The 144179-nt window shown below is 41.9% G+C and overlaps 1 protein-coding gene and 1 long non-coding RNA gene across 7 annotated transcripts; one reads left to right on the plus strand and one right to left on the minus strand.

Moving 5' to 3' along the window:
• Positions 1 to 6751: 6751 nt before the first annotated feature.
• On the minus strand, positions 6752 to 23635 carry SLITRK3 (SLIT and NTRK like family member 3). Of its 6 annotated transcripts, none has more exons than XM_063339918.1 (5): positions 23506 to 23635; positions 16587 to 19660; positions 13177 to 13202; positions 9225 to 9292; positions 6752 to 8558 (listed from the first exon to the last, which is right to left on the minus strand). In XM_063339918.1, exon 2 carries the CDS (start codon positions 19640 to 19642, stop codon positions 16796 to 16798), a length of 2847 nt encoding a protein of 948 aa, XP_063195988.1. In that variant the 5' UTR covers positions 19643 to 19660; positions 23506 to 23635; the 3' UTR covers positions 6752 to 8558; positions 9225 to 9292; positions 13177 to 13202; positions 16587 to 16795. The 6 variants fall into 6 exon arrangements, with proteins under 6 accessions (XP_063195988.1, XP_063195994.1, XP_063195993.1 ...); XM_063339924.1 differs by lacking the exon at positions 23506 to 23635 and adding an exon at positions 22999 to 23478; XM_063339923.1 differs by lacking the exon at positions 23506 to 23635 and adding an exon at positions 21292 to 21444.
• On the plus strand, positions 22443 to 79184 carry LOC134517910 (uncharacterized). Its single transcript, XR_010071758.1, has 3 exons — positions 22443 to 22550; positions 74525 to 74634; positions 77477 to 79184. It is a non-coding gene; the product is annotated as an uncharacterized LOC134517910 (long non-coding RNA).
• The last annotated feature ends 64995 nt before the right edge of the window (positions 79185 to 144179 follow it).

A 144179-nucleotide genomic window follows, 5' to 3' on the forward strand; every position in this document is an offset into this window, starting at 1 on the left:
CACAGTATTTCTGAGCTTGGCTCTCGGAGACCAGTGTGTTCCCTTTAGATGTGACTAATTCCCGGCTTTTATGTTATGCTTTCCATACACTGGTTAACAGAGAGGGAGACATGCAAAAGCTACAGGGTTTTTCCAAGTGACTGATGTAGACTGAGACCTAAATCTCCAAAATTCAAGTACCACACCCCAGCTTGGGCCAAGCTGCTGTCTTACTGTTTTCCTTCTTGCAAAACATCTTTATTCCTGTTTGCAGACTTAAAGCAAAGTGATGAGCTATTGACTACAAGAAAGCCAATGGCTGGGATAGTAAATAAATCTTCCATGCCATACTGCTGCCTCTGAAATGAGAAACTAAAGATGACACATCTCTCATTACTTTGTGTTGTTTCTTATATAATTTATGAATCTACGTTGCATGTGTTTTGAGTCGTAAATGTGATCTGCATCTCTATTTGACATAAGGCATGCAAAGGACAGTTCCAAATAACACTGTTAGTCGTTTATGTGCAGAGTTACAGTAAATAACATTTAATGTGAAATATGTAGTGTCATAATAAACACGACAGCGGGCTAAAGTTACTTGTACTGAGGATGGTGAGACTACTGGCAATGAGGTGCACTGATAAGGAACTACATCAAGGACTGGTGACCAGGGTTCATGGGTTCTTTGCAGACTCACAACTTTTTGCTATTGCTGAAAATACACTTAGCATAAAACACTACAATAAAATTGTTTTGATACTTCTGTTACAATCAATTCTAAGAGCTTTGTCTAGATAAAATAATATATGGTCTTCACCCTATTAAAGCTACTCAGAAGCAGCTCCAGGTAATCCAAGCCAATTAATCCAATGAAAATGTGGACGTATCTCGTACATTGGTAAATAAGAACACAATGTGTCCATTCAGGGCAATTTTTCACCAGATTTAGAGATTGATCTCACCATTCTCTCTAACTGCCTCCTTAAACCCAAGCAGGAGCACTAAGCAAGAGCCTGATCTTTTCTTTTAAGGTGTACTCGTGTACCGAGGGATGTGGGACACCAACCACTGCAGGATGAAATGCTCTCTCTGTAAGGCCTCCAGCATAGCAAAGAGCCTCATCAGGTTCCTGAACTGTAGAAGCCACAGCAATCAATTTTCACTCTTAAACCAGAACTAAAATGCTACTCTCTAATTTCTGTAGAACACTGGAGGTAAATTCTGCTTTAATTTACTATCACATGAATCTATAGACACGCAAGGGCTGGTCCTGCAGTTTCTGATCTTTCCTAACGTCCTTTGGGAATCTTCTCGTTATAGATAGAGCTGTGCCAGTGCCCAGCAATGGTACTATTTATTTCCCAAGCCGCACAAGATGTGCTTAAAAGGTCAGCTGAAAGTGAAAATACCTGTATGTGACTTCTCCCGTGCCGCTTACAATATTTATCAGTACTCGATAAAGGTATTGCCCAGATCTTCCCCGGTGCTAACCTTTCAGCTAGTGCACAACAAGTCTAGGGTTTGTGTATTTTGCGATTTCGTTGCAAACATTTAGCTCAGTCTATAATATATTATAAATATTTCTCTACTCAGACAGCAGCACTATATATTTCCACCCTGCCTCCATGGTACAGAGATAAGCATTCTACAGAGAGGTAAACTACAAACGCAATATTAAAGGATTTATCTAAATCCACACAGCAAATCAGTATCAAGGGCTGAGAGGAAGGCAGGAGGTCCCAGGTGCCAGCTCCTCGCTTACTTGACCAGCTCAATAGCAAGCACTCGTCTATCCTTTTTTATGTAATTACAAGAAAAAAAAACAACATTGCAGCAATATTTGATCTTTTCTACACTTGCTATTCTGGCAACAGTATCTACCAGGAAAGGAATATGGTCTTCCACAAGTAACATCTCTCCTTAATACACCCAGCCCCAGTCATACATATTTCAGCCATAATACGAGACCAAATTAGATATAACTTTTGATCGTAGTTTTCAAAACTGACTAATGACTTGTGATGATATGTCACATTTCATAAGATCTTTAGAAGATGGATAAACAGAAATGTCACCACCCCCCAAGTAGTTATATTAATGGTTATATCACACAATGTCTGATTCAAATGTTAGTTCTCCTAAATGTTATAGAGCTAGAAGGTTATATCAAGATTTGAGAGGTACCAAACTTACTGGGTGCTAGCTGCATAGCTCTAGAGTTCAGGACTTCTTCAATATTTGGGTTTTCTCTACTTATTACAAAAAGTTGCAAAGTTAAGAACTGGAAACTAGTCCAAAATACAAGCAGCTTTTCATCTGGAAGGTTTCAGGATTGCAGCTTTTTTTCAAACATCTATTTATCTCCAGTGGTACATTTCCCTGTTTGGGTTCTCTACGCCCAGCCCACCACGGCACCGGGAAACTTGGAAAACATTTTGCAGTAATTTGAAGTTTTTCTTGTTCCCTGCTTTAGCTGTGAAAGGAAACAGGCAAATGTAAAGAGATCCACCCACTCCAAGCACGTTAATTATAGGTACTGAAAATCAGCCAATAATGAAGGTGAGAGAGAAATTCAGTGCTCTAACAGCTTAACAATGTTCATTCTTTCAACGTTTACCCACACCTGCAGGTGTGTACAGCACATGCTTTGTCTTTGCAGTGGCTAATTTGAGCATACTAAGACCATGACTTCGCCAGCGAGTGTTCATTTATATATGTGTATTATGTTGCCATACCTGTTCTATGAACATACACAGAATTTCAACCTGTGTTTTATGTTCCGTGCACAAACAAACAGATGCATCGTATGCACTCCTTCAAGGACCATTATATTATTCAGGACTATAAATGCTGCACAAAACCTAAAAAAAATTAGGTCATTGAGACCATTCTCCTCATATTGCAGTGAAATTCTTCCCATGGAAAAAAAAAAATATCTGTAAGAGAGTCAGACTTAAATTAATATTTTACATTAATATTAAATAATATTTTCTTCTAAATTAATACTATTTTTAGAAAGCTTCTCTATGCTTCAAAAAGGAGTTTTCTTAAGATGAAAAATGTGTTTTCTTAAGATTAAAACAATGTTGAAAAGATTTTGGTCTGCAGCAACATTCAAGGAGTCACATTTTTTTCAGCTACAAAATAATCACAAAAAAATCCGTTTGATGATTTTGTTTTCCAGTTAAAACCAGACATTTTTCAGTGGAAGATTTGTGAAGATGAAAAATTTTCAGCAAATAAATCACTATCTTACCTGTTCAGAACTTTATCGTTTTCCATCAGGGCCTAACACTGTCGCCTGAATATCCACAGTTGTCGGTGATTTATTACCATAGCTCAGTATTTTGATAAGTTAGTAATTATTTTGATAATAATCATTTAACTTCTTGTTTGCTTAAATTTTCCATAATTCTTAAAATCCCTTCACTACATAAAGAAATACTAGTAACATACTTTTTCAATTTATTTTTTTTAATATATATATATATGCGCAAAGTTCCATTAAATAGAGTATCTGGACATCTAATAACACACATTATACTCATAATATTTTTATGAGGTAGGAATTTTTTGCTGTCTTCCCTATGGAGATAGGAAATTGGGAACAGAAACTCAGTTCCAGTTAAATTCTATTTGACTATCTAAATGTTTAGATACATCACAATCATCCAAAGCTCCAGGTGAGATTAATGGGTAAAACCTCTCCCGGGGGATGTTTTGCTCTGCTTAAGACATGAACCTCTTAAGATCACTTTCCTTTCCCATATGCTGCTTGGGGAGCAAATGGCATCTCATTAAAGTAAGATGAGTCTGTACTAAAATGATTTACAGATGGAAGAGGAGGAAAAACAAAGACTTTGTCAGAGGCAAAATTGGTAGGTGTCTCTCATATTCCAGACAAGACCTTGGTGGTCAGTACCTGCTTATTTGTTAATAAAATGTACTGTGTAAGGGCTTTGTAGTTATTACTACTGTGAAAATAAGTTTTAAAGCTCAGAGGATACTATTTTCTTTTCTAGGGTTTTACCGTGTCTTTAGCAATAAAGAAGTGATATTTCAAATCCCTGTTCGGAAACGCATTTATCACCTCCTTACCCATAAGCTATAGGTCGCTGCTTGTCTTTGAGTTGAGCTTTGCTGATTCGGGATGGCATTTCAAACCAAAGGCTGCTGTTCTCCAGGGTTACACACCTTCTGTAAACATGACCTCCATGGACAGGGAGCGCAAAATTTGGGGAGAGGCTGAACAGCAAGGGAGTGCCTCACGGCTCAGGAGAGATACCACGAAAGAATAAGCAGATGTTCCCATCTAAATGCCGGCAATAGTCATAACGAGAGTATCTTTGTGCTCTGTCCTGGCCATAAAACCGCCACAGCTTCCCTGACGGCTGCTGTCTCTGCTCATTGCCTCCCTCTATAACCATCACAACGGCAGCTTCGCGAGCTCAGCCACTGCATCCGAACAGCCACAGCTAACGTTATACCATCTTTTTATTTTATTTTTTTTTTTGGTTCTTTTTTGTTAACATCAGTATTGAGCTCCAAAGCTGCTAAGTCATTAAGTGCTTTACGACAGATAATTATTCTTAGGAACCGGCCTTTGAGCCACCTTGTTTTCACATGAATTGTAGGAGCCTAATTCCTAGCGTATTCTAGTAAATTCATAGTATATTCTAGTAGAGTGCCACTGTCCTTTTCTCTTAACAATTAGTTTAAGGATTGGTTTAAGCAGGATTTGGTAAAGGGAGATTTTCTTAGGGAATACATGTTTGTCTGGTTTGGCCTTTTTTTCAACACACAAGGACAGGAGCGGGTTTTAGGTGGGTGTAGAAGTTCATGTAGGAGTTGCCCTTGTCCTTATGAGTTAACAGCCCGTCCACAGGCCAGGGGATACAGGCATCACCAAAGATCATCACAGAGCAATGGCTTCAGCTCTTTGCATTCCCATAGGGAAAAAAAAATCACCAGCTGTGTGAAAAGGGAAAAGATTGCCACATGCAAGGTCAAGCTCCCCACCTGCACTGAGTAGCCCGCACACTTTTCTGGGCTGATGCCAGCTCACGCTAGCTGAGAAGCTGGGTTTATCCGTCTTCATTTTTAAACTTATTTAACAAAATACTAATGGCTGCATGGAAAGCCCTCCAGAGAAATGGCTACCAGCGGGTACCAAACATCTTCGAAGCATCTCCCCAGTGCAGGGGTACGAGTACTGCCATGCCGAGAGCAACAGAGCTGCAATGGTTTACACCAGCAGAGCCTCAGGCACCTACGTGCTTTAGGTCATTTGGATGTCTAGCTATAGCAACAACCTGACTCTGTATCTCTGATTCCTCAAACCACAGTGTTCCTTTCCTAAATATGAAGTGGCATGGCAAAATTCAACTATATAGAAGGCAGGGTTGGTTTGTTATTTCTTTAAAGCAATAGTGCAAGGAGCCTGGGTTCATTATAGATTAAATTCACCCTGCACAGAGGAGATTGCTACAGAGTATGAGGAGATTTGCAAACTTCATCATTCCTTTACTGGCACCAGTTTGCAGGCTTCTTGTGTGAATGGCTGCTTCCCTGAGGATATGGACATCTAGGCATCTTCTTTAACAAGTGACATCAGAAAAAACTTATTTCCCCAAGTCTCCAGATGCTCAGAAAGCAGCAGCCCTCTGAGCTTTGCGATACACTGCACTCAAATTCTGATGCTTCTCGCTGAAAAAAAGTTGCAATTTGAAGACGAAGTTCCTGTGCGTGCCCCAGAGACACTGTGTTCAAGTGGTTAGCCTGACATTAGGCCTGCATGAGTTAATTAAAAAATAATTGGGTTTTGTTTTTTTTCTCCCCTTCCGATTGTCTTCATTCAGGCAAATATGCTGAAATCACAAAAACAGCAAAGGGATTGCTTTAACTAGAAGATGGTATATGAATTCAGCATATTTTCTGCATAAAAATATGGCATTTGTATGGAAGTGACCTATTTTCTGAACAGGCAGCTATATATCACTGCAAGTTTCACTGTAACATTTATGCAAAAGAGATTGGGAAGCACTTTCCCATAAGGTGCTTACTTCCTCCAGATGAAATAATGAAGTAAAGCACAATCAAGAAGCTTGAAAGAAATATTTCACTCAATATCATACGTTTTAAACCACTGGGTATTTGTTTTGATTTCTGTGATTATTTTGTGTGTGTTTGTTTTCTGCCTTAAAGGAAGCAAAGGACCAGGAAAAAAAAATAATCCCTTCTCCCCCTTTTCTTTTCTAATCACATTAGAGTTTGCAAACGCCGGCAGATTGGCAGCACGACAGATCCACGCTGCTCTAATAACCCTGGCAGCGTAGGGCCTGCTTGATGTTGGAGGCAGAAAGATGTTTCTCTGTAGTGGCACCAACCGCCAGCAGGTTGTGCCTGTCCCTGCACGTGGTCAGCGCAGGACACGGGCTTTAGCCCCACGGGACCCAAAATCGTAACGATAAATCCACGTTACCCTGACCTACATTTACTCCAGCACGACACATGTGGCAATTCAGCGATCGTTCAGGGAAGGTGGCTTCAGGGATGCTGGTGGAGATCGTTACTTTGCAGCTTTTCCTTCGAGCTGCAGAGGATTACGATGCGTTGTTCCAGGGGCTGAGCCGGTTCCAGCTCAAATCAGGGGCAAGACTCAAAATAACGACCGGCAGCACAAAATCTAAACCCTTGCCAACACCCAGCAACTGCCGAAAAGTCTTCTCGGTAGAAAGACACTATAATCATAGAATACATAACTAGTAAGTCATTTTTAAGCTCACTTTTATTACAAAATTACAATTTTAGTTAATAGTTGCACAGCTACAAGATTGTTTTAATGTCAGCGCTTAATGAAACACTGATCTGATTCAACCACACTGAAGTCAAGTGCAAAATTCACCCTGATATGAATGGGTTTCCAGCTGAGAAATTCTTTGAGCTTATCATGAATTAAGGTATAGCTTGTTCTGATGACAAAGTGAAATTATTTAAAATCAATTATAACATAAAAGACACATCCTGAACTAGATGTTCGCTGAGCTAAAATTCTTGATTTACAGCCTAACATCCTAACCCTAAACGAAAATCCATACATCACTGAGTCAAAGTAATCAGACTTTAGATAACTTACGCTGGAGCAGGAAATTCATCTTTTTTTCCCCTCTGTTCAGAAGCCATTAGCATTAGCTGGGACATTTACAGCAAACAGAATAATTACTGCTACGGCTATTGCACCGTCAAAACTCCATGAGCATAGCAGAGATTTCCAAAGCGCAAACAGTCACCAACCACCTTCTTCTGCCTTTCAAACCAGCCCTGAGTCATTTTGGCCACCACCTTATTTCACAAATGTAGAACAGCTGTGGAGCAGCTAATTACTTACTTGGAGTCCGCTGGAAGAGTAAAAACCTTCCAGGCTTGTGCTCAACCGCTAAGCAACACTCCTTTCTACATAGAAAATATACCTTAAGACATTTGTGCCAATACGATGTTAGTGGAAGCAGCTTTTTGTTGGGTTTTAAAGAAAAGGACACACTGTTGAAATGTTATTTCCCATAGTTGCATGAATATTTATATAGAGAAATATAAATTTATATAAATGTATACATATCTATAGATACACATATTATACATTATAGGCATATACATACATACATATATACACACCGTGTTATATACACATACACAGATTTGTATATACATATATATAAGTATATATATACACACAAACGCACACACAGCTTGCTGCTTTTTAGCTAGCTATAGTTATAAATTCTCCCTCCCTCAGAGAGCCAAGATGATCTGAGTTGCCTCTGCTGAACTCCCCACGGTTGCCTTTCCATCCCAAATTAAATATAATACTCATTATTCTGCCATTCTTGTTCCTGAGAAACTTGGCAACCTTTCTGAATGACTTGAGATGCAGCAGTTTCTCCTGCATTGCCTCTACTAACCTATTCTAGGAGACGCGGTATGCTGCTAAGATTAAGTGTCCAAAATGCTAATATGTCTGAGAAGTGCCTCCACTGACCTACATTGAGAATTTAGGTCTTAATGTAGCTATTTTTAGCTTCATAACCAAAATGCCCATATTTTTAATAACAGTCCAAAGCAAGCCATATACCTGAATCTCCCAGAACTTTCCAAAAATCAACTTCTGCACTTCAACATGCCTGCATACACATGTATACACACATATCTATACACGCAGCATATATGTATGTACTGTACATACTTAGTGTCAGCATTTCCATCACATACGTTAGCCGCCCTGTTCCAGTAGAAGTAACGACATAGGAGGCTTTGAGTGAACAGCAACTGATTCTAGGTTGTTGCAAATGAAACATCTCCGCTTTATCCCTGGTGCATACCTGTGAGAGATCCATCTTATCAGTGCTTTTGTGCTCTGAAGGCTTTAACAGACTCTGGCTGGCTTGTAGGGGCTGGCAAAGCACAAGGCATGTCATACCACCACGGCTAACCTCGGGAGGCTGCTTACAAAGCTGAGTTACAGGTAGGCAATCCAGTCGATACCTCTGACAGAATGAAGTCTTGAGGTGCAAAACACCACTCTACAGAAAAACCCAACAGAGAGAACCATATTTTCAATTGGTCTCCATCTCACACATGTGGTCAATGTGCAAACCGAGGTGTTAAAACTTATTGGCAGCCAAATGAACATCTGGGCATGCAGAGAGGTAAAAGCAATGCTGAGAATACCAACAGTCTGGAGGCTGGTCGAGAACGTGGGCCAAATGCAGGAAAAATGGGACTCTCTGAGATATTTGTATACCTGCTCTAAGAAGAGGGGTCTCAACAAGAATTGCGTATCGTTATTGACTGTCTCTAACTCAGCGAGATGCTTGACTTTCAGGTGCCATTCACATTGTTAGCCTTGGCACAGTCCCCACTTGTCACAGCTTAACCCATCTCCCAGCCATGCCAATGCCGTTGTGTCCATCAGCATCGCTGCCTGCAGTATCACAGCCCCTCACTGCTCACAGAAGGGACATATATATATATACTTATATCTATAAAAATTAGATGCATCCACATTTCTTTCTTTGTTGGCTTAAAACCAAAGGGGAGAATTAAACATGGATTGAACGATGACTGACTCTTTCCCTTGATTAGTGCCTTTAGTTACTCTCAGTGAGGGCTGCAGAACAGGGAGACAATAGCTATGACTTGCCCTTTCCTTGAAGAAAACACTAACATAGACTGGATCTAAAAAATACCTTTACTTGCCATATTTCTTTGCTTGCCAATACTATCCACTTTCCAAAGCAGCCAGGTTTTTGGGTCACTGCAAGAAAACATAATAGAAGTGATGCCACAAGAAATGATGCTCTCTAATTAAGAAGAATGCATTAGCTATACATCTTTTTCAGCAGCACTTTTATGAAGACTGAGCAGACGTGACCTTTCGTGGCAGTTTAACAGCACCAGAGAAACTCTGGATGAGTTTTCTAAAGAGCACAGGGACAAACTTTTAAGTGGCCAGCATCCGCTACCGCTGTCCAGTTTTTTTAAAGCTCATTTTTCACCGAAATGCTACAACCTGATTTTTCTAAGTGCTTAGCACTCCCCTGCTCCCTGCACACAGAGGACTGGTACCTCCAGTGGTGCCATACCCCAGGTCCCTGATTGCTCAGGGTGAGAGCTAATGGTGGAGCAGATGAGCTGGCCACATCTGACCCTGTAATCTCACTAATGGGAATTTCTTACATCTTCCTTAGAGTCAGACTGTCCTGGGCGCACTCAGGAATGAGAGGACACAGCAGAGTGAACACATTTCAACTCTAAACCTGAGTGGCAATTCATACACCCTTTTGAGCATAGCTCCTTTGTTCTCCAAAGAAACGAAAAGAAAGAATTAAATTTGAAATCCCTATTAAAAAGTATTGTTTTGTGAGAATTTTCACACCGCAATGTTTTCCTCTCCAGTCATACGCTGAATAAAATCAAACCAAATAATCACAAAACCAAAAAAAACCACATTAATTGGCCTTGATTTGCAACGCCAAAGCCTCCAAAGTTCAATGACAGACTTCGGTTCAAGGCGTATTCAGATAACACACATTTTATATACATATATATATATACACACATATATATACACACACACACACGTGTATATATATATATATACACACACATACATACATATATATATACACAAACATATAATAACTTAGGACCAAGTACAAAACCAAAGGTTTATGTAGCTTTCTAGAAAACTCATCTCAATTTAGGATAGCTACTGTCATAATAGACTGCTTTTATTTTAAAAATCATGGTCTGAAAAAATATTAAAAAAATACATTTCTGCAGTTCTTTAACATGTAAACCAGCTACTGTCTCCAGAAAAGCAAAGTAAAGCTGAGAAAAGCGATTAAAAAAACACATTTTCTCATAATCAGTATACTAATGCCACTTTAACATTTGGGGAAAGTCATTAACTTCAAATGAGATAGTCCTTGTAGGATAAAGACTCCCAAACCTTTCTTCTGCTTTTTGTTTGTTTGTTTTTATAGAATTACTATTACAGGAGCCCCCACCAGCAATGGTGCCAGGTCCCACCATCAGCAGAAGACACGGCAGTGCCATCAGAAGCAGCAGCACGTCTCAGGTCTATGCCGGTCCAATAGTGATTTATCACAATTCAGGAACTCCTGCTTGAAATTATTCAAGCCCTACTGCAAAATCTCATCGCTACGGAGAGCCTCCCTTACTGGCACAGTGCTACAACAACATGCCAAATTGCCATGCCACGTGCCATGGAAGAGGAACATTCCTCCACAGATAGTGGTATTTGTTTCAATTCCCAAATACGGAGAGATTTGACCCTTGGCTAACCTAAAATATTTCTTCAGAATTCATAGAATTTACAGGATATTCTTGAGAGATTTAGAAAATTCTAGTAGAAAAGTAAAGATGTTAGAAAAAGTAAATGGACATTAAAGATTCATTATATGACATATGACTGAGTTATTAATATTTTATATTGTGCTATGCCCCCTATTATTATCTGTTCTTTTTAAGGCACCCAAAATCTTAGTATTGCATATACATACTACTTCGTAATGCCTAAAAATAACCCCATACTGAATATTAACATCCTTAACTTTCAAAAAGATAAAGACTGATGCAACATCCACCATGCAGAGACTACCCAGTACGACTGTGGGACAGGGAATTCCTATAGCACTCCCAGTGGCTCCGGTCCTTGGAGCCTTCTCCCACCATTTTTCTGCAAAAATGAACCACCTGACACCGTTCTGGAAACCACAATATCGACCAATTTAACAAAGAAATGCCACCACAGGGGAGCGTTTCCCAATATTTTGCAGTGATCAAAGATAACCTACAAGTTTCACCCCGGTAGCCACGCGTAGCAAAGCTAATGCTTTCATCAGTAATCCCCCTAACTCCTCCAACAACCTAAACAAAAGTGAAAACGGAAGTACATGATTTTAAAAGTGGGAAATAATAAGGATCAAGCAAACGACATTTAAAAAGAATAATACTAATAAAGTATTTCTAAATAATTTGCAATTGTTACATTAATAATCGTGCTGGCTAGTTGGCTACCTATGACATTAGGTCTAAACTCTGGTACCAATTTCCACCTTTCTTGAATCTGCTGAGATGCATTCATATTTGCCTTTATGTGAATGCTCTTAGTTTAAAACAAAAAGCGCTAAAGATTGTTTGGTTAATTTGTGAATTAAGTCAATCAGAAAAATTACTAAATTGACAGCAAAACCATCTTTTCTATGCTGTTACTCATTTTATTCTGAAATAGTCACATGGAGTACTTGTCTGAAAATACTTGAATCCACTTAATATATAATGTAGTTTTCTGAGATCAGGCTTTGCTCTTCTTTCAGCTCTCTTGGCCGAAACCGAGCAGTAATGTGGTATTTCATCACTGGCTTCAAGGGAGCAGAATTAGGCCTCCAGTCCGTACCCACACAAGGGTTTGTTCCAAGCGCATTCCACTTCTTCCACTAGCTCAAACAGGCTTCGAATAGGGGCATAGCTACTCTTGCCCAAATAAAACAGAAAATTTTCAAGAATTGGGAAAAAAAGATGTATTGCCACTCACATCAATATTACAAAGTATTAAAAAATAGCATATCTTCGTACAAAGAGCTGTTGTTATTATGAAGAAGTTGTGAAACTACATATTGGGTGAATTTACTCTACATTTTGCCCATGGAAAGAACTGCGTTGTACTCTATAAGCCACACATAAATTCACTGTGAAACTCCGTATGAGGAAGTCAAATTTAGAATCAAGTCTTGGAAAACTCAGAGGATAGGAATATGCAATGCGCAGCAGCCTGATTTTTGAGCGTGTATAAATCCAGGTTGTAAAAGAAAATGCCTTTGGAAGAAGTGCAATTCTGGAACAAGTTCACACCTAAGTGGCTGGAGCACTGCCAGAAGTCATAGTCTTTGGTTGAGTAATGTAGGTAAGCAATGAACTTCCAGACTTACGGCCAAATGCTACACACTTTTTTCACGTGAACACTTCTGTTACAGATAAAGACAATTCATCATGTCTTATTCATGTGAACAGCCCGTGTGAAGTAGGTACTTGAGCAAAGGAGTAGCAGAGCACTCATGAATTGCCGCTTGCACACGTCAGTGTTTCAGAAACATAGAGCATTGCACATCGACATTTCACTGAGACCTTTCTGTCCTGCTGCCGTACCAGTTTACAGCAGAGAACACAAGTTGACCGTAACTGTGCATTTCTAGCTTAAAACCAGATCAGCTGTGATGACATGCTCAAATGTGGTTTTGTCTGGAAAGGTCTCTGACAAAATCTTGAGTTACCACAACTTAGCTCATGTCCACTGAATCTCATAATAAGTGACCTGTCCGTCACATTTGCCTAACTAGAGCGCTACAGGTCCTGCTTGCAGAGATGGATTGCTTTCCAGAAGTCAGATTATTATTCATACTATAAAAAAGAACATCTTTCTCCCACTATTGATACAGTCAAGAGATCCATGAAGCAATTTCCAAGTCTCAAACAAATCTTTTAACTCAGGCAGAATATGATGGTGACAGCAATGACAATATCCAGGAAATACAAAAGAGCACTGATAATTGAGCAAGATTATTATCCTTTCTATTTTCCCATATGCAGTCATTACAGACTGGGACTGGGACTTACCTGGCCTTTTTTTCCTTTTCTTTCACCTGTAGGAAGAATTTCAATATAATCAATGAGTGAATAAAACAGACACATGATCACAGATTTACTGACAGGTTCTGAGCACTGCCACAAGCTGAACTGCCGAAGCCGATACCAGCTACTTGTTGTACAGTAGCGAAATAAACTAAAAAAATATTTATTTATTTAAAATAGTATCCCATCAAACAGCTCCAGTGTAAATGCAGATCATTTGACTTTATTTGATTCCTTCCCAATACTATTAATGCTACCAATAATACTGCTGATAATGATATAATTATCATGAATACTCCCTATTAATTAGGAGTAACCCAGGTTGAAGCATGTAAAGAGTCACCCGTCACAGATCAGAGATGATGGATCCACTTTTGTTTCCTGCAGTGGAAAGTAATGCTGCCACCCACTCAGCCTCAGCTCAACACAATGAAACAGCAAAACAGAAGTCATCAAAACACACAAGAGATATCACAGTTAAATATCATCAACACTTTGAGAGCGAATCATCCCCAGATGATTCCAGTACACAAGGAAGAGGAAGTTTCCTACACAAGGAAAGAAAAATAACTCAATGTAAGCCAAAAAATTATCTCTTTTAATACAAAATTCCATTCTCATAGAACAAATTTATTTCCACTGAATAAATAGATTTCCTCACCATTCAGGGGTGAGATTACTACCTATAGTTATGTCGAAATTCTCTCACCTTTCTGCAGTTTAATTAAAATATAAACATTATTTGCAACTGGCTTTACTATATTTGGATACAAGTATGAACACCTGGGGGTTTGATGACATTGCCAAATGTATACAGCACCACTCTCACTAGGGGTTGGTTTTACTTTAACCTGATTTATAGCCCCACGCGTTACTTGCATGTAGTCTTATCAATGTAATTATTATGTCTATCGTAAGAAGGATCTGGCCTTTGCACTTTGATGTTTATTACTTTTAACACATGCATGCTCTTCTACTATCCATTAAAAAAAAAAAAAAAAGAACAAAGCCCAACAGATTAGAAGCTGAAAGCAGAAGTAATAAAACACTAACAACTCAATAGAGGGATCTAAGAACTTCAAATTTTTACCAATATTATGGAGCTGATGCTAGATTTACAGACATTTGGAGCTGTCCCTCCATCTCGAAACACATACAGCTACTACCAAGGCTCGGGAGATTACTTCTGTCACACCCAGATGCCTCTCCAAGACAAATTGACAAAAAAAGCCTGCAATAAGCATCCTGGCTGAAGCTATAAATAGCGACACTTGGGGTGAAAACAAGTATTCGCGGTTTTATCTCCATTAAAATGCATTGTGCTGGGTGAAACCAAGTTGTTCCCCAAGAGGAAGGAAGGACAGCTGGGTCGGAGGTGACACCGCGCTGCGTGCTGCAGCAGCCTCTGCCCCCATCCAGAAAGGAACCAGAGGTCCTTAATTCCCTGACACCAACCAGAAGAAATGCCCTGGGGAAAACCTTTTTAACGCAGTTGGGGGGGGGGGGGCAGGGAGAAATAAAAATAATGGCAATTCACCTGCATAAACTACCGTTACCGCTGTTCCGTTAAGACAAATTATTTCTATAGATATATTTCTGTATAAAACTCTGTATTTGAAGGTCTTTAGGGCGGCACAGGTGCCCGGCTGCGGGCTCTCCCCTTCGCGACCCCCGCCTGCCCCCGGTATAAGGCGGCCGGGGAGTACATTCAGCGGGGCGGGAGGGGGCCGGACCGGGCCGGCAGCGGGGCCGGGGGGGGCCCGGGGGGTCCCGCAGGGCTCCGCGCTCCCGCCGCGCCGCGGCCGCCAGCGCTGGGATTGCGGCGCCACCTGGCGGCCGCGCGGAGCCGCTCGCTGCCGCCGCCGCCGGCCCGGCCCGGCCCCGGGGCCGCCGGGGACAAGGTACCAACGGGGACAAGGTACCTACGGGGACAAGATACCAACCGGGACCTTCCCGGGAAGGGAAATCCGATCGTCTTTGGTCTCGCTCCCGTTTCAGCGGGGAGCAAACGGCGGCGGGGAGGGAGAGCCGGGTGATTGAAATCCTTGGGATCCTTTTCCGGCTGGCTTCGCCCTTTTGCGAAATTGAAATTGGGTTTAATTTGCCCCTCCCGTCGCCCTCCTCTGACTGCTCACTTCGCATTTACTGCGAAGAAACACGAGAAACACCCGCAGCAATGCCTCCTCCCTCCGCTGCCAGCAGGCAGAGGAACCAGCGCTCCTGCGAGAAACGCCACTCGAGGACACGGTCTTAATTTTGCTGCCTATTTTTAAATACAGGGGAACTGCCATAAGTACAGTGCAACGTGGGAATACAGATTGTAAATCGGATTTTTTAAAAGTCTCGGGTGGTATCTTGGCAAGAGAAGCTGTACAGGGTTTTCCTCTGTTAACATCACAGTGCATTGAACTGTTATTAATAAAATAGCTTTCAAGGTTAAGGTGGGGGAAGGAAATCTCAGTAGGGGGAAGCTGAAGTTTCAGGTTCAAGCTTTGTATTCCTATATATATATATATGGGTATATATATATATATATGCATTTTTTTCAAAACGTTTTATTAGGAAAGCTATACCAGACGCATCACTGTACAATGATTAAACATTACCTTTACAATTTATATTCACTTGAAATTACAGAATAAATATATGCACATTGTTGTACCTTTGTGTGTGTGTGTGTGTGCGTGTATGTGTGTATGAGAGAAAACATTAAAAGTGCTTCCTACAAAGCTGTTAGTGATAGGTGCCCAGTAGCTTTTTTTTCCTCTTTTTTTTTTTTTTTTGTATATTTGCATGTTGCTTTTATTAGGAAAGTGCGGATGTCCTCCAAAAAACCATGGCGTCATGATGAAGTGTCACTGAGCATCCCCTAGGTGTGTGCGCCACGTGGTTACATCCTTTGGGCTGCTCGGCTCCCGGTGGCTTCCCCCAGCCCACGGGATTCCCCTCCGCAGCCAGCGGGACCCCGCTCCCGCGCTGCGCGGAGGGACCGGGCTGGCGGCGGGGGTGGCGGTGAGGGTGCGGGTGAATGTGCGTGCGAGGGAGGGAGAGAGAAAAGAGTGAGACATTCGAGCAAGACCCTCCCCTCCCATCCCTCTTGCAGTTTCCAGGCATGCAGCAAACTGCGCTCGTTTGCTTCTTTGCATTTTTTTTTAAATAAATGTACAGAATCTGTGCCATGATGGGCAAGAAGAAAGCAAGCCACAAGATGCCACCTTCCCTCCCCCTCCCCTCCAAGGGAAAATATAAAGGAAGTTTACTGCAACGGAAAAAAAAAGAAAACAAAACCAACAATAAAGAAAATAAAAGAAAAAAAAGAGAGAGAGACACACATAGAATTTACTTAATCAGGATCAATACAAAGATCCCCGATAATAATAATAATAATAATATACCTTAGACATGGCACAGTCAAAGTCTCAGTTTCAGTATAAAAAATAATGATTGATTAACATCTGCTGGCAAAAGTCTGCGAAGGCACTTCATCGATTAATGATCTGAGAACGGCCCTTCCCCGCAGCGCGCACATCTGGCGGGGGAGAGAGCACACAGCTGTATCCTCTACTCGCATGCGGCGGTGCCGGGGCGGGCGGCGGGGCGGCGGTCAGAACCGGTACGTGGTCTTCTCCAGGACTTCGAGGTAATCCGGCTTGGTTTGGAGTTTGGCCCTTAACTCGAGGTATTCGCTTGTGGGGGTTTGGTGGTCTGAGAAGCCCTTGCCGGCCGCGAAGAGAAGGGTTTCTTTGAGCCTGGCGTCCTGCTGGAGGTCCGGGTATTGCATGCCAGGGGGGTGGACGTGCAGTTCCTTCAGCTTCGGCACCGTGCCGTACAGGCAGTCCACGAAGCCCACGGCGCAGGGCGGCGGACGGTCGCGGTCCCGTGGGGCGCCTCCTCCCGCCGCCACCGCCCCCCCGAGCCCGCCGCCGCCCGCCGCCAGCCCGCCGCCCGCGGGGTGCTGGGGATGGACGGCGACGATGGTGTTGAGCTGCGAGCTGGACACGGCCAGGCTCCACTCCTGCTCCTTCTCCAGCAAGGTGCGGTAGTTGGTGCCCGGCTCCTGCGCGGCGGCGGCGGCGGCGGCGTGGGCGAAGCGCTCGCCGCCGCCCCGCAGCAGCTCCGCCGCCTCCCCGCCGCCGCCGCCGCCCGCCGCCTCCTCCTCCTCCTCCCGCGGCTTGTAGATGGGGTTGTTGCACATCTGGGTCACCGGGTGCGGGATGTAGTCGTAGACGTGGCCCGCCGGGGGCGCCTTCTCCGGGGACCGCTCCCCGCCTCCCCCTCCGCCGCCGCCGCCGCCGCCGCCGCCGCCCCCCTCCTCGAAGATCCGCGGGCAGCGCAGCGGCACGCCGCCCAGGTCGGCCGCCTCAGCCCGCGGGCCGCGGAACGGCAGCTTCCGCCGGCGACGGCGCAGGACGAAGGCGAAAAGCCCGGCGGCCACCAAGACGGCGGAAAAAAAGAGGACGAGGAGGCTGAGGATGAGGACGGAGAGGGGCACGGCGGCGGCGGCCGGCGGCAGCTCGTAGGCGGCGGCGCCGGTGGCGGAGGGAGGCGGAAGGGCGGCGGGGGGCGAGGCGGCGGCGGCGGCGGCGGCGGCGGCGGCGGGACGGAGGGCGGCGGGGCAGAGGGCCGCCAGCTCCAGGGAGCGCAGGTCGCGGCGAGCCAGGCGCTCGGGGCTGGCACACAGCACCTCGCCCACCACGCTGACGGAGCTGAGAGCCTCCAGCCACTGCTTCAGGGGCACCAGGTCGCAGGTGCAGTCCCAAGGGTTGAGCTTCAGGTCGATCTGGACGATGGCGTGGAGGTGCTCCAGCACCCCGGCCACCGGCAGCGCCAAGAAATGGTTGTTGCGCAGGTTGAGGCGGGCCAGGGAGGTGCCGGCGAAGGCGTCGGTGGGCAGGGTGCGGAGCAAGTTGTCGTTGAGGAAGAGCAGCTTCAAGTTGGGCATGAGGCTGAAGGCCGCCGGCTGGATTTCCCTGATCAGGTTGTACTCGAAGTACAGGTAATGCAAACTCTGCAGGCCCCGGAACATGCCCGGGGTGAGCCGCTCGATGTCGTTGCCGTTCAGGTACAGGCTCTTGAGATTCGGCAGGTTGATAAAAGCCCCGTCCTGCACGTAGGAGATCCGGTTGTTGCCCAGGTGTAAGAGATCCAAGGAGGAAAAATTCCAGAAATCGGAGCGATAGATTTTCTGGATCAAATTCCCGCTCAGGTACAGCTTCTTGGCGTTCAAGGGCCTGGGCAGGAGCTCGGAGATGTTGTGAAACCCTCGCTCCTTGCAGTTGACCGTCAGGCCCAGGTCGTTGATGTGCAAACTGCAAGAGCACCCAGTAGGGCAGATGATGGGGATGGGGGGCCGGGTCTGGTAGGCAGCCACGGGCGGTTGGTTCGGCCCGGGGTACAGGCCCCGGGATGTCGGGGGAGGCCGGGGTGCCCTGGGCTGCTTGGTGGGTTTGGGCTGTTTGTTGGATGTTTTGTACTCAACAGAGGAAGCGGTGAAATGGAAGGAGGACAGCATGGAGGAAGGCTTCGTAGGCCACGCGTTCTCCTTGCTGGACGACAGCTGAGGGATGCCCAGGCTGGCTTCCACCTCGGAGTCGGACAGCATGGGACAGAGCTTACTTCTTTTGATTTCCCGCAGGTCCTTCCCGTGGAAGTGGAAGGGGGTCTCGCAGGTGATGTCCCCCACCAGGGCAGTGTAGGGGATGCGCTCCAGCCAGCTCTTCAGCTGCACGATCTCACACGTACAGTTCCACGGGTTCTCCTCCAGCTGGATCTCCATCAGGCTCCTGCCAATATGGTCCAACATCCCGCGGTACGAAAGGACTTTTAGCCGGTTCCCGCGCAAGTCCAAGTGGGTTAAGGACACAGACTTAAATAAGTTGGTGGGAAGCATGGGGATAAGATTGTCATTTAGTATAAGGACCCTCAATTTACTTAGGTTTCGAAATGCCCCGCTTTCAATCCGTTTAATGACATTGTAATCTGCCTGCAGATATTCCAGACTTTCCAAACCCAGGAAAGTGTCGTTTCGGAAAATGTCCAATTTGTTTTCGTGCAAATACAACCTCTTCAGAACTCGGAGCCCGTTAAAAGCCCCCGTCTGAATGTCCTGCAGTGCATTGTTCCCAAGGTTAATAGACACAGCATTGTTCAAGTGAAGAAAACTGTTGGTGTACAATTTCCTCATGGAATTCCTCTGCAGATAAAGTTTAAAAGGTCTGGACCACGACTCTGTTATCTGACTAATATTTATAAATCCTTTGTTGTCGCAATGTATATGGAAAAGGCTCTCCTTCACTTCACAGTAACATGGATCAAAGCAGGGCTCATCGAGTTCCTCCGAGTCCTCTATCAAGGGAATTGGTGTAGTCCATGCTAGAGCAATTGTGCTTAGAAGAATTATCCACAACATCCTTCCTTTATGATGCGTCTCTGCCGTGGAAGGTTTCATCATTTGTTGATGTTTACAAAACTGCAACGGGAAGAAAAATGCAGATTTCAGTATTTCCGTCCTGCCCCGCTCCTTTTACCAAGCCCCTACCTGCTAGACTTGTGTTAGGCTCCTGAAAAGTTCAGCAATTGTTGGGCAGACGTTCATAACCAACTCTGGGGGTGTCGGATGGGCGAGCCTTGCCCTGATTTGTACTTAGGAGATGTTAGAAGGTTTCATCACGCGATACCAGCCTCCCTTATCCCCCCATTTGGTAAATGCCACCTATAAAGAGGACAGCACATGCAGACCACACAGCAATATGAGCACACAGGCTGAACGTGTTGCATCTTTACATGTTTTCCACCGTTAAGACTAGTGTTTAGAACTACACGTATTTCATACTTGTTTGCAATTTTAGCTTTGTAGCCACCATAGCCCGCATTGACTACAGGGGGAAATACCAGTGGGTAGATTTCTCCAGTGTCGCACTACATCTTTCATACATGCAAACTCCTAAAGTTATTGAATCTCAATCCTTGAATCTCTCTCCCTCCCGGCTCAATATATTCCATACATAAGTTCAAAGGAATGTGCAAGGTTTGCTGATGTCCCTGGCAAAACGGTTCCCTTCAGAAATCCCCGCAATACCTTTTAAATGGTTAACAATCCTTATTTAAAAGAAAATCTTCCCCTTCCAAACGCACCGATGAATTAATGCAACTGGTATATTATCAGATAAATACATACCACATATTAGTCATTTTAGCTGATTAAAGCATTTAGAGATGATTAATCTTTCTAAAGCACATGCCCATGCGATCAGCAGATCTAAAGGGAAGTGACAGCTAAAGAGGCACCTAGGATTGAAACGCTCAGCCTGCCTTGGATTAGGGTATTTTGCGCCCCCAGGACCAAGCAGGAGACCTGGTTAAAAAGCTGAAAGTGGAAGAAAAAATACCTTGACACTTACCAGCCGTTAAATTATCTATCCTACTATATACGTTTCCGAATGAAGACACCATTCTTCTCCAATCAGATGAAAATAATACTGTACTAATGAGATGCAGCTCCTTCAACATATGGGTTCACCCTTCCCTTCACCAGATATTTTAAATGTGCGGGCACCGAGAAATGCTAAGGATGGTAATAATAACGGCGGTGATGCAGCCTTCCTTGAATCACTGAAATGCCCATTAGAATTATTCGGAGCGATCGTTGCTTTTAGTGTTAATCTTTCAATAGAAAAGGTCCTTTTTGCCTTCCTCGAGTAAGAACTAGAAAATTTTGCCCCCCATCCACAAACTTAAGAGCAGACAGATGCATTTAGGGGAGAGAAATGCCAGAGGAACAGAAATCCTTAGGATCAACTTGCAAATGAAACCCTCCCCTGTGGGAAAGAGGAGATGGTTGAAAGCATGAAAAGAGAAATACCCTCTGCAATTAAAACCACCATCTAATTGGGAAGAAGGGAGAGAGATGAGAGCTATATTGCAGCATCGGTCTCTCTGTCTCCTTTGCAAAATATTAGCCACTTAAGTTCTTTCTCTTCTGCAAGGGCTGTAATAAAAAATAAAAAAATAAATAAAGAGGATTATTATATCTTCTTTTTGGAAGAGGGGGTGTCTTTGACCCTAGGCGGAAACAAAAGGATCCAGAAAGGTTGTACTTACCGGTTCGCAGAAGAGATTTTAGCACATCGTTACAAAAAAAAAAAAAAAAAAAAGGAGGGGAAGGGGGGAAAAAAAGCTCGAGTTTAAAGATTGCTGGTTTCTCTCTGTCTCTCCCTCTCTGTGTCTCTCTCTCCCTCTCTCTCTACTCCTGCTGAAGCTGAGGCAAAAGGGAAAAAAAAAAAAGGCAGCAAAAAAAAAAAAAAAAAGAAGCAAGCCTGAGACGTGCTGGGAATGCAATGAGCCCCTCAATGATCTTCTTTAGGATGCAGAGCTGCTGTTTGGCACACTCAATGGAGGAGGGAGGAGAGGGGCTGCTGCAGGCTCCAGCGCCGCCGCCGCCGCCGCCTTCTCCGGGCACCGGCAACGCGGAGCGGGAGGGCTGGGGCGCGGCGGAGGATCTCGGGCTTCTCTCCTTCTCCGTGTGTGTGTGTGTGTGTGTGTGCGTGTGTGTGCGTGTGTGTGTGTGTGTGGTGTTGTTGTTGCCCTGGATCAGGCTTTTCCACGTCATGAAAATGAGCTTCAAGAAGGGGAACAAATGAAGGGGGCGCGCTTGGCACCAGGTCGGGGGCGCGCATTTGGGAAGCCCTGACTATACATTTTTTTTTTCCTCCCCTGCCTTTTTTTTATTTTTTTTTTTTTAAGGGGGAAGGAGGGGGCTGGTTGGCGGAGAGGAAGGGAAGTGGGAAACGAGCAGATGGGGGAGGCAAAAAAACCCAAGAAGAATCAGAGAGGAAAAAGCCGCCGGGATGGGTCACAATTCGCACACCCCCCTCCCCTTTCTTTAAAAAAAAAAAAAAAAAAAAAAAAAGAAAGAAAGAAAAAAAAAAAAAAAGGCCAACTCTGGAGGAAATCAAAGATGCTCTGACTGCAAGCGCCAGCCGAGCTGCCGGGGCTGCGGCGGAGAGCAGCCCGGCGGGCCCCGGAGAAGGGCAGCGGTGTCCCGGCCCGGCCGCCCCGGCTCCCCCCGCCGCGCACCCCTGCGCCGCCAGCGCCTCCTCGCCTCCCTCCTCCGCGCTCTCTCTCTCTCTCTTTCTTCCCTCCCGTCCCGGTGCCGTTCCGCCGCTCCAGCCTCGCAGCCTCTCCGGGATCCGGCAGCCTCCCGTCCGCCACGGAGGCAATGCCAAAAAACCTCGTGGGAGAGACCCCGGCACCTTTCGCATCCTTCCACCCGCCGCGGAACGTGCGCGCAGGCGGAGGGCCGCGCCCGCGGAGGGCAGCGCCGCCGGCCGGTATCTGCCCGCCCCGGGAGCCGCAGGCAGGTAACAGGGCTGCGCGGGGGGCGGCGGATCCGCGGAGCGTGGCGGGGGGGGTGGGGGGGCTTGCGCGGCTTCGCCCGTGGCTGAAAGTTGCTGGGCGAGATGCGTCGGGGGGGTCGGGGGTCTGCGGGCTCTGCCTCCCCCAGGTCGCACCCCCGCCGGGAGACGGGCGGCCCCCGCGGTACCTCTTGCATCCCCGCCGTACGCACCCGTCCGCGCCCGCGCACACGCAAGTCCCCAGCCGTGCACACCCATCCCCAGGCACACATCTGCGCGTATCTCCGCGCACAGCGGGGCCGAGACGCTCCGCGCCCCGCGGGGGCCGCGTAAACTCCGCGGGGCATCCCACAGCACCCGCCGCCCGCCCCCGCTCCGCGCCGCCGGCTCTCGCCTTAAACCCCAGCTCCCCTTCCCACCCGCCCGGGGTAACTCGGCCGGGAGGAGACTTAACTGGAACCGCGGCTCGGTAGCAAAAAGTTGACGGGCAGAGAAAGCTGCAGGTGCGGGAGGGAGAGCCCGGGGCGCCCGCGGCCTCCTGCCCCCCCGACGGCGCTCTGCGCGGGCAGGGGCGCTGCCTCCGCGCCCGCGGCCGTGCACCATCTTTTCCCAGCCGCCGAAGCTCTCTTTTCGGCGGTGCAATATGGACGCACCGCTCCCTCCTAATTAAATCGCTGCATCATTCATTTTCTGACGCGGGAGCGACATGGGGTACCAGCAGGCAACATGCACCTGACACCCCCCTCTCAAAAAGGGGGGGGGGCGGAGAAAAAGGGCGAAAGGGGAAATCACAACAGTTTGTTCTTGTAACAAGCGCACAGAGGCAACTCGGAGAAGCGACCTATGCACATTCCCCCCCCTCCTTGCACCCCGCTGTGTTTCGGGGGGGGGCGGGGGGGGGGAAGAGAGCCGCCCCCCCCCATCCCCGATGCTGGGCCGAGCGGCAGCATCCTGCCCTGACCTTGCAGCGCCGCTTCCCCCGGCCGGCAACTTTCCGAAATGCCACCGAATAACGCTCGTCATCCTTCCCAGGGCTTCTGCCTTCAAGTTTTGCAGATGGGCTGGGGAAGAGAGGAGGGAGGGAGGGAGGGAGGAAGGGAAGGAGGGAGGGCGGCTGGTGGGGGGGGGGGGGAGCGGGGGGGCTGGGAGGGGATGGCCCTTGAATGCAAATCAGCGAGCGCTGCAGGGCTCCTCGGGGATGGCGGCGGCCCCGCCGGAGCCCCCGCTCGCTGGCAGGGCCGGCCGCAGGTCCCAAGGACACCCCGCCGGTTCCCAGCCCGGGGGGGTATCGCCGCCCCCACCCCCCCGCCCTCGCCTCCTGCTCGGCCCTCGCACAGGGCAGCCCCCGAGGATGCCCTCGGAGGGCAGGGGGGGACATCTCCCCTCCCGCTGGCATCCTTTGCGCGTCCTACAGCGGGGTGAGGAGGAGATCTTCGCTCGCCAGAGATGGCTCTCCCTGGGTTTGGCAGGGTTGGAAGACCCGTGTCCCCATGTCCCCCGCCAGCCAGGAGGCAGAAATGCCCCTGGTCCGTTCCCCTACATCTCCCTCCATCCGGAGCGGCTCGCAGCCCTTCTGTCTCTGCTGGCTTCGTCGACACAACCTGCTGAGAACAGGATCAGTGTGAGTGTGATTGGCAGGAGCTCCGGCTAAAGGTACGCCGGACTGATGTAGCCAAGATTAGGACGTCACTCGGTTATTAATAATAATTATTATTATTGGCAAGAGAGCTATTTCCTTGCAAAGCCCTGTCCTGGAGCTGTGGAGTCAGTGAAGATGCCTGTCACCCGGGTGGGAGGCTGGCAGGTGCCATCCTGGCTGCCTCTTTCCACCCTCAGTTGTAATTACCAAAAATGCACTTTTCCCCCCTGACAGCCTTGTGAGAACAAGGGAGACAGGGAAACCATGGATAACTTTTGTGGCAAATTAGAAAAGGATACTTGAACAATTATTGTGCCTTTCCAAAAGTATCATTACAGCATCACGTTTCCACTGGAGGCGACCATTCCCCCCACTGCAGTCGTTGCAACGCAGTTATTTAACGCTTCATTCGACCTGCAGTGTAAACCGGCCCCTTCCCTTTCTAATAGAAGTGGCAATGGTTGAGAGAAAGAGGGAGTTTTCTGCCAAAGCTCGCCCTGCCTGCCCAGAAAGAAATATTCTGATCTTTAATAGTCTCTTCTGTCTTGCGCAATCTATGGTAAGGGCAAAAGCAATAAATAGTGCAAGGGCAAGGGAAACTCTCTTGTAATTATTATAGACGGGAACAGCTTCCTGGCTCTCTATATTTTGTTAAAGCTAGGGAGTAGTTTAGAGGTTCTGGATCTGAGTGTTGAAACGTTTTAGATACAGCCAGCGCCTGGGCTCAGGCTGCATTTCAGCCTAAAAGCTCCGGCAAAGCCAGCTCGTGCCTGGACACCCACCCAGCTCACCGCACGCCAGCGGCAGGGAGGGGGGAAACGCCTCGAGCTGCTGTTTGTCGGGGCAGGTGAACATGTGGGAACCCAAGCGTGGGAGGGGGAGCAGAGAGGCACGAGCCGGGCTGCCGTGCTGATTAATTCGTGACGCAAAACCCACATGCACTTGCTTGGGAGAGCTGCCAGACGGGTGCTCCGGGGAGAGATGCTCGTGTGCCCCCGCCAGGGTGCAGGGCAGGTCCCAGAGAGGGCTTCCCAGGGGGCACCTTGCCTTTGGTGGCCTCATCCATGGAAATCCTGGAGTTAGGAGGAAAGGCCAGAGCACCGGGCTGTGGAAAATACAGTGCTGTAACTCTCCCGCACGCAGAGAGTGGTCCTGGGCAGAAACATTCATAGCTGCAAAGGCTGCAAGAGGCAGACGTCTGATAACGCCATCAGTCTGCTGGCACTGGGTTTGAAGCTGAACCTCCTGGAGCAAGGGCTGAAAATTCCTTCACTGGGTCTGGTGACCCCTCTTGTGTCCCCATGAGATTTCTTTTGTCTGGTGTGGTCAGACAAATATATCTAACATTGAGATTTTTTTTCCCCTCCTTGCCTTTTTTTTTTTTTTTAAAGAACCTGTCAAATATTCTTGTGTTTGTATATTATAAATTGTTCAAACTGAGAAATTTTAGTGTTTTTGAAAATGTTGATTGAAGAAAACCAGAATAGAGAACCTTCTCTGCATAGCAGTGAAGCAGTTCATGAGGCTTAACTTTTCTTTTTCCCTCTCCGTTACTTAGTTCATTTATCAAACAGACAGAGAAACAAAATTATCAGGTGGAATTTACCTGCCATCCTTCTTTGGAAGAGAATATTTCTGTTAAAATCTTTGCCATATTGTTCCAGTGCTGTTTGAGGGACCACAACCTCTCTTGCTATTGTAGCAACGGTTCAGGCTCATTTCAAGGGGACCCGAATTTGATGCAGGGGCTGTCCTGTCCCCCCCAAGTCAGTGCAGAGGTTTCATTGACTGCCGGAGGATGACATTGGGACAGTGAGAGCTCAGGCCAAGGCTCAGTCCTTCTTCCGACTTCAAGGGGAGCTGCAGGAGGCTCTAAGGTACCTTCAGCCTGTTACTGGTCGCTCAGATGAAGGCTGGTATCCTTTTCTCCATACAGTCCTGGCATTTGTATAAGTACAGACACAGATTATTTGAACTGCATAAGCATCGGTGAACGCACATGAAATGGAGGAAATGTAGGAATTTTAAACCGGGCTGTTCCAGCTGGAATCCTTCAGACCGGAGAGCTTCTTATGTCAAACCGATGCTCCTGGACACAATGTTTACTGCGAGTCACCTCGTTATCAGTTATATATTGTCCTATGGAATAGCTGTTGGTTTTTCCCAAGGGCAGTTGTCTCCACTGTAAGTGATGCATTATTTTTACGTGAAACTAAGAAATAACAACGCACCAAATTATATTATCGTGGACCACTTCTAATGTAAAAGCCCTCAGCTACTTTAAACTCGACAGGACACTGCAGTTGTGCAGAAACCCCAGCCCTGCCGCCAGTAACAAGCTGTATGTAATTGGGTTTTACTCATGGGATTTCTTTCCAGCATTTGATGATATGTGTAAATATGAAAAAGAAAAGGAGGAAAGAACTAATGGAAAGTATGAAAATAGAACAGCAAATACCAGCAAATCACGAGTGCACTATTTTTAATGGGTCGTTATTAAAAATAAAAGAGAAAAGTAGGCAAAATAAAAGGGAGTTTTTAATGGACAAAATTGACAGTTCTGTTATCCTCACCAATTCCTGACATTTCAAGATCAGTTTTTTATCTAATGACTCAACGGCCTTAAATATTTCCTTCTAGTAAATCAGGCACAGCTATAGCTTTTTTCTCACCTCAGGCACGTAAGCCCGCATTTTTTTTTTAAATGTGCTGATATTTATTATAGCCAGTGTCAAAAACCTTAGCACTCCATTTATATATGAGCTTCTCTTTGGCCTTTATTAGAATGATGTACAGCCATGGTTAGGCATGCACAACTTCCCCTGACAGCAGCCAGAATTTCACGCGTGGATCAAAGGTAGAATAATTCCCTTAGGGTGATCTCTTCCCATCCAAACGACGGAGTTATGAGCTCTGCTCCAGTGCGGAGAGGGGCTTCTTCAGCTCTTCCCATACTTCACATAGGCGATTCTGGAGCCACGCAGCCACATCTTCATGACAACATAATGCATCTTTTTTTAAGCTTTTTTTTTTCCAAAGGAGAGAGTTATTTTTACCTCATAGCACGAGTACAGGTTCTGATGTCCTAAATGAGGCTGAACATGGACCACGCAAAGGAAGAAGATGGACTTGGAACTGTGTTTTCTAAATCTGTCCATCCATTACCCAAAGACCCCAGTGGCAGGACACAGACCTTCAGATGATAACTGCTGTGTTGCTCCCATCAGAAAAATCTTAGATAACGCAAAAATAGCGTGTGAATTCTCTTAGCTGAAGCACTTGTTGCGGAGTAACCACTGTGGTTTATTTTTACACTCACGCACTCTGCAGGTGAACGTTTTCTTCTGCAAGTGCTTGGTTTGCTTTTCACCTTGTGGGCTAATCTTAGGTGCATCCCGGTCCCTTTGTTTTGTCAGGGCCCACGAAAATGGAGATTACCCTACAGCACGCGCTGTAAGCAACAGCATGGATTTTCAGGGAATCTGGATTTAGAGTCGCCAGAATTAGAAACATGAGCCCGACGGGATCATGCTAGAGCAATTCCCCAGCACCGGGCCATAAAGCCAATCAATTTAAAATGTAATAGAAGGCACTATTACCGCGCTGAATTCTGTGTGAAGGAAGGCACTTACCGCTCATTTGGAAGGAAAAGCTCATAGTCTAAATTGCTTTTTAGATCTGCCTTGATCCTACTTTTAGTGATGTCAATGGTGACACTTCCGTTCAGTCCGGTGGTGCCAGCATTTTCCGTTTACTGTTAACCACTTCTCCTCTTCCCCCTCTCCTCCCTTCCCTAAGCTCACCGTTGGCACCGCTCCTTGCAGTTCCTCTTTGAGGACAGTTAGGAAGTAGAGATAGACCTTATCGGCAAGGTGGATAGCCATTTTAATCTCTTAGAAACGGAGCTCAACAGTCATGGAAGAGATGGTGAGAATGACCTCTGCTCTTGCAAGACTTACCCTCCTTTCTTTTTGCTGCCGATGACACGAGTCTTATAGGAGCCCCTGGTTATGAAGAAGAGGTGATCTTTCATCCTAAATGGGCTCAGCTATGAGGTTCAACATGAGCTGGCTCACCTCGATTTCAGTCCCCTGTAATGGAAGTTGTGGACCAATTAAGTCCATTTAATCATTTTTGAGTCTGAAAACGGCGAAAGAGAATTGGGTCTTAAATTCCTAGATCTTTTCTAACGTGTGACACCGTAATACTTGTATTTCTGGTGCGTGACGCATTAACACATTAGCGTGCACTTAAGGTATTATTTGTATTCTGCTGAAATTATTAATTGGTGAGCTAAAGTATCAGCTAATGTATCCGAGTGTACCTTCCTCTGCCTTCAGCTCCAAACTGACCTCTGGAGGAGCGTTGACTCCGTCTTTCCCACCAGCCAAGGAAGGCAGGGGCTGTCCTTCCTTCCCGCTTAGCCAATGGAAATCACTATCAAAATTTCAGTAGCGTGGCTATGCCATACTCTTTTCCCACCGCAGGCAGTCGTTCCCTGTTTCCTTGCCTACTATTTGTACAAGAGGGAAAAGCTCAGAGAAATAGCTGCTTTTCAATTTTCAAATACCGAGACAAGTCTTTGCTGAGTTTTTTTGGGGGTTTTTTTGTCTTTTTTCCCTCCATTTTATATAACACCGAATTTCTTTTGCAAGGGACAGTGAGAACCACCATTTTTGGTCGCCACATCCAGATAGTCATTACATGCAGACGTATGAGAAGGATCACAGGTCTAGAAAGTAAGACCTATGAGGAAAGAGTAAATTAGGACTGTTGTAAATGGAAGAGTAGGAGGAACACGATAATACTTTTGAATTATACAAAAATATGCTGAAAAATAACGGGAATGCTTTGTTCTCCACAAACAAAATTCGAGAGAGAAAGAAGAAATTGGTCTTAATTTGTAGCTAGAAAGATTTATACCAAATAATAGGAAGATGTTTCTGATGGTGAGGGTGGCAAAGACGGATGAAGGAGGTCGCAGAGCCTCTGGCGTAAGAGGCCTGTAAAAAGGCAGGTGAGGTTCTGCCTCAGGAACGCCGGAGGACAATTCCTGTGGCCCAGAGATGGATTAGGTGATTCCCTGCGCATCCTCCAAACTCCGCGTTTCTGTGATTGTTCGTGATGAGGGACGAATTGTTTGTGATCCTATACTATAACCCTTAATATATATATATATAGAGAGAGATATATATGTAACCTCATTAAATTTAGGAAAATTTAATAAAAAACAGATTTGGAGACAGATTCCAATAGAAACAATGACATAAAATAATGAACATGGCAGAACTGAAGGTTTCTAGGTCACCAGTAAACGCGTGGCAAAGTTACATAGTAAGCATTGTGTATCGAAGCTCTGAACTCATGCAACTGCCTAAAATCTTATTCTTAAATTATTTTACATATCTTTAATTTTTCAAGGTTCTTCTGTTTAGGGTTTTTATTTTTTTATTCATTTTCTGTCTTTCTATACCATCCCTCTATCTCCAGCTAGCTGGAAATATCAGCTTCTTGGGTAGTCACCTTCCAGAAACTGGAATTTTAGGAAAAATCTCAATATAAGAAGATTTACAAAAACCTCTGGGAACTGGGATTCCTCAATATCGATAAAAATCTTAGCCGTAAGTGTGAGAAGGACAGTACCATGTCGCAATGTAAAATCCATAACAATACTCGGCATTTCCTAACCGCTTCTATAAGATGAAACGTTAGCGGCTCAAAGTGTGCAAGAAGGGCTTCGTTTTAGCTTGTGATTTAACTGGGCTTACAATCCAATGAATAAATTGTGCATAGTTCATCAGCTTGTGGGGTCCACAGTGCCTACACACCAAATAATAAGCTACGCATCCCACTGTGAACGTTTTATGGCCAAAAGACTGCAGGAACACCACTGTGGCACTGTCAAAATAAAACATGTAATGGACTCATAAATGAAATGAACGGATATTGGTTTAAAATCAAGCCCATAAATATGTGTCACACCTGTCCTCTGGGTGGTCAGCAGCAATCAAGCTGTTATATTCTGAACATATTTTCAAGCTGATGCTGTCTGATTTGTCCTTCCTTCCTTGCTGAGCGGTATCAAGGGACAAAATGAAAGACCTAAGTGATATGGTGCCATTGCAGCGGCTGCAGCCAAGGTGACGTTAATATATCAAGCTAAATATACAGTGGGCCCAGGAAAATTCGAGGCTAATTATGTTTTACTGTGTTAACCCTTTTTAGAGAATAAAAAAATAAAAATCAACGAAAGTAGGTTTATAGCAACTCTTTTCACCACCCAGGAAACTTCTGCACTGTCCCCCAGAGGTTACTGTGAATGTGGAAATAGTCTAACATAAGGATTATTATTAATAATAATAATAATAATTTACACCGTGGGAGTGCCAAGGATTCCCTCCATTGAAGGTACTGTGTGAACAAAAAACTATATACAGAAAAGCTTCCAACCAGTGACTAATGTGTGTGAATCTACTTGTGATCATTGCTCTTTATACTTACAAGTCTGTCTCGGCCTACGATAAATTCAGCTAAATTCTTAGCGTAGTTCTTCCAAAGGTTACTAATGCTAACAGGCGATTTTCATAATTTTTCTGCATAAGCCGTAAAGGAAGATCCAACATTTGGTGTCTCTCTACAAAAGGCCCCAAATAACCACCCCACTAGTTTCAAGGGTGTATCCATCCTGCTAAACCAGCTGCAGAGGGGAGCCCACCGGCTTAGGGACTTCACCTGCTTTTTAGTGTAAAATCTTATCGTTCGTTTTTTTGCTTGCTTAATTTTTAAAGACAGTATTACTAAGTTAAATTGCACTGTTTAAAACGTAATCTTAGGTTTTGCCATTTAAGTAGAATCATAGAATCATAGAATCACAGAATCTTCATGGTTGGAAAGGACCTTTGAGATCATCGAGTCCAACCGAGCAACCTACAATCTCTGCCACTGGAGCGTGCCCTGAAGTGCCACATCTAGACGTTTCTTAAACACCTCTAGGGATGGTGACTCGACCACGTCCCTGGGCAGGCAGTTCCAGTGCCTGACCGCTCTTTCAGTAAAGTAATTCTTCCTAATATCTAATCTAAACCTCCCCTGCCGCAATGTCAGACCATTAGCTGTCGTCTGGGGAGAATCCATTCCTGCTGAAGGCGTTTGGGGCCAGCCTTACCTAAATGCTACTGAAGAGTCGCTCAAACTTCAATGATTTTCCAACTTAAACACGCAAGTTAGACAAGGCCCTTTGTAATGCCCTGCCAGAGTGGTTTTACTGCCAAACTGCACGACTGCCACATTGTGTTACTCCTGACCGTAGCGCACATGGGTCCGACCAAGGCCAACACTGGCCACAGGGAAGCAGGCAATTGCCCAACGCAGACAGGTAGGAAAACAGCTCTGCGGCATCTTGAAAAAAAATCCAATTTTTGCTGCCCATGTGAGATATCTAAGCAAGCAGAGAGGGCAGAGACAAAGGAGAGATGCTGTGTGTGCGTCTCGTCCTCCCACGGCCGTGGGAGCCACCACCAGCAGCAGAGCTTCACGTCTCCTTGTGGGCTTCAGCCCTCTTGTCCCCTTCCACCGCTTCGTCCCGCAACCCCCGGCCTCTCGCTTTTGCTCCTCGTGCTGACAGGCGTTTCTAAAAATTACCCTGTAGACGTGAAAGTTTTCAGGGACATCATCAATATTGTCCAGGTAGAGACTGATTTTTTTTTTTGTTTTTTTTTTTTTCAATATATGACTGAAGCATATTGTACCGTTAAACCGGTTTAAAACATGAAAGCAGCAGGATAGCAAAACTGCCGAAAAACCTATGAAAACACACGCATTTTCTGATTTTCTGGTGTGCAATGCAGATGAAAATGGCAACATTTTTTTCAAACCATTTGCATATCTGTAAATGACTGCAAGGCAGGGTAGAAGGAGGCCAGCTGGATTCAATTAAAGAGAAAGGTAAAAGGCTTTTGCTTCTGATTTTCGTTTTACAGTTTAGAGCAGGGCCACATTTGGTATTTCTTTCCAGACTTTTAAAAAATGAGTAAAGTGCTCCACAACGCAGCCCAAGTGTTCAAGTGCATGTTAAACAGAATTATAAAAAAAAAAAAAATATCTGTTTTTTTAGGAATAATCAATGTTTTGTCTCCTGCAGTTCTGTGAATGATCCACATAAAGCACATTTTAGGGCAAGCCGCTTAGCGAGATTTCAGGGGACACTAATCCCCGGGACTTTCGCTGACAACCTAGACGCGATGTCACGTGAAAGCCTTATCACCGCAAACCCACCGGAAGCCCATCTGCAACGGCGGCGCCGGCCTGAGCCGCAAAGCTCTCAGACGCGTGATGCCCCAGCGCAGGATGCTTTTTTGAGGTTAGATGCGAGGTTTTTTGGCATGCCAGAATTATTTCTATAATTTCTGCTATTTCCGGGGAATGAGATTGGGGCACCGGGTTAGTGGCAGAGCTGCCCCCCAGCCTGAGATGAGATGGGGGGCAAGGAGGTATCTTCAAACCCCTTTCTCCGTGATTTTCACCTACCATTGCGTATTAATATAACATCATAATAAGAACTATAATAATAGCAGTAACAACGGCAATAACAACCTTTCACTAGTTCTTCGTAAGTCTTGATCACTATAATATGTGTCTTTCCAAACTTTTAAAAAAATTCTTCTGCCTGGCCCTTCAGGTTGCAGCAGCTCCTGGTTGGGCAAAGCCGAGGCAGCGCCACAGCAGAATTTCTGCCACCCGCGCACATAGGCAGCGAGGCAAGGGGGACACAAACGGGACACAAACCTACAGGAGCAGGGGGACAATAAATAATTGTTACTTCTTTATAGCGGCTTGTACCTTGTAGAGGTCCGCAATTTGTCCTCACTCTGAATTGTTGGCTGTTGCTGATGAACATAGTCCTATGAGAACTTATTCATAGGCGTAGTTCTTTGGTAGTGGGTGCAACACGAAGGTTAGTTAAAGCTCCCCTCTCCCTTGGCCTGGTGCGTGCCCTTATTTCCCCACGCAGAGCCAGAGCTTCGACAAGCCGTTAGCACGGCGGCGGATTTCCCAGGTACACAGGTGACTGCTAAATTGCCCTAAAGTTAGAATGAGAGAAAGGGAGAGCCGAGTAAGTAGAGCAGCGAATTCTCCAGGTTAAGATGACAGACAGGTTAAGATGACAGACATTGTTCCCCCTCCTACTTACTCAACTATATTTATTTTTCCAGTGGATTTTCTCCTTTTCTGAGTCTGACTGTACCCTGCGATGTCAGGGAAATGTGTTGAGAAACCTCTGCTACCCAGGGAAGGGCACAGGCTTAAAACTTGTGCACGGGGAGGAGAACATAGGAATATTTGGAGCTTATAGGCAGCTGAATACTAACCTATATGGATTTGAAGGAGAGTTGGAGAGAGAGTCTCGACCGTCTGACAGTTGTACGTCATGCTGGGCATGGCGGCTACTTCCACTTCAAGTTTGCAGCACAGGTGTTCCCGGCAGCAAAAGCAGCATATCCCGACGCTTTGGGGGTAGTAATGGTTTCGCATTGCTCATATGCTCCCAGTAAAGTCTATTAGTGGTTATTTCAGCCCGACACAACTCCATAACCTCACCTTACATTATCACATTTTGTAGAGACGCCAAGGCATCGCATTGCAACCGCTTTGCCTTGCAACCGACGCTGTCAAAATGATCAGTCCCTAAGAAGGGAGGCGTTAGATGTGCGTGTTTCCAGCCTATCTTCAGCAAACTATAGCAGGTTTTAAAGTGACTGCGATACTTACAGGATGAGAAAAGAGAAGGTTTCCAGCTCCCCCCCGGCCCCAGCCCCTCTTGTGTAACCCTGGGGACCGAAGTAGAGCACTGGCCACTTGTGGTTTAAGGGTTGTTTCAGTCTGAGGCTCCTGGAAGTCCCTATGCTAAAATACCATTCATATTATTATATTTATAATACCTTTCTTCCATGAAGGTAACCTGGGTCTGACAGAAAGCGGTCCCTCAAAGAATCTTTAGCTAATTTTAGAAATTCAGGGCTAACTTGCCCCATTTATTGCGGGTGTAGGGAGCGAAAGAGCCTTTCTGCACCGAGCCCTTTATTCTCTCTTTGTACCAGGGCGAGCGAGGGAAGAGCCTGACTTTAACAGAACAGATAAAAATAAAACCGGCGATGGACAAAGCCAATTATGTTCCCCATTGCCTAGGGATGGGCAACCTAATTTGCAGCTGACAGTGATTTGATGGACTGAACCATCCTTTTTCTGATCCAGCATTTGGAGTAATTTTTATTGTAAACCAATCATTAGAATGTAGGACTCTCGGTACCATCAGTGTCACCATGACAAATTCCCACAGCAGCGCTAGTGTTGCTGCGAGGGTTTTTCCTCCCATCCGTCACCGCCTGACGTGTTCTGGGAGGTGCCGGAGGTGGCACACCACGGCCCTGTCCTCAGCGCCAGCCCTGGGCACAACAGCTAACGGGTCGTGTGAGAGGGACGGTGCCAAAAGCAACGGGACCAACGCTGGGGGACGTGTTTCCAGTCTCTTTGCTGTAATTTTGGCGGGGACGCTAAATTTAGTCCTCTAGTTCAGAACATACATACAGCCCATTAAGCTGGGAGTTTAGCAGTGCACATTTGCTCCTCCATCTTCGTCTAAAACTGTCTCTGACTTTGCTCCTTTATGTGGTTTATAGGTCATAAAATGATTTCCCTCCCCCCCCGAGGATATTGTACTAGTTTGTGTCTGACATCTGTACGATCTAGTAAGTCCTAAGCCTCAGTGTAGTATCCTTATGTTCCCCGAACAGGCATGTAGGCACGGCTTCTGCCCAGCCGTTTTTGGACAGAACATCGCTTCACTAGAACCAGCTGGAATTTATTTTCACCAGAACTTTAGCAATTTCTCTTTTAAGGAGCCAAATCCCTGATTTTTCAGAGTCGTTGGAATTTACTTCTCTGCACCAGAAAAAACCCGCCGCTGGATCATGTGAGCTGTGGTTTGCAGAGATAAGGGGCAATTTGGAGAAAGTGACCTGGGAGGATGCGGGGAGGGTGAAGATGTGTCGCTCTTGCAGACGATGTGCCCTACATTCCCTTCCCAGGTCCGCCGGAGCACAATGTAGACCCAGGAGGCTCCATCTACGCTTCTTTCCCCTTCTTTCTGCTTGGCGGTGAAATCTGCAATTTATTTCTTTCCACTATAGTATCCAGTAAAGACTGATTAATAAATGATAGACAGACACCTACTATTGCTAACAGGAGGAATAAAAGCCTATAATTTTCATAAGACAGATCGCCGGGACTTTGCTCTAATATTGGATAGTTTTATCAATACCTCCACTCCTGCCAAAGTCCTGCGTTAAAATAGCATTATTAAGGCTGTAATGTCAAGCACAGAGACGGTGAGAGAGGCCAGGGCTGTGGCAGCTGGTGCGCTTTTACTGCTGCTCCTTCCACGCGTCCTCTTCAGCTGCACGGTCGCCCGTGCGTAAAAGTAACGGTGCACTGAAGAGCTATGAGACGCTCGTACGCTTTGTGCCTTATTATTTGGAATGACCAAATACTTGTATCGACCCAATATCTATATTGATGTTGTTAGGTGAAAAAAATCCAAGTGAATATGGAGAAGTGCGTTTGATCATTTCAGTAGAAGTTGAAGGTGCCTGGCACAAAGCACCAGCTAAGTGAATTTGGCTTAAATGGGTTTATATTGAGGAAAAAAAAAAATACATTTTTTGTGCTTGCTTATATAAGCCCTTCTTCTTCCGTGTGTATGGCTTGATTTCAGCATCCCATTTTAGAATATACAGATTTGGTTCAGCAGCTTTCCCCAAACGGGTGAACGGCGTGTCCCCGCAGGCAGCCTTCTAGAGGCAGCGAGGCGGAGGGACGCCCAGCCATGGAGGGGACCCCGTGCCTGGAGCTCCAGGAGGAAGGTCCTGCAGCCTCGTGTCCTCCCCTGCAGTGCTTCAGCAGGGACGCACGTACGGCTCCCGACCTTAGTGTTGGGGTGGGATTAGGTAGCGTAGCTGCTGGAGAGGTGTGGGACCTGCGTTGTGCGGTGAGAAGAGCTCGTGTTTCGGTGGTACGCGCGGGAGACGCGGCTGTGATGGGGCTGCGGCAGCCACCTGTGTTTCTGGGATCTCTGCATGGATCTGGGGTGAGAACTGTGCCCTCGTCGCTGCAGTGCCGATGAGAAGTGCTAAGAACAGTCCTTGTAGACCTGTTTCAAGAGCAATGCTGTGAAAGGAAACAGATTGCTTCAGGCAAGACATTTAGAGGGTCTTACGCTTCTCTTTATGCTTTTCAAGTGCATATTCTTGCTCTCAATGAAATATTACCTTTCCAGAATGGACTTGAACAGGGAGATGCTGTGGTTGCCGCATGTCACGTTGACTGTAAATGCTTGTTTAGGTCATCATCATACAGAGAAATTCATATAAATGGGAAGGTCACTGTGCATCCGGATATTGCTACATATCTTCTTTATTTTCCACGATTCCTTTCTGGGTCAGGACAAAGATTCCTTATGCTCACGTTTGCATTTCCCAAGGTTGGATGACGTCTCTTTGTGATCGGCATTGTCCACGCAGACGTCTCTGCGCTGCTCATGGAGACCCTCGGTGCCATGCGGAGCTGGAAATCCAGCATCCCACCTGCCCGTGTGCCCAGCCCGAATCACTCATGTGTGCGGAGAAGTCCAGCTGCAGCATGGGTGGGGTTTGGGTTTACAGGGGGATTACAGCAGCAATCCCAATGAACAGGGAACAGGAGGTGGGATTTGTGTTCACGAAATTACTAACACACAGTTAAATTCCCGAGGTGGTTAAAGACAACCCTAAATCCATGCTACGTCCACAGGACAAGCACAGAATGACTGAAGCTTTGTATTTGGGGGGTGCCGTGCTGTAGGAATGCAGTTAGTTGTGTCTAAGCTTGTCAGCTTGAGGCCAAATATCTTCTTTTAAAATGTTAGAGGACACAGTCCGTCGTTGGGGGCTGATTCTGCTCAGTTCTCTCTTCCCTTCTCTCATCGGTCATTGCGTTGGGGCTTGTTTTGCTTTGAATTTCTACTGAAACTCATATGGAAGCTCTTGGCGCCATGTCAAATTCATGCCATGTTTGTTGAAATTTCATTTAGGAAAAAAAGGGCAAAAGTGTCTTGTAAGATGAAAATAGTTTGGGTTTTTTAATATCTAAATTTTGAAGCAAGCTTCAGTTTGAGTTTCTAACATTTTGGGGTTGTATTATGTATGTTATGGTAATGTTAAAAATGGAAGACAACTTAATGAAAACATTTGAAGCCACAGAAAATGGCTTTCTCACCTTTTCCCGTACGTGCTGTGGAGAAATGTTGAAAATCTGTTGCAGTTTGGAATGGAACGGAATTTAAAATCTTTTGTGAGACAGTATTTTCATTCTTATACAGAGGTTTACATAAGTTAAGTACATTTTTATTGAACGTAGGTTCTGGTCAAAATTTGCTGAATTTGACACTAAATTTAGGTTTCTAAATTCCTGTTCAAACCCACGGGTACAATGCTTGAGGGTTTAGAGTTACCGAGCAGTCACGTTTCTCCTTGTTTTCAATAGGCCTGCTCCTCCCACCCATTCGAAATAAAATTTAAGAGCACTCATCTTGTTCTTTCTCTATGTTTAGACACTGATTTTTAAGATTTTGATTTTATTTTTAATGTAAGCCCTCTTTCTGAAAATCAGAAGGAGGCTCGCTAGGAAAATAATTTCTATTTCTTTCCCCCCACCCACATTTTTACGTATTAATTTCTCATAAATATTTCTTATTCTTTTGTAAGTTCTCCAAGTCTCAGACCACAGCACAACGATCACTGCCGTGCTCAGCCTTCCCACCCAGCAGGGGCCACAGAGCAGGGCAAACTAATTTTTCAATTAAATTATGTCGTCAATTACATTTTCAGTTCAAACCCTAATTTCTCTTTTAGTAAGACAGACAGTTGAGACAACAGGCAGAAGTCTAGTGGAGGCAAAGGTGTTCCTCCAAATAGTAACCCACTCTAGTTCGGTCCTTTGCTATGTGATAAACATATTTTGGTTTTAAGTACCAGAACTGGTATGTCACAAGGCTATTTCTTTAGAATAATCCTCAAGGAGTTTGATCTCATTTTCATTGGTACAAAAATTGGTCGGTAATTCCTATTACGTGACCAGCTTTCCTCAATGCCTGTCGTCTGTATAGATTTTAATATATCTATATACCTTAAAACTGTTTTCTGAAAGGGGAAAAACATTATAACTCATTTTGGGGATTATAAAAGAAGTAATTTTCTTGAAACTGGTCCTTAATATAGCTAATAGCTCTTGGCTTCACCTCAAGATGGTTAACAAGCCCATCATTAACTGTGGCTAATGAAAAATTAATTAAACTTTTTTTAATCTAATACTGGATGACAAATCATTATAAATCATGCCCTTGGTTATTCATGTCAGTAAAGCGAATAAATGAGTCTGAAAGTTCATATATATGTATAAAACAGAGCTGTAAGCAAATATAGGATGAATTGTGCTGGTTGTCAATAGTTATTTTTTCAGCAGCTTTTAAAATTCCAGCTTAACATTCCCAGAATTCTCACTAACGTGTGACCCTGCGCATAATTTTTTGAAGATTTAATAGCAAGCCTTACCATTTCATATGATCAGAGGATCCTGGCATCTGCACTAGGTTTATCCACACCAACCTGGAAGGTAATTAGCAAAACCGTGAAGATTTAAAAGGAGGAGGGCAGAATTATCACAAAGTCTAGCAGGACATAATTCAACAAAACGATTTCACTGGATTTTAAACTCCTATAAGATGTCGACAAAAAAAAGAAACTAATTTTTTTTTTCTGTTTTGATTTTGCCTAAGATAACTTGATAAAGAAATAGAAGGAAAGTCAATAAATTTTGTCTGAAAATCAGTTTAAAAGGAGCCACGTATCTTAGATGGGCAGGAATAATGGAAGAAAACGCTAAGTACTCGAAGAGCTTTTCACAAGACAGGTCAGAAACCATTTGGTAAATCCTAAGGATATTTCAAAGGTACTAGGATTAGCTCACAACCCCCAAAATACTTCCCATCTATCACTAATATTATTCGTAGCTTCTAGAGCGATGTAGTGTCAGGGTTGATACAACCGTAACGCTTCTTGTTACCCACTAAATATTTCTTACGTTGAATTAGAGCATCCCAAGTGAGCTTTGCGAGGTGCAGACACCGCGTGTTCTCCAAGCGTTTGCGGTGTGGCTGGAGGAGAGGGACGGATGCGGAAGGGATGGAGCAGTGAAGCGCAGTGGACAGGTCAGGCACCAGCCAGAAGCTGCCGTGACCTCCCGCCCGGGACCCCGAGCCCCATCCATCAGCTCACACAGCTTCTCTTTGGAGGTCTGGTGTAGCTGCACGCATGAAACCTTTTTTTTAACGATGAGAAGAGAGGATTTCCTTTAAAGTAACTCCTGTTCTGTGCGTGACGTGTTCCCCATCCTTTATTCAGGTGCTCTTTCAGTACTGCCCAGGCTATACCAGCTCCTCCTCTGGGGCCAGAGGACTTGACCTCTATTTCTGCTTTCTCCTTTGTTTTCTTTTTCTTCCCCTCCCAGGAGGCTGCCATGTGCTCACTACATGTTCCCTTCAAGGCTAAGCATCAGCTCCACTTCCACTCCCTGGCTCACCTTGTGATACCTCCGACTGCATCCCTTATATATCTATCTATCTATACATCTCTGATAAAGATGTAGCTCAGCATCAGATCCGGCTCCCGTGGCTTTACCTTCTTTGTGTGCTACATTCGTCCCGTTGGCTGGGGTGCAGTTGTGCTTTAAGAGAAAAGCCATTCTCCACGAATTATTAAAGACCTAAAAGTTACTTATGTACACAAGTAATTGCTGTAATCAAATGCAAAAAAAATATTTTCTGCCTATCCCTATTACTTGAAAAAGCCCAAATTGATTTATTTTCAAATTTAGGAATCGGTTTGCCGAGTGTAAGAATATGTAATACAGCAATTAGGGGCATTCCCCAAAAGCTGCATTTATGTATTTATGAAAAAAGCTCCCATGGGTAACACTTCATATAAAATATTTGACTTGGAAATGCTTTTCTTTTTCTAAGTTCTTTTCAGTTTTCTATTTTGAAAGCTGATGTAATATTTTTCATATCACGCAATATTTCTTTGAAAGGTCGCGTCCTCTAGCCAGCATTGTTGCAGCTTGCAATGCAAGATATTTAGGCCGTGAACAATCTTTCTTGGTGGCATGCATAGCTTCTTAAGAAAAGCTATTTTGCAGATGAGATCGCAGCATCACATCTATTTTTTTTTTCTCCAAAAAACACATTTAAACTGTATTTTTTTTTTTTGTTTAGCTGTAATTCAGACGTACCCTAAAATGTAATTAATTTTGATCACACCATTTCAGCGACTCAAATGATGGATAACAAATAGGTTATGCATAACCCTAATATAACAGCATTATATCAAACACTCAGTTTATTGCATTACAGATGATATCAAGTAATGGTAGTCATTCACATGAATAGTTCTCAAGTCTGATTGAATTTGATTCCTTATTAGAGAGAGTTCCACAGTGCAGAATATTGTACCAGTAATATAATACAGAAATTGCTTCTAGCGTGTGAAATGTGCAATTATAATAAGCAAATATTTAACTCATACTGTGCTCTTGGGATCACAACGTCAATAAGAGACTTAAAAAAATGAATTGTTTCATCAGCCAGAGGCATCTGAGAAGGGTCCGTAGCCATGGTGGTCTGCCAGGGATCCCCAGCGTGCAGAGCTGGGCATATGGAAGAGGTGATGATTACACTTATAATAAACGAAGGCCGGGATCCGTTTTATGATCAAAACATTGAACATAAACTTAATAAGCATCCAGTTATGGCAGTAATAAACGGCAACGACGTTCAGTTGATGGGAATGTCAGAAGAAAATACGAATGCAAAGCCTGTGGATGGAGTTGCCTGCTCGCACACACACGCGCGTACGCGGCTTCCTCGCCGCGGCTGAGCCCCTGCGGGCTGGTGTGAATGTCACCAAGGAGTGCACAGGGGCTCTCACCTCCGGAGCTTTACTTTAGGGGTATAAAAAAAGGGCTGTCGCTGCACTTAACCAGCCACAGAAGGCATCCCTTGTCTGGCTGTTGCTCTGAGAAGAAAAAAAAAATTTCTTTGTGACTTCCCCCTTCATATTCCTTCAAGGGCTTGGGACAATCTGAGGAAGCCCCTGATATACAAAATTAAAATAAGAATCGAATTTCTCTTCCTTCAGAGCCTTCTGCCTTTCACACAGGGTTGGAACCGCTCTTTGCTTTCTTACTGACTGGTGCTGCGACATGCCATTATTCATGAGCATTTTCAGCAGGAGACAGATGTATGAACTCTCATTTTCTATGGAAGATTTCTTACGGAGCCAGCATTACCAAGCAATGATTAGATAAGATGACACCATGGGAAATTCAAGATGGAAAAAAAAGGCCAGAATGGGTACGCTGCAGAGCTGAAACGCTATCAGTCCTCATTGAAGGGGGCCTTCATCTAGGACATTCAGAGGAATTCTTTTAAAGGCACCAGCTCTCTAATGAAGCTTAATAATTTTGATTTGACAATACCTAGCAGCAGAAACCGCAAAGATGCTTAATAATAGTGTAATCATTTTCTGTCAGCTGTTTGGTTCGCAGCAGAATATGTATGCTCGCGTTATTCCATTTAAAATGGAGTTATTTATATTTATTGAAACTATATACTTTTGTATCATGTATCTCTACATTTATCAATTTTACTGTTTTGTTGTTTTTTTTTTTTTAAGGCAGGGTTGCGGGGATTTAGATTGACTAACACCGTGGGAAATTTAGGACGAACCAGAGCCAATGTGCCAGTTAAAAGTAGAGCTGAGAATTCATCTGCTTCAGTTCCAGTGCTCTTTTATGGAAATCAGCTATCTAATCAGGAGTCATTTATCGTCACTTTGTAAGAGTTTGTGTGTCAGGATAAATGGAGTCATTAATTGCAGATACACCAGTGAGATCTTGGAATACGTATACGATGTGTATGTATGCGTGTGAAAAATGTCGAAGGAATGGGAAGTACAGATAACGTGAGACACTGCAACAATGAAGAGATATTGAATAGGAAAAGTAAGAACAGAGGAATTTAAAAGCAAAAGGTGATTTTAAAGAAAAGGCATGTATCACATGCAGAAAAGGGGAAAGCACGGATAAGAATTAAATGCTAGATATTCCATATGAGTTTAAACAGATCAGTTATAGAAAATTGCCATAAGTTTACATTCCATTGCATTATATGAAATGTGTGGATTTTATGGGCTTTCTGCTCCTAACTCCTGGCATCTAAAGTAAGCTCCAACACCAGCGTGTGGTGGTGGAAGAGCAGGATGAGGACTATGGGGAAGAGACGCTTCAGAGGGGTTTCAGGTGCTGTTGAAGGGGTCTTGGCTCTTGGAAGTTCATATCCTCAGATTCTACTTATTATTTTGGATTTCTTGAACTGTTTCGAATGAATTTATTATTATAAAGTCACATAAATAAAAGGAATTTGTCAAGATACGTGGCATAAATCACGAAACTATGGGAGTTTTTCAGCAGAGCACTAGGGAAAAGTCACTGTCGTATCTTGTGCAACTCCAGCAGCAACTTTGATGGTGATGTAATCTTAGAAAAAGCACTGAATCATGCTGTCAATTAACTTGAGTAGCAATGTGTATATATATATATGTGTGTATATATATATATGACGTGTTGCATAAAAGAGGAATTTTAATATATTATAAAAAAATTGGTAACGTGATTGCAAGAAATCTGTTAATTAGATGTCTGCCATACATCTTTCTGAACATTCACCTTAAGAGAACGGAGGACAGTGTTGGCAACAATGTGATACAAAATAATTAGCTTGTTTTCAGGGCTTAAATAGTTATTACTTTCTTGTGAAGTCCCTAATTAAGCTAATCCTAGTTTATAATACATTCGCAACCACTCTTTATGTAGAAGCTACTTCTTAGAGGATAAAAATAACTTCAAATTCTGAAATGCTCAAAATGATATGCAAAAACTGTAGAGCTTGGGACAGGAACAATACAGACTAAAAAATTTATGTAAGTGCTTGATTTATTCCTTGCTGCCCACGTGCAATTTGTTCACCTGAAGTCTGCAGATGCAACTGTTTAAAGGCTCTCATGAAAAAATTTTCCCCTTTCTACTTTGAAAACCCATGACAGCCTGTTACCGTGATTTTCTTAGGAGGTCCTGTTATAACATTACCCAATTATTTCCTAAAAAGTGTAAAGGTTTTTTTTGCCCTGACTCACACTGTAATAGATGAAGGAGTGATTTTCAGTTTGAGGTTTGACTTCAGTCAAAGGAAAAGAACTGATAGCATGAAGCCGACACAAAACAAAGCACAAAGCCTGCGCTCTAGGGCAAACCGGGCTCTGACCCCTGTCCACAAAAAAACCCCCAACCCTAAAAAGGTAGAAAAAGATGTATTTTGGGAGTGGGAGATCCTTGTCTATAGTTGCCATTTTTCCACGGTGGGCAGAATTATTGCTTTCCTCGACTTTATGCCTTGCTTGGTAATTTACCTGTGGTCAGTTGGAGGCAATATATAGTTACAAAGCCCTCAGGTCGTGCAGAAATGAGTTCATGTTTATGCAAGCTAATGAAATTTGCTGAGGTGGGAAATTCAGAGTGAAATTCTGGAGGGGAATTCATCAAACAAAGGATTCCCCTCGCAGCCAAAGGAATAATTCATCAGGAAAAATAATATGCTGAAAATTCAGCCAGTGAACCCTGCAAAGAGATCAAAATGGAGCAGGGAAGCCCGGATCTCCCTGTCCCTTGGATTTACAACAGGCAAGGAATTACATTTCCCGTTTAAAGACAGAGCTGAATTTCTCACTTAAATAATTTGTAGAAGCTTTTGTATCAGCTTATGCTCAAAACCTAAAAACTGGAAGAGATAACCACAGTGAGCAAGAAAGCACCCGAGATCAACTGGATATACCCTGAGCAACAAACCACCGGGTTTCTCACAGAGCTATTTACCCAGGCATCTAACTGAAACACGCGCTTGCTTTACCGCGTCATGTAATATTCTCTCTGTTCCCCCTACACTTTCTCTCCTGGTACAGCATCAATAATTCATGGGCTCTTCTTACATGGGCTATTTAATATGTTGTAAGAGGCAAAATATACACAGTGTGTGTACGGGAAAGAGATTTCCTGCAAAGGATATTCAGCAGACCCATAAAGCCTAGGAACAAGGATAAGGCAAAACACGAGGACATGTCTCACCCAGGCATGGTAGGCAATTCTCTTCCGTGCCTATATTTAATTTTTTGCATGAGAGGTGCAAAAACGACTGCTATAAACAATTTTCCGAGAAAAATATCAGTAAGTCACTGATTTTAACCTATATGAAATAGAGAAGAAATAAACCACCATGCAACATGACGCTGGAATGACGTGATATTGTGTTTGAAGAAGTGGCAGTATGTATACTACCTCCCTCCTTTCTTTTTTTTTTTTTCTTTTTTTTTTTAATTTGTGAGTCAAAGCTACTGACTCCCTCCCAAAACAAGACTTCGTTAACGCCGTCCAAGCCAACGTGGCCAAGCCCCCGTTCTCACCCCACAGGAGGCTGGGACAAGCCTTTTGAATTAAAAAGTCCTTAATACACATGTGTATGTGTTCACCGGCTCACACTTTTTATGAGCAGAACACACTTAAGTTAGAAAAGATTAAGCGGAATTAAACATGGACGCCTTTTTTTATGGAGCCAGTTCCCAGAAGACATCCATTTTTTCAGCACTCGCTCTCAAAGGCTCCTCTAGCAGTGTTAGATTTGACTGCAAATGACAAGCTGTACATAGGAACCAGACATTTATATCCCTATCATCACTTATTAACTGTTGTTATTGTCGCTGACAATGTAGTGATAATAATAGGGATTCTTTCAACACCTGGCTTTAAGATGTAGGAGTTTATGACATTCAAAAATATCTCAACAGAACTGACAGGTGAAGGCATGTTCAGAAGCAATTTATACCAGGAACGGCATATAAAAGGCATGCAACAGTTGACTGGGACCTTGAGGAGTCTTTGCTAACCCTTAGGATTTGACTTAGACATTGAAAAGCAAGGTCGTTTTCTTTTAATAAGGTATCACTCTCTCCATCTGTAAATCACACTCCAGTGTAAGTGTGTTGCAGCTTATGTAGGAAAATGAGTAACAGGGAATAATAGCATTGCGATAAACAGTACGGGGAGAGCCGTGATTGAAAAAAAGCCAGGAAAACTGGCTGTTGCTGCCTTCTTGACTAATGCAAGGCATGAAGTGAATGTACTGAGACGCTGATTTCCTTCACCTTTTGTAAGATTTGAGATTCTTCTAAGAGGGATTTGGCTGCTGAAAGGCTCAAGCCTGGAGAATGGAAAATGCCTTCAGATTCCAACATTATTGTTTTATGGATAATGGGATGTGAGCCTTTCAGACACTACTTCATCCACAGTACAAAGAGCTGGATCCCGTCTCCTCATCTTGTGCTCTTCCGCTGTACAGTGGCCATGTCCAAACACTGGATCACCATAGTCACCTACCAGTCAATGCACAGAGTATCCCTCATCCCACGCAGGTCAGGTTTCAATGGGAAGAGATTGTTGAAGGACCTGAAAATTATTGATGTAGGCTAAAGTCACCCTAATTTTTCCAGTAAATCTACATCCATAGGACTTCAAACGAAGGATTCAAAAAAACAACTCCACAACTTGTTGGGAGACCATCTCCACTTCAGTTGCTCCCAGATGGTTGGAAAGACGATGTAGACCTGAGCGGCCCTAAGTTGTGCCTCTGCTCTGGTGGGTTTGGAGGCATCTCAGCAAAACACGGTTTGCCGAGATGTGGCCAAAGGAGCAATCGTGTCGTGGTGGTTCACAACTGTTGAAGTCTCCCTTGTGGAAATGGGTGAATCCAGCCTGTGAGGTACCAATACCCAAGGCATTGACTATCCATCATTGGTACAAAAGTCGCCTCCAAGGCTGCTCAGCTTTGCAGCAGATGGCTCCACTGTGGCTCTGCCTCAGCAAGTCCTGGACACCTCGAAGTATGGCAATTTCACTGCTTCATTGAGTTCTGCATGCTGCACTACGCTCTTGCTAAGAAAATTTTTCCTACTGTTCAAGGAAATAAATCTTTACACATTCTCCAGACATAAACTAATGATTCAGAGTGATCAAAATAAAATTACTTAACTAATGTGTTATCTGAAGTTGGAAGAGGCACGTTTCAGTTGCAGTACGACAAACCAGACAAAGGTAGAGGGGATATTATTAGCTAGTCACTGTCTCACAGGATTAGAGGTATGAGATATAATACATATAAGGACCCAAGGGTGAGATTATCTCAGGATAATACACCCTTTAGGTTTTTAAATTGCAGCCAAAGCAATCAAACCTGTTACCATAGCATTCATTTTAATGCACAGATAAATTTGTAGCTCTTGTTTATATAGCTCATCCTCTGGAGGCACTAATATGATTCCCTTTAAAACTCAAGTTAATGAGAAAATAATGGAGCATTGTAGATATAAGCAAATTTTTTTTTTCACTGTCACTGTCATCATCTTTTATACAGCCAGAGGGCTCTTTGAAAGTATAAGTTGGATTTATTTTATGTACCACAAAACCTTTAAAAATCTTTCTTTACACCAAGCTTTCCGATTCCAGCCTAAAGCTAAAAATACTCCCTGTCTAAACATATTTATAAATCAGTATATCACCCATAAATCTCACCTTATCCCTAATAGGAAATTTAAAATTGTAACTCTTAAAACTTCACCTTGGCAACATACGTTCTTATTTTATTGGCTTTCCTGGGCAGAAATCACTGATGAGATACTGTATGTGGCCAGGCATAGGGACTGCGTATCGGTTGCTGAGTGTAGTGAGCTGTGTAATGAAGCCACGTTTGCTTACTTTCCTTTGTATACAGCACTGCAGTAAATCTCCAGCCCTTTTCAAGATTTTTGGAAATTTCTTTTTACTCCATCAGTTCTCCTAATCCTTTTGGACCAGCTGAGAAGCTCTGTTCTCATGGAACGTCTTCTAGTGCAAGGACAAGACCTTGCCAACGTTGACATAAGCAAGGCCGGTACAAGCTGTACAAAATCTCAGTAATTCATTTTGTCTGGAAAGGATTGGTAATAATTTGGTACATAATTTACATTAGCTAACATTTATTATTCATACATATAAACAAACACCTATGTGGGTTGGGTCTTCAGGCTTTCCAAACCTCATAAGAGTTGTTATTAATAAAAGTAATGTAATTTACTGGGACTGAAGCATTGCCCCTGGTCTCGCTTGAAGACCGTGGGAGTTTTGATTTGAGCAGGAAAAGCTCCAGGGCTGCTGTTGGCTGTGTCTGCTGGCGAGGACAAGCCTTTGCAAGATTCATGTTGTCACTCTGTACCTTTTTGTGCACTTCTCTGCTGCCTTTGGTTTCCCCTAATCTTATTTGAATTTTAGACTGCTCCCATTAACCTTTGCCTCACGACGAGTCTGGCCGTATGCCGAATCATACCGGCTCTTCCTTGCAGCTCTGTGTTGTTTCTGTCGTTGGCGATCCTTTGCAGTTGGGCTATCTGGAGAGTTAGAAAGGCTTCTCTTCTGGAAGACGACCAAGTTAAATTTTCATCTCCCTGGGGCACCAGATGCTGCTGAGCCAGCCGGGCTTTTCCAGAGGTTGGTGCATGGTTCATGAAGAAGAGTTGCAGGCATTTTACTTCTGTCTTCTGGCCACACAGGTTGGGGTGGTGAGACCGGCACCCACTACGTCCCAAGGCTTTTGAAGCCTTGTCTTGCCACAGCCCAGTATCAAGACTTGCAAGCTTGCTGTTCCAATGGAAAAATAATTATTGACTTCAATAAGAAAAATACTGCAGCGGGAAGTCACTAATGAAGTCCGTCTAAAACGAGTGAATCGGAGAAAGTATTTCAGCGTTAGAACCGCTAAGAAATATTATCTAAGTTGTCAGCAATGGCAGGAGAAAGAAGACTGCGGAGTTGTGTCTTACGATTTTTGTATTAACACAGAAGCACAGTGCGACGAGGTTAACTAAGATTCAGATAATTGAGGAAACAGACCGATCATATTAAAAGGCCAGTACCGGGGATTTAATAAAGGCCAGTCCTAATTCTCCTATTCTTTAGGCTCTGGACGTCTGACCAGAGTGTGAGAGGCTTCCTCCAGATTGCCCGGCTGCTGCTAACCCCTGCAATGCCAAAGCTCCTCTTTCACAGCCCTTTTTTCAGGAATGCCACTGAGCTGCCACAGTTGGAGTCAGACTCGGCCTGTCCCCCTGGGATCTGAGCAGGAAAACCATTCCAGTTTTCCTCCTGACAGATTTACTTTGAATAAGTTTGTATTTCGGATTGCCTTGGGATAGGAAATACGTATGGAAAGATCTCAAGGGATCGGATTAAGTAGTTTTAATTATAATGCTGGCCTCTATGGAGAAGCATTTCTTGAGAAACGTTAAACAAATACACTCTTTTTTTTTTAACCCTGCTTGTTGTGTGGGTATTTTCCACATCTGAAAAAAAATTAAAAAATTAGAATTTAAGTTTAATTATAGTGTTTCATTAAATCTGCACATCCACTGTGATACACCGCGTGCATGTGTAGCTAACGCAGTGTTGTATTGTGGGGCCCTTATCCAGGTTACTTGCCAATAAGCACATGGAGTTAGAAAGGTCAGGGATTTGTGTTTTAGGTTGCCCTCGCCTCTCTGCAGATGTAAAATTGTTCTCCACACTGTGTTTCTAACAGCTTGCCCAATCTAGCATGAGAGATGTCAAATGGCACCGTTTCTATTACTTCCCTTGGGAGACTGTTTTAGTTTAGCTGATCTTGCTGCTGGGAATAATTTCTCCGTAATATTCAACTCCATTTCCCCTCTAATCCCATTCATCCTACTTGTAGCCCTACGGACTGCCCCAAAAGGTCCTTCCCCTCCTCAGGGCGTTTGCCTCAGGTACTTTTTGACCGCTCTTGATGTCATCTTATAATTATAGCTCAGCTGAGCTGCATGTATTCTATATGTACGAGCAAACAAGGAAAACATCATGAATGAATCAGTTCAACTCTGAATAAATTTACTGGGCTTTCACCAACTCATCTCTATTTCACCACTTTTGGTGCTTGGTCTGTAAAACAGAAGTCACAAACTGAAGCCCTAGGAGGGATATCCCGCTGAAGAGAGAGAAATAATAATAATAATAATAATAATAATAATAATAATAATAATAATAATAATAATAATAATAATAATAATAATAATAATAATAATAATAATATTTTTGTCTTGTACAGGCAAATAATAATTTAGTTTTATTTTGAGGTTTACCTGGATGAATTTTACCTGGAGTTGGGGTTGTGAGAGCCTGAACCGAAGTCAAGTGAAGGCTCCCAGCTTATTTTCATGCATATTGACAGACTAGGTTCTTAAACCTCAGGTCTTCAGTTTTCAAGACCTTGACTGACACAAATCAATGGATTTTCTTCCAGAAACTCAGCTGGGACAGTTAATGCCCATTAAATTGGAGACAGTGGGGGCCAGACAGGTGCCAAAGTGCTTTTCTGAATTGGATATTATTTAAAAAATAAATTTGTGATTTGATATAAAAGTATGGGAGCATTGTATTTAACTATTTAAGTGAGACAAGTCAATGACGTAAGGAGGGAAGAGAAATTAATGCATAATTTGCACATTTATTGAATGACTAATTAAATATTTTCCAGTCTTTCCAGTCAAGCGGACCTTTATTTCATGTATAACATATTTAAGACCGCCTTCCCTTTACAGTGAAATTAAACCCCCTCCAATCTGTGACCATAATTCTAAATTCTGTAGTGTAGTGGTGTAAGTTTCAGAAGGTTGCGGGTGTGACCTTGGGGGATTATGGTATAAGTGGAATGAGGGAGTAGGATTTAGAGTTTTTATTTTATTTTAGACGGTAATAAGATTTTAAGTGCGTTGTGTCTTCTAATTGCCTTTCACGACCCTTCGGAGTTGCAACCAACTGGTTGAGAAAAGCTGCACTAAATAAATCGAATTGTGACTTATTAAAATTAAATTCTCAAGGCTTTTCTCAAGGATAATGTGTTTTTGCATCTTTTACCCTGGAAAGGTAGAGAGGCAAAAGAGTACACCTCAGTGATGGGAGGGAAATCTTACCCCTTTGAAATAGACTGGGTTCATGGTTGTTTTGTAAGCAGCCTTTCCTCCCACTCCTCATCGTCCCCCCATTTTTTGGCTGCTCGTTCAGCACCTCAGTTGTTTCTGTAAAACCACGTGCGATGAATCCAGCTGGAGCTGAGCAAGCAGGAAGCGACTGCTGGTGCGCTGCGTCGAGGAGCACCTTGTGGTACCAGCACCCTTGAAGTCTTGCTCTTGTCCCTGTGGATTCACTGGCCTCGTGAGAGCATCTGCAACGGTGCCTGTGTCTTTCAAGTGTGATAAAACACTGCATATTTATCAGCACTCTGCCCACCTGTGTCTTTTCTTTGGAGCGACTTCTCTTCCAAACCCTCCAGCAATTTTCAAGGACCTTTCATTCATTTAAAACAACAAGTCCAGAAAAAAAGGGTTCCTCCATTTTCATCCAAATGCTTGAAGAAGAAGTGCCTCTTTCACAGGATGGGAAGTATTCATTTCTGGCAAAATATAGAAACTCTGTCAGCTCTGAAGTCGAATGCCTTTGGCCACCCAAAGCAGGCTACTGTTGTTCTTCTGTTCAATGAATAAGAATGGTCATTCCTTAGACTTCTCAGCAAGGCCACGCTTAATTAAGCTATAGCTTAATTCTATGTAGGACAGATATCTGAGATCACAGTCAGAGGTTTGCAGAGTATATTATTTTCTCTTTCTCAAGAATCCAGTAACGTTAACATTTATCTTCCAGTAGAAAACTGGCATTTTAAGTGCAGAGAAACAAATAACAATCCTTTTTTTATTTAAAGGTAATTTATCTAATACTTTAATGCCAACATGAAATACATCTGGGGATGAAATAAGGGGTGGCATAGATAGTTCACTTAGCTATCAATGAAATACCTTTGATAATACTGATATATTTGTTGTACACCAAAAGATACTTTCCACACACAACCATATACAAATAATATACACCCAAAATTTCCTTGCCGAAGACACAGAAAGCAAAGTTTTTAAAGGAAGAAGTGCAAATAATGAGGAAGCATACAGCTGACTTATATAAATACATGAGCAAATACATGTTGATTGCTACTCCACACTGATAAATATAGCCTATTGAAAGCTGGGAGAAGGGAAAATGTCTGCTAAATGTTATAGCCTTGCTGAATACTAACCAGGAAAGAGATTTCAACTTTATTGTTGGGAAATCCCCAAAGCTTTTGCTGTGCTGCTTCAATAGGCAGCTGTGGCATACGTAGGACAAACAGAACGCTGTGCAAAAAAAAAATAAATCTCTGACAAAGGAGCTGGTGATGCAGACTGGCATATCACTGGGCTAAAGGTATTCCTGGTGTAAATATATTGGCATGATTGGCATTGTGCTGCTGAAGAAATTGCCATCATTAGAGCTAGATGATTTAAACACGTTAAAAAAAAAAGCCAAGAAGAGGTTGTAGGGGGGTTGCTAATCTTTGGGAACAGATCTCATGCTTTAAAAATGTATTTGATAATACAAAAGCCTGAATGAACAGGTAGCGACCTCTGAGCTTGTATTAGATAGCTGGCAGTCAAGCAGGGAATAGAAGTGTTGTGGTCGCGTCATTTTATTTTTAGTCAAAACGATAATATCTGGAGAAGATATCATGGATATCACAACTGGATACCATAGTTATCACGGGCCAGGTGATACTATCAAACAGCAAGGTACTAAATGATGATTGCACTTATCATAGAAATGTCTGACTTTGTAGAAAGCTTTTATAAATACCTCTTTTGCGAGCTTTCAGACATTTGGCAATAGTTCAGATTATAATCTTAGAAGTATGTCCAGATCATGTGTGTTCTGTCAGTGTTGATTCAAATATTTCAAAAGCTTTCTCTTTTCTCTTTTTTCTTTCTTCTTTTATTTTTTTTTATTTTTTCATTCATCCGCTATATTCAGTGACTATGTTTAGTGAGAAGTAAAAAAAAAACCTCCTTTTAAGAGCCATACACAAAGGAGGATGCTGCGGCAGTTGGGGTTTCCAGGCTTTGAAGATGCAGGTTCGTCTCCCTGCGGTGCCACGCGTTTCCTGAGTCTCCTTGAACATAGTCACCCCCTCCGAGCGCCAGTTCTTTGGCCGGTGGCAGTAAAAGTTCTTCTCTATCCTGAAGATCTGTCGTAAGGAAAAATATGGTCCAGATTGTGAAGCACCCCTAGAATGGCCAGGTTTTACAAGTACCTATAATACGTCATATTTCTTTTTTTTGAACACACATTACGAGTTCGCAAAGGGGTAATGATGCCATTTTAGCAGCGTGGTTTTACCGTTTTATATGAAGATTAGCGAAGGAAAGCCGAAGGCTGAACTAAGTGAGAAAGTGTTCCTTCAGCAAAAAACAGACGCGCGCTTTTCAACGTTTCTGGGCTGCTGGATCCCAGTATGAGAATAATCCCTACAACCAGATTGCAAATAAGGGAGCAGCAGTGTGGAAATTAGTATATTCTAATGGGAAAATTATAAGAAATGCAGCTGTGCTTGCTTTCCCTACTGATCCCCAGCCTTCAAATTCCTCTAAATTAAATTGTAAAATAATGATGTCCTTTTCTGTTTTCTACAAAGCCACACAGTTAATCCCCGATACAGAGATACATAAAAAGTACATATATTTCAGAAAACAATTATTGTTAAACCAGAGAAGGCCTCAAACCAAAGAGTTTCCACAATTTCCAATGCACATTTGAACCCAGATCTAAATTCTCTCCCTGGGTCTGTCTTTGTCTAATCCTTTTGTTTGTAACCTGATTTTCAGGAGGAAAATCAGACTATGATTTTAACAGGAACATTCGGTTGGTGCAGCAAAGACACATACTGAAATAATCTGAAACAGCCTGTCTGCTTTAGCTTTTTTAAGCTTCTGATTATTTTTTTTTTCGTGATGATTTCAAATGGCAGCATAGTAAGAACAGCAGACAGGCCTGGAAGAGGGCTGTCTCCGTTATCAACAGCAGTCGATGCCAGACTGTTAAATATAACAGAGCTTCTGAGCTTGTAAGGACTAACCAACAGAAGAAATTTTAATAACTTTAATTAAAGTTATTCAGTTATTCGGGATTTCCATGTCTTTAATAAGGTCACTGATGTCAGAGGAAGGCATGTATTTTAAATTTCTCATTTTCCCAGCCAAAGTGAACATGGCATTTATGCACATTGTCAGCCTACATGGCGTCATAATGCTTTTAAAATAGGAGGTGTTTATTTAAGAAGAAGCAGTTGCAACTAGAGGCCAGTTGTGGCTCTGCGCTATGTGAATTGCAGTGTTGTCTTTTTTGTTTACCAGGGACTAGTTCTAACCCGATTGCAGATGGCAGGTTGTGCCATCCAGTGTCTCTGTCCTCTGGTGCCCTGAAGACATGCAAATGAGCGAGAAACGCAAGGGGCATCTCCTTTTTGTAAAAAATACCAAGTTATATATGATATATGACTTTCTTTTCTTCCAAACTGCCTTTTTCTTATTCAACACGCCCTTTTTCTCTGCTGCCTCTCCTGCCACTAGGTCAAAAAGAAAACTAAGGGAAAAAAAAGACTGGCAACAAAGAATTATTTTGGGACTTTTGAGAGAAACTAGGATATTTATGGATTTATTATATTCCCTGTGATAACAAGTTTCTGAGATGTTAGTACACTGTCAAATATTTTTCAAGGTTAACAGTTTAGGGACACAATTATGTTGCAAGTTGTCTGCAAGATTAATTAAGGGTATTTCAGAGATACGGGAGAAAAATTGTTCCGGCAGCTATTAGAGTGTGAGTAATCCCAACTCAAAGAGTAGTTCCCCTTCATTTAAGCCCTCTTCAGAGAAAATATTCCCATGTTTAAGACGTACTCAGAAGCAGATAAAATGTACACGTTTGGGCTGAGACTCCCAGTGACGGTGAGGCAATTCTAGACACAACCCGCAGTCGCTACCTGCTACCATCCACAGCAGGGAGGACCCCTCCAGAAAAGTTATTTTAAAATAAATATTTCCCTGGGCCAGAAAACATCAAAGGGTCTCGCAAAGGCAACGAAGGCAAAGGCGAGAGCCAGGCTCACCGGAGCTGCCCTCCACATCGGCAGCCGCTGGGCAGGCACCGGGAGGGCAAGGGGGGCCTTATCGTTCAGTACCGATAGCAAAATTATTGGGCCAGTTAATAAAAAGCCAGGGATTGTTTGTGAAAATCACTGCAAGATCTAGAGAACTGCGATTATGAGAGGTCTTAAATAAAAGAAAAGAAACAAAACCAAACCAACAACAAGCCAGCACTTTAATCAAAGCACTGCAACCAATACACATATCTATCTTTCTGTCTATAATCTGATATTATTTTTAATCCTTTTTTTAAATCCCAGTCACTAATGAGGGATAATGCTGGATTGAGGAGGGCCAAAGAGATTTATTGATACAAACTCAGAGACGTCGCTGTAAATCAGGACAGTGAAGAAGTATGCCACTGCTGGCTTATGTTCTCTTCCTGCAAAAGGACAGGGATGAATGAACAAGTGTCTGAATGAATGACTGAATAGATGAATGAATGAAAGAATGAATGCATAATCAAATAAATACATTAAAATACATTGCCAACTTGCTGGGCTCACATAGCAAGGGAGCTCTTCGGGGCCTTTGTAAAAATACAGGCAACGGTGTCCTCACTTTTATTATAAATTAAAATCTCCTTCGCCCAACCCCTCCAAATGTTTAATTTGTAGCGAAGGGTCAAAAGGCGCTTTGCATTTGGAAAAACTGCAGGATTTGGCTCGCCGTGCTATCAAACCTGCATCCCCACATAACTCCCCTTCCCGATAAGGAGCACCGCGCTCCTGCTGCTCTGCTGGGGCTGGCTGTGGACAGAGGAGGACCCAGAGGTCCCCAGGGCCACCATGGTGCTGGCATGACAGGGAAGTCCCCAGTGGGAGGACAGATTTTGTGCAATCCCCTCCCTGCAGCGCTTAAGGCCCTTTCCTCCCCGCTGACCACAACCCCAGCCCCATATTTGTGACACCTCTGTGAAATTTAACCTCAGGGTTGCATGCCATGTATCAAGGTGGCATCTCTTTCTGGGCAAGGGGCAAGAAGGACAACTGGTGGAAGCCTTATAGGTACCCAGTGACTGTTGTAGGCTTTTCCTCAAAAGGTGCCAAAGAACACGCCAGATGCCTCTGCGAGCCCCAGCTTGCAGAAACCGCATACCTGACTTCATGGAAGCAGTTTTATTCCTTTCGAAGAGACCATGGTGGTCCAAATATTCTTTTTTTCCCCTCTGAAATCCATCTCTGTTTAGAACTTTGTGATCTGATGAGCAGAAGGTCACCGGTGTTTCATTGCCCTTCCCTCTGCTTCAGAAAAACACTTCTGGAACGAGGACCTGGAGGATGAAGCTCTTCTAGCTCGAGATGAAGGTCCTCCAAATGAGAAGTACAGAGCTATGGCTGCCAATTTAATTAGCTTTCACGCATTCGCACACAGATGGAAGGATTTTTGGAAGGAAAGAATATCTTCAATATGAATAAATGACTTTATTTTTTTAAATAACTAAACCAGCAGTTTTATTTCCCACCGCTAATATTTCTGTCAGTTAGGTCAAGGATAATGAACCAAAATTCTAGGAAGGCTCACTCAAACCTTGGATTTTGACAATGTTCCCAGGACATTTCCATTCATAAAATCTACATTTGCAAATACAAAATCAACAGTTAAATGTTTGCCTTATCTGTGTCCGTATTTCTCCAAGGGGAGATGATTTTTACCTATTCATTTATAACATTCTGCTGTAGTTTTTGAAGGAAAAACAAGTCTTATAAACTTTGTTACTGTTATTATCACCACCTGTGGGTAAATATTTTTTTTGCTGTTAATAGAGCCAGTGTTTTCATCCTGTAATAAAAACTTTTTCCGTATGCGTCTCAGGGTTTAGATTAGTTCCTTCCCCCCCCAGTTTTTGTAAGACAATTTTTTCCTTCTAATGAAAAGAAAAACCACAAAAAACCCCAACCCTGTGAGGGAACATGACCTCTGGGATAAAAGAAAATGAACGAAGTACGTGTTATGGAAAGTATTAGGGATACACAGACAGCAAAGTGCAATGTACTTCAGCAGGACCCAGGTTACACGTTTTGAGAAACTGCTTCCAACCGACAAAATAGCTGCTAAAAGCAGGTGTTTATTCCGAAAGCTGCAGCAATGTTTTTCTGTCATGTCACATTAAATCATTTCCGCCGTATCACGCTATGTTACACCACATCATGTTAGTACATATGGTGAAGAAACCAAAGCGGAGTAACGTGATGTGACAGACAACATTTAGCAAAAATATTCACTTATTTGAGTCAGATACTCGCTATCAGTTTGAATCAGGGAGAGCGGTCCCAAGCGAAGCTGACAGATGGATGTGAACTCACCGAGGAACAGCATCCAAAGTAAATCTGAAAGTTTCTTGTCATGTACCCGCTGCTTGTCCTGTTGATGGTTACTACTGTCCTCAGCTCCTCTTTCTCAGCATTTTCTCCCCTGCTGTAAGTAGTTTGACCAGACGGTTGTCATTTATTTTGACATAACTCACGACTTTCAGATGAGGGACAGATCACATCCTGGTATACTTGGTATAGAAGTCCCGTTAAAGGACAGTTGATGGAATTGCTGTAAAAACAGTTTTTATATGAGCAAAATTGTGAACTACACAAAAGGTGTCGGGACTCTGTATTTATGTATAGAGAGGGACTATTTTAGGTAGCAAGAAACTTATCCCCGAAGGCACCTATATTTTATAGTGTGGCAAAGTCTTTTTGATGGACTTAAAAATATTGAGACATCTTTATTGCTCTTGGAGGAACTATTTCATGGTAATGCTTCTAAAAAATGTTTAGGAAAGAAGTGCATGTTCATGAAGAGGAGTAAGTAAAGCAAACAATCAAGTATAAGCCAGGCAGCTGTGGTGCAGGCCTTGCTGTACAAAGATTTTTCTAAGTATCAGCCCTGACCTAGATGACAACTTCCAACTCATGGGACAGGTCTCGGACAGCTATGGAACCATGCCATATTTTGGTGCAATCTGTCCTAGGGGAAATAAGGATGAGAGAACCTCGTTCCAGGTATCAAAGAGGGCTTCAGCGATGCCAGCGAAGGTAGCTCAATGGCATATGTCTGGCTGTTGAAGTATGAAAAAGTTTGGAGGCGGACTTCAAGACTATCCTTTTTCTGGTGATGGAGCCAAAGAGGTGATGGAGATAGGCCGAGCTGCCAAGTGATTTTCTCTATCCCACCAATATGGAGCTGTAGTGGTAAGTGCATAGGTACAACTCGAGAGAAAAGAACAAGAAAATAACCAACAATTCGCAGAATTCTGAAAAAAAAGCTACGTATGTCAAAATGTAAGTTTGTATTATGGCAGTAACGCATAGGATCCACGGTCCTTCGCCTTCCCACCCCTGGCAGAGGGAATTTTCAAGGCTTTTCCCATTCGGCCTGAGTTGCTGTTCGGTCTCGATCAGCAGTTTGCAACATCTTTCCAGACGTGTTTTATAAAAATAGCAATAAATGCTAGCGCTAATGCAAATGAGTAGAAGACGCACCTAAGAAATACGTGCGCCCATTTCATGGCTGAAATGTGCAGAACCCTCCTGCCCGTTCACGTAGGTACCAGCACACAGCCCAAAAGGAGCAGAGGAAAAAAGGTATAATTGCAAAAGAAGACGAAAAAAATAACACCACTAACTATAAGCTTACTTTAGTCTGTGCTGTCATAGCCGATATTGTTATGTATTGTAGTTGAGGAATTGATTCAGCCTGGCTCACGAGAAATTTGGGAAATAGGGCTGTTTTGCATGAGCCCCCAGGTGAATCCCCTGCCAACGCTTGCTCTGCGAGCAGCCGGCATCGCTGTGTTTTGTGCTGACGTTGTTCACTCTTCTCAGGAAAGCTCAGGAGCCTTCTTGCCTCGGGCAGTCTCCTGAAGATGTGGCAGTGGGCTGGGATTTTGCATCAGCGATCAGCAGTTTCTGCTGCCTTGTCCGTAAGCCAAGCGTGGGCGGGCGCCTCCGCTGGGATGCAGAGCCCGGAGCACCGGGAGGGGAAGCCCGTGCGCGGTTGGGTTCCCCGAAATGCAATGCGATAGTAAGTTGGAGGCTTCTCCCAGCAGCAGAGGAGAGCTGAGATGAAGGAACCCTCATCCAAAGGGTAGGTAATCACTCTCGGCGAAACAAAACCAAAAAAGCCGCCAAGGTGCAATACCCAAAGAGCCCACGGCCACCCCGAGAAGATGCTAAGCACCGAGGAGCCCCCATCGGCCACAGCATTTGCGCATCCTTCTCATGCTCAGTCTGGATGTGATCCTTTACCAGCTATTTAGTGAAGTGCCAGGGCACTGGCAGGAATGCTGCTTCTCGCTCTCGGTCACACCAGCCTCTCCAGAGGCTTTTAAGCAGAGGTTTCTGCCCGTCTGCCTCGGCAGAGGCATCGTACCGGGCACTTTCTTTGAGAGACGGGTCTGGTGAGTGAAGGTATTCTGTGGCAAGAAATCCTTTGAGCAAGTGCGCTATTTCTCTTCTTACCTGATGAAAAATAACAAAAAAGTGGTTTCATAATTAATAGTGGATATTGCTTAACAGTTGCTAAGAGGCTTACTTATTAATTTTCTGAAGCTTTTCTTTTCCTGATTTAGGAATAAAACTGACATAATTGAGTATGCTGTTCTGAAGCTGCAAATAGCACTCTGAAGAGAATCGAAGGAAACACGTTTCTTTGATTAGAATATTTTTCTCATTAACAGGTTGTTCAAAATAAAGCAAAAATATTTGATGCACAGAGCCCGTGGCAGTATCAAGTTAACACTGGCGTGCTCCCGCATTTTACCTCATGTTTACTAATCAATCAAAAAAGACTCTCGCTGGCAAGAAAGGTCACATCTTTCATCACCAAACTGAAACTTTTTTGACAACAAACAATTGGAATTTCACCATTCCGTTTAAAGTGGATTTCCGCCCGGAGAGTGAAAGCCCAAAGGCAGCGGGATGGTGGGTAAGGAATTAGATGAAGAAGTGAGCTGTGCTCTCTGGGTGTCGGGTACCACATACTCTGAGTAAGGGGATTGTCGCAGCTCTAGCAAGATACGATGCTATTCTAAAACAGTGACGTGAAAGTTCAAATTACTTGGAGAAGCGAACAAATAACACCTGGGCAGGTATTGGTGTGCCGTTTTGGCTCAGACCATAATGTTAAGATACTCGTGCATGCCTGGGTCAGGGTGCTGCAGGATGAGCTAGGCTGCAGGGCACACGAGGAACGGCTGCCTGCAGGGTGTTCAACCATGTTCCTCCTCCCTCTACTCTTCTCTGCTTTATCTCAGGGTAGAAACAAACCCTCTGTACCCCTACCATGGCCTCCTAGTTCTATTCTTTCTCTCAAAATTTTTTTTAAAGACCGGTATCTTGATAAAGTGAATTTTCTTGGCAGTTGGAAAAAAACAACCCGGCGTTTTCCCCAGGTAGAAAACACAGCCTGATAGTTTCACCAGCAAAATAGTCCCCATGCGATGTCTTCTTTTTCTCTCCCCTTCCCATCTCTTTTGCTGGGAGCGGAGGAGCAGCCCTGCTGCCCTTTCTCGGCTGGGCGAGGGAATCGCTGCCTCCCTGGGAGCAGCTCCCACCCACCTGTGGGTGCAGATGGGAGCTGGACGAGGGGCTGCGAGCAGATGTGGCCAGAGCACAGCGCTCAGCGCTCGCCTTCACCGTCTCCTTGGCTCTTCTGCGAGTTACAGTCATGCCCTTGAAAGAAATGGGGTGAAATCAGAGAAGTGATCACGAAATATCACTGGTTTTGCTGTTTTTCCTTCCCCTCCACTGGTTGCACAGACGTCAGTCACCTCCCGGGCGGTGACAGTAGCAGGACGCAGACTTACCCCTGGCCAGAATTTACACCCTCAGTCTCCTGGAGAAATCATTGGTACGAAAAGATGCACACGTTGCCTGCAGCTATAGCACATATTGCATGGCATGACACACACATAAGTGAGATTAATTTGAGTTCTGGGCATCATTAGCTCAATTAAAACTGTGATTTTTTAGTTCAGACCTACAGGCCATTGCGGAGAAGAGTAATCATAAGACAGAAACGAGTTCCCTAGTTAAAAATTAATTCCCTAGACTAAAAATATAATCAAACGATGTCTACAGTATTTTATGAAGAGCTGAGAGGATAATAAAATTTAAAGCAGTGCAACATTTGCATTTTGTTCATTTCTATCCATATTTTTCCATAGACTGCCTTTGTGCGTGCTTGTTAATCATATGCACTGCTACAGTCCTGGCATTTTAAGATCACTGTTCACATCAAGATTGAAAGGAAACTAATTACAATCACATTTCAGGGTGGTTGTTTAAAGCTAGTACCAGCGCTGACTACAGCACGGGAGCCTTGACCTTTATTTGTAAGCATGGAAATAAGGTAAAGATGAAAGATTGCTTTTCCTCCAGCTCATATGCAGGGATCAGGAGGCCCCCTGGAGAAGCCGAAACACGGTGAGTCCCCGCACAGCCTCTCTCCTCGCCTCCTCTCCCGTGCTGGCAGCAGAGGCCAGTAGAGCTATGCAGAAGCTGCGCTCCACTGCAGCGAGAGGGGAACAAAAAGCACCGCGTTCTTTTGCAGCTGGAAGAACACGCGATGAATAAGCAGACCCCAGGCGCCTGGCGTTTTGACCCCCAGTCAGGGGTTTTTAGCATTGCCTGGTGCTGCGTCGCCGTGCTCATGTGGCGACGGAGGTATCGACACCCGCGGGCGAGAGCTGCCAGGGGTCCTGCAATCTCTGCTGCCCCTCACGTTATGTCTTAATAACACTAATAGGATCTAGGTGGACGCACCCGGGTGGAATAAGGTCCCCCTAACCTGAGGAAGTACAGGTAATCCTTCTGCTTTCACTAAATGTGAACGCCTTCAGAGCCTGTTGAATGGCAAATTTATTCGGTAGGTTTCTCCTGCTTCTTTGTCCCCAGATTTTCAAAACTGTAATTCTGACGAATTGGTACTATGCTCAAAATAAGCTGAGAGGTAGTTACACAAGCAGGTTTCAGCCCGGGAGGAGCCGTCATGGTGTCTGCTCCGAACGCTCTTTTCAGTGTCATCACCCGGCGTTCGAAGCCTGGCCAGGGTAAGCGCCGACCCCCGGAGACCTCCTGGGCCTGTGTCCTCCTGTGTTATCACAGCTCTGCGCCGGAATGGGATCACTGGAGAAAGGTACACCAGCACTGAACTGAAGCCATCATATTCTCCTCTTGAATCCAGCGCTGTGTTTGCCCTGCACAATCATTTCATTTGCCAGGCTCCGTTTTCTAGCAGAAATCACCCTTGGAGCCCTGAGGTTCGGTGGGTTTGTCGGCAGTACCTGCCAGGTAATTTGTATCTCCTGGTTGGAAAAGCTCTATTTAGGGCATTAAGCAATGAAAGAAGGGAAATTCATCTCATACCAACTCAAAAACCCCCTCCAACCCCCAGTCTCCACTAGGCGTACTGCAGGTGGAGGACCCTGCTTGCCCGGATGCAGACCTTGGCGTGGACACTGCTGGGGACCTGGTTGCCATTCGAGCTGAGAAGCAAAGACGGTTTCACGATGCTTTTGTGGTGTATTCTGCTTCTGTCTACATTCTGCAATGCAAAAATTTACTCACGCAAATATTTACAAAAACTAGAGAAAAAAATAAAGACTAGTGAAAGCTGCCGCAGTGAACTTCTAATTACAATCCACGAAGTGTTTATGAATAAATTTATCTGTTATTTGTCTAGTTCTAACACTGCATATACTTTGCCTTGTACCATTACAGGCTGAAGGAAACAATATGCAGCATGAAAATGAAAACAATTTGACTTAATTATTTACACCATTACCACCCCTTTGAATTAGGCCCTCCATTTCTTTGGTATTTTGTAAAATTTAACTGGTAATTATGCTTGCTTAATTCATTTTATTTATCTACTACTACAATAAGATCAAAACAAAAAACCTAACAGAATGCGAAGTGCCAGCTATGTCCCCGAATTGTAAATGTTGCTTTTAAGCTTTTATGATAAAAATGTGGTATTTTCTACCATTTCATTTAAAGCGTATCTGGCTGTGCTCCAATACTATTTAAGTGTAAACAGGAAAAGCCTTGGAGGACAAGTAATCATACTTAAATGCCACAAAGATCATTAAAATAATGTTCCGAAAACATGGCAAAATTAGACATTGCAAGACTGTTTTCTTCTCTGAAGTGTTTCACCAGATGGTGAAGACTGCTGAAATAGTAGATCTGAGAGAGAAGGAAAGACGTTTCAACAGTTTTCTCACGCTGGCGCCGTGCAGCACGCACAGCTCTCGTCTGAGCCTCTCTGAAGTGGCATCTTCACACCTTGGCTTAATCAAACGTTCGAGCTCAAGATAAGATCGAGGTGTTCGAGTGAAGCTCAATGCTGAATCACAGCCTGGGAAATCCCTCCTTTATTCTATTAAAGTTGTCAACCAGATTTATTCAGAGATGAGAACAAATGAGCGTGTCAGCATAAGTTATTGTGGTAATTTGTGAAACTCTTAATGAGATATTTTCAGAGCTCATAAAAGGGAAGAGCTATGTCATTGAATTGCTGCACAATAAGTGCGTTTTGATACAGGAAAAGAGGTGGGTTTTTCTCAGAAATGACACCCTGCATCAGGGGGGATGCATCAGCGAGCTATTAGTATTTAAATACACAGGTCTAACAACCATCTCAGAAAGTCAGTGCTCATTCATATAGACGGAAAAATGTTTGTATATGTTAGCTGCTCTGTGAAATGGCCACAAGTGAGAGGACTCTGCCGCTTTATCACCAGGTGTGTTCTCTTCTGAAAGGCTTTACAAAGTTATTTTCCACAGGACTTGTTATGCCTCCAGATGCCATTAGCTTTTTGCTAGCCTTTTCAGTAGAAATATCTAGAAAATTGTAATTACTTATTTAATAAAACCCTCTAATTTTGTTACTTAAATATTTACAGGAAATTGTTCTCTCTTGCGTAGGGGTTTCTACTTTGAGGAATATTGATGAGCCCCCAGTACATACACACCACCCTCTGCTGAACGAGGTGAAGCATTTGGAGGTCCTGAAATCATTAGTAGTTTCTGGTGACCCATTGCCAGCCCTAGCTCCCTGTGTCATCCTTGTCACATCCTAGGAGATAGCCATAAAACTACTGGAGCTGCAAAGTCACAGTGGGGACGAGATCTGTCCTCTGGAGGAGAGGGTTTCTCTTCAGCTGAAAACAAGCGGCTGGGCCAAGTGATGGGCAAGAGGGTGTAAATGCACTACCAAGCTCCCCACCTTCCAGAAATCTTGGGTTTCTCAACCATTTCCTAGGGAACATACGTGGCAAATCCAGATCCACAGGAAAATTCACCCTTTTTAGATAAAAGAGCCTGAAATGGAAGGTGACTTCATTCCCGATTGGCACTCATTCTTGTTCCATGCTGAGCAAGGGAACAGCCTCTTATTCACTCTATTACAAATCTCTGCACTGAGTACCCGTAACGCTCAGATAACAGCCGACATGCTGCATTTGGTATACTTCCATTACACACAGTTAGCAATGAAAAATAACACAACCCCCCCCGCCCCCCAATTTCCATACATCCCCATTCACTGAACGTTCAGAAGAGGGGCTTGCAAACTGGGAAGGGTGAACACAATTTCAGCAATTCAGTTTATCAGTTTGCATCCTGCTTACCTGCTTGAGTACAAAGCTTGTGCGTGGACAGTTTTCAATAGCCTGTGTTAAACAAACGCCTGATTTTAGCCCACTTCCTTGGGGACAGATGACCATTTGATGAGCAGACACTGCAGGGGACATTAACTGTCATCCCTACCATCCTTCTCAGGTGGTTGCATTGGTGTAAGATGGATGGAAAGTGTCCCACGATCTCAAAAAACTAACTGTGCTCTGAACAGCTGTGCGCTTGCCCTGATCCCCAGTGTTATTCCCAAGATAAATAACCAGGGAGCACTGGGTCTCAGGGACACTCTGTGCCTCAGTTTCTCATCTGTAAAATGGTGATACAAGGACGTTGGTAAAACATTGTTGTATTTTCTCCTAGCACGGATTGTTTTCTTTTTAGAAGGGCTCTTCTAGGAACACTAAGTCTTTCTGAAAACTTGATTTATTAAAAAAACCTTGACAGCGGTTGGTAACCTCTCTGTCTTCAGCAAGGCAAAGGCTTTATTCTCCGGTCTGAGCTTACTTGTGTTTTGGGAACTGTATCGTGGAGACCTAGATGAAATTCTTGCTTTGTGCTCAAGAAAGTCGCTCTACGTTGGCATTTGCTTCCACAGAAGCCGCTGTTCTCAGTACTACAGCGCCAATATGGGGTGCTTAAAATTGGCAAAGCTCCCGTTGTACATCTATTTTATATGGTGCCTAAATTCTAGGCAAAATATAATTTCTTATAATTAAATACTAATGCCTTTGAGGGAGAAAAAAAAAAGCCTGGATTGAGCAGCAGACACATCGAAAGCAAATCCTTCAATTTGCTATACCGCTAAGAAAAGAGCTCCGTCTCCACCAGCCAGCAGAGGTTGCTCTGATGTTAATGATTAATCATGGAACTTATTTTCAGTAATAAAGCACGCGAAGGAAATCAAACACAAATATTGGAATGATTAAATGACCCACGAGCCAGAATGACATGGAATGTGCTATGTGTGAGTAGCTTGCGAAGCAGCAGTCCCTAGTCCACGTCTTCTGGACAACCTGCTGCCCATGGGGTTTTCCGATGCCGTGTAGCATCCAGGCAGGCTCCAGGAACAGCAGAGCCCTGCCAGCACATCACTTGGCCAATCCCTCTTCCCGTGCGATGGTGAGAACTGGGATTCCTCTTTTAGCATATAAATTCTGCCACTCTGGCCCTTAAAAATTGAGGTTTTCTTCAACAAGGAGTCCTGTCGATTTTAATTGGATACTTGAATTGAAATAAGAGAAACAGATTCTCTGCCCTTATTTACCAAATAGGACTTTTTTTTTCTTTCCCAGTTATTAATTTCCTTAAATGTAAAATGACATCTCTAAAATGAAAACAGTTTATTGCTTGCCAGGAGCAAAGCCTGCCTAATTTAAGAAATTCAGAATTAAAGCTTTTGAAGCATATCAGGGCATGTTTATAAAACAATTATCATTGCAAACGCTATCTCTGCTCAATACAGCCTCTTCAGGCCATCACCAAAGCCTGAAACTTCATTGCCTATCTTCCCCACCCCAAAATGTTTCATCACTTGCATAAAATCAGGTCATCCTTTGATTGCAACTTTCCTATCTCGACCCAGGCACTCAATAGCAAACCCAACCAACCTGGAACATAGTTGAAGCTGAAAAAAAAAAATAACTTAGTGTTGAAAATTAAGTAGTAGGCTCATTATTAATAACTGACAGCAGACAAAGGAGTGCAGTGACCTCTCCAACAGAGCATTTAAATCTTTGCACAACATGCTCTGCTTGTGCTAGGCTGGTTTCACAAACAACAGCTGTGTAGTTCGTTAACATATGAATCCCCTTGAGGTAATTTGGAGGAGCCAAATGTGCTAAACTAAACACCTCATTAAAACCGTACTTTAAAAACCAAAACAAAACACAAACCCCAACCAAACCCCAAAGTAATTTCACATTCCACTTTTGCATGTGGAGATGCTCAGTGGAGAATATTCCATTATATGGAATTCATTCATCTGCGTTGCTGGAAATAGGGGGGTTTAAAATCAGTAATACGGGTTTTTCTCTGCTAAGATGCACTTGAGACTAAAGCGTCTTTGAAGTGTGTTCTGTCACAAAGAAGCAATTAACTGAGGACAATAATGTTTTCTTTTCCTCCCTGTTACTAAACTGAACGCACAGGCCACGGGATTGTGCTAAAATATGCAGGACCCCGTTTCTCTTGAGTCTGGGGAGCGAATGGGCATGGCCAAAGAGGGTCTCTCCAGTGGGTCTTGGGTGACACCAAGGCAGAAGTACACAAATGTGTCCCTGGGGCCACCTTGTCCCCAAGGGGAACCTCACAGAGATTTTCAGGAAACTCCTCCATAACAAACACTGCCGGCAGAGGAGACCATTGCAAGTCCAGGCAACCACGCAGAAGATGTACAGTCCAAAGGCACTGGCAGAAACACCTCCTCCCCTTGCTCCTGCAGGCTACAGAGGGCTCAAGGTGCCTTTGTCAAAGCTTTCCACCAAGAATAACTTCTTACTATCCTTTTTTACTTGTCCCCGATGCTACTTGTGTAATTCTGCTAGTGAAGAGTTTCATAAGATCTTTGGTGCTGCTACTAAAAGTCCCTTCTGGAAAACGGCCTCTCCTGCCCAGGTAACGCTGCTCTGAAGCTTGAACGCACTGAAGCTTGAATGGTTCTGTGATGTGGCTGTCCCAAAACCACACAGAAAGTCAGATTTCTTTTCAGAAAACCACATTTCCTCCTCTGTCTCCAGCTGAAATCGTTGATGACTGGAAGGAGGGATGTGACTGACACATGTTTCAGATGGTCTACAAGGAATTTTACAATAGTAAGCCACCAATAAAAAGGTTGGGCAGCCAAACTGGCTGCTTCCAAAAATATGGAAATTAGTTGCCCCTCTATTTTATCAACGGTTTACTCTCTGCATTCAGAGTATTTGTAAAAATGGTTGCTCATAGAATTCATTAATCCCTAAGTGAGACTGCAAGTTATTTTACAAAATTAGATGTAGTTTCAGATTTTGGTAATGATCTAAAAGACAAATGACTGGGAACTTTTTTCTCCTACTGTCCTATGAAGTAACAGCCCTTTTTCCTTCAGAAAATTACAGTCCAAGGCTGTCCTGGATGACCCCAAATTAACGGGTGCTAATAGGTTAGAGCTTTTGGATTTTTTTGTTGTCTTCCTCCAAAAAATCTTCTTTTTGTGTTCCATCCACATCTATTTTATGTTTCCTATATCAGGAAACATATCGACCTAATTAGTAGTGAAATTTGGAACTTCCATAAGAAATATTTAACATGGATAAAACTAACATAAATTGTGCCACACTGAGGTACTTATGCATATTCCATAGTTTTTGTCTTCTCTTTTCAAGCCTTTATTCCTGAGACTTAGGCAAGGAACCAGGTTCTAGGGAGAAGAAAAAAAAATCCCACACCTACTATCTTATTTTTGTTCGCTTTAAAGCATAGCTTTGTAACGCGTTGGAATCTCCTCAAGGTTTTGTAAATACTCGTCTGAATTCCTCCCAGGTATTAGTATGTCATCCAAAACCCAGAAAATACTATTTATTCTCTGCAGGACTCAATCCATTCTTCTTTGAAATCCTGCAGGTAACAGACTCCCCCCCAGGGTAATCTTTCGTACTTCCATAGGCATGTATGTGTGAGTTCAGTCAGAATTAGTATTTTTTTAAAATTCTGATTCCTACTTTGCTGCCAGGCTTTGGACAAGCGCGCTTTGGAAAACTCTATTCCCTCTGCCAGTTTTCTAAGTAAATCCTGTGGTTTGGGGAATTTTAATGGGCACGCTGAATGCAGCTCATGCCCTCACTTCCCCATGTAAAATCATTCCCACTCTTCCAACCCCTGCTATTGCTTTTCCACGGTTTCTTTGCCTGTGTTCAGTACAATTATACCTTTAGCAGATGTAAATGTTCCTACCACTTTTCTTTCAGCACAGTTTTTGGCTTGGTAAATTCAGCTTTGAGGCTTTCTTTTCCTATCGGCATTATAACGCTACTTTCCAACCTGGCTCGAACTTTTGTCCAATTGTTATAGTTTAACAGCTCACATCCGTAGGCACCGAGAGCCTTCTCCACATACAGAGAATATACATAGATGCAGCCAGTGGTCCTGCCCTTACTGGGCTTAGCGCATCCCAGTTTATGAAAGAAATGCTGTGAGATAACCTTTGAGATCATCCAAGCCCCGCCATTAGCATCTTCACTCCCTCCCACCCTCCGGCCATGGTGCAATCAAGCCCATTGATTATTAAATACTGGCACGTTTTCTAGTCTTAAATTGAGCTCAACAGCTTCTCTAGTGGCAGTTCCTTCGTCTGCCCAACATCCAGCAGCTTCTCTCTCAGTTTGGGGAATTATACACAAACAACAAATTGATTTCCGAGAGTCTTTTTCATAAAATTACCATAACAACAAGCACAGTCATTCGAAGCGTGCCAAAAATTCAGAGTTTCTAGCTGGTTTCTGAGATGCGACTTAAATTGTTCTATTGAGGAATTTGCGGCAGACACGCGATGTTTTGCAGAGGCTTTATAAGGACTTCAGAATCCATCTCGCTGCCTTGCAGAAAGCCTGAGACTTTGAGCATTGCAACTGCAGTATAAATCTTTAAACTGTAGGTTTACTGGTAAGCAAAAAATTCCTTTGCAGACTTGTATTTTCGACAGCATTTGCATAAAATAATAGTCAAGAATGAGAAGGGTTTGAAATCGTTCTCTCTTTTCATTTATCTGGAAAGTCTGTCATATTTGGCTTTTATGTCTGTGAACTTTTTTTTTTTTTAAATCCTTCTTTCATTGCTATTTTCCTGATGAACTAAAGAAAAAAAAAATCCCCGTGAAACAGATGCAGAAGACAGTGGCAATCTTTGTGAAGAAGCAGCTTCAAAGCTGCGTGTTATTTACTGGAAAGCTATCATCTTGGATCCTAATACAAACCAGGGTTTCAGCTGAGCCTGCCATACCATTGCAAGCTTAAATCACAACCCAAGAAAAAACCAGAAGATTCAGATGATGTACTTCCCCTAAAAACAGCAAATAAACGCATTATGAGTGAGAACAGATTTTCACCCCTCTCAATGTATTGCCGGATTTCCTTCTTCACCTCTGCGTCACCCAAGTAGCAGGAGATTAGGGCAGAATCACTAAAAATTCCTACATTTCCACTGTGCTCTCGTATAACCTCTAATATGAGTCCTGTGCAGTCACTTGGGATTTATGCCGATAAGGGAGGCTCGTTTCAAGGGATGCACAAAAACCATAACTACTCTTAATTGACTTTATGCCCAGAGGACTGGTTTTGCAGGCAGGGAGGCCTGACAGCCTGCTCACAGAGCTCGTCCCCCAGTACCTGGTGGACTGGGGACTACGGTCGATAATGGAATGTAATTGTTAGGGAAGTCTAAGGGATTTTTTTGCTTCTGGACACAATCTCCTTCTAGGTTTCATTTGTTCCCTGAAATGCAGGTCCATCGCACTGCCCAGGCTGTGCTAGCCCATAGGAGCTGTACAAGTAAATTTCCTGTATTTCCATGTTTTTGTAGAAGTTTCCTACAGCCTGGAAATCTGAATGGTTCTTTCTTGCTTATTTTCTGTCTTTTTTTTTTTTTTAAAAAAAAGGTAAACCATTGCCTAAGTTCCTCATGCCTATTTCTGCCTGTAGTCAGTACCACCGAGTAGCAACTTGCTCTCCTTTGACAGGCAAATCTAGCTCTTAGAGCTGCCCTGCCTTGCTTTGAAAAATGAAATTTCATTTAAGAAGTTTCCATCAGCTCCTGTGTTCAACCGTGTTTCTCCCACTCAGGCACAGAGAACAAAAAAAAGGAGCAGGTCGCCACAAACCTGATGAAGTGCAGCCTCAAATGTGCCACACCAAAATTAACCACTGACTGTAATCAAAAGAGATATAAAAGTCTTTTCAGAGCTGTGAGATTCTGGAGGAAGAGATCAAATTGCTTACTTTTATAATGCCATAAAGCTACAGAGACATTCTTTTTCTCTTGTGTGTTTTGAAAGGTTCACAATTTTGTCCTAGGGCCAACTCAGTTATTAACAGCAATCTCCCACTGACATTAAACCCAAATGTGACTATTTTTAGGAAATAATTGAGAATTAATAAATGTATTTTAAAAATAAATGACTGTGACCTTTTACCTTAAAGAACAAGATTTAATTATAAAAATACTTTCACCTTAAGAAGATCAAAAAATACCAATTTTTTGCTACTTGGTAAAACTTACTGCATCGTCCATAGACTACTATTGGGTATCTCTGTTATTCATGAAATAAAAGAGCTAAAAGATTTTTAATTGAGTGAGAAACAAATAAATTCATCCCATAGGACAGGCAGGACATGTATGCATGAAAAAAAAAAGGTAAAGAGAGGATTAAACACTTGCAAGTTGTTCAATGATGAATTAAGTAATGGACCAAATACACACTTTCCTTGCCCCCCCCGCTCAAGATTTACACCACTAATCAGCCAATCTTCAAACCCTTAATATACTAAAGCATTTTCCTTTAAGGCAGCAGTAATTTAAGACTGCTATCAAAATGAATGTTTTTCCATTAGGTGAAATAATTATGTCATATATTCTAACAGTGCCTTTGGACTTCAATCTTTTTTTTGTGAGGAAAAACGTCAGTCAGCTACAATTTGATCAAAAATCTGGATCAAAAGCCGCTGCATATAGGGAATGCAAATAAAAAGTGACTTTTCTACGTACCACAATAATTCAAGACCATTCATAAAAATTAACATCTAAATGACAAGTCAAATGTCATTGTACAGGTCTGGTGCACTTTGAGAAAGGCATTTGAATATTTATTTATGTATTTTGAAGCCGGCATCAGTGCCTGTGCAAATTTAAGGTCTGCAAATCTGTACATCTGAACCAACTCATATATTTTACTACGACTTTTCATGGGGTTGTGGGATTGTAAGTGTGAAGACAGTAAATCTTTGCAGTCTATGATTACTTTCTTGTTGACATTGAAGTCCTCGGCGCACATGAGCCATGCTTTACTGCCCCTTACGTTTACAGAACAAACACTGAGCATTTCTGCTTGGGATGTGCTTCAAAATCCACCCCAAGGTAAGAATTTAGGAAAAGTTAAGGGGATTGATTTACTACCTGACTGGTGTTCTGGAGCATTTGAAAAAAAAAACAAGATTTGCCTCATTTAACCGAAACTTCTACTTAGCATAAATCCTCACCTCCTGCAATTAGACACCGCTACGCAGGGATCCTGAGCATCAGGTTGCTCCTGTCATCTCCCTCGTTGCACGGTTTTATCTTGAACAAATAGTTTGACCTTCCTGTGATTTAGTATCTATTTATCTCTTCTTTGGGGGGCGGGCTTGTCTCCCCGAAGGAAAGACGCTGGCCTGTAAGGCAATCCTAGGCAAGCCCACAGGAGAGCTGGGGCAGCCACAGCAGCAGTCTGTCTGTCTGCAGCCTCTCCCAGCATCCCTTTGAGACGCACAACTATTGATATGCATATGCCCATCTCACTCGGAGAGTGAGGCTTGACCCTTTTAATCTGGACACCTGGGCTCATGCCGCCACGTTTATAAACCACCTCGCAGGATTTTTTTGCAGTCATAAGTAATCAGGGACCTGGCCTTATGTCTCATCAGAAGAGGTCACCTCCAGGTGACCCTTCGGCACTTCTCTGGGTAGCGGCTGTGTTTTTGGAATGAGATATCTGGATTGCACACGTGTCAATGGAAGAATCCCAGGTGTGTGGGAGGGCTGAGACGGACTCGGCAAAGGAACAAGAGCCACTGATGTTCGTACAGATCTCTGTGTACGTGATGGCCAGTTAGCTAGCAGCTGTCCTGCCTTCCCATCGGATAGGCAATATGGTAAAGGCAATCGCTGCAAAGCACTGACTTACAGCTGACCCACTGATAGGTAGATGGTGCATTCTCAAATGTCAGGGTGACAAAAAATAGTTTTATATCACCTGAAACCCCAAATAGCTGTTAGAGCTGTAATGCCTCATTTGAAGCTGGCAAATCCACCGCTTTGTGTTATGCACAGCTCTGTTCTTCCGATCTTCATCTCGCGGCCTGCAGGGCTGTGTCCATGTGTGTCTGCAAACCACGACCCACAGCCGCAGCTGCAGTCCTGCTCTGGCTTTGCTATAGCTGCTGCAGGTAGGAGTACCACGGGAGATGGATTTAACCACCGGCACAGATGTTACTGCCCGCACAGGTTTGGTTAAAGCTAGTAACAGTGTGCCGGCATTTGGTAAACCTCCCATCTTCCTATTGCAGCACAGGCGTACTCATTATTCACGCCATGAAAGCTTGTATCGTGGACTGCGTTCCAGTGTACTGCTCTACCTGGGGTCATAATAAATGGTTTTAGCAGAAAGGTATGCGTAAATAAAACTCTGATTTTCTTTACCGAGTTATCAGAACTTTTCTTAGAAAAACAAACCCACGATGCAGCCTCCCCATTTACCTACAGAATATTTATTTACCCTGTTGCTGGGTGAGCGTTGTTCAACATTGAGCCTGAACTTCAGTTGCCATTAGGGATCCCAGAAAGCTGTTTGAAGGTAAAGTGGGAAAGCACCACTAGAGGTCACTCAAAATTAATTGTTATCCAATTAGCACGTTTTGACCCTACATTTTAGGACGTTCTACCACTTCCATATTTAAGGCATTGTCAACTTCAACTAATTCTGACAAAACTCAGAACAGTTGGAGAGAGAATATGTTCCTTCAGCTCTTCCCGTATGTGACTCTTTCCGAGGCTCCCGAATCAGCTTTGCTCTTGCCTCTGCGGGCAGCAAATCGTTCCTTCCTCAGCAACGAGCTTAATAATGCTGGCAGCGATGAACCTCTAGAAGCGCTGGGTTTAGAGGCATTCCGCCCGTGCTGTGTTATCTCAAATAGCTGGTCACCCATTTTGAAAAGCAGGCCAAAAGGTATTGTGCAAGTGAGGGAATATATAGGGAAAAAAAGTCTTTAGTGTTTCCAGGTCCTTCCCCAACTGCACCGCCCTCCCCACTCCCACCGGAAAATTTTTAACCGCTGCTATATAGAAGACAAAGTAGGTCTTTATAACAATTGTTTGACTAACTAAAAGAGGTGAAAAGCAACGCTTAAGTTTGATTAATGGGTATGTGTTGAAATATCTCTGCATGTGTTTAATCAAAAGCAGATGTTCTATTTGCAGAGGTTTTTTTTCATAATCTGTGAAAATGATCGTAGCAATTTATTTGCTAAAGACAACAGGAGAAGGGATATCTAATTAGTACATTCTATAAGGTCAAGACCACCGAGTGCTGGTGCACATGCATACACCACCTGAGATATGTAATCAAACACACTCGAGGGCCTGAGTCCTCCCATTGCTCAGTAGATAATTTGTGTTCCACCAGAGTGAGGAGATTTTCATTTCAAATGCAGCTCAGTGTAGGAAAACTCCTGGGCAGCCAAGCCCCCATAAAGGGTGTTCTATCAAAAATGACCTACTCTTATTTAATTTCTCTTTTTGGGTTACTGCTGATCCTCTCCCCATCCCCAACCCTTCCACTCAGTTTAATTGACAAAGAGTGGATTAGCCAGTCTGTTTATCCATATGTATGAACGTGACAACCCTAAAGAATATTGCAGTTTCCTGAAAAATCATTGAATAACCTCACAAGACCAGCATGTGTACATCTGTGGGGGAGGGGGGAAAAAGCATTAAAGCACTGTAAGATGAGTGAGAAATTTATCAAAGGCTCTAGTATCCTAGTTGCTTCATCAAGGTAATAAATAAATAAATAGATCATCAGTATCTGAAAAGTTGCATAGCTTCTTTCTCTACCCTCCAGAGAGATTAATCTTGCAGAGGTAGGAAGAGTTAGGAAGAGCCACAAAATAGCATACTCACAGACTCAACTGATGGAATTTGGAAGTAATTATCATTTTTTAAAATGGTGAACCATCCTCTAAGCTTCTACCCAAGAAGCCAGCAAAGTAAAGGAAAATAATTCTGTATTTACTCTTTCCTTTAGAATCTGTAGCTACTCAATAACAAGACCTACCACTTCAAGGTATTCCGTGATCTTAGGCATCCTTTGTGCATACTTCATATGTGCTGAAGACATCAGCTTTCTAGTATTGATGAAAGTTCTGACTTGCATCGTGCCATCACATCTGCCTGTTTACCAGGGCAAGCTTTGACCCTTTGGTGGCCACGTTGCTCCCTCTAAGGAAGGGCTTACTTAGACATGGTCCCTTTAGTTAGCCCTCATTGCATCCACAAAGGTTCAAACTGCATTTGAATTAGACAAGAAGTCTTCTTGCTAGGCATTATCACTTGTGTTCTTTGTTCTAAAAGGATCTGGATGAAGAAGAATAAGGGCTGTTCAACAGAAACCCCACTTAAAAGCCACGCTTATCAGATCCTCTTCTCTGGGAGACCTCTGCTGCTGGAGCTGTTACGCTAGAGTGAGTAAAAGAGCTATTTAACATAACCACCTCATCCCGAGCTTGCACAGAAATGCTTGCTGAAATGTCACCATGCAACAAAACATAATTTTCAAAAGTCAAGGAGGAATAAGATAGTAAGCAGCCAAAGCTTTAAGCCTGAGGAGGAGAAATGAAGGAAGAGGTTTGCCTTTTTTTTTTTTTTAAAACAGCAGCTATAATTCGGGGGAAAAGCCCACACCGAAGAAGAATTAATACAGAAGGCCAATGTATGATGAGTCTTACTATCTTGAAAATAAAAATAGAGAAAATAAAAATCAGGTGGGCTCAGTCAGAGGGACTTCCATTGATTTTCAAGGAAAATTACAGCTTTTGATATGCAAATAGCTATAAAACTCCCAAAGTCTTGAATACCAGCTACCTACAGCTATCAGTTGCCCCAGCTGGGTCACCACAGAGCAATTTTTGCCAATTATATATCCCTTGTTCCCTGATCAGTCTATTTTCTTACCCATTGTTATACTAGCAGCTATTGTAAAATATTCTCAGTTGGGGCAAATAGCCTCCAGTTCCTTTCCTTTTCAGCTCCCCCAAAACGATCATCTAGCAGTAGAGAAAAGTTCCTAGCAAAATTTCTACCCAGCTGACACAACAATTTGCAGAGGCTTCTTCTTGCCCCCTACAAACCTACCTTTTATTCTGTATGCCTCACCATCGAAAAGCTGATTTCCAATTTACAGCATCTTCTAAATCCCAGCCACATGAGCCTCCTCCTCTCAATCCCCTGTACAGGTTTAACTCAAAAATTAGAAAGTACGTAAAAAAAACCCCTTTTCTCTGCTTGTTGAAAAGCATGAACAGATTTTTTTTTACAAATATATACATTGGATAATGCAGTCTTCAGTGATACATTTTTTTTTCATCAGACTTCTTTTAAAAGCATTGAATGCTGAAGAACAAATGTAGGCTTCTCAGCCAATGTTAAAGTCTTTGTAGAGATATAAAATCACTTCATATATAGTGGGTTTTAGGTGATCCGATTTTTACAACAATTCAGTAAAGGTTCAAGATTTACTTCAAAATTAGCACTGAAAACTAAGGGAAATAAAAGAATTCTGATGTATCAGTCAAATGATTACGCAGAATTCACAGTGGGCATTATAATCGAGCATATGGAGATGATGATCATCTGAACTTATATGGCAGAAGTTGGCTTTTTCAAACTAATCCATGAACTGCTTTTGTAATTCTCTAAAAGCATATAAAAATACGGACAATTCATTTAATGTGGCTCCGTCAATCCAATCAAAAACCATACGTTGCAAATTATAACGAGTACCTGTGATACTAAAATTGTCCTATGTTATTAAACTGAAGCTGATTTTGCGAACTCTATTACAGGCATTTCTGTTGCTTATATTCTGCTTTTTCTGGGGAGGACTGTGACCAGGCCTGCTTTGAGCTTTATGTCTCCTGCTCTCCCCGGTGCAGAAGTTCAAATGTGCGAAGGTATTTTTTCTTTTCAAGAATTGGGTTTGATGGAAATCTCTCAAATGAGAGATTAAAAAAGAGAAGATGTTTCCTAAGCTGAACTACAGTATAAGAAAAAGCAGCTAGAAGCAGTACAGCTGCAGGAAATCAATGTAGCAAAATTCAATACAAAAATGTAAAACCTTAAGAAGGTGAAGGATTTGGCCAAATCTCTCAAACGGTTGGTTTGACCTGCTCAGTCTGAGCCTCGCGTACTCCTGAACACCGAGATACGTGTGCCCAAGTGGTCTGGTCAGGATCGCTTGTGTGTGACAGAGGACAAGGGGCATTGCTGACATCCTCACTTTATCCTCTGGGTTCTTCTTGAGTGAAGACGGTAAACTAATTCTGGATGTGCCTTTTATACACTTTAGAAATTGACGTTGGCCAGGATATTTTGCCTCGTTATTTTATGGTTCCAATTCTGTTCTTCATCTTCCTGACACCTTATCTTTGTATTATTTGCTCTCTATCATCTGTAGCAATTAAAAGATGTCATTCTTTTAACCCCTGTTTTGCTGTTTCTTCCACACATTTGTATTCCCCTGCATTTACAACCATCACCAGCCTCGATGCAATGACGTCTGCCTGGGTACGAAACAGTCAACATAAAATCATTAAATCCCATCTTGCTTTACTTTGTACTTCATTTTAGTTACTTTTACCAAGACAGGGTATGCGGCTGCATACACAAGTTCCGGCATACACAGCCACCCCCGCAGCAGAGAGATCCTGGAAGCGCCTGGTTGCTGAACACAGATTTCTTTTGCCATTGCACATGGTAAATCCTGGAATCTCTGCAGCTTGGAAATTGTCCCAGACACAAGGGAGATAGATTGGGAATCACACACTGGAATCAAAGCCCCTACATTTAGTGACAAAATCTTGGACACAGGCTCTAGCCTCTGAAGATGGGAAGGAAAGAGGTGCTCAGCTAATATTATCTGCTAATGTGAAGCTAACTACAGATAAAAAGGGCTTCCTATGTCCAGAAAAGAAGCTGCTAGATTGGATTAGATTGGACTGAATCGCGAAGGATTAGCAAAGAGGCAGCCTGACAGTGCTGATTTGCTGGTTACATGCATCCAAAGACCTTCCCCGAGAACCGTGTGGTTGCAAATAGAAGGATTAATTTGGAGCTCGGCTGTTAAGATGGGTTTTGGGCATTTCTGGGTGCTCAGACCTGGAGTTCTGAACATGTTAGCAGGTATTCAGCACGTGTTGTGTAAGGGTAATGGTGGCATTACTTCTCTCAGAGAAGTAACATCTAAAAATGATATCACTGGCCAAGCATTTTCATATATCCACATGAGCAGGTATTTTTTTCTTTCAGCATTCATGGGGGAATCCTGGAGAGGCACTAGAGGACAGTCAGCACTTCAGCCAGCTTGCACACTCAGTGCACACTCGTACTTGGGCCTTGTCAGTGCCGGGGAGGCTGGCCATCGTGCCAAGTGCAAGCAGGACCAGAGCAAAGCATCCCCAGACTTGGGCAAGAGAGCTGGATGTGTGGGTCTCCCAACACACCCCATGCTGCTGCTCAGACAGCTTGCCATGAGGCGAAGCCCTGGGCCACGAGGCAATGCTGAAGGCTAATCCGAAACTGTGGAGACTACGCAGGCGCAACCAGTAATTTTTCATCTTCGAATTAAAGTGTTGGTAGGCATTAAGAGGATAATATGGACCTGCAGGTGTGCCATAAAGATGCTCTTTTTCATATTCTTTGCAAGATATCTTCCTTACTCTTTGGCACAGCTCGCTCCCCAAACCTGGAAGTCTGAATTGAAGTGACAATTTGCTCCTCTCCTAGCTAATTGGAACTAGAGCACAGATATTTCGCAAGACAAAAATGATGAGCTGGCTTCCCTGCATCTGCTCTGTTTGTCTCCATTTTTATGTTTGTACTGTCTCGTCTGCTCTGCTAAACTGCCAGTCATCTCCTGGGGACACTTCCTCTACTTGACAGCTTCGTAGGACTGTATGACTTTCCCTCGTCACCAGCGTGTGCTTTTAGGTCCTGAGGCTGAGATAAACCATCTGGAAGCTGGACCTGTGGACAAGGCGGCTGCTCAGAAAGTGCCTTGTAGTTATGGGTCTCCTCATTACCACCGTGGCAGCTTTTTCGGAGCTTGGAGGAGCTCACTGCTAACGAAGGAGCGTTGCCCTCCTTCCGCTGAACCCACCTTGCGTGGCTCTAGAGGAGCTGGTGGCTGAATTGCCACTGGCTCACCTTAATCAATTCAATTTATTTAAGGGTTTTAGGTTGCTGCATATGAAAGCCTCGCTGATGGAGGTATCACATGGCTCTGCTTTGCCCACAGACAACGATTTCATCTTGTTAGTCTTCATGTCATATTTTTGGCACTGCCTTCTGCGCTGTTGAGCAGGGGTTCCTACAACTCCCAGAATGCAGCAGATTTACAAGAAAAAGATACTGGACAGAAAAATTTCTTTTTTCTTTCAATAATCCTGAAAGTGAGCCGTGACTGAGCAGTCTGTGGCAGAAGGATTTTCTTTTTTCAGAGTATTTTGTATTTTTGTCATTGCACGGAAGGGTTATGAGAACTTTAAAAGGGTTAAGACCTTAGCTGGGCCTGAGGACGCTTACAAGCTCTGGTGTTCTGTACTGCTCTGTCCTATCAGATTTCTTTCTGCCTCTCATTGAAATACTAACTTATATAACTGCCTAATTCATATAAATTTGCAAGGCAATAAATGGAACGATAAAGTTTGTGCTCACATACCTTAGGAACACCGACGTCACATAAAAATACATATCAAACGACCGCCTCAAACACCTAAAGCGACGTGTAGCCACATTCAATTCCTGCACTGCAAGCTGCTAAGCCTACGAAACGTAGTAAAAATGCAAAGCACAAGGTGAAAATGTGCCAGCCTCTTTAGAAAGCTGTGCATATCATTGGCAAGGGCTGGTTTGCATTAGCGCCTCGCAGTCCTTTGACTGATTTGTTTCTTAGGTGTAACAGCTGCCTACAGGTTGTACCTACACAGGCGAATCGAATGTGACACAACGCCAGAACATTGCGGTACGTTGCTTCTTGTACTAATAAATATTTAAGGATAAAGCCTAAGTACTTCTTCTTCAGCATCAGATCCTTCTTTGTTGCAGTCGGCAAAAAAACAACTTGCAAATTGCTATCCATCATGGAAAAATACATAAAAAGGATGTTTATGAGCTTATGATAATGGGTCATAATATTTGAATTGATTTTTTTTTCTGTAAAATTCCACAACATTTGATTTTTTTTAAAAATAATGTCTAATAGCCAACCCTGTCCCTCTGCTTATATGGCAAGCACGAGGGAACGGAGAAAAAAAAAATTGCCCGCAGGCCACATTTCAAGTTCTTTTCTTCAAGAAATTTTGTCTAGGAAGGGGAAGAAAAGCACGTCAGCCATTCAGGGTTGGAGCATCCTTCTCCCCTCTTCCCCCATTTAGTGGCAAGCAAAAGACTTACCCAGCTCAGGCCCCAGTGACGCCTGTTAGCCACATGTCCTGGCTCCAAATGGCAATGCCAAACCCCTTCATAATGTTTGCCTAGTCAGTTCCGTGACTCTGGGATGAGCAATCACAAGTTTACCAGAAACCCTGAAAATAATATTTGTATAGTTCACATGACAAACAAGCATGGGCAGAATGCATAGACAATGTTAATTGCTTCTGGGAGTGTTTAGAGATTACTCTACCTGAAAATATTTGAGGTTTTTGATGAAAACTCGTATATTGTGGCACACAGACAGCAAAGTAAAAAGTTCATTCATTTCCTCTCTGGATTTTGAAATTAAGCACAAAGGGAAGGAAAATGCAGCCTCTGTTGGCCTTCGTGTCTTTTGATTGAGTAGAGTAGGTCATAAATTTGGGATTTACTTCTAGAACCTCAAGTACTTACAGCTCTTAGGGCATTTCTTGCTTGAAAATCAGGAATTCAGGAGAAAAAAGAAGGGGCTGAGGGCAAGTAGCTCAATCTTTTCTTCTGGGAACACCCTGCATTCTTAATTCTACAAAGAGATTAGGATTCTGTGGACACTTTTCTCTGGGTTAGGGTAAAGCCTGTGGTCTAAAAGCCATTATTTCACTTGCTGTGAATGTTCTTTCCTTTCTTATCAGGAAAGCCCCTCAATCAGATAATAAAATCCTAAAGCCAGTTTTTGTGTGGCAAGAATTTTATTTTTAAAAAAGATAAGAATAAAGTAAAGCAATGACTTTCCACTGGCTTTACCCATCTTTGTTTTATGTGCCAGAAAATTTCCACCGGTTCAGTGGGAAGAGGAGATATGTTTGGCCTCACTATGGGTTTTACTTTAATTATTCTGGAGTACCCATTTATTTTTCTCAGCTGGTGAAAGAAAATTAACGAATGTAAAGATAACTTCTTATTTCTGGAGGCTGGTACAGAGTTAGCTTGGAGAAAGCTTGAAAACTGAAGCTATCAAGATTCTGTGGGAGAAACTAACCATTTTAAATTTATAGTTTTGGTTTTTATGAGATATGAATCCATTCTGTTTCATTATAAACTAGAAGGGTTTTTTCACTGGAATCCGAGAAGGAAACTGGAAACAAGAAGATGGAACAGAGATTCAGAATGACTATTAGGGAGCTGTGATCTTTACATAGGATAATTAATGTTGCAGACTGAAAGAAGACAAGGAAACGCAGCTAGGAAACACAGAAAATCTATTCTACAGAAACGTACATTCACTTTAACAGAATCGACGTCTGACTTTGTGAATATTTTTGTCAGCATTCCCATCAGGCTCACTTACCTAAGTTCACCCCAGGAATTACCCTTATGTTCTAAAATATTGCAAATACTATGTTCCTTCCACGCTGTGTTGCACACTGGGATATTTGGGGCTGCCATAAGTGGCACAAATTGGAAAAGAAATAACACAGAGCTTTAGCCTCAAACAATGCAAAAGTCTCTGTTTTGTTCCATAATGCATACGGGACTTCAAGAGTGGAATTTCGTAAGTAAATATAAGATTGGATTGAATTTGGTGGATCCATGAAGTGGATTTTCGATGCTGAAAGGCTGTCCTTTTGGAGGGTGATTTAAGAGCTTTGAATATTGTTGTCATCCTCAGTGTTACGAATGCGTGCATCTAGCTGGGCTGTCTGAGATCCCTTCCAGCTGTTTCCGAAAAGCCGTTATTATCATCTGCAGGCAAGATTGTTTTGCACCACAGCAGATATTAGAAGGGAGCCTATGTAATCATTTGTAGAACGTGTGGATCTTAGGACTGCAGCTGATTTTTTTAAAATAGGCTGTAGTATATTCTGGCATCACAAATTTTCTTCATCATTACTTATGTTTCTCCACCGCAACAGATCAAAATAAATGCAAAAAGGCTCCCAGTTTGGTAGCGGTGAGTGGTGTTTATGACATATTTTGAATGTAGGTTAAGAAGACCAAATAAAAGGCAAAATAATTGTTAAGCTACAAAACAGGTACTCACAGTCAATGCTCCAGGAAGAAGTAATTTATGTAGACATATCGACATTGCGAATTTTCAATGTCCTCTTTAAAAAGACACTATTTCTTCTGAATTTCCTTCAGATGTGAATGACAGAGGTCTCTGATTCCCAAGAAAGTGAAAAAGGACCTTGAAATAAACCAGTGCCATAATGGTTTGCAGTGATACACTCCTCCCAAGTTTTCAGCACAATTATATGCTTATTACTTTGGAAGAGTTAGAAAACAAGCAAGCTGCAGCTTTTAATGAAGCTTTCATAGCAGTGAGAAGAACTATGAAAAAGCATTTAAAGCAGCTCATCTCCTCCTCTATTCAGGCTCTCTTTCATTTCCAGAGGCAGTTGCGATGAGAAATTGGATGCTATCCAGTTTGGATTTATAAGGAAGCAGAAAAGGAGATAACGGCGGAAGTATGTGCTTTTTTCCCCCATGTAAATTCAGATCATCTTTAACGTTTGATCAGGTTTTGAGGAACACGAGACAAAAAAGCAGCAGATATTTCCAATCATACATTCTAAAAACTCAGGAGCGCTTTGCAGAGTCTCCCTGTATCCAGAGCTGCTTCAGACTTTCCTTTTATTATTTTTTTGGGGAGATGTAGAACATAACCATTTACTTAGCTCTGCTATCTGATTATAAAATCCTGACTCAGAGCATCTAGAAGTTATGCTTAACTTGCACAGACATACATCCCAGTCCTTTGTACTGTCATGCTGCCACCCTAACAAGCTAGAAATATGTATGTGAATGGAGAAGACGTTTCGGGATCAGAGGAACAGTCAGTTAACAATACATTACCGAGACTGATTTCCTTGTCAGTCCACAAAAACTAAATGTGACCCCAATGGAGACATTTTTTATTACGGGGAAGCAATTTTCTTACCCTTTTATGACACTATTTTTATTACCAGCATTATTCACAATTCTCTAATTAGAGAGCACAACATTGTTACGCTAGTTTTTACTCTTTGGTTTGGATGCACACAGGCATTACAGATGCCATGCGAAGGTGTATTAGTGCAATAAGGCTGAATAATACTCCTTTTCCTTTTGTTTTTTTTTTTTTTTTTTGTACAGAGGCCAGTGGGCCACAATATTTTAATACGAGCCTGCTCTAATCCTGTGACCTTACATATGCACTTGAAGAGAAATGATGAGGCTGAACAATCTGTTCATTTGTTTTTCTGTTTAAAAGAGCTTATCTGAAACTTTGGAATCATAGCTTCTTTCAAGTTTCATTTCTAAAAGTATACACACCCGTTAAGTGAAAAAAGTAACACATATCGATGCATACGAAAATGTTCAAACTCAAGTACTTGAATTCAAGAACTTACCTCACCCTTTTGTGCTCTCCGTTAGGTAACCTGGCTTTGTGTGGTAACATGAAACTACCTCAGGGGACTGAAGGATGAAGCCATTGCTTTGTAGGTGCCTAAAACTCTACCGAGAGAATTGAACTTTGGAAAGGATGTTGCTTGTTGCTTCGTCTGTTTGTTTTAGTTGGAATTGCTATTCATAGCAGAGTGTAAAACCTGAACTTGAAGACAACAAAATATGGAACATTTCTGGGTTCCCAAAGCATTTCTGGACAAAAGTGAAGGAGTCTCATCATGCAGTAAGTTATTAATACCAGAGAGGGTACAAACTGCCCCAAACTTCCTTTTCCAGACCTTGAAGAGTCATAACTCTTTGGCATTTTAAGGGATGTTGTGAATCGATTCCCTACTCAGGATTTCACTTATAAAGACCCAGTACAACCCTAAATGTAAACGGTGTGGAAATGGTTCCTTTGTTTGTTTGTTTGTTTGCTTGCTTTTCATCTGAAGCCTGTATATATTTCACTGCTCAGAAGTCAATGAAGAGGTTTTACGGCAGGCCTAGTAAAGTGCAGTTCTCCAATTACAACCTAACCGTAAAATATACAGTAGGATTTTTTTCCTTTTTACTTCCAGGCAATGAGTTTTGGTCATGTCAGTTAAATCCACCTAAAAGAAGGAGAAGAAAAGAGAGAAATGACTCTTCTAGTGCACCTCAGGAGAATTATGAAGTTATACAGCCTCAGAAGGATTTGAGGCAGTTTTATATTGCCCAGCTCAGCTCACATTTATATCATCTGTCTCAGTGCCTGGAGTGAGCTAAGCTATGTGCTTGATAGAGGAAAGTACCTCTGCTGACTGACGTATCTAAGAAATCTGGTTTGGATATGGCTGGGTGAAACAGAAAAGAGGTTTGCCAGCTGCACAGAAGACAAACTTTGCTATAATATATTTAATGTAAGCAAGAACGAGACAATACTAAAAAAAATTAAATAATGTACACGGAGGAAAACAAAGAATCAGTAAAGAGCTAGGAAATTTTTAAAAGTTGAACACTTTCATGTGAACTTAGTTATGTCCAAATAACTGCTTGAACTTGGATGAGGAAGAACTGCAGCAATCTGGAAGGTTGTGGTGCAAATGTAACCTCTGTTCCAGACAAAAACATAAGCATATCCTAATTTAATATAATTATCCAATTGTGCCTGGATTTTGACTATGTGAGACACTGAGAAAATCTTCTAAGGACCTGCAGATATTCTGAAGCATAATGTTCTGCCAGTGAAGATTTATCTACAGTTTCACCTGATAAGATTTTTCATCTTGTTTTGAACAGCATAATTTACCATACTCAGCATGCTGTATTGCATTCATATATGTAGAGAAGAACTGGATTGATTATCTTCAGGCTTCCTGCCACTAAACTCAGCAAATTAGCTGCTCATGATTCCAGCAAATGACTGCTCTTTTTTTTTTTTTTTTTTCTGTAGTGCTCCAGGAGAAATTGAACTGTAAAGCTTTGGCTGGGAAGCCGAGAAGTTGTTTAGAAACTCCTGAGAGAGGAAAGAGATATATAGCTGCTGTTATAATTAGTAAAGTAGTGCAGCAATGTATGAGATGGTTATGGCATCTCAGAGAACCCAAAGAAATGGAGTTCCATTTCTCTTGGTGTTTTTTTCTGTAGAGGTAGATCAGCTGATGTATATTGCATTCAATGGTAATATCCAGTTGTAGGAGAGCTGATGGAGGCTGATCCACTTCCTTGCAGTCTCTGGAAAGGTCCTAGAACATATCCCTATTGACTTTGTTGCCTAATGTGGGCAGGATGAGAAGTCCTTCAGGCAGCAAGGGTCTACCAAGAGCAATCCATGCTTGGCTAACCTGACTTGTGTCCATGGTGAGATGAGAGCCTATATGGAGCTTCCCCAACCTCCTCTGCTGTAAGCAAAAGAGGTTGGATCAGCCCCTTAGAGTGGCCCAGCCTTGCCTGAGAGATTGTCTGGAAAGGGAATTGTAAAACTGTGGAGCCAAACTCAACTGTGGAATTTCCTTGTTGGCACTGGAAAATGGGAAATGGCTGGACATTATAAACGCTTCCCGACTAGTAAACACTGGATCAGGTCACTCAGAGCAACTGTGACATCTCCAGACGTGGGGAATTTCAAGACCCATGGAGAAAGCCACCACTGACCTGATGTCATGCTGGTGACAGTCCTGCATCAGGCAGGAGGTTGGGTTAGGTGTACTCCAGAGGTCCTTTCCAGTCAACACTTCTGCTATGATATGATTCTCTGACAAGAAAAGAAAAAAAGGACAAAAAAGAAAAAAAATGTGGGATCTGAGTCCTAAAGTTTTCAACTTTGGGCATTCACCAACACTGTTTTGTTTTGAAAGTGGATTCCACATTGAAATAGATCAGATTTTTGCTTCCCATTTTCAAAAAAAAAGCCAGGATCAAGAAACAATAACTGCAGTCAGAAAATGTGATGGAAATCAGGCAAAAATATTTTGGCTTAAGTTATCCAGGACTAGGTAGGACAGAAAACTCCTCTGAGGCATGACGAGATCTCTGAACCCATAGAAGAGAGAAGTTCTGGTTCAGTGAGCTGAAAACATCAGGAGCCAACACTGGAAAAAACACTATCCTTTGCAAGATCTTCAAATCAAATGACCTATTCCATTCCTACCATTAGAATTATACAATTATACACATGAACTGTATATGCAGACTATATAAAGCTATATAAAAGAACAAGAATCTTTATATTTCGGTACTGAAATATACTGAGCACCTTATAACTGCAGCACAGACAGCAACCACCTTAAATGATACTATTCATATTATTTTTTGAGCAGCGTCTATCTATCCTGGAGGTCAGCCTCTGGGCTAGTATCGTAATGTCGGAGGAACTGACATTACTGGCATTAATCCTTTATCTCGAGTAGGGTAGAGTGTCAGAAGAACCAACAGGGGAGGAGACAGAGGAGACTGAAGAAAAGGCCAATTCACACACCGATTATTCTCCATCTTATCTTGTTGCTGTAGTGCCTGCTCGTGGACAAGGCACACAATTAAAACGCTTTACAAACACATGACAAAAATGGCCTCTGTCCAAACCAGCTTACATTCAGTTTCCCAAAACAGAAAAAAAACAACCCTTCTCTTTTCAAAATTAATGCAGTTATCCACGTCTCCCTAAGCCTGGATGAATCCCACGTGACTTTAGAGTGGCATAGAAATTGTAGAAACGGCAGTCTTCAGAAGGAAAACCACATCTTTGATGGAAGGAGGCACCCTTTACCTCCCTCCGCTCCCCGGAGACTCTCTCAGATGCCCCCTTTCTGTTGAGAGGGAACAAACTGGTGTGGTATACCTGGGCCCCATGTCCAGTCTAGGACTTAACCCATGTTTGGTCCATTGTTAGAATTAGACTGGCTTCCTTTTCTCCTTGGCCAGTTATACGAGACGTGTCTACCTCGTCAAGCAAGGATGGACCGCGCTTAATGAGGAATATATGGGGCTTGAGTGAAGTGCTGCATGTGATATTAGAATCCTGGGACCGAAGTGGTTCCCAGTAGAGGCCAAAGTGGGCGCAGGGCTGGCTTAAAAGAAAATGTGCACGGGAAGAATGGCTTTGTCAAATGTAGCTTGTTCCCTAACGTGGAACGAGGTTTCTGGTGTCTGTGTAGGACAGAGACAACCTCCTGCCTGTGGGGCACCCAGGCTCATACTTATCCTCCTGACAGTCATTAAAGTCAGTGCTGTTAAATTAGAGTTAGCTACCCGGGGCAAAAAACTGAAACAAAACAAAATAACCCCAAAACACATTTCTAAGGAGAAATATAGTACATTTCCCACACTTTATGGTAAGAAAAGGAGGATGTAAACTCCTCAGGGAAGGATTTGTATCTTCCTGTGTATTTTTATAATGCTAAACTGACATTCCCAGCAGTAATTATGGCTGGAGCACAAATAATAAATAATAAACAATTATGACCAAAAAATAGATGATAAATGGTGGATGTGATTTTTTAATTTTGCATTGAGAACGAATTTTTTTTTTCATTGAAAAGCTACTGTGTATGGACCACTGTAGAGTTATTAGATTAACAAGGTGCGTTTATAGTTAAATTATCACTGTGTGGCACAATCCTTAAATTATTTAAAATATAACAAGTTTTATTATTTAATTGTTCTTGATCTCATTTTATCTTTTTATTCTACTGTAAAATTACAGAGAAACAGCTAGCATTTTCAATTTTTTTAGAGGGTTTTGCATTTTTAACTATTAATTAAGATGAAGGCTTGAACATTTCATTAAAAACATGAAAAGTTTTTAAATGTTGTTGATGGATTTATGTTTATGGAAATGAAGACATTTAAATCATTTATGGAAAATGTTTAAACTGAATTAAGTGTGGGAGAAATTGTGCCAACAGTTGCCTCAGCAACAAGTTTGGAGTAGGTGTATCAACAGCCTGCCAGATTAAAGCAAATTTAAGCACAAACAATTTGGGTCGTGCCTTGTTTCTGCTCACACTGGATAGGTTTAGAGTCTAGTAGCTTTGGGAGCGCCCTTTTAAAGAAACAAAATTAGCAAGCGCCACGATGTAATTATTCGGCTAATTATTAATTTATTTCATAGTTGTTCCAGGATCAATTTTCTTTATATAGTTAAAGAAAAAATTTTAAATGGACTATGCCTATGAATACCTGGAAGTTGCTTTTCCACTCTATGATGGCAGACTGTGCTTTTACGGTGTCTTTTTGCAGAAATAAGTCTGAGAGCCTGAGGTGCAAAGACAGAGTACAGGACATTTATACCTTGCCGGTGGGGCTTATTCACCCATGCAGTGAAGTTTCATAGATCAGGCGCTCTCAGGAATATATTTTCTTTCCAACAGGACAGGTTATGTATGGTCAGACATAATATTTTTAAAACCTGTAATGTGCTAGGGTGCATGACATCATTTTGTGATGTGAAGGATGAAGGATGCAGCATCCTGCACACAAATATTGTATGCAAACCATCTTACTTGGCTCGGTACTTGGGGCATAATGAGCAGGGACTCAGAGGTCTGGAAAAATCTTTAGTGCAGCCGTCCTCATGTGAGTAGAAATCAGGAGCACATCCAGCCTCTCGAAATTAGGCCTAAGGCTGAAGTTAAGTCTGTCAAACCTCCGTTTCTCAGGAGTTTCCACCTGGAGACAGTGCCGGGTGGGAGCAGAGCATCTTGCCGGCGGTCCGTGCGGAGGCAGCGAAGCCAGCGATGCCTCTGCAGAGCCTTCACCGCGCCTCAGGTCTCATCCCAGCTCTCCGGCCGGTTGTAGTACAGCTGCGTGATCTTGGACGAAGCAATTTAATTTTATCTCCTCGTTTGCGCTTCACCTTAACAGTACACTTTCTGCCACTTAGAAGAAACTACTTAATTCTCCAGCGAATTTTGGCTGCGGTGTGGACTTTCCAACACAAATAAGAAATAGTAATCTATCATTTTGCAGCTGTAATACCTCTGCCAAAAAAAAAAAAAGGCAAAAGAGTTGGTCCAAAGATGGAAGAGGCTGTGATCGCTGTGATCCTTTAAGGCGTAAAGGCATCTTCCAGTTTGGGAGAAGTTGTGCTGCTGTGGCCAAGCTCAGATGAGCTCGAACTGCAGCAGCTGCAAGGTGGTGAGTGCAGGATGGACACGGCCTCGATAGCATCCTTGAGCTCTGCAAGGGAGCATGTTTTAAGGGAAAAGTCCCACTTTGCAGCAAAAATACAGTTTGAAATAGTGCAAGGAGAGGAAAATCACCAGGGCAGACACTCTCCTGGGCTTTGTCATGCCACTCCGTGCACTCGCTATTTCTCTTCCAAAAAGTGTAATTAGGTTCAGACACACTATTTTATTTATTTTTTTTCTCTCCGACCACTCTTTTTTCCCAAGCAAGGAGCAAAGCACTTCTCTGAATACAAATTTGGCCAAGTCTGATGAGTTTCCTACACGTGGAAAGAAGGAAAGGGAAGCCTTGTGAGCTCTGTGTGAAGACCCTGGGGGCGTGTGACACCCAGACCTGCCCAGTAGATTTTGACCATTTCCCTCTCATTCCTGTTCAATCTTATTAATTCCAAATCCCTCTTCTTCCTTTGTCTTTTAAATGTTATTTGTACCATTTTATCTGCTCTGTTCATTTTTTCCCTTCCATAAAAAACAATGAAATATTAATGTGGCATCAAAAAAATCTGTCTGTGCTGGTAGTCTCTTGAAACCATTGATGAATTCATGAATAAAATATGAATTTTTATTTTGCTTGTGGTATATCAGATTTCACGTGTTTATTATACTTTCTGTGAAGTAAGCTTGTCCAACGGAGTTTTTGTTTGCTTGTTTGCCTGCTTTTATTTTAGGTAGCCCCTGATTTATTAATCTTTGGAAAAGGTAATGTCTGATGTATTCTTACATGAAACATGAAACTTTCATTTGGATCAATTTTCTAGTCTCTCTCATCTGAGAAAGAAAAAAGAAAAAAAAAAAAGAAACCTTGCTCATCCCCGCAAAAGCATATTTTTTTCATCCTTGTGCTGTTGAGCTGCATCTTCCAATATTACCTTGGCCTAAGAAAAGTCCTTTGAATGCGATGAGTGATGTTCACTAGAAAAAAAAACGAAAATCCCGAAAGCTGGGTTATTGTAACAGTAATTACATTTTCTTTGGAAATTAGGTCTTTCTTTAGTAATCTTAATCAACATTTTTATTCCAATTGCACACAAATCTGAAAGTTTAAGTGTCGTTATTTTGTTGTTTGGTTTTTTTTTTTTTTTAACTATAATTATGCCTTAGTCTCTTTGTGCAAGACTGATGGCAACATAAATCTGAAGTAGTTTTTCTGGAGATGCCTACACTGCCTCCAGCTCTGCTGGTTTACTGACAAAGGATCTGCGCGTTTGGGTGGCAAGTTCTTGAGATAATCTTATCAGAGATGGATTTTTTTATAACATCAATTTTCTAACAATCCACTTAATGGAGGCAAAAGACAGTTTGGGGTTAAATCTGTGGGAGAGACAAAGAATGCGTGATGAACAACTGTCACTTCAAGGGATGATAGCAAACATAGCTGCTGGCATAAACTAGGAGATCACTGACTATTTAAGCTCTTTTGGTTGCCCCTATGGGGCGCACAGCATTTAGAATATAGATATTCCTGCTCCAGAAACGCAGGTGAAAATCCTGATAAGCTGAACATTGGGAGTTTAGTTTGGAGAAGAAAAGTCTGCTCTTTTAATGAAAAGGACATTGTGCGTTTAGAACAATGCATATAGAAAAGAATAAGAAAGATGCCTGGGAATCCTTAAAAAAATTAATATAGAAAACGTAACATTAATATGCAACATTAATACATGAAGGTGTTTACGGGTCACTCTTAAAGAGGTCTTTCCAAGTTTGGTAACTGTATATAATGTTGCGATAGCTTTATAACTGTACTCTAGACATATTTCTTTTTAAACATTCCTCAGGTAAACTCTGCCTCATGCTTAATATCGCATTAAGTCCTAAAACTCAGCAACGGCCGTCCAAAGAGGAGAGAAGCAAAAAGGCAGCTGAAATCCATGTGGAGTTTTGGCTCAAGCCAGAAGGGTGAGGAAAAGCTGGCTTTTTGGGTAACGTCCCTTAAAGCCTTCTAACCTCACAAGCCTGAGCAGAGCTTTAAGGGAAAACGCAGCGTTTGGCTTACAGTACTTCTGGTGGTACATTAATACTTATTACTAATAATTAGTGCCATAGCAGACAAACATCACTGTATGATGAGGGGTTTCTTTCTTTCTTCTTTCTTTCAAATGAAGTTCACCTGCACGACGCATCCAAAACAGCGTTTTTCCTTCCTATATTCCAGCCATTCACTCCGGTTCCTTAAAATATAAAGCAAGTGATTAAAAGGTAGAAAAAAATAGCCACTACTGATTTTCCAAGAGCGTTTCTTATTTTAAGTGTACAGTTATTAGAGTGAAGCGTGGTGCCCGCAGGAGCCTTGCCCCCCGCCTCGCAGATCTCTAGCATTACAGGTTGCAATGCAGCACTTTAAGACCTCTCTTAGAAATAAAGGGATTTTTGTCCACAGATTAGTAGCAGTATCTGCCTTTCCTGTAAAAGAAGCAGGTGTGGGTAATTAGTGGGTAATTGCAAGTGCGTTTTCAGACCCTTGAGAAAGGGGGCAGCGCTGGGGAGGGGGCATCTCCCACCACCCTGCCCTTGGTGACTCTGCTGCCCACCTTCTGTAACTGGCTGAATTCATAAAACACTGACGGTAACGTGGAAAATGTCCAATCGGACGAAAAAGGGAAACTCCGAGGAGTGTACGCGGAAGGAAGATGAGGTGCTGCAATGGCCTGAATTGAGGCACCGAGTGATTTTTGCCGAGTGAATGTGACAAATGGCACTTGCGGGTCCAAATCAAGACCTACCCACAAACACATCACAAGCAAACCAGCAAGGGGCAGTTTTGAAGAGACTGCTTAAACCGTTCTGCTTGTGACAGAAATAAAAGATGATGATAGGACTTATGTTTCCTAAAAAATGAGATGAATTTGCTGAGCAGTGAGGAGGAATCAAGGAGGAATCATAGGTTTCCACTTCTTTTTTCTTCTTTTTTTTCCCTTCATTTTTTTTTTCCAGCTGAATGCTCCCTAGAGGAATGATGGTCATTGTTTCTTGTGGAAATCAGACCAAGGAGACTACTTTATTGATCGCTACTCCTTCCTGCAAAGTTATAATTAAAAATAAGTATTAAAACTGGTTACAGCATAACCTGGCACCCTACAGCCGGCTGTGTACATAAAAACCACATCATGTTCTCCTTGTCAGAAAAGCCATCCCCGATCCAATTTCAAAGTTCTGCAGTGGTAATTGAAGGCTGCAGGAGGTTGTTCAGCAAAACTTAAGATTAGGGCTCGGCTGAGAACGTGTCAGCGTGCGGCTGCATCTCAGCCCCATCTGGTGCAAATCCGGGGGAGGCAGCGCCCCCGAATAGGGCTTAATACGACGACGAGCCGAGAAGTCGCTCACTCTGCACGCTCGAGAATTAAGAGCATTTAAATTATCCGCCAGGCAGCGGATACATCTTACCCTTTTATTAGCAATTAGTTTTTAAAAAAAGGGTATCGATCTTTTATAACGGCTAACTTCTGCACTCTGACGGCTCGCTGCTTGGGTTTTTTTTGGCTAGGAGGAGGAATGATATCACTGCCAGGCGATCAGTCTCTGAGGCTGGAAGAGCGTTCCCTGAGTACACAAACAGTAGGAATATATATGCCATAAATATATTTATAAACGTGGTCAGGATAGTATATGTTTAAACAGGAAAGGTCAGGATGAAGCCCTCAGGAATCTCATTTCAGAGAAACCGAAGCCTGCACTTCTGTAACTGTTTACACCCGCTCACTCACATTTCACAGTAGAAATTGCCTCTATTACATTTTTATTTTTATTTTTTTTTCTCGGAACTGGAACTGGGTGATTTTTAAAATATAAGTAGTCTGTATGGAGATTCGCAGCCTCTAGGGCATCACCATGCGAGGATGTTGTGCCGTCCTTGTGCAGCCTGTCCCCGGCCCCAGCACCACCCCAGAACCTCGCATTAGTCAACTTTTGTGCATTTTTTTTTAAAATGAACAAGTACTCTGTGATCTTATCTAGCTACTGATTTGTGGTAGCTGCTGATCCCGTGTGCCTTGGTGGTAGATAGATGATACAAGTTGTAAATTATTAAGGCAAAGAAAAGGGTAGCCTGTGAGATTACTAATCAATTTTCTAAAGAATTATCCAGCAGAAGGGCCGATTTTAAATTGTTTCACATTTCTTTTTAATTTAAACAAAGCCAGCTAAGGTGACCTGCTGGCATCTGTCTGTGTCGACTTTCACGTATTTTATTAGTTTTTTAGCCTTGCTTCTATGGCTCATCAGTGACTCCGAATGTCCCTGTGAAGTTTCCCAAGGAAAATAAAGGTGCTTACTGCGGAAATTATTTCCCTCATTTTGGGACACATTACATTTGTTAGTCTAACGCTGCATCTCTTTGCGTTCCTGCTTTTGAAAGAGTGAATGGCAATTCAGGCTCTCCCGTGCTAGGCGCTGTGCTTCTTAATGGGACGTGTTCTCCATCTCGTGGACTGAATGAAAGAGGTAAAACTTGCGGAAGAAAAATGATCACCGGCCTCTTTGACAGGCGCGGAGCCGGGGTGCAGGAAGGCTTGTTCAGGTTCATGTAAAATAGGCTGTGGCATGGTCAGGTGCTGAACTCTGACGTCGGGCTCTTCATCTCAACCCCAGGTACACACACATCCATCCTCAGGCTTACATTTTCGGAGAAAGAAGGACAAATCTACGGACAAAACTTGCGAGACGTTAGAATGAATTAAGGAGAGAAAACCATAATCTGTTAAACTGTAAATTTGAAAGTTACTGTCAACAGGAGTAACATTACAAAAATTGCTGTATATCACTTGCATTATTAAATATTTAATATGAAAACTGCTTTGATTTTAGAGTGTGGAGAAAATTGTCTGGCAGTTTCTCTAAAATTTGTTATGTCTCTCAGACAAGAAAGGAAAAAGTCTTGAGGTTTAAAAACAATAATTGAAGTTTGCTAATTTGCAGCTTTTCCCTTTTGTCTTCAAATAATTGTAATGTAACAGCTACAGAAGGATGTGTGATAGTTCCTGCAATAATAATAGTTATAATGAAATGATTTGGTTTTGCTATTAATACATCTGAAGAAATCGCAGCATAGCTCTCATAAAAGCTTATTGGACTTTTCTACTCATTTCTGCAGTCCAACATCTGATTATCCCCTTCGTTATTTCCATCAGACACTAATAGTATTTCATGTTACTTAAAAATCAAGGACGACTTCCTCAGCTGCTTTGGATGGGAAAGCTGCCTGGGCTCACAGTCCCTCGATTACACCCACGAGAACCTCGCTCCTACTTTAAACAATACAAACCTTTTATGTCCGTAGCAGCAAGATGCTGCATTTGTTTAAGCTGCTTCAATAAAGGTAAAATACCCTTTCCATTATTTTTTTTTTCTCTTTGGCTTCCAACATTCTTTCTTTCTGATAGTAATTTTTATAATAAGAGGAAAATCCTGGGTAGGACAAATGGTTTAAATATTTAAATATAGAGATTAAACCAGTTGCTGTAAACTTACTTAATCTGGAAAAGCCAAGCAGTGAAATGATAAAGTGAATTAGCAAAGATGCAGCAAGCAGGAGCAGGGCTTGGGAAACGCAGCGGTAGCGATGCCAAGCAGGTACCACGCTCCTGTTACCAGAAAGTCCGCAGCGATTGGGAAGTTTGGTTCAGTGATCAATGATCCCAAAAGCTCAGGTGATTTATTCATAAAGGCTTTGCTTAGCTTTTAAGTCAGAGAGAATTTTCCCTTAGTAAGGGCTTCAGGATGAGACCCCAGATGGCAAAAGGCAATAGATCAAGAAGGATGTAATAAGTTTGTGAAATGTGGAATGTCACTTATGCACATTCAAAGTCATTTCCTAGTCCTCGTCCTAGGCTTTGTGCCAAGCGAAGCAGTACCTTCATTAAGAATGAATTACAAATTTTACAAAGTAAAGATAGTCTTTACACACTAGATTTGTGGAAAAAAGACCCACCACATGACTAGACTTTAGCTAAATATTACAATATTTACCGAAAAGGATGTAAACCTTGACAGTGAGGTGATACAACTGACACCAGCTCTTTCTCTTCCTTTTAAACTCCAACTGCATCAGCAAGTCTTCACTTTTATTGGACTTCAAGTATCACTTGCAAGCCCTTGAAGAAGAATAGGACTAAAGGTTTATCACAACAGGATCATAATGAAAGACGTATGCTTTCTCCTTCAAAGATCTTGTTAACTTGTTAAGGAGCACTTCTTGGTGGATTTTTGTTTTTTTTGCGCGTGTCTACTGCAGTATATACAGCCAAGAGAAAATGAAACACCACTCTGCGGCAAAGAATGTGTTTTTTTCCTCTTTATTTTCTGTGTTGCTCTTGAGGACAATAGGTTATTAGTGGCCTTTCGCTCTCCAGTGCAGGAACTTTTCAGGCTTCAGAAATTTTACCCTGTTGAGTGAATGCAATCACTGAATTTCTTTATTACTTTCATGTTGCTAAGGTCTGTTTCGATTTTTTCTCAAATAATTAACTGCTACTCAAAACAGGAGAATGAAGCTGGAAACATAAGAGTAACAACAAAGAGCTCCTCAAATAACCTCGGAATAGTATGAACTGATTTTTTGCTTAGCTACCAGTTCTGAAAAATCAGGGGAAATCATTATGGATTGGCTTTAACAAAAGCATTTTTAAACCTTTTGAACTAAAAAGTAAAATTAAAGGTTTTCTTGTGAAATTAAAACCTCTACTTGTTCTGGGCTTCTAAAAAGTTTGAGATTGTTTAATATTAAATTTTAAAAAAGATGAATGCATTTCATTTAGTAAAACTTTGAAATTATTAGCTTGGGATTTCCCCCCCAAATTTTATCATCCTTTTTCTGATTAAAAAACTTAATGGAACTGGCAAAGTATTATATTAGCAAGATGAATTGACTTGTCTCTGTAATTTTGGAAAAGCTATAGGCAAAAGGTTTTCCTAAGGACGAGTCTGATTGACAGACCAGAAAAGGAACGACAGTATGCGCAGGGGAAAAAAAATCACATTGTTTTTCATTAGCAGCTATCACGCCTCTCCCTCACACAGCGAGAACAATAAGCAACATATGTTTAATTATGTTGTCCTTGAAAAGCATGTATGCGTGGACTGTGAGTAGGGGAGAAACAGTTTCTTCTTTAGCTGAAAGGGTTGGTAGAGGACGGCATGTATCCTCTGGTCTTTGTAGAGGTGCTCTGAGGAGCAGATAGCACAATTCCCTCAGATGAAGCGGTTAGCGTAGGAGTCGAATGCAATGACTTCATAAAGGTAAAACAATTTTTTACTTGGAAGAGAGGAAAAGAGTATTGGGCAAGTGCCGAATATACAATTCCCAGCACACCCTGTCTCTTTGGAACTCCCTGGTTTAGCGCACGGCTGGCTTCGCGTGCCACCCCCACCTACAGTCACCCGTTGCAGCACACCACGGCATAGACAGCAAGGCAGCAACTGGCATCTGATATTCAAAGGGATCGCTTTTCTGAAAACTGTGGAAGGGACAAGTCTTTCACTTCACCTAAGCTAAGGAAATATTTTCAATGTTGTCTGTGTAGCTACCCAGAACTCAGTTACTGAAACATCCAGGGAGAAAAGTAGTGAGTTTAAAATCCTCTGAATTCATACCTCTCTATTTACAAGTAATTTGTAATGTAAAAGGCACACGATGTGATACTGTATCCTGAACAAACAGGAGAGTAAACCGGTCACGAAGAAATGCAACCCAGACGAAGCCATCAGCAATGATTCACTGTGTAAGTGCATCAGGCAACAGGATAAAATTTTTAAAATTCTTTCGGAGTCCTTTGTATAAGAATATCTGTGATGGTCCCCTAAGAAGCCATGGGGATGTCAACAGCACTGCAATGTGCAATAAGGTGCCACATTATTGTGACAGCTGTTGCAAGAATTTGACCATTCAGTCTTCATAGTCAGATCATGGTATAGGTCACTCAGGAAGAGGCAAAGTCCATAAATTTTAATGACGTTTGAAGTTAAGGCATAGCAAATAGCACTTTACTTCACAAAGGTGTTCCAACCAAAAACTCATAACTACCTTGTAAACCATCAAGTAATTTCGGCTGTGGCATTTTTTCTTTGCATAGGCAGGTTCTTAATTGCTCCTATTGAAGATCTAATAATATTGGATGCATTTGCTGACTTACCTTTTCAAAGTGTTGGAAAATTTTCCTTCTTCCATTGTAAAGGCACCCTTGAGCTAATGTCCTGCAAGTCAACTTCAAGGAACTATGGGCACGGGCAGGGAAACTCAGGTGTATTTTTTTTTTTTCATCTTACTGAAAAGTTTCAAACACGACCCGCTGGAATTCATTTAAGTATCAAAATCGGTACTAAAAAAAATGGGAAAAATTGTCAAAGAATAAATAAAAGGAAGAAAAGACGCGATACATCTATCCAGTCCATCACTAATACAAGCCAGGGTCACCTGTTCTGAAAGCCTTACTGGTAGGTGTTTATTTAATCATATTTGAAAACCTCTACTTCATGGAAAAGCCTATATTTTCCGCAATCTACTCTAGCTTTTAGCCATCCTTACTACTAGAAGACGGAAAGATTGTCCTAATAAGCTCCCTTTGGGATTATTTTATGCGGGCAAGACAAAACACTTTATTCAGAAAATTATCCTCAAACCATTTTATTCCTAATGCAGTGTTTTTAGCCCCGCCCTGCAAAGGGCATGGGCTGGACCCGGCTAGATCCAACCTGCTGGTGTGCAGCAGATAGATAGAAAAAGGTGCAGTCATTCAAATTTCTACCATGATCAAGCAGCAACATTAAAGAACATACCACCTAGGTTTGGACTGAGGAATCAGGGCTCCTGCGGCAGGGGAATAATAAAAGCTGGGGGAAAAGGCACTTGGGTGGGGGAGGTGGAGCAGGAGTGGGGTTGGTCACGCTGCTCGGGACTCGAGGGCTGACTATCAGTCACCAGGCAGCCGTCAAACGCCTCTGAACTCTCCTGGGTGTCTTCCCGCTTCTCCCTTTTACAGGACGGCTGCAAATCTCGTGCAGGAAGGACCTCTGAGTCCTCCTGCTAAGGGAGGCTAATTACTCTGCCAGGTCTTGATATCTCCCAGGGATGGTGATCCACCACCCCGTGGGCTACAAGCTTACGCTGTGTTTGATGGATGATGTTCTGTGCTCAGCAACACGCACATAAAACTTCATTTGACTTTGGATTATCCCGGTATGTTTATAACTCAAAGGGCAGCTTTTATTGAAAAGTTTCATTTATTGGAATAAATTAAATCCAGACATGTAGAAGGTATTTAAACTTTGGAGCAGCAGAGACCATTTGTAAATAGAAGCAATCAAAGCAGACAGTGTTTAGACTATAGTGGAGACATCCAGGGACAGCTTGTAAGATAATGTATTAGAATTATACAGCGATCTTGTCATCAGTGACCCAAGAGTGTTTATAAAAGTTCTCTGCTGAAACTTTTTGAACCGATGTGCTCTTCAAAATAACCTTGGAATAAAAAAAAGAAAAGAACAATCGACTATCATTAATTATGAATACGTGCAAAGAGGATATGGCTTTGTGCAAAATCAAATCATTTAAAATCTCAACATAAAGAATGCTGCTATATTGGCAAACATGTTCCTCACATTACCTTTTTCTCTGGGTGATTTAAGAGAGTAATAATGAGGTTATTGCATATGAAAAGAAAAGGCCAAGTCCTCAGCTGTATAAATCAGGGCTCGAATGTCAGCAGGTTACCGAAGTTTTACAACAAAACTGCTGTAAACGACTGTGTGCAGTTGTCTGCTGTAAGTGTGGTATGAAAAGCGTTAGTTAAAACCTCAGTGACAAGTACAGTATGACATAACACGCCACGTTATGACATAATGTAAGAGCTGAGCAGGAGCAGATGTTTTCAATATCAAGGAAAAAAATGATTTCTTAGTAATGCAGCTGCTTCTCTAATTAGTACACGGAAAGATTATTTTATTTCCTTAATCAGAGTGTCACAGCGCTCATGACAACAGCCAGAAAGTAATTTGATGTAGAAAACATGATGTATAAAAATGCTTAACTGGACATTTTAGTGAATTTAATAGCAGAACAAAGGTTATTGTGCTTTATAACAGCTAAAAGGATGGCATTCCCATGGCAGCGGAGGCTATATTTTGTAACCTGGTACAAATGTCAAGAAACAATAAAAGATGAAGTATGTTCCTAAAAGAAATAGATCTTCAATTTTTATATTTTAATATTGCAGTATGATTTTGTTGACATTATCAATATTTTGCTTGGAACCGAAAAGAAAATAGAAGTTCATATTTTCTTCCAAATTTCATCGAAATTTAGTAACACCACTTCATCTTGGTATTATTTAGTAGAAAAAAATAAGCAAAGCTTTCTATTCAAGAGTATAGCTGGGTTTTTTTGTTGCTGTTATTTGTTCCTTTCGTTACTATTCACACAGTGACAGCATCAAGGTACCTCATTTAGGTACTGTGTAAGCAAATCCAGCTTTTCGGGAACCTGAACTATTTGTAGCTGAAACGCGTTCGCCTGTGAATATTCTGCCTTAGCTATTATCTCTCTGCTCAAAAAAAACCCCAAACTATCTAAAACCCTCTTATATTTTTACTGAGAAAGGCCTTTATTTCTTTTACCTCCAAAAGGTTTTTTTGCTTTCCTCCTCCTCTGACTTTCTGTACCAGCACTTCTCGGTCTCCCTCCATTGCTAACTCCTCTCAGCTCTTTGGGGCTATTTCATTTTTTCCTCGTTTGGACCTTTCCCAACTGTTTCTAAGCCACTCGTGGGCTGCTCTCCCAGCCCTGCTCCTTTACGGGGCTTTCACTGCTCGGCTAATGCAGGTTTCACAGCTTTGAGAAGGCCTGAGGCGAGGTTTATGAGTCCTGTCTGTAGCCATTTAAGGTGATCATATTTAACAGCTCTTTCTCTGTCTGTGTATCATACATCACGTAACAGACTGTATTTACATTACGGATGCTGGCCGGCAGCTTCTGCTCTCTGACACGAGAGCGCAGAGAGACTCGCTCCTTAAACCCCGCTGTAACTACTCGAGGTTTTCAGCAGGGCTGGTTGGAGAAGCCATCAATATCAGCCACATTTTTTTCTGGCCCAAATGTTTATCATTAAACCGTTCTCAGAACTATTTCCACTGTCTGCCATCTGACAAGTAAAACCCGATTTTAGTTTCACCGCCGCTTCCTGCATCAAGGCATCAGCTTTCATCCTCTTAATTACTCTGGACTGACACGTACTTTGGGTGCTTTGCACTTCAGCCCTCGTCCAGTTAGTAACAAAATAATAATGGCATTTACCTCCCAGCCATGATGGGAGATGCAACTAGCATTTTCCGTCATTGCTGCAGCTTCATAGGCTGTTTTGAAACGGCTCACTCCATTTTGGGAATCAATAACGCAAGATATATATATGGCTTTACAATTTCTCACAAAGCGGCACTTTAATATGTCCGGCGGGGCCATCAGGTGACCAAGGGAAACCTACACACGTTCTCAGCCTTGGCTTGGCTTGACCTGAAATTAGTAAATCCCTTTCCTTTTCTCTCTTCCAGAAATAATGAGCTCTTTCTTTGCCTGGGACATATTTGCATATCTCCACTGACTTCAGGCAAGGCAATGGGGAGAGCCTGGTTCAGATCAAACATGGCAAACCTTTGTGGAAAAAAAAAAGAAAAGATTTTTGTGAGAATATTTATATCCCCACTCCTTTAACAGGAAAATTCTCACCCAGATTCTCTTCTTTCTAGATAAAAATAAATGTGCTCAGGTACAGCTGGTGGTATTACACGAATTAGTACTAGAACAATAATTATAAATGAATTAACATCTCAACATTCTTAGAAATGTGAATAATGAAATATAATTGCATATATTGTATCGGAAGTTCACAGCTAAATCAGACCACCATTAAATAAAATTAAATTATGGTGATCTACACGAGCACGTTAGACAAAAATTGATGTCCTTGTGAAAAAGATCCATGTGACCGGGAGAGTACTAGGTAGGAGAAGAATTTTCCATCCAAAATAGACTTTTCTCAAAAATCTCCACCATTAATGATATGCAGAGATGAATACCAATATCTGTAACTCAGTCTTTATTAGCTGCTGACACTGGAGAACGCATTGCTACTTCCAAAATTCAGAAGCAACACAAAAAAATCTGGCTCTAGTGACAGTTCAGAGAACCATTTTCTTACGTTAAAATTTTACCGGACAAAATTTGAATAGGGCAGTGATAATTATAAAACACTGTTAGGGCTTGTAGTCTCCCAATGTTGCTCTTTTCCTCGGTTTCGCTTTTGCTGTTCAGCTCTGCGTGCCTACTTAATGAAGGTATTCCCAGGAATTATGGGAACTATCAAACTTTTTTTGGCTTTTTCGCCAGCAACGTATACAAAAGATCTTGTTTAGGATTCCTAGCAGTTTCCAAACCTTGTCTAAATACTTGCCTTTTTAAAAAGAAATAATAAATCAATCATACCTGCGCGAGCTTTTACAACAGTTACAGCGTAAATGTCAAACGCGGGCTATTCCTGTGTGGTAATAGTTCTTCCAAGTGCATTACTAAGGTGCTATGAGGTATGTGCCGTGTGTGACACATTCAGAAAAAAGTATATTATGGGAGCAACGGAACAGATCATTGCAATGTTGTATTCGCTCGTAGTAAGCCTGTAGGAGATCAGATACAAGCGCGCGCTTTTTGCTGACATCTCGATGGACTCCTGGGTTCCTCAGATGCGACAACGTTGGAATAAGGATTTTTTGAAAGCGTTTTATTGATATAACTTGTGACACAGATGACAAGAAGCTATTATATCGCAGCTTTCAGGCATAAAGGGCAGAAGCTTTTCATCTAAGGATTTAAGAATTTTTGCAATTGCATTTTACAAGTAAAAGAAGCGAGTGCCATAAATCCATTTTTTGACTTTTCTTTCTTTTTCCTCAGTAATTAATGGTTTTTATTGGTATTACTGCTGAAAGCAGATTTAAGAACCTGACTCTGCCCTCTCCTATGCAAGCCCACACCTCTTCAGGCACCACAGTGGAGATACCACCGTCCAGCTGATGGCTCACTGCTTGTCGGGAGTTTGTCTACGTGTTTCTACATGCACGCAGGCAATTCCCCACCGTCAAATAACATTAGAAAGTTCATTGTAAATGCAACCTCTGAGTAACCTGCTATCTTATAATTTTCCTCAGTCTAGGACACGGGTCATTTGACCAGGACTCAAAGCCTTGCTGTGTGGATTTGGATTCCTGCCTTTACTGCTGCCTTACTTCCTTTGTTGCATTAACTCTACAAAGTGAGGACTTTTTTTTTTTTGGTCTGGCTTCAATTTAGATACTAGCTCTTCAGGGCTGTGCGCTTCTCCGTAAGAGCATACCTAGCGTAATAGGGCTCTGATTTTCTTGGCACCCTGGCGTATTAATCTGTAGTGTTATGACTACTACACGATGCAATGCTGAAATCAGCATAACGCCTGTCTGAGCTCACCCTGACTGTGGCAAAGCTCAGAGCTAATAAAAACAGATAAAACACAGTTCTAGGAAAGTTCTGTCTAACATGCCAGCTATTAGTATCTGGCAGTAGATAAATATCAAATATTAATATTTTTATTAACTGAGAATTCCAAAAGTAATCTAATTAGCACCCTAATAAAGAAAAATGTTTGCCAAAGAATTAATCACACCTTGCTGTAGCTCACTCCATTAGTTTTGACATCTTCATTTTAAGGAACTGCCTCTGCATCCCGTTCTGGGCACCATTAAATGCAACTAATTGGGAGGAAACAGCTGCTGTTGTATCATTTACTATGACCAAGACAAAGATGCAAAGCTTTTTGTTACAAATATTCTCAAGACAGATTCTGGTAATTCTGAAAGTCAGCAGGCTCTGGTGAGAAAGCATAAGGAAATCTATTCTCCCCGGTACGGAGACAGGGAGGGATTTCTCCACTCTCTGCTCTCTGCTGGCTCTGAGCCACCCCTTGAGTTTGCTCATGCCTTGGGGTCTTCGCAGCAGCTGTAACGGGCTTGATGGGAGCTGGAAATAATGGTTGTAAAAACGGAAAGATATTTTCCATGTCGCTTTTCTAGACCTCGCTTGCAAACAGAAAGAACTCGCACGGTCGTGTCTCAGAGAACAACACAGCAAACAATAGGAAAACAAAGTGATGCGGTTTTTCCAGCCCATCCTGTGTAAGCTAGCAGGCTTGTTTCCTAGAATAGACACTGAAGTCAATTTTCCAGACTAGTTTTAAGACTCCCAAGTGATGAGATACCCTGGGGGATTTTTTTATGACGCTTCTTCACCTGCTGTCCTGGTGTTCTACCTTCATATTTCTTTTTCTTACTTTTCATGAAATTACCCCAGGTTATGAAATTAAGCATGTTATGTCATTTAATCGCTCTTTTCCCTGACTTCGCAGCATAAAAAGTAGGCAAAAAATACTAGCAAAAGAGAACTAACCGATGTCACAGTTGAAATAAAGCAATGCTAATTATTTATAGGTTATGAAAAAAACCCATTTGATATTTGTAAGTTTAATGTCACACCACATGTAAATATTGATAATAATAGTATATAGAGCCTTCATAGTCCGTTGGCCTTTTTTGCCTTTATGTTGCCGTATTTTACATAAGAGGAAAACCAGTTGCAGATTTTAAATGAATTGTTTGAGGTTAGCGATCCTTCCTCTTGCAGGGGGAGGAGTCAGAAAGTCACTGTCTGCTGCCCGTCCCTTGGCCCTAAATCTCACCTTTCTCTTTGCTGTGCTGTAATCTAATTAATATATATCCGTGCATGTCAAACACAGCACATACCATGATATAAGATGTGGTCGTGGTTTTGATTATGAAAGAAGGACGGTAAAAGCTAAACACCTCTAAAACCCTCAGGCAAAAATGGGAGTAAGCAGTATTATACGAGTATGGGTTTAAACAGAAACAAAATGTTTGTATGAGATGACAGAGAAGATCCAAGGAATTATCTTCCTTGCCAGGCTATAAAATGCAGTGGAAAGAAGCAACCATAAAACACTAAGTAAGAAAGGTGGTTTCATTTTTGCACCAGTTTGTAGAGCTTTTAAGTTGCATACCTTTGCTACACCCCTACACAGCGTGAACGCTGCCAAAGATAGAACATTATTTAAATTTCCTCCAGCCTCCCCATCCTTTAAGCATCACTGATAGGCAGTGTAACAGTAATCCTCACCTTCTGTCTCTTGCATTTTCTCTGACTGTCTTTAGTAGCTCATATTCATGTGTTTCCAATAATGAAGGCTTTCTGCTGATAAAACTCTTACATATTTAAATGGCATTTTCAAGCAAATGTAGTCTTCTCTTCTAAACTCCCAGTCAAGACAAGCAAAAAAGAGCCCGATTTAAAGGAAAGAGGCTATCAACCAGATGGGTAAAAATATGTTCTCTGTGTGCCTGCACTAAAATGAGGGAAGTTATAAAGCAGGATGAATCGGTCTTCTAAAACATGCTAATGTTGTCTCTTTACTGTCCTTTTTCTTTCATAATACTTGAAAAATGTTTTTTTCTTGAGTAAAAAGTCAGGCTGGAAATCAAGCCTCCCTCCAACCTCAGCTGGTGAGTCCTGGGAATTGAGAGTGCTGCAGGACTGCAAAAACTATTCTTGAGAAATTTTGCCTTCAAACTGCCAGAACCAAATCATCCCCAGGACCAGTGAAACCAGGGGGTTGGAAAAGTAATTCACTCAGAACTTTGGGTCTACTTTCGAACATCTAAATAAAAGGTCTCATTTAGTGTCCTGCTGAGTAACCGATGTCTTCGGCATGCCCATTCAGTGAGATGCCTCAGTGTAACACAGGAACATACATTAAGGCAATCATTTTTCAAAAAGTTTGTTCAAAAGCTTTGATTGCTTAGTGGAACCAGAACTCCACGTAACATTTATTCCTTATTAGGGCTGTAGGAACAACATGTAAGAGCATATTATCAACTCAAAGTTGACAATAGCATTTCGACGGAGAACCCAAACCACAATTCAGCGGTCCTGAATGGTTTACCTTAGGAAAGCAAGTGCTTCAGTGCTGTTTGGTCTTTCAGACATCTTCCTTGTTGGAAATGCTGTGAAGAAGGAACCTGCCCCAGGAGGACTTGGGATGCTTCAGTCAGTTCTTCAGGGTCTCTCTGAGACCTGGGCTCCACGTGGAAAGAACAGAGATTATTATGTGAGGCACAAAGAGCAAAGATAGAATGATCAGAGTCTTCCCCAAACCATTTTGCATAAAAATATCCAGGCAATAAAGGATAAAAAAGGAGTATTGAAGACTTTTTTCCCCTGAAAGTACAAGAGTACTCTTAGTACGAGAGATCAATGTCTTTTCCACATCTGAAGAATGTGGACTGACATAAATAATCCACTTAAATATAATCAAGCCTTGATTTATAGTGCAGAGCATTTCCCACATTGAGGGATATAAAGCAAATACGCTGAAATCAGAGTAAGCACACCAAAATCAGCCTCCTTGCACTGGCGTAAACCCAGTATTAACAACAGGAGAACCGGGCCAAGTGAGAAAGAAAAGAGAGGGCAAAGTACAAGCTGGCTCCAGGGAGCAGGGAGGGGAAAAGAAGCTCCAATACAACACTGAAAAATGTTTTTTCCTTTCCTATTCTACCACCGAACAACAACAACAACAAAAAAAGCCTCCCAAGGGATGATGAGAGGAAGAGATCATTGTGGAAACTTCACAACACTTTAAAATGCATTTTGTTTCACCCACATTCATCTGAGAGACTGGAAAAAAGAGATGAGAGGAGGAGAGAAAATGGTACAAGGAATAAAATATTAACATATACACAAAATGTCAGAAGCCCAAATAATTGAATATTTGATATTTTGAATCTTTCAAGCTTTGTGATTCCCCAAAAGCACTTCTAGGTGCATGTATTTTTGGATGAATGAATTAAATTTACATTAATATCTTTCCTTTTGGTCACATAAGATCTTAAGGCATTTTACCATCTTGAGAGAGAGGAACCACCAATAATTACAACGTAGTGCGAAAAGGAGCTCCCCCATTTCCACTTTTTTTCTGACATTCACTATTTTTCACAACCCCGTCTGGAAAACAGCAGTGCACAGACAACAGATCTAATTCACCTAACAGAGATTTCGGTGGGATGAGAGTTTCTCTGCTGGATCTCATCGTACCCACAGGGCTTAAGATCCTCTTTTCACCGTGGCATTGGGTGTAGCATCGCTACCTTCCCATCCTTGCTGAATGTGATAGTTTCTCATTAGAAACATTGGCAAGACTTTCAGCTGGAATCGTGGAAATTCCATTACAACCTGAGAAAATATGTTTTTTCTTTTCTTTCCAAAGTATTTAAAAAAAAAATTATCAATCATTAATAGTGGTTACTGAGGAAGACTGTATCTGCCTGCCTGGTGGCACAGGAAACTCTCCAGAGGACACACATTAATCTAATTTAAAATTTTAATTTTGTATGTGCTGTTCATTTCTACATGCTTTTTCATGTAGCAAGCTATGAAGCAATGAAATTCGCTTTAATTTTCCACTTCTCTTGGACGCAATGACAAGCTTAGGCTGATTCAGCAGAGTAGAAATAATTTTGACACTTGCAGTTACCAGATGAGGTTTAATATAGGGATTCAAGCTCTCATGGGAAATCTGCAAGTGCTTGCAGATTCATAAGTTTATCCATAAATGTTTAAGAATTTGCAAGTATTAGAGGCCCATTTTCAAATAAAAAAAAAAAAAAAAGAAAAAAGAAGAGGAAGAAGAAAAAAAAAGCCTTTAAAGCATTTCAGGAATTTAACATAACACGTACAGCTAACAAAAATTCACCTCATTGATAGTAAAGCTGATCCACAGACAAAGCTGTTTTGTCAGACACATTACTAGTTCTCCTGTTAAGAATAATGATTGCGTCTCTCTGCGAAGCCTGCAGTATATCTGTGTGCTGATATGCATCTCCCTCTACAAACACAAAAGCAGCCTGGTTTGACGGCGAAGTGATTAAATCCTTCCCCTACAACAGTTCCCTGGGTGCATCTATTCTGCTAAAGCCCTTGAGCAAATCCAGATTATGGATTTGGAGAAAATTTGCCAAGCGGGGCTGTGTCTGGGGGAATGTGTAATGTGTTGGTGCCCCGGCTTTCCTCCAAAATTCGAGATGCCGGTAGGCTGCAGATGTGGGTGCTTGTGGCTTCCCTGAGACCGCCAGCGTGCAGTGCGCGAGTAAATAAACCATGCAGGGAAAAAAAACAGCCAAGAAACATCATTGTGCCGCAACTCTCCCTGATCTGAGTGTGAATATGTACAGCTGATTTCATAGAATCATAGAACGGTTTGGGTTGGAAGGGACCTTAAAGACCATCTGGTTCCAAGCCCCCTGCCCTGGGCAGGGACACCTCCCACTAGATCAGGTTGCTCTAAGCCCCATCCAACCTGGCCTTGAACCCCTCCAGGGATGGGGCAGCCACAGCTTCTCTGGGCAACCTGGGACAGGGGCTCACCACCCTCACAGTCAAGAATTTCTTCCTAATATCTGAACTAAATCTCCCCTTTTTCTGTGTAAAACTGCTACCCCTCATTCTATCACTCCGCACCCTGATCCAGAGTCCCTCCCCATCTCTCCTGTAGCCCCTTTAGGGACTGGAAGGGGCTCTAAGGTCTCCCTGGAGCCTTCTCTTCTCCAGGCTGAACACCTCCAGCTCTCTCAGCCTGTCCTCACAGCAGAGGGGCTCCAGCCCTCAGAGCATCTTTGTGGCCTCCTCTGGACGCCTTGATTTCCTTGAGGGCTGTGACTGCATGACTCTGCTGCAACCTTTCTGGTTCTCACTTCTCCCTCTATGTTTATCCCGGCTGGATGCTCTTGTTTTGAGAAGCTGGCTGTGGCTCGGTGCCCTGGGAGCGTGTGCCAGCGTGCTGGAGCTGGGTGGGAAGGCGGCCGTGGGAACATCTCCTCTGGCCACAGAGCAGCGGGAACTGCTTGGAGATCACCAACTCCATTGTGATGGCCGCTTGGGGGTTTCACAGCCTTCAGGGACCCTCTGGATTCAAACCACTTGGCTCTGCAGGGCGACCCGAGTCCCTGGGGATAACATTGCCCTCCTGGACCAGCTCTCACTCCCCTTCTTGCCCAAAGTGCCTTTGCAAATGTGTTCTGCCGTACCAGACCTCCAGTCAGCTTTGGCCACCCTGCTGTGTCATGATATTCCTCTGTATCCCATAAATTAGTTTGAAACCACTTTTCTGAAAGCAGGCTGCTTTCGAAGCTAATCGGCGAGAGCGGCGTGCTTCGAGATCCTGCGCGGGGAAAGCGTTGGCGTCCTGTGCTGTTGGCTTGCTCACAGAGACATCTCAGTCCTTGTAATACAAGGTTCAATTTCTGCAGAAGATGCTGACGGGGGCTAAAATTTTGAAATTCTGGTATACTGTTTTTATTGTTATGTAGAGTACACATAGCCTTGGCTGAACTGTACCGCCCTCGGCGCCCCCGCCTCCTGACTTGTTGTAAGCACTGAAAACCACACTGCTGGAATCAAGCTCTGCCCTACGCAGAGTATCTGAATGTCCTCCACGTGCTCCAGCAAGACCAGATGACACCGCAGTCTCCTCAGACACCCAAGCTACTCATTTGAAGGTGCTTCATGTGAATATACTCGACAATCTTCCCCTCCCTTTGGTCATCTTTAATGTTTTTTGGCTTTATTCACTCCTACCATATATGGCTTTAATGAGAATGGACCTCCATCATTGCCGTGTTTTGCTTTAAAAATGGTTATTTATAGAAATTTCTACATGTTTCTGGTCACAGGACCTAGAGATTAATATTTGGGGTGACAGTATGTGAACACACAGTAAAAGAAAGCATCTCTAAAATGTTCAGAAACAGTGGCAGGGAGGGTGTGGATAAGGAACGGCTACTATCACCTATGCTGCAGATATAAAATTTATGCGCAGGAGGGAGATAAATGATTTACTTAAAACTATGCTGCAAGTCTAAGGGATGGAGAATTAAATCCCAGCCTCCTGGCCTCAACACCTTAACCGCAAACCCATCTTGGCCAGCATGTAAATATTTGTAAGCAGGGTTTTTCTGTTTAGCAACTTGATATTTTGTACGCTAAAAGATTACACTTCCTATCTGTGAATTTCTGAGTCCTGGCCCCAGTGTCACAGCATCTTATTACGAACAAGAAGTAGCAGGCAATACATTGGAAGCCATCGCTACTTTTATCTTCTGCAAGGTTTTCTCTAGGATCTGTCATCCATGCGTCAGCCTATTCCCCAGTGGGAGCAGGTGGCTGTTTCTCACAAACACGCAATAAATGATATTACCAAAAGCTACATAAATAAAAAATAAACACGACAAGAAATTTCAGGGTGCCTCGAAATATACTGAGGCAGGGAGGGATTTGCGATGGAAGGGGATGAGCCGGTTATATTTTAGCAGCGAATAAATTAAAGGCTTAATGCCCAGGGTATTGTGGCAAGGGCTGAAAGTGTTTGTCTGCAGCGAGAGGAAATAGGCTCCGGGATTGTTATATTTTCCCAAGCACAATGATAAAACACGTGCATTCAGTCTCTGGAGATGTTTCCCACTCATAACATACCTCCATAAAATCTGCCCTGGGTTACTTCGTTGTGACTGCCGTTTGGTTGGTAGTTTCCCTGGAAAAAGACATTTGGCATCTCCGTTTTGCTGAGGGTGCAGCATATTTACATCCCCCGTCCTGATCCGAATCCCGGTATAGAACAATCAGGTCAAGTTTAAAGGTTTGTTTAACCTTTGGGATGGGTTTTAGAATTCAAAAATAAGTAAGCAACTTAAGGCTCCTCAAAACTGTAATGTTCTCAACGTGAGATGGCACATACAGGAATAAAGTCAAAAGACTGGGTTTTTTTCCCTAAATTAATTAATTCTTAATATAGAGTTTAAAAGGAAGGTGGTCTTAACGCACAGAAAACCTGTTCGCAAATCTTCATGAGTAGTACAATATACAGAGGATGTTTGACAAAGTTAAGGCAGCAGCACTGGCTCAGTGGTTTATATATCAGCTAAATTTTTGTGTCTGTTTATACAGTGCTACGACTTAGACATTTAAGTGCAAATCATTTCTTTTCTACCACTCACTGTTCCTATTCATCATACGCACTACCCTTGCCGAAAGTGGGCAAAAAATGTTTTAAAAAAATTGCACGACCATGCTGAATTACTTCTTTTTAATGCTCTTGAAAAGAAGGGGGCAAACCTGTTTGCCGTGCTCACAGCGAGTAGGACAAAAAGTAATGAGCTTAAATTGTAGGGAGGGTGATTCTGCTCAGGCATTACAGAATTTTTCTGAAGTAAGATGAGGCTGTAGGTCTTCAGCATTATACAAAAAAGCTGCATAAACAAGGGACGGTGTTTAATTGACCAGGTCTCAGGGAAGAGAGATGGACTAGATGATTCTTGATTGCATGACATTTTCTTAAATGATGCTCTTGAACACATTTTCTTTTTTCCATCTTCCAGTTCCAACGTGTGATGACAAATTACCTCGAGGAAGCTGAAAGGTTTGTAGGCAGAAATGTCCACTCTCTTCAAAAAGAACTGGGCACTACAAAAGGGAAAGCCAAGAAAACCTGTTTTTTAAGAACTTGACTGGATACACAATAATGATTTGGGTTTTTTTCTTATCATTTTGCTAAGGGACCATATTGCACTCTCTACAAATTGTTGAAAGATTGGACTGATAAAATCCGCTAAGGCTAAGATGTCTGGCTAAAAGAAGATATAATAGGGCAGAAATAATAATAAAAAAAGATTAAATCTTAGGTATGCAATAAATAGTTGTCTATAAGCAACACAAGGTTTTACATGGACAAGGTCCTATGCTTTTTTAAAATGTGTTTTATATTCTTGTTATCTTTAAAATTTGATTTTATTTTATAATTGCAGAATTATTGTCAATGAAAACACTTTTCTTTTTTAGTGAGTGGCGTGGCACCCCTTTGCTGATTGTAGCTCATGCTCCTGGGATTTGTGGCATGAGACATTTTTGGAAAGGGCTTTGAAAGACAGCAGATTATGCATAAGGTCCTTGCAATCAATAGAAGGCTTCATATTGATTTTGTTTATGTATTATTTAAAGATATAGTTGCAAATATGTCAAAAAGCATTTGATATGGCAGAGACTAAAAGCAAGGTAAAGTACCTCTTCTCTTACGGGAAACTCTCTCCCCTTGAATATTGGTCGCCATTTCTGCAGATATTGCTCCTTCACGGGAGTAGCAGATTTCACCTTCGACCCTTAGTGTATCCCAAGCAGACATGGATCTCCGTTTCAGAGCTCCCACTGGAAATTAGAACACATCTTGTAGTCTGAAAGCGAGACCAGCAATATGAAATACCCACTCTTTTTTTTATTTATTTGTACTATGTTGCCTAAAAGAATGTATTTTTCCATATCCAATCACTATTCCCATTTTCATTGTTCATAAAGCAGCAAAAATGAATGAGAGAAAAGATGAATCAATTAACATCTGATGGAGAAATTGATCTGTGAAAAAAATACATATTGAGCATAATGAGGTCTTTAATTTGATGGTGTTCTATTTAAGAAGCCGAGAAAGAGTCGACGTGAGAGAAAATCCCAGAAAGATTAGACATTCAGCCAGTAAAGTGTTCTAGTTCTCATGCACCAAAAATTAAAATAAAGTAGATGTATCACTGATTTGCTTCATATAGGAACATACATATGGTGAATTAGGAACGCTGAATACAGAAAATTAGTAGACTCTTTCTGCTAAATTGTTTTAATTGTTCTTGGCAAAGGCAGAATAATTCTACAAGAGTTTTTTACGATTTTTTTTTGTTAATTAATTGAAGAATTTAAATAAATCACTTTAAACAGTAGTGCACTTTATTAAATAGGTAACGTGCGATTAGCAGCTGAGCACTCAAGCTAAAAACTGTGGTAGTCCAGCCCAGAAAACTTCCATACTTCCCCATGCATGCAGGAATTTTAAATGTGTAATACATTTATGCACATAAATTTCACTTGCATAATGCTTTTTCTTGAAGGTTTCAAACGAAAAAGTCGTCTCTGATCCACTGATAAATTCTTGGAAACCTCCATACACATTACAGATGAATTTTTTCAGGAGCGCCCAGCGTTTGCCTTGGTCTCCTTCCATTCCAAATGAATTACCTATTGAGTTTGATGGGAGCAGAATTAGGGCAATGCAGTGACTTCTGAAAAAGTCACCATCTTAAAAAAGGATGGACTGACAACAGAGCCTTGTGGGGAGGAGTGTTGTATGGCAAAAAAAAGTTACATCTTAGAATACGAAGCCCTTATTTTGAAGGTCTCTCGATTTTATTCTGGATAATTTCTTGTCCAGTGAACAGAGTGGGATTTTAGTCGACAAACAACTAATTGATTTTTTTTATGTAGATGAACCTCTATCTTGATGTTGCAAGTGGAGGGGACAATGCACACCATTGTGGGTTTTTTATTCTCACAGAACATACAGCTTTGTTTTTCTTGTTCACTGTCATCAGGGTGATTCTTTCCATTGACCTTATGTGAACATCCATGCATTTTCAGTGAACTTCCCCATTTGTGCCCATTTGGAAATCAAGGAAAGATTGTTTTCTTTTTCCACAGTAACAATATGTTTGCTTCCTGCCAAAATAAGAAAAGACTATTAATTATTAAATACACTATTTTCAGTGTGTAGCTGAAAACCACCAAGATTTAAAGCACGTATCAGCCAGGTTGGTTCATACAACCCCCCTTTCTAAACCAAAATTGTCCCTTTATTAGTGGTGACACAAAATCAGAGAAAAGCAATTCCTTCTCCAAAGAGCTTAACAGCTAAATAAAAGTATTCCTATGATTTCTATCCTCCTTCAAAATAATGCTATTCAAAACCTGTAAAAAGATTTTAGGCTAGAACATTGCCTTGCAAGATGCCGCAGGGCACTGCAGGATGTAAAGCTCGCAGGAGGAGAGGACTTCGAGATCGTAAAAAAAAAAAAGTTGATATAAAATTTTGGGTTCTGGATTCTTAAGGTTAAATAGAGCAGAAAAGAATACAGAAAGTAGAAATTAATTTAAGAGCGCATGGCCTAGAAGTGTAAGAAAGTGAAAGATTTAGCATACTGTTTTACTTTTTGAAACAATTTTGAAACAGTTGTAGAAACTTTTGTGGAATATGTTGGCTTTGTTTTCCTGGTAATAAAAGTTTTAAAAGTACTCAACACCCAGCACTGGAGGAGTATGTACCTTTCCATTTCACCAGTTTTATTTCCCTCTAATCATCAGGTTTAGTAGCATCCTTCCACTGCCCCCAAAATCTAAAAAAAACCCATAAAAATCACTGAGTTCTAAAAAAGAACTCTTCGGCTTCTCTGGAGCTATGCTGGGTGATGATTTGCTTTCTGCTTTCTAGCCTGCTTTATCTACAACCCAAAGCCCCATCGCATTGCGTGTGTCGCAGTGGGGTATGTGAGAAGGACCCCCTCCCTCTGCCCACGGACCCATCCCTGAGCCGCTGCATCAGGGGGCTCAACTGGGACCCCACGGAGGCGACGGGCTCCTCTCGTCTCTCCCACCACTCAAAAGAGACCAAAGCAATCACACATTTCAGGGTAGGGTCGGGGTTTTGTGGCTTTGGTTTGGTTTTTTTTTTTGGATGCTCATTTTTTTATTTTAATAGAGAAACACACTTTATTAGCTGATTATGCGCAAGCAACTTCGCAACAACAACAATTAATTAAACAAGTCAAATATCTCAAAATCTATTCATCTCCAGCTAGGAAGCAAGAAGGATACATAAAACGCGGGGGATGCATAAAACCTCTACGAAATGTCTAGTCCACCGTTGGATTTTTGCTCCTTTTTTAACCTTAGGGCATGCAGTATTAGCTAATGGATTTTAAACTAGATATAGCTCAGTGGAGAAGGCTTTTCAATTTTATCTGCAGCAGAAAAAGTGAGTTTTTACACAGCATTTATATTCCTTGCTGAATTGGAGTCCATTTGCCTTTGATCATCATAAAGAAATATAAATCAGCTGTAGCATTCCTTTTGATTATTTACCCTTTTCCACAGAACCGTTAGGCAGAAGAGACTGGCGTTTGCTCTTGATTAATTTGCTGTTGTATCTTTTAAAGGCTGGTGGTGGTTGTAGGTGGCTGTAGCAGAGATAAGAGGGTTTTTTTATGCCAAAGTAATGGACAAGTCATATCATTTCCCCTTATTAGTCCCATTTCAGGAGAGATGCAGACAAGCCATAAAAATACCAGGTTTTAAACAAATGAGGTGGGAAGTTGTGGATATGATGGGGTTTTATAGAGCAGCTATTATTTCCCATCTCTACGGAAAAAAATTCACTGTAATTTCTCAGCAGCGCTCATAGCACTGTTAGACCAGGAATTACTTGAACTTAACCCACTGCGCATTAATTAGAAATTGCTTGCATTAAGTTAGACTTTTCTGGAATCTTTTTGACATATGGAAAAAGACTCTTAAAAAGTTCAGCTTCAGAGAAGATGTACAGAAACAGTTGCCTCCTTCCTGCTAATTTATAAAATCCTGTAAATCCTAGGTTTAAGGGAAAACCTTTCAAAATGAGAAATGCCGTATTGCACTGTAAGATGAGAAAGGCTTGGTCTCTTTTATGTATAATGAAACAAGGTGGACGAATGCAGATGGAGAGAAGGCATGGGAGTGAGTGAGGGGATGCTGATCACGGGGACCAGCCAGCCATCTGGCTCTCAAGCCCTGAGGGATGAAGGTGGGGGATCTGAGACCACCTAATACAGGAAATGTGGTCTCCAAACTGCCAGCCCTCCTTGCCTCAAAGGAGAAAGAAATCTGAGCAGGAGAGAGAAAGAAGGGATTGTGCATTTCTTACAGACCAAATAAAACCCTGAAGACCTGGTTTGTGTTTCTGTCCTAGATTGAACCACACGGAGCTCCTGCTTTTTGGTGCAATTAGATGGGAAAGCCCTTCGTTTTTTCTTGTTTCAACCTAACGTTATACATTAAATATTGAGGGGGTTTTGTTTGGTCGGTTTTGTTACTCAGTGGTGGGCAGAGTGGCCATGGGTTTGGGTAAGAACAAAGAGTAGGTGACATGCATGTGCCTGGGAGCTTGGAGATGAGGTCTGGTGCTACATTTCACTGCTAATACCAGCCTCAGGCATCTGGCAGGAGATTGACCATAAAACAACATTTGCTCTCATTATCATTTTTCTGGGTTCACTGTTTTACACCTGGCAGGTATACATGAATCACTAAACCCGTGCTTTTCAGCGTCAGCCCTCAGTGTAAACTATAAAATGCCCCATAACAAGGTTCACACTAGTCATTTGTTCCCAAGTCAATGCTTTTACTTTAACTCCTGTGGCCAAAAAATAATAATTTTCATAGCTTTTTCTTAATTTCAAGCACTAGGATCACTCCAGATTACCCCCTCTGTTATCTTTTCAACACGAAAAAAGTCACCAGATGGTAACTGTGTTTCAGATGTGCTGACCACCCTTCTTGAAATACTTGGCAATAACTGAGAATTTTATTTCTCTTAGCCACTGATAACAGATGTACGGTAGAGAGGAAAATGAGTTAACAGACTGATGGATGGATGGGCGGATGGATGGGCATGTACAAATCGTTTGAATACGATTATCAGTCCACAGTTCTATATAGATCTCCTTTATTTTAGGCTATATATCCATACTGTTGACATAAAGAAAGAGTATTTTAGCGTGGGAAATTTATTTTGTGGGTGCTGCCCTAAAATCTAGAAAACTCTCCTGTATCTTCAGCAGGTCTGAAGACTAGCAGGTGAATACCTTTGGCTGGGGTGAGCTGGGTTGTTGTGGTACTCTGTGAAACTATAACCCTCTGCTTGACCGCAATATCAGCAGAAATAATCAATTGCCTTTACTGGGTTATTTTCAGTGAGATTAAATGATAGAATATTTTTCACCACAGTATGAAAAGATTACTCATGGTTTTGCAAGCTTGGCTTTCGAAAAAGATCAGAAAACAGAGCAATATCAAATATGTACTTGCATGCCACACAACATGTTATTATAATTGGCCGTATTGTTCTCTCTAAAGGCAATATTAATGGATCCAATTTTATTAAAATGTAACTGTTAATAAATGTTCTGGTATTGCTCACTGTCAGAAGTTGCTCCTGGAGTGGTTAAATACTTGAGGCTGCATTACTGTTAGCAATAAAAATATTAAACATGCAGGAAAGTTCACATATTCAGAAGCATTTTATGAAGTTAATCTAGAACATTTAAGTTAATTTACTAATTTGGGTGTGAAGGAGAATGGGTAATTAATAAAGGTGAGATAGAATTATATTTTCTAGTAAGCATGTCCTAAAACAAATCAGAGGTCCTCAGCTGGTTCTTGAACCATTAAAATGCACATATTTCGCTTTGTAGCAGAAGATGTCAGTCGCCTTTTTTTCATAGGTAAAGATCCCAGATATAATTTTAAGTGGGGTTTTTTTTTTGAGGCTGCTTTTCTTAAACATCAATAACTGTCAGGAACGTGGAATAGGCAGGTGGGATTTTGACAGTCAACGGAAACACAAGGAAAGTTTTTAAAAGAGCATGTTCAGCCAGGAAGGTGTGCCTTGAAAGTCAGTGGCAGATGCTCTCATTGACTTCGTCAGAGGAAAGTCAGCCTGGTTACAGTCTCTTCTGGAAAATGCCTCCTTGTTGTTTATCAAAAGCTTATTTCAACCATCAGACACTTGAGTCTGCAAAAATAGTCCAAAAATCTCTTGAGAAACAGGACTTATTGTTGACAAAACCAATCGTTTTACTCCTTGCTTTTGATTATGACAGAAAAACCTCCAAACCATCCTTTGTTTTTCTTTTTTCAGGATTTCTACACAGCAGCCTCTGGTCCTCAGGTCCTGAAGGCACTTGTAAGCCCTCACCCACGGGTATGCCCGCAGCCGCAGCAGCCAGACCAGCACCACAATGCCTGCCCTTTGCTTCATAGCAAACCTTCAAAAAGACCTGAAAGCCTGTGGAGACGTTTGGATATGAATATAAATAAAGCAACACTTTACAGATGGCATCTATTCAAAACAGGGTTTCTGTGGTGCCCTGGAAGATGTAGTGCTGTCACATTCGGAAGTTAAAGGTGCTCTAGGAGTTAAAAGCACCGGACATGTGCCTGGGGATACAGATCCTCAGCTCAAATACTGGCAAATTAAGCAGAGAAGACTAAGGAACCTTAGTCTCGGTTGTTGGTATCTCATTTCTTCTGTCTTTTGGCAGGTAGGGGGATGGATTTGGGACAGTAATGATGATTGGAGACACCAATGACTGCCCAACCCACGGCTCATTAATTCTCTATGAATATGTTAAACAGTTTAATAAAACTAAACCCAGAATTTGGGAAATATTACAGGGATTTTAAGACAGTCTTTCTGAAGACGAGGCCGTTGCTTGCCAGCTGCCGTGTGTTCTGTGGGTCAGACGTCTGCCTCCGCCAGCAGCAAGAACAAAATACTGCAGGGTCAGGCGGTAACGGTGGCTCCTGCTACTTTGCAATTTCTTAGTGACAGTGATAGATTTTAAAACAAATTGGTGCTTAGATTCCAGGGGAAAATTCCTCAGCAGATTACAGCGCTGTCAAGAGGGGTCAGAGCCAGAGCCTAATCTCTCTGATGGTGTCTCGCTACCGTCTACCTGTCGCTGTCGCAAGGCACCGGGCGATGCCTCCCTCCTGCCCTGCCCAAGTGGCACAGACTATTGTAATGCTGAAATACTGTCCCAGCCCTCTGCCCTAAATATTTTAGTACATTTTTAGTGCTTTTCCTCTATGTGTGGTAGATAGGGAAAAGTAAAGAGGAATCCTATCCCACATGAAGCTGTTTGTCCTGTCCCCACCAGGTATTTGTTATACCACAGGCCAACACTAATAAAAAGGGAAACAGATATCGTATCTAGGCAAGATGCAAATTGTCAGAGAGACCATTCTGTTGAAAAACAAATCCACCGAGGACAGCCAGTCTTGCGACAGATTCACTGGCACGACTGGAATCTAAAGACCTTTAACTGGCAAAGAGCTCCTACAGATGCTATGGATAATTTGTGATATAGTGAGGAATAGCATGAAATATTGGAAAGCTTGCCTTTGAGCTACATACGTTCGGGGCACTGAGCCAAGATCTGCTTACCCCTTGCCCCACCTGTTCTTTAAATAGAGCCAGTCCATACGCAACTTTCTGATGCAGATATGAGTAATAAATTGGCCGTCATTGAAAATCTTCCAGACCGCAGTCCAAAAAACATCAGAGATTAAAGAAGGCATCTGGAAATTCGTGGACTAAGTGAAGGTATTGACCACACCTAGGACAGAGATGGCCCTTTCTCTCTGCTGAAAAAATAGATCTGCCACCAATGAAAAAGCAAAATGTACTATTGCAATGTTATAAAGGCAAAATTAAACTCTATTTACTTTTATTTCGATAGAGCAGACAGCACTGATGGTCACTATACTTAGGTGTAGTTACTCAAACACACTGCAGCAAACAGATAAACAAGAAAAAAATAAAATTGAATGCTGGAGAAACTGAGATGATCCTGAGATCGGCTTCGCTGACACAGTCTGTCCTGACAGTCAACATGGAGAGCATCTGCTTCCAGGTGACCTGTGCTCCGCAGTGTTCCCAGAGACTCAAAAAGCGACTGCTGAGAAAAAAAAATTGCTCTCAAGGGTAGGGAGAAAGCATCTTTCCTTGCAGCGTTTTGAATTTATCATTAAATAAAACAATCGCAAACTGTGTATTTTTTAAGCTGTTTATGATGGCTCCCATCTAATTTGATGCGAAACTGCCGCAAGCGTGCAACAGAAATTACACCCTGGTTGCAACGGGAGTTAGCACCATTGAGCATCCCGTTACTGTGAAGCTGCTGTAGACTAATACAGTATCCTTGGGCTTCAGCTGCCAATCTATTTAATCAGATCTACTGTCACTTGCTGTCATTTCTACAAGTACTATAGGTCTAAATTAGAGGCTGGATCTCTTCACCTTGTCATTAAGGAACTGTGACAGAGCAATGGCCACGGGAGATTGTGATTATTTTGACAAGGGGATCATATTAAACCTCTGTACTCTCCCAGAGCAAATCATACTTGATCATTATAATCGAGACGTACATTTCTTTAGACTGATGACTTCTATCTTCGTAGCATTGCTTTTCAGCCTAGAATATTACTTGTTTCCTTCCTTCACTGCCACTAAGCTCTACACTAGCAGGTGTAGAATTTTATCCTTGTCCCTCCCTATAATCTGCTGTTATTTCTGCAAGATACTCCTTTGGATAAGGTATTTCAATTGTAGTGATTTGATTCCTTTACCAATGTTTACATAAATAAAACAAGCCGTAACAATCCAATTTGGAACTTACATGATTGCATTCACTTCCTTTGATCCCCAAACATTTGAAATGCCGTTCCTTTCCTCAGCACAGATACTGTCAAATAGAAACGTCTCTCAGCTGTATTCGGTCCAAGCCTATCACTTTTAACAACCTTTACTTGAAAAAAATATAAAATTAATAACCTTATTCCTAGAAAAGTGATGAGTGGAACCATTTTTTGTGGCTTAAATTATTGATTGCCCTTAAGCATCTCATTTCAAACATTTTCAAAGGGGAAGCAAACAAGAATGTATTTTACAAATAAAAATCAGTTTAATGAAAAAATTCCATAAGACAAATTGATTATGATTCTTGCTTGGTTTTGATTAAGAATGTTTTGAAATTATTTTGGAAACTATTTTTCTAGTTACATTCCTGAATTAGTTATTCACTGAACTTTGTCATGTACATATGTATAAAAAATAAAAAGAGAAAGTTGATTAGAGAATGACAGAGATTTTCTAAAAGGGGGATTTGTTGAAGTGGATCCTTACTTGCTAAGACTGCAGAATATATTTATATAAGTGATTCACCATACGGATGTGGGAAAATGTTCAAATATTTGTGTATCAAGTTTCAGACTTTCATAAATGTTTGCTACGGAAAGTAACACTGACTATAAAGTATCTTTTTGCTATAGAAAGTAACACTGACTACAAAATATCTTTTGGCTTCAAATCATACGTTTAATTCGGGAAACCCAAAATGGCAGAATGAACTAAAATGCATAAGCAAGACATTACTACTCGCGTAGTAGGTCCCCCATCGTGACATTGAAATAACTACATGACCCTCACTGCCATGTCCACATTTACATAGCAATTGCTAAATCCATCTGTGCCATTCTCTGTGTTTTTCAGATCTTGAAATCGCGTATCCTGCTAGGACTTGGCCCAAAAGATGGTATGAACACCAGCAGCTTGCGAGTGCTAGCGTCTGCCACAAGCAGTCCCTGTAGGTTTGCTGGCAATTCCCCATCCCACCCTTCCTCGGTAGACAAGAAGAAGAAGAAGAATCCTGACGTGGTCGTGTAGGATGAGTGGTGCAGGATCGATGCAGAGAGATGGTCCTTCATATTCCTGGTTAATACAGCCCAGGTTAGCAAAGTTCGAGGAGCTCCTAATGAAAGATAGATCTTAAAAGTCTGTGTTTTAACATTATCTGCTAAAAAAGTGGTCTATAGGGCCACATTCTACAGCTAAAATCTCTCGGGGTGATTGGAATAGCATGCTAATGCAGTGCTACTCCTCTTCTTCCCCGGGTGAAACAGAGCTTGAATGAAGGAAAGACTGACAGGCCATGACCAAAATTGTATTTACATTGATGATCAAGTCTCAGCTGTGGCAAAAACATGCATATTTTAGTAAAGTTGTTTATTGTTAGGTTTGCTCTGTTGTTTTGTTTTTATTTCCTTTCTCCCTGCAATCTAATGGATTGTTTTTCTCAGCATAACGAAGCTGAATGAAAAGGCAGGAAATTCATAGCTGTTACTATTTTTTTGTAGTTTGGAAAACAAGAACTTGAGGAGAAAATGCAGGATGACATACCCATTGCTGCACACGCTGTATGCTAATTTAGATAATTGAAAAATGCGAGGCAACATCATTATCTGACATAGTTCATAAAAACGGCCGCTACAGCAGCGTTAACTTAAAAAGTGAGTAAATGCAGGAATACCTCCTTGCTCTCAGAGGTCGGGGAAGGGTGCTGCCAGCTGAAAATACTGTCATTACTCATAGGGCTGCCGGTCAGCTGGTGCAAAATGCGATGCACTGTCAACAGGCCCCCAAAAATCATAAAAATCTGTTTGAATCATGTAATCACAGGTACCTCTGGGACAGCATCTTTTTCCTAAAGAAGAACTGGAGATATTTTGGAAAGCACATCCACTTTGTATCTTCATCCAAGGAAACAACCACAAATCAATTAGATTAGGGCAGTGACTGGGTGATACAGGAGTTAAGGTTGTGCATGTCAGCATTTCTATCAGGTTGATAAGTAACCTGCTGTGAAAAATCTAAACAGTAGCATAGACGGTCTCTGCAAATGAGTTGTCTTATTATTTTCTCTAAATTATAAATCATTGGTCGTTTTCAACTCATGTCAGCTTCATTTCGCTGCTGCGTGCCCGCCAGCTTCAAGAACATCCTTGCCCAGATATTAATACCTGAAATACCACGTATGAGCTTAATTTATCTGGTAAGGTTTTGAAAACGAATGCCCACTTAGGCCCTGTTGGTGGTAATGGAGGAGTTAATGCTCCCAGCAATTCCGTGGAATGTAGGCTTTAAATATTTATCACTAAAAAATGATCCAGCAAGTTTAGTCATCTTGTGTTTCTTTAATGAAAAGATGTTTAAATATATAAACACATAAAGTAAATATTCAACTAAAAATGATTCACAGATGCATTTTTAAAGCTTCCGTGACAGATTTTAATATAAAGTTTAAACAAAATTGCCAGAATAAAGCTTGTGGATGTAGAATTCTTGGCTTTGTTATTCTTTTAGGAATATACGTTACGTTCAGTAACAGAGATCCACCCACAGAGAAGTCTTGCAAAATACACAAGATCTTAAATAGGCCAAATTAACCTCGAAGGATGAAAAAGGCAAAGCTAGACATACTACCAGTGGAAACTCAGAAGACTAAGTCACAATGCCATTGCTTCATTGCGAAGACTATGAGAAATGCCATTAGACTTGCAGGTAAAAAGCACCATGCCCCAAGGCAGACTTCACCAAAAAACATTTTTCCATCCACTCACCTGGAAATTGGGGTTCATGTTCTTTGTCACATCAGAGGCACAGAGGGGTTGAATTTGGAGGCACCTATGAAGACCATCTCACCCAACCCTTTCTTGAGCAGGGACAGCAAGAGCAGGCTGGGCTTTGAATATCTCCAAGGACGGAGGGTCCACAACCTCTCTGGACAACCTGATCCTGTACTTGACCACCTTCTTTTACTTCTCTCCAGCTGGTCTCCTGAGTGCTGAGAAGAGGGGAAAGATCACCTCTCTCCACTTGCTGGCAGCACTCTGCCTAATACAGACCAGAACATCATTGTCCACCTTTGCTGCAAAGGCACATTGCTGCTTTATAGTCATCTCGGTGTCCACCAGGATTCTCAGGGCTTTGTCTGCCAAGCAGCTTTCCAGCTGGTTGGTCCCAATGTGTACTGGTGCATGGGGTTGCTCCTCCCCAGGTGAAGGACTTTGCACTTCCCCTCGATGAACTTCTTGGGGTTCCTGTCAGCCCGTTTCTCCAGCATGTCCAGGTCCCTAGGGGTGGCAGCGTGACCCTCTAGTGTGTCACCCACTCCTTCCAGTTTTGTGTCGTCTGCAAACTTGCAGAAGGGTTCACTCTGTCCCATCCGAGTTCATTAATGAAAGGTTAAACAGTATCTGTACCAAGGGAGGTAAACGCTATACCCTCAACAGTAATAAATAAAATTTCTTCATAAGATAAATGTTCATTGAAAGAAAATGATGCATACATTTTTTTTCCATTTCCCCCCCTCACTAGCAGTACAGAGTAGAACACAAGTGCACCTTGGGGAACAAAATTAATATATTCAAATAAGGTTTTTTGCATCTTGAAAACAAACTCTAAACATCTTTCACAATGCATTCAATCCCTTTTAAAACTTCATGGCTGTATCATGAAAGAACATTCAATTTGTTAGCCAACTAACCAAGCACAAAAGAATTTACACATAAATTTTTAACAATGTGTTTTGAAATTAAATCTTAGTTGCGTTGACCTCTGTGTCTATGCCAAACCTAGGGACTAGCTCTACTTTTCAATGGGCCTGTAACACGTTGAATATCACTACCAAAAGCAACAGTGTTTTTGCCATTTAAAATTGTAGGCGCAGGTTGAATAATAAAAATGTAATTGCTTGGCTTTCAGTTAACCCTGCAGAATATTGATAATAATATTTTATCTAAGATAGTTATAATTGTTTTGTTTCAGGAAGCCACATTATAATCACATTAAGACACTTCAGGGTGTCTACCCTAACAATAGCACGTCCTGCTGTGTCTTATTACTTAAATGTGCTTGCAATTTGCTCTCCCTGCTGACTGTTCATTTGTCTTTTCTAGGCATAGATTGATAGCAACTTTTACCAAGTTGTATTTATTTTACTAGGAAGAGTGTTGATCAATACCATATGAGCTGAGACAATCAAACTCATTTTTCTAATGATACTGTTTTTCCAGAAGGCTTGATGAGACGTATTTATTTGTACCGTACCTTACAATCAATTACTCCATACAGATAGTTAGCGAGATAATAACCAAGTGATCAAACAAGGATAATTGTTTCCCCATTTAGCACGACTGGTTATTCTGCAGGAACGCTTGCGCAATCCTGGTTAGTTAGTGCGAGTCCAGACTCACGGACCCTTACGGCTCATCCCAGAAAGCCAGGCACTTCCAGTTTGGCTGTTTTGAGACTGTCGTAAGACACATTAACTCGCTGGGGACAAGGTATTTGGAAATATAGCACTAAATGCCATAGGTAGAGACCGGCTGCTTATTTCTGTGGCAGCCCTATATCATGAACGAGTTCATGTAAAAAGAGGCATTAAACACTTTGTACTGAAATACAGACAGAGTCTATATTCTTCACTGTAAAGGCACATCGAAAAGCAACCAACAGCCTCAAAAGTGTTCAAGCCAGATTTTTTACACCATTTTAGTGCTGAAATGACATTAACTTAGTCAGTTTGCTTAAGACTGTTCACATGAAGGCAGTAAATATCCAAACACGATGAAGTGTGTAGAAGAGCTTTGAAGTTGCTTTCAGATACTTCAACTTAAACAAATTCCTCAGTAAACCAAAGCCACTCTGAGTCACGTTCGACATCCCTCCTGAGTGGAAATCTCTCTGGGGAGAAAGCCCAAGGTCTGCAGCAACCGCCCAGGGGGTCTCCCGCTTCGTCCTGGGCGAGGGCGAGCGGCGTGCTGGCTCTGCGCGTCGCCTCGCAGGTGTACAAGTGCTGAATTCGCTAAAGCCAGAGATTTATTCCCCTCATCGAATATTAATTCGACTGTAACAAGGTCAGGCTAAAATGTGCACTTCCTGGCGCCGGTGACGAGTGCATGAGGAGCAGCTGAGCTCATGAGGGGGTTTTTTTTACACCCATCTGGATTCTCTGATGTCTAATAAAGGGTGAAGTTATCTTTATTCTCACTAATATCCTCCCTCTCCTTCTGGCTTTTATGAAATCGGAAGGAATTTAATATCTCCATGAGCTCCATCTCTCTGTTAAATTTCATTATAAATACTTAATGGCTTAAAAAGGCATTAGTACAGATAGCTGGGCAGGTAAACAGACACATGAGCATGCAAGTTTATATATATAGCTTATATATGTAGCTCATACATACATAAAAATAAATTTCTCCTTGGTCATGTTAGCAATCTTTTCCTACTTCTTCAGTAATATTAGAAAGAAAAAGGCTTACTAGGAGAAAATACAGTTAAAGCTAATTTTGTCTTAGACTTATTCTCCAAAATGACAAAGCACAAAGACTGCATTTTGTACAGGTGAACTGCCAACAGTTTGGAATTATATGTTTAAGTAATGAATAAATTCCCTCTAGATTTTTTAACTCTATCGTGGCTTAAATTAGTTATATACCTCTCTTGTATCCCAAGCATATGCATCAAAGACACAGTAGTATGTAGAAACCTATAAAAAACTATGCAGCAAGCAGTAGAAATTAATTCCTTATGTTACACTGAAGTGGTTGTAATCTAACACAAACTGCACGGCGTTTAAAACTGAAAAGAGGAAAAAGCACACTAATACCGGGATAAACAGTATTGCGTCTGAGAGTCTTCTACAGAGAAAGTAAAACAGAAGCCACACCTAATTAATAGAACTTTATCCAAGAGTTTTCTTAATATTGCACGATCCAGGGACCCAAGTTCCACATTAATATCTCTTTTATGGTTCCCCCTGCCCTAGAATGAACCATAATTTCATTATCAATTCCAGACATCTATGTCTGAGATGTATTTTCAGTGTTTACAATGCTTTTCAAAACAGAACTAATGAACTGTGTGTTTTAAAGGATTCTGTGGGTTTGGTAGGCAGGCCTGTTATTAGAGATAGAAAACAAATGGGAGCAATAAAGTTGAAATGATGCCTGGTGTACAAATAAAAGTTGTAAGCAGCAGGTTCAATATCTTTGCATAATCGTGACTCATCTAGCTGAGATATCTGCCAGCAGAGAACGCAGGATGTGAGGCCGTGAAATGCTACTTCATGAGAGAACGGAAGAAGTTCTCCGTGCTGGGAGCATGCCCGTCACAAACTCATGTATATGTAACCTAGCATCAGAGGGAGATGGAGAGTCCCACCATGGAAAGAGCAGCGTGTTCAGCCTGTAAAGTCACCTGGCAACCATGCCTTCTAATTAAAAATGCACATTAAAAAAAAAAAAATTACAAATATTTGCAACTATTCTAAAGATTTTTCCTAGAAATTCTACTTTACTCTGATTTCTTCCATCTCTGGTTGTTTGGGTTTTTTTCTTTTCCCTTCCTCCTTGTTTGCCTGAGCTGGCTCGTGAAGATTTAGCTTTTTGTCTGTTGCTCTTTTGCCCAGACTTATTGCCCAGCTTAGATCACAGCTAACAACAGGGAGCCCACTTACATTTCTGCTTCTGACCACTCTCAAGTCTCCATCTACATCAGTTTTTCAAGTCTCCACTGTCTGATATCTACATGTGCCTCTGATTATTTCATGCTTGGAATTCTTTTGTTTTCTGGTAATGCAAGAACTTATTCTTTCCTCATCCAAACATCTCCAGAACTTCCAAACAACATCTTCACTTATTTTAAAATTTTACTGATAATTCTTACACCACTTTACATCCTTTTGCAGATCCAATTATTTTTTAGGTGCAGAAGTATTCTGCACAGCTTCATAATAACCGATTTTCATACTTAACATACACAGCAGTGTTTGGGCAGGTAGGGTTTTTATGGGAACAAAATGATCTGCAGCACCCAGATGCAGAATGCAAATGCATATTAGTGAAGAACAGGTACATTCAAACCACCCCAACAAAAGAAACCTGCAGACAGCCTGGGAAAATCCTCACCTTGAACGGTCTATGACTGGCAAGCAGTGCAACACGGTCGTAAAGCTTTGGCACGTGCCGTATCACGGCAAGTGATAAGCACCTTCGGACTTGACAGAAAGGAGCGTATTTTTCAGGATCAGTCCAGTCATCCTAAACCAGGCATTCAAAATAGGTCAAAGAATTTTAAGAGTGACACCGCTTACTAGTCATTAATTTCAGTGATTAGTTCAAATGCAGTTGTCTGCGCTGTCAAGGTATAAAGTTTGGTGAGACAGAGCCTTACTCAGTGGGATTCCAGTCTTAAGCTTTTGCCTCTTTTCAGCTCATCCACTGAATTTGTGCTAATAAGCATTTGTCCTTGGCTTTCCGGCAGAATTCTTTACCAAAACAGACAAAGATTGCTATTCCTGCCCCCAAATAGGAAGAGAGATTGCAAATGTAGTGGGATACCCCATAGGCTTTGCAGAAAAAACCCTTTGTGCAGAACTCCCTTTTCTTCTTTCAAGTTTTATCCTGGGTCTGACGCTTGGACAGAGGGGTATGTAAGGTTCATCAAACCCCTCTGTGTGTGTGTCAGCCCCTGTTATCATCTCCAGAGCAGATTCAATTTTGCCTGCACAGTAACACACTCTTTTCCTGATGGAGAATTGTCTCACAGTTTTCTCTTCGTTTTTAACTTATGGCAGGCTGATTTTTAACTTAGCTCGGAACTGTGAGCATGGTCAGAATAATTTGCTGAAACGTGGTGGGTCTATTTTGCCAGTAATATATTAGCTATTTCCAGAGGAAATAATGCTTCAGGTTCATGTTTTCCCTGCTTGCTTAGCTACATAACTTCTCCCTGGTGGGCAAAGTCTTTAAAGGTCACCGTGTGTGTGTATATAACGTAAAATTGCTCCAAGATCTCACTGCCTGTTTCTCTGACATCTTTGCAGTGGAGCATTCTCCTCCAGGTGAGGCAAGGTCTCATTATCACTATCATTATTCTAAGTGTGCCAATTTAGTGATGCTTTCCCATCTGGAGCAGCACTCTTTACTAGCTGAGATGCAAAATCAAGTCTGAGACAGGACCATTTTATTGGATTAGGGAGAGGTCCGGGAGCACTTGTGGGACTTTCCTCCACAAGCACTTGTGGATTTAACATAAGGAATGGATTGTCTTGTGTAGCTGGGATAGATCCTCAAAGGTTAGGAGCCTATCTGCTGTCTATTAAATGACTTCTATTTTGTATACCCATATACCATATATCCGTTCAAATAACGTATAAAAGAGGATGTGGAGTCTACAAAGGGAACACAAGCAGGAAAAGTTGCGTGTGAAGGGTTGGTTACCAAGGTCCAGGCCAGAAACGCTGCTGAGGGAGAGCTGGTGATGGGTCCACAGCGGGATCACTCCCCAGAAAGAGATCTGCTAGAGAGGCATTGACTTGCAGTAAGTATTTTGGAGCTGGTGTCTATATATTTTTCTTAATCCTCTTTCTTCAAAGGAGGTTACTAATTGTATTGCAATGTTCCCAATCCCAACTAAGTACATCCCAAGACCAAAACCAGAGGAAGGCTCCAGCCTTTCAGCCTGCACACACGAGGCACTTTAGAGGTGAGAGGAGCAACACAAGGAGGGCGCAGGGTCTGATCCCATCTGGGTCCTGATGACTCTGGGGTCCAGACACAGTTGAGAGTAACTAATCACCCTGTACAGCTCCATTAGTTTCTGTTGTCTCTAAGCACTTAGAGCCTCTTAAAATTCTTGCCCAAAGCATGTTTTGAGCATATTTTCTTGATGCTTTCTTTTTCCTGCTGAAAATATTAGCATTCAGTTTGTGCTGTGAACTCTGCATTAAATAAAACGTCGAGGAGAACAAAAAAAAAAAGGAGAAGGACAGCTTTGCTGGGTGCTGCCGTTCACAGAGCTCCGCATCAGCCTGGCTGCATGAGCGAGAGCCAGAGTCAACGGGTCCTTGATGAGTGTGGACACACAAACCCACCCAGAACCGGGGCAAATCAACAGCTGAGTCCCCGCCTGCCCGCGGACTCAATCTCAGCTTCGAGATATTCACCTTGGCTTCTCTCTTACCACCTTCAGAGGCCTGTTAAGTATGGATGATCGATATTGGTGGCAAAATCAGTCTTTCTGTTTGCAAGTTAAAGGTGACCTTTAAGGAAATGAGACCCTGGGAGATTTGGAGATTTATTTTTTTTCTCCTTGATTTGAAGCTTATGTTATTTTGCATGAGGTTTTAGTGGCATCCCAGCATTCTTAATCTACTGATTGCAGGTCCTTTAAAACTGAGGGGCTTAAATCTAGTCATTTAATTTAGTCCAAATGTGAAAGTTTTTGTATGATCTCCTTTTAATTCATTTTTAATTCCTTTATACATTTTTAATTGCATTATTAGAGTGCTTGTGCTGAAATTCACCTAGAGTGCTGCACGGAGATAATTAGTTAATGTATAAAGAGAAAGCCTATTGTATTTGGTACAGTTCAGGATTACTGGAATTCAAAACATTCTGGCTTTTTAACTTTAAGATTGTACACTAATACGGTCCAAATGAAAATTTGCATACACAATATTAACCTGGCAAGCGTGAATGGGAAAGAACAAAAAGGCAAGCAAACACCCACTTTCCCTGGTAGTCATATAATGCTCATTATTAGACCTTAACCAGTAATGACGCTGTATCTGAATCTCAACTGAAAAATTAATTGCTGGCTAACTATTAAAAAAAAAAAGAAGAAAAGAAAAATAAAAAAATAAGGCAAACAAGAAAAGAGATGGAATTAACTATAACACAATGAATTCACAAATCCAGTAGTGTAGTACATATTCTAACAGCCTTAACAAACTGTCATTTCCCACTCCAACTCCAGAGTAGAGGACAATAAACTCTGGTAATGGCAACAATACCAGGCACATTCCTATTTCAAACAGTAAGTGCTAATTTGTTCTTTATTTACATATGCAATTGAAAACAACACTGTTACATTTATGCTGTGGAACTGTAAATGTTAGCTTTTCTGGTTTGTCTCTTTGAGTTTTAGGGCGTCTCTTATTGGGCACTGGAAGACAAGTTCAGCTTCTTCTGCTTCACCTTTGCTATCACCTTTGCATTCTTTGCTATCCTGATGGCCATACCTCATAATTACATTTGAGACCATGGTCCTGTTATGCTGTGAATTGTGAAGATGCATTGTGTAGATCCGGCAGTTAAAACAGGCAAAGTAGAGAACGAATAGAAGGGGAAGTGGGCAAAGGGGTGGTGTCACCTGCTCAGTGGCAGAAATAGAAAATAAAAGCCGGATCCAATTAGCTTTAGCTTGGAGCACTGTTCACAAGAGAGGAGTAAAGTACAAATCATATTATAGAATGGACTTCTGAGAAAGGCTGGAGATTATCTTGCTGAAAGGTGATATTGTGCCCGGTTAGAAACTTTAATACCACTTTGCTTCCCTGGGAAAGCAATTGATTTCACTGCAGTGTGGAGCACGTGCTGCTCCAAACCTGGGAGGATGAAACTCTGCTCAATTCATGCTTAACTGCATATGTGATAAATTCAAGAAGGTGTATGTCCGAAAATTCCCTGACATCCTGGCCTCTTAAAAAAAAAAAAAAACCAAAAAAAAAGAAGAAAAAAGAAAAAAAGAAGAGAATTGTAGAATTGTATTTGGCTGTCTTCTGTACAAACATCCTCAAGTGCTGCAGAGAGGATAGAATTTCCCATTTCCTTTGGGAGCAAAACAGCAATACCTGAAATAGAAGATAGGAGAATTTTAAAATCCCGCATAGCTTGTTACTTATTTATACTATAAGACATTTTCACAAAATTAAAAGTAGGTGAAATCCAAACAGCAATGGAAAAGATTTTTGGAAGAGATTTGTACATGTGGAAATTTGGGCTTTTCACAAAAATGTAGAAACCCGACATTTTGTAATCAGAATCTAAACACTGTGATTTAAGGATGCAGAGCTACTGCTTCAGAATTACAATTCAAGCATTTGTTGGTCCCTCCACCTTCAGTGAGGCTTCAGCATAGACCTCATTTTTGGTACAATATTGGTGTTGCGTGTATGAGGAAACTCAGCAACGGAATGCCTCAGAATTGAAGACAAAGTCCTAAATTTCCGCTGAAAGAGCAGCTTCGCTCATAAATTTGAGACTGCCCGTTCCCTTCTGCATATATTTCACTTGAACCTGGGTTTCTTATCTACTGTTTTTATTTTCTAGCCAGGTAACATGGTTCTGGTGGAGAACTCAAGCAAAAGGTATTCTTCCTCTCTGGTCCCAAGCACTTGCTGAGGATAAAGATCAAATCTGGCAGAGGAGGAAATTCCCTTCTCTTCAGAGGATGTGGTTAGCTATATCCCACACAAGGATCTCAAAACTGAATCCTCCTTAGGGCAATAAGATGTCAAGGCATCCTCAGAGAATGCCTTTATTCAAGATTCAGTATTTGCTTTACGTAACAGTCAAAAAAAGGCCAAAGGTGCACCTTGAAATAAGCAGCACTCCAAGCCACTATGATTAAAGCCCATCAGTTTATAAATCAAAAGCATACTATGAGATTATGTGGGTAGCACCAAATCTCTTTGTCTTTCAATCACACCTCCCATGGGACTGTTGTTCCCATATACTTTTAGATCAAGTAAAGATCTCATTCAGCCCATGGCTGCAACGTGGAATACACAGAAAGAAACTTTAAAGGTACGTTCATGGTTGCTCCTGTGTGGGGAGCTTGACCAGTCTTCATTTTCCAGGCTGTCTGCTGGACCATCCCGCTATGACTCCAACTACTGTGCTGGACTTGCACAAGGAAAAGAAAATTAAGCCACTTTTTTTTTTTTTTCTCCATTTTTCCTTGAGGTAGTTCGCTTCAGCTGTACACAAAAATGTCTTTTACAAGGACAGTACATATTTGCAGAACAGAAAAAAAACCCAACCTCCTTTCGGGGGCTGAAGGAACACATCTGAGACGGGGGGAAATCTCCAATTCCTGAAGGAGCCTATTAGTTTCTAATAGTCTCGTCCTCCTGAAGGGAGGGGATAGATGGTGGTGCTTCTGTGTCAGCTGAGACTTTTCAGGGGCATTTTTCAGCCTGTGGAGGACAAATGATGAAAGATAGTAAAACCAAGATGTATTTGATGCAGTAATAATTACTGGTAAATTTGCAACCTCTAATTTTGAATTGCTGACTTGGCCTGATTCGGAAGATTTTAATGCCTGTACAAGACTTGCTCTTACAGATAGCTGGAAAAGGGGATTGCTTTTCTTCTTTTCATATGTTCTTTTTGAACATGCTGGTTTTAGTTTTTATATTTGTGGCGAACTGAAATTCCAGAAAGTCTCTATCAGACAGGACATCAATAAGTTATAATGATCTAAGATGCTCATGGGTATGCTTGTAAAAACTTCTAACCCAAACAACTCGTGCACATTGCGTGCTTAAAATATTTCAATCCTTTGGTAGTAAGGGAAAATAATTTCTGTAAAAATGTGATTATAGCTGAAGTCTCTAACCAGTCTTTCCTCAAAAGGCCTGTGTAAATGAAGCTAGGCATTTCTACATGATCAGACTGCTCCTCTTATTTTCCATACTGGTATTTCTTTTAAAATATGATTCCCATCTCCTTAGCTGAATCCTTGCTGCTTTCTTAGATCATTCTTCACCTTATTTTGACACCGACCTGCCTGCAGCACTGCTCTAACCTCATGTTAGGTGTCCCTGCCACGCACACATGGATCAGCTACAGAGCATTACAGCTTCCTAACTTCAAACAACAGCTCAAACTTCCAACTCAGAAGTCTGTGATTTTGGATGCTGCCAAAAACACTGCCGTCAAGCTGATATAAACCATCTGCTATTGTATTTACTGTTTTTTTGGCTCTATATAATTCCCTGGTTTTCGAGGCAAGTCCTTCAGCATAGTCCTTGAATACCAAGACTTTGATGGAAGGGACTGTATGGTCATAAGCCATCAATTTATCTGAGCTCAGAAAAAGCACCATTAAAATAACAAAACACCTCCACAGCCACCCGTGAGATCGTGGGCCTGCTACAGACAGAGAAGGTGGCTGCACAATCTTGGCTACTGGGGAGTTGGAAGGGAAATTGTTTTTGTGATGACAACAAAGACACAAGCACAGATTTAGAGCTTTATCTTTTCCTTATTGGAATTTATGTCAAAGCTTCCTTAACCAGATAAAAACGTTTCAAATGTTTATCCATTTGGTTGAAAGCTATTTCCTTAGCTGAAGGATTTAATCAGAATGCTAACATTTCCACCAAAGAGAAGATAGGAAAAAGTGTTATCATAGTATTTTGGCGCAATTGTTTCCCTTCTTGGGTGGAATCAGAAAGGACAAACACAAACAAAAGGCAATAATGATGCTACTTGCAAGACTAGCTTTCTCAAAGGGGGTCTGTCTCTGCCTAGGTATGCAAATTTTCAAAAAATGTCTGTAGATAAATGGATTATGGCGCCTGACCTGCCTCTAAAAGGGCAACTAACACTAGTTTGTAGCAACTAATTATTTTCTTTATATACAGGATGACTTGATAAGGAGTGGGAGTCAAGCCATGTTGCAATTTCATTCAGTTGTTCATGAAAATACATCAAGAAATAATCTTTCCATTGTGTTGCTGTGCAGTGGTCGCAGAACGGTGTCAATGGGCCCAAAGGCATGACCCAAACTCCTCCGTTTTTCATAAGCATGAAGTTGGAGTGAAATGGTAGCCTAGGAAGTGAAAAACTTATTTTATTCAGCCAAGTTACCTGGCTATCAGTTTTTGCCAGAGTTGACAGAAGGGAAAGGACGCAAGATGATGATTCTGGAAAATCCAAATAATAATAAAAATCCACTAGAAGTAATAGTGGTGTAAGTAATCTACTTCACCAGACTTTAGAGTGTGCCACTCTATATAATCTCCACGAAAATAAAACATCAGTATTTATCTGTCAACATTGCTTGATATATAGTCAGCAAAATCAGAAATAGGCCTACATAAAATAAAATCTGGCAAAAGCAGAGAGACTGCTTTCCATCCGGCACTTTTCAAAATGTCACTGACTGACATATTATTGTATTTTGCAGCAGAAACCACTGCTGTCCAAGTACTGAGATTTAAACAGACATATTTATGTGGTATTCCTGATCTTGCCCATCAGCTAATTAATTTTCTCTCTTTATTTTTTTTTTTTTTAGAAGAGAATATTGATGAATTTGTCACGGGGTTTTTATCCACAGATTCTACTATGCTTTAAGGAATCTTTTGACTAAACAAAATTTATGGCCTGTAATAAAAGTGATGAAAGAGAATACAGGCTTTTGAACTTCCAATCCCCTCCATGTCATGAGATTATGCATGAAGCACAGAAATTATTTCAAAACCAAACATTGTCTCTGTGTGTAATAGATGCAAAGCCAGAGCCCTTTGGCATCTGTAGCACTCATCAGCATTGCGGCCAGAGACTGAAAATCCTTCCACAAAATTCTGACAAACCTGATTACTAAAAAAACTGTCAAATCTTTCCATGTCACGTGCAACCCAGCAATCAAAGATGAGCCTACAACAGCTTATCTGATAAATCCTATTTCTCAACCTTATTACCAAAGGATAAACTGCTAAAACAAGACACACCCTTTTTTTTTTTTCTTTACTCTTGCTCTGAGTTTTTAGAATATGCAGTATATCTATATTTATCTGAAAATAAATCATAACTGTGTCTGGGGAGAAAAAAGGAAAGGAGCAATTTTAAGTATGAAGTTTAAAGAAACCGTTCGGTAAAAAAACCCCAATCCCTTAGAAGTGGCTGATTATAAAGTTCAATGTCTCTGCTATTTCCGCCTTCCTTCTCTTATCTCTCAGCCCCATCCGTGGCTCTTCTTGAACCTGTGGATTTGATTAAAGGCCCACGCTTAAACTAAAGCTTCACCATCATTTAATATCATTTAATCACGCAGGTAATAATGATGAGTCACGGCAGTGTCCTGGAACCAGGACCCTTGAAAACAGCGTTAAATGAATGGCAAATGTTCTGCTAAGTGTTGTATTTAAATAAACTCTCTTTGGTATTGCTTATGCCTCAGCACTCATTTTTTAGGTCTGTGCCTATTGGTGTTTTAGTAATATTTTACTGCAACGAACATCCGTGGAAACAATTTTGAAATTATCAGTGTCCAGGAAACATGTTTGTAGATAAAAAGAGTGATTGTCCAGGTACTAGAAGTATTTGTATACTCAGGCTAGTCAGGGAGAAGGAGGTAGCTCCTAGAGAAAGGCAGAGATAAAGGTAAACAAACTCAAATAGTAATTTTATTCAGAATCTTCCTTATAAATGGTCCTAGGTAAATTCTTAAAGTTATTACGAAAAATATTGCATTATCGTACAGTAAAGACACATGATACAGTTGCATTATCTCCTATTGCTAATCATCCATTAATATTTCTACCAAAGCTGACTCTTTCTTCCTTGTACACAAAGCCTCTCTCTTGTTTTTTGAAAGAAGGTAAAGAACAATATTGAAAATCTCGTCTTGGGAAAACATTTTCCTTTCTCTAATCATGTTAGTTTTATCCCCAAACAGTGTGCTGTATGCATGAATTGGTAAATCATGCTCATTGCTTACACAACGCACAATATACCCACCACATTGCATTCAATAGATCAACATTACAGTGATTATTTTATTAACATTAACATCATATTATTAATGCACAATATCAGCAGCTTCTTTATGCTAATAATGATTAATTGCACTTCTATTTTGGAAAACAGCCTCTCTCCAGTGATCTATTAGAATAACATTTGGTGCTAGCGTATTGTCCTCAAAGCTCACAAATAATTTGGTATAACAGATAAATATATGACAAAGTCAATCAGTCTTATTAATCTCTTAGCAGATTTCATAAGGCCATTCTTTTCTAAAAGTCAGGTATGATACTTTTTTTTACCGTTTTTCGCTGAAGAGTTTCTTCGATGTCACCATTTAAAATCTGAGCATACTAAGTCAGGATCTCTCCTAGGTTTACCTCATTAACTCCACTGGAATTGCACCATGTTTTATTTGATCCAAACATTTCTGAAGTTCTGAGACTACGTCTTGTTTAAAGGGAAGAGTGTGCGGAAATTTGTTGTAAAAATGATACATGTAATATGGAAATGTAAATATTTTAAATAGGAATTTAATATTTAGTACATAACCAAGAAGGTTTCAACCCTAGAAGAAGCCCAAGCGCCAGAAATTCAGATTGGATTCTGTGAAATATGCAGAGAGAGTCAAAATAGGAATTATTAAACACGCATCATAGAATTGGTCCATGAAATGGTGGGGAAATGTTCATTAAACTCCTATTCTCAGAAGAACACTTCCATATTAATTTTATTTCCAAAATAGGTCACTCTTTGTTATTAAATAACTATTGCTCGCTTGATTTCTGTTTTTAGAGGAAAACTACAAGGCTGACATTAGACTTGGGAGGTTTTCTGACTACAATGTACTTTTAAATGAGACCTACTTCTACTCCTGCTTGTTCTTTTCTACATCTTGTACTAGTTCCTCTTGTTGAATATTCAAATTCAGGATGAGATTATCCCCTAATTTATTTCCTTTTCCTCCAGGTTGCTTGCAGAGCCTTTTTTCCCCACTCTTCTCACTCTCACCACTTTTTCAAAAGGAGGTGGGATAAAAAGGATATATTTATGGCAGTCCTTTGTGATATATATTGTGTTTTTTAAAATGTGTTTCATACTGGACCAGATCCACGGGTGCACACGTACAGACAAATTCAGGAACAAAAGAAGCCAAACAATGTTGTCAACATGTGGACAACAACTACATTTTATAGCATCTCAAGGGCAGGGGTTATTTTTTACCTAGGATATTCACAAGCAATATAATAAAGATGTAAGAAATATTCAAAACACTGAGTAGAATCCAACGAGACCTAAAAAACTCACTGAGTTTATATGTGAAAACATAGAAAGGGGTTAAATGGAGATGATTATCCAGATTGTGGAAACAGTAGAGTGAATTCCTCTCTAAGTGACCTGCATGAGATGCCGAGCCCATCAGTCCATACGCAGTCCCCACACTGCACCTTCCCAAATGACTACGGGCACTGTGACCCACCGGCATTGTCCCTCCGCCCCTTTCCCCACCACCTGCACGCCCACGGATGAAGATGTGCCTACTCCGTCATGGGTGCTTAGAGACAGGCAACCACCCATTAGGTTTCCTGATGGGGAGGGAACTTATTACCACGGGCAGCTCATCCCTCTTCTACTTGCCACACCACGAGAGCATCCACTGTAAAGATGGCAACCATGGTAACTGTAGCTATATAGTTATATAGCTCACATTTCTGACAAATTGGCAGCAAAGTGCTTCCCATATCTTTTCTAAAAGTAGCAATTATGGTATCTCCTGTACTTTCTCTTACAATAAAACACCTGATTGTAGAAGTTTTTAGGAAATATCAACTCATGGTGTTTGCCGCTTGGTGGTTTTTGGCCTCATAAATCCTGTTATTATTCATTTTGTTTTGCGTAACTGCATGCCAATTAATTTTCTGTTAAACAAACTTACCTACGCAGAAACACACAATCCCCAGCAGACTAATACTTGTTTGCTTCCCCTTCTCATTTTCTTCCCCAAAGGAGCTGCAGGTATTTTAGATACCCGCTATAACTGTAAATCTCCAAAGCTGTCTAGAAGAGGTGGTCTGTGGATACGAGGATGCAATCCAAATATTCTTCTAAATGCACTGGGATTGAGCCATGAAGATGAATTCTTGCAATGCACTCATGTTTGAAAGAGAAGCTCAACTATATTGCCTTTAATGTACTGCGCATTATCCTCCAGGTTTTGTATTATTTCCTGGTGTTGTCAGGTCAACGTTAGAAATAGGTGACATATCAAGATACGAACAAGGACCTGCTTTCTTAGACCTCTACCAGCTAGAGGTGATTGCAGGGTGTACGTATGGTAGCTCTTCTGTGCTTGGTACAACCTATACCTGGACCGAAGTATTTATTGTATGCAGTATCTTAGGAAGTATATGGCCCTTGAGACAACTGAACCGGCGTTACTGCCAGAATAAGTTATGTTACAGCTAAATAATGTTACAACCAAAAGAAGATCATTGTGGTACAGGAAGCGGTAGGAAAAGGTTTAAAGGAAACTTTTCTTTCCCAAAGGCTCTATGTTTCTTCGCCTACCACCCTTACAATCTAAAAATGTTATCTCTATTAGCTCAACAATCTTTTTTGAAGATTTTACAGGTATTTCTGTGTGCATGTACGTTTTGGTGGCTTTTTCCCTCTTTGCTCTCTTTTACGTGTGTGTGAAAAATGAAAAAAAGGCTAAGCGATAAAATAAAATATATTTCATTAATAAAAGCTTTTCAGATCTTTTCTTTATTAACCACTAGTACCACTAGTCAGGGAAAAAGAATAATCCTTCACAGTCAGAATTCCCAAGTGGATTCTCTTAGACAGCAAAAAAGGGTAAAAAATATCCGCATTAAAAAAATATGGAAAGTACCAATCTACTGCCTTCATTGCCTCATGATTATGTTACTTACTTTTATCTGATGAAAACAAATACTTGCTATAAATGTAAAAAAACATGATCTGAAGCAAAAGTGCTGGTAGCCTGGCACACAATTGAATGATTTACATCAAATATATTGCAGTTATTCCTAACATACCCTGTTTTCCCGTCATATTTCGTATCTTTGTGACTAACCATGCGGTAAAGAACTGTACGCAAATGCTTCATTTAGGAACTTTTGATTTGTCATGAATGCTCTACAGCCATCAAGTGAACTGCTGAATATTAAAAACTTTTGTGTTTCATCTAAGTATGAAAAAGAATGACATATTTTATAGGCATAAATAATCACATCCTTCTCCCCATAATCCTTTTTTTGGAATCTAAAAGTCAATGTCAGTCTAAGAAATATTCATGTAAGTTTCCTACTCTGCATTTGTCAGATAAATTTTTATCATCGTCATCATTTTTATGTACTTGATATTTGGCACTAACACACAGGAAAACAAGAAGCCATCTTTCTACTCGTGATCCCTGCAGTAAACTCTATTTTTGGGTAATTCCTGAGCTCACCTGGAGCCCTGTTGGGGCTGTGTAGCACAACATTCTCATACACACTTTGCAACTCTCCTGCAAAATTAGGCTTCTCTTCACATCTACAAGGGAGCTTTTTAAAGGTATAAGGGGAACTCCTAAAAATACTCATTAAGTATTCTTAAAAGGAAGAAAGATCCCAAAGGTTTAACGGTTCCATGAGTCAAAGTATATGTTTCATGTGAGACAGTTAAAGCGTCAGGGTGATGTCATGTCTGTAGTTAATCCAGGTATTAATGGCCAACGTATTCTGGGGATACTGTTTCTGAAGAAAATGAGCCCCAAGTGGGCTGGGACTCAGACTTGGACTTCAACTGGTGGACCATCGGACTTGATCTTAGATGGATTGGGAGTGTTATGATGACAGTTCTCGCTGTGCTAGTTAGTAATTTCTATTTCTGGTGCAGGCTGGAAGTCTGAAGTGAAGAATCATGGGAAAAATATCACGAGGAAAAGATTTTGGTGCTCCAAAAGTGAAGATTATGTTGAGGTCAAAAGGATGAAGAGAAGTGTTTGTACCAGAATTGATAAATTAGTCTAAACGCTTCAAATATCCCTGGTTTATAAGCAATGGTTAAATTATAGAAAGGAATTTAAACCAGTACTGTTTGATTTCTCCTGCTAGTTAGTTTTTCTTAATAGAGGACATTAGACAGCTATGATGAAGCTCTCTGACCCTTTGTACCAAACATGAAGGAAAAAAAAAAAGATGTTGCGATGTTGTGCTTCAGTAGGGTTAGTGAAGTTTAACACACACACAATGAGAGACACCTCATTTCTGCAAAAACAGGAGTTGATTTTCCACTAACTGAGATGATTTTCTAGGTCTCAGTGGAGTGAGTCCTTGTTCATATAGCTGTGAAAAAGGAAGGTCAATAGAGTTTGCAATAAACTTTGCTTCTTGCCTAAAGATAGAGCAACCAGAATAACATTTGCAGCAGGAATAACGATGGCCTCCACCTTATTGATTTTCTGGGCTATTGCAGATCTGGAATATTGTCTGCTCCTGCCCAGCTGGAGGTGTTCTGTGAATTTCTGAAATTTAAATATTTATTGTTCTTTCAGTAATTTCTCAAAGTTTCTTGGAGTTTTTCAACTTGCCCAATCCTTAGACATGGGAAGAGATGGGAAGTAAAATTTTTAAAGCTACAAAAAGGCAAAGTATTTTTAGAGAGGGCATCACGTATTGATTATTGCCAAATCTCAGTGGACTAAGACGCTATATTATTGTCAGCATTTTTATTGCTGACATTGCTTTTTCTTTTTTTTCCCTTTAATAGTTACAAGTGTCTCTAATATATTTTAGACCAAACTGTTCCACCAGCTAGAAGGCACTGAGAACTTTTCATAAGAACCGTATCGAGCTTTAAGAGACAGAAAAGTGAATATACTTTCTGTTTCTACCATACATTGTAAGTCCACAAGCTAAAAAAGTGAAATGCTGTTTCTTTTTGTTTTGATGAGCAAAGAGAATGATCTTGTTCCTTTCTTGATCTAGCTATCCCTTTGCAGACTATGGATTTCTTATATATAATGTAAAAATGTTATAGAAAATGAAGGGTAGATAGAAACAAATCTATCGGGACGCATAGAAACGGGAATTCATCGGGGAACTGGGCCCAGAACACACACAGATAATTTGTGAATGACGAAGATTGTGCCCACCTGGAAAATTTTATGAAAAGTTCAATTTGATGCATTGTCTGAGAGGCAAAGCCTTCCTTGCTTCTGTTATCCTCTCTCTGCAGCTTGGTAAATATTTACGCTCTTAAAACAACCTTGCACAAAGTCGAAAAGAGAGGCTCCGACTCTTTGTCCCAAACTGTTTAAGGCCCCGTTGGAGCCAACAGGAGTGATGCAGGGCTGGTGATAAACACTGACCACAGAACAAATAGCTAAACTAAAAATTCTGAAAATAATCTACCTGTTCGGCGCGGAGTGATGCGTCTTCGTGGCTAGCAAAATCTAATTTCTGTATTTGTCCTTGATAAATAGCTTTTTATATCTCCTGCTTTAGCTTATTCAAAAAAGAAAATTGTATCAAGAGATTTTCTTCTTTCCTTCTGACATAACTTGGCATACTCCCTGACATTAAGCAGACCTTTTATTCAGATACCGATAGCACATTGCTGTTCCCAAACAGACCCAGGTAACCAAGGCCACTGTCGGCGAGAGGCTTATCTGTGGTGTTTCTGTCAGAAAATGGGCAGAGTAACACAGGTCAAGTAAGCTGGGGCTCGAGTGAAAGCAAGGGAAAATTAACAGAAAAGCCCAACTTACAATATCTTAAATAAAGCACTTGTTCAACTCGCTGTTCTCTTTGATTTTAATATTCAGGAGGCTTGGGCTGGCCTGAACCTGCTGGATTCAAGCTGCGCGTACAGTACTCCTCCCTGCAGGCACGCTAAATAATATTTTTATTTCTTCCGCTCCTCTCCAAAGTAGGGGTAACGTCAGTGGGGATGGTGTGACAGTTCAGACGGGAACCTCAGGATCCCTGGATTTCCTCCTGCCTTTGAGACGTGCCATTCCTGTGTCTCGGTGTCCCTTGTAAAACGTGGGAGGAAGGAGGGAAGGCACCGACGGAGTCCTCAGGAGAGACGGAGCGGAGCAGGAATGCTGCAGCTGCTTCCCACCGGCACGTGGAGGGAGCAGAAAGCCCTCCAGAAATGAGGAGTGGAGATAACTGATCTCCACTTGAAAGGACTTTAAGAAAACATGCAACTGCTTAAGTTCCCGGGAGCAGCGGGTGAGAGGGAGGAGAGCTGCCCCTCATGTCTGTGCCGGCACAAGGCAAGCGCTCCGGAAAACGTGACGGGCCATCACCCGGGTACACACACCATCGACACCAGGGGTCTTTTCTCAGAAAATGTTTCTTCTCCTCCTCTTCTGAGGTGTTTCCTATTGCCTGAGTAAGAGGACGCATGCAATGAGAGTCGGAGCTACACAAACTCCAAGCATGTTTCTGCACTTTACGAGCCCGTTTGCTTATCCTCGCTTGCTCTGGAGAGCACCCTTCAAACCTTCTCTGCAAAGGCAAAACCTAACATTGTCATCGCGGTCATGCTTTAAAATAACGCAGATTTTTTAGCAAAGTTCTAAGCAAAATCTAAAGTCTTTCATAAATTCTACATACCCAGAGAGCTGTTACAGAGTAAATAACATGGATCACATTGTGAGTGTCCCAGCTAAACTCCTCCTAATATACAGCACAGGTCAGCACAGCGATACTGCTGTGAATTTAATTAGCAGACTTCTCCTTTCTGCATTTGTTACACACAAACACTTCTCTGTACAAATAACATTATTTTCTTTTTTTACCTTTGCTTGTGTTATTCCCAGTGCCTGTCTTTTTAGTGCCGTTTCGCTGTTTCTTACAGGTTCCTCTGTACCGTAATTATGCCAGTCTGCTTTCCAAATATACTTTTTTTGGTACTGAAATACAAAGGTTGGGACTGCATGAAGAAAGGTAGAATAATTTCCACAGAATTATTTCAGTTACTTCGGAGACTGCACATACTGTTTTTTACAGCTTTCCATAGATTTTCCTTCCCCCTATACTTGCACATATTTGATAGTCACTCAGACAATAAGACATCCCGACTATCACAGCGCAGGAAAAGAAACTGCTGCGCCTATATCTATTATGAGCACATAGTGCAGTCTACATAGATATTTTACGTGAGACAAGTGGTTATTGTCAAAGAGACTGGTAATATCTTGCCCGAACGTTTTCAAGCTGGCTCCAGGACTGTATATGCAATGCTAGCAGTGATGGAGTGGGGACAATATTCCTACAGTAGCATAGTTCCCCGCAGACGTCAGTAGGTTTTATCAGGCTCAGAGGGAACGTCTGACTGTTTATTGCACTGTTGAAGTTCTCTTGCTCTGAAGAGCTCGGTCCAGATCAGGCTTTTAAAAAGCACCGACTCCTTAATTTTGTATTTTAATACTTTTTGACTAGGCGTGGGTCTGAACTTTCTGCAAATTTTTATCAGAAGCAAACAAACATGCAAAATGTTTCCCAAAGATTGCTCTACAGTCCATAATCCTGTATAATTTCATGTTTGAAATGTGTAAACAACATGATTAGGCAACATGACAATTGCCATATAAGATAAAACTGCAAGAACTAAGTTTCTAAAATTGCAAGCAGACTTTGGGACTGGGTGGTAATAGTTAAATATATAAACTCCAGCACTCTTAAGATAAACAACAGAAATCCACCGAGGCTGGCTGCACGACGTACTGGATGGATATTCAGAGATACCTACTTAAAAATATTTGTTCATCAGTATGGGAGGCCAGCTTTCTTGCATTAGCTTGGAACTTTCCCTCCAGCAAGGTTATAGAGTGGCATTATAATTTCATAATAAGATGTAGTGAGGCATGGGATGAGCACAGTCTTCCCGATGATATGTGTAAGGCTGTTCTGAACTGAAGGCACAAGGAGGTGCCTCACATTAAACGCTGGGAAATTGCACAGCCCCGTTAAAATATTGACTCAGAACTTTATGCAGCAAAGTGCTTCAGCTTAAGTCCATCCTTTTTCAGCAAAGCACTTATTTTCGTGGGTGGCTTTAAGCACCAACATAAGCCAGTTGATTTTAATAGGGCTTTGCTGCATAGACGCAGCTTGTTGAAACTAAACCCAGAAAAACTGTTTAGCCAGGGCCATCCAGTTTTCCTGGCAGAGGCCAGGAGATATTAGCTCTTTCACTAGCTTCCCTCTCTCACCTTTGCCTTTCCCCGAACCCTTGGCTGGTTTGCTGGCCGAGGGACGGGTCTGTCACTGTGCCGGGCTGGGGAGGAGATGCTTCTAGCAGAGCAGCTTCACTCTGGTATGTGACCCAGGGCAACGGCATTTCTGCTATTCCCTTCCATTTCCCACTTGCTTCTACCCCAGCATAGCTCTTCTCATCACTCCTCCGAGCACGGCAGGGACAGCAATCAGATACCTGACTCCGTTTCCTTCCAGGCACCTGCTTGCTGGAAAGCTATCAAGGGCAGCAAGCACTGCGATAGGATTAGGAGGATAACAAGCTAAAACCTTACCCTGCCAGACCTGCAAGAATCAAGGTTATGAAGGAACTAGGGGGACTTAAATTCCAAAAAGACTGTACTACGTATGACCCAGGATTGCAGTAATCCTTTTGATGGCAATTTCCTTAAATGCACAAAGACAAAAAAGAAGGAGAAAAAATAAAATAAAACAAAATTAAAAACACGAAAAATAATAAAAAATAAAGAAGAAAAAAGAAGAAAAAAGTAAATTCCATATTCCTAAGCCTGCTGTTACACAGCTATGATTTACCATCTTATTATTCATCACAGCGTTGAAGCTGCTGCAAAGCAGGTAACCTCTATAGGATCTCCAGCCTGGAGATCTCCACCGGACTTCGCGGTGCTAGACATCACTATTGGTGAGAAGGGAAGCAGTACGGAGGGGGGGATGTATCATCCCACGACGAGATTTGGTAACACAGGCCCTGCAGGAGCAAGCTGCAGCTGCTGAGATCTTTCTGGTTTATAAGGCCCTTGTGCAGCAGTTAATCTTGTCTTATAGTATATTATTGGTATTTCCCTAAAGGAGGGGGATTCGCCCTTTCTAATTATAAGAAGCTGCTAGAAAATAAATGAAACCAATTAGTAATAAATGACAGACCTCAAGAGTGTTGAATCCAGATTCTCCATCGCAGATGTGTACCGGAGGCAGCTAATGGCAAAAGACACCGGTCTCTAACTTCTCAATTGAAATACTGTGGCTGAGTTGGTGGCTGTATTATAACACTATTTACAGACACTCTGTGAAAT

This window comes from Chroicocephalus ridibundus, chromosome 6, assembly GCF_963924245.1.
Source record: "Chroicocephalus ridibundus chromosome 6, bChrRid1.1, whole genome shotgun sequence".
Taxonomy (NCBI): domain Eukaryota; kingdom Metazoa; phylum Chordata; class Aves; order Charadriiformes; family Laridae; genus Chroicocephalus; species Chroicocephalus ridibundus.

Bases quoted from the DNA above. Each gene is read 5' to 3' on its own strand.
- SLITRK3 (XM_063339919.1), bottom strand. From the start codon at position 19,642: ATGATGAAACCTTCCACGGCAGAGACGCATCATAAAGGAAGGATGTTG.